The 128,871-nt window shown below is 41.6% G+C and overlaps 1 protein-coding gene and 1 non-coding gene across 7 annotated transcripts; both read right to left on the bottom strand.

The window, feature by feature from the left end:
- Positions 1-4,844: 4,844 nt before the first annotated feature.
- On the bottom strand, positions 4,845-105,076 carry GTF2I (general transcription factor IIi). 6 transcript variants are annotated; one of them, XM_028109812.1, is made up of 35 exons: positions 104,719-105,076; positions 80,152-80,255; positions 77,286-77,424; positions 74,900-75,034; positions 73,636-73,819; positions 73,447-73,475; positions 69,238-69,292; positions 68,725-68,768; positions 62,145-62,222; positions 54,056-54,112; positions 51,964-52,020; positions 49,988-50,050; positions 42,509-42,619; positions 40,735-40,800; positions 37,640-37,823; positions 34,184-34,242; positions 33,125-33,196; positions 27,448-27,631; positions 26,245-26,303; positions 23,313-23,384; positions 22,091-22,274; positions 21,384-21,442; positions 20,921-20,995; positions 15,617-15,718; positions 14,838-14,903; positions 14,314-14,497; positions 13,129-13,187; positions 12,638-12,718; positions 12,112-12,195; positions 11,588-11,771; positions 9,781-9,809; positions 8,066-8,107; positions 7,251-7,292; positions 6,688-6,763; positions 4,845-5,986 (listed from the first exon to the last, which is right to left on the bottom strand). In XM_028109812.1, exons 2-34 carry the CDS (start codon positions 80,248-80,250, stop codon positions 6,705-6,707), a joined length of 2,997 nt encoding a protein of 998 aa, XP_027965613.1. In that variant the 5' UTR covers positions 80,251-80,255; positions 104,719-105,076; the 3' UTR covers positions 4,845-5,986; positions 6,688-6,704. The 6 variants fall into 6 exon arrangements, with proteins under 6 accessions (XP_027965613.1, XP_027965612.1, XP_027965614.1 ...); XM_028109811.1 differs by having other exon boundaries at positions 54,056-54,115; XM_028109813.1 differs by lacking the exon at positions 54,056-54,112.
- Positions 105,077-108,706: 3,630 nt separating this feature from the next.
- On the bottom strand, positions 108,707-108,779 carry TRNAR-UCU (transfer RNA arginine (anticodon UCU)). Its single transcript has one exon. It is a non-coding gene; the product is annotated as a tRNA-Arg (tRNA).
- Positions 108,780-128,871: the final 20,092 nt, after the last annotated feature.

Genomic DNA, 128,871 nt, shown 5'->3' on the forward strand with positions numbered 1-128,871 from the left:
GACATCGGAGCCCGAGGTCCAGGGAGTGCCCTCCGGGATCTTGTGTCAAGAGAGGGAATCCAGGGGTTTCCAGGATGGGAACAAATTCAGCCATCATTATGAGGCTGTTAGGAGTTCCTTCCCAAGCGTAACTTAAAGCCCACCTGCTGCCCCTCCTTGGGTGAGAACAGCCTGGATCAGCAGCCTGAGGACGCCCGGGGCCAGCCGTCAGCCAAACCACTGGGAGGGGACACTGGCTGTGAGGGGTCAAGGCTCTTAACTGCAAGGAGGTGTCTGCACGCAGAAATGCGGGTTGCTGGAGATCAGCTTCCCAAGGGGCCGCAAGCCTTCCGTTTCTCAGGAAACTGGACCAGAAATGGGCTCTGGGTGGGTCGGGGACGAACCCTGAGGCCTCATCAGAAGAGAACCAGGTGCCTGCCTCAAGAGAGGGCTCGGGACACACCAGAGTCCCACCCCTGGGAATTTCTTCTCCCCTGGGCCGGGGGCCTCGGAAGTGGGGGGCTCCGACCCCGCCTTTGGTCTGCAGGAGGCGACGCCCCTGGGGAGGGCACATCCATGCCGCCTGCTGGACACACACACACACACACCTGCTTTGGACTCGGAGTCCTTCATTTCTGGTTGGGAGCCCCTTGGCAAGTTAACTCGGAGCCTTCGTGTTTTCACCTGTAAGATGGCAGGGACAATGGTACTTATTTCGCAGGCTGTTGCATCGCGTGAGATTCCAGTGCTTAGCGTGGCAGGTGGCCTTTCACCAGCTGCAGACTGTGCACAAGGCCGCCCCTGAGGTCAGTAGAGTGGAGGGGCACAGGTCCACTCCACCAGCCTGAGTCAGGGCGCTTTCTCGCTGTTGAACCTGGGCCTTGAATGAAGGAGGGGCCGCATGAATGACAGCAGGCACTCCAAGCTCCGGGGAAGAGCGTGAGGTTCAGTCGCCTGGGGCAGGCTCTTGATTGGTTGAGTTGTCACCTGAGGCTGGGACAGGGGCTTTCCTGACAAGATCAGGCAGAGGACAGAAACCAAGGCCACGGGCTGCAGCCCAGGGCTTTCCTCAAGGCACTGCAGCGTGTGGCAGAGCTCCTGACACCAAGCGGGTCTGGCAGATGCTGGGCTGATGCGTGGAATTTTGCAAGCCTGCCTCCTCCCTGGAGGGCTGTCTGGGGGCCCTCAGGGCATGGCCCGTGCCCGCCTCTCCAAACCCATGGCCTGCCTGACACTTCCTGGCTGGCTGGGCCCAGATGTGTCATGCAAAGGGAGCTATTTGAAGCTCCTCAACCAACCACAAAGGATAAATCCAGCAGCAAGCTGCCACCGCAGGGGATTTTGTGATCTTTGAACCTGAAGCGAACTCCAGTAATGACAGAAATCATGCCCCAGATGCAGTCACCAGGCCTGGGCTGCCACTGACAAATGTCTAGCCCCAGGACGGCCGGAGGGGTAGTGGTCTGCGACCTGTCAAGGGCTCCAGTACCTCTGCCCCTTCCAAGGGGATACAGAAAGGCACACAAGGCATGGATCGAGGGACGGTCACCTCAGGTGGTGTACGAAGGTGTGAAGCGGCTGCTCGTGCCATTTTGCAGCATCCTGTCTTGCATCAAGCTCCAGGCCCACTGGTCGCTTCTGAAGGCCAACAAGCCGACACTCACCATGGCTTTTATGACCACACCCTCTAGGCTCACTCTGACCCCGCATTTTTGGACACCCTCGTCTGCTCTATTTTATGAAGGATTTTTCCAAAAAGGTTCTAGACCGGTCACCATAAGGGAGAGGACAATTTTGGTCTGAACTCAACAGATCCTTTTAGGATGTAGCTAGATCTTCTTAGAGCCCATGACATCTAAGCTTCTGGGGTGCGGTCCTGCTTTCTCTGCCTCCGGTTGGATCTACCCAATAGTTTTTATGGAAATGAAGGGGGGAAATCCCCCCACCAGGTCCCCTCAGGCACTGCCTAGCCATTGTCCTTGATAAGAGCTGTTACTGCTTTCTGGAACTTGAGATTTTAGAGGAGCAGAGACCACGCATGAAGTTGATGCTGCAAAATGCTTCTCAACCACCTGATCTTGCTTCTGAGAAGGAAATCCGGCAGGAAACACCTTTACTAATGGGTATTGTTTCATAACTTGCTTTCAACTTTACAGACACTTCCTTAAAAATAAAACCACAAGGTATGCGTGTCTTGGGGGTGGGGTGGGGCAGAAGGGGGAGGTAAGGGACACACAAGACCACTGTTGATTGGAGTGATGAGGCTGGGGAAAACCATGAGCCAATCCAATCCCCTTGGCTTTGTTATTTAATGCTGTTCCTGGGGTGAGAAAGCCCCTCTGGAGTGGCCAAGCTAGGTCTACCCACCGTACTCGTCACCAGGCCATCGAACCCGTAGGGCTGTGTGATTTTTACAACCAGCTGCAAGCTTTCAAATCTTTGAGCTAAGGAGGCTGGCAGCCGTGGGGTGAAGTCCAGACAGCCAACCACCCATACTGGAGTCAAGGTTCAATTGCAGAGGCTGGTAGAGCAACTTCTGGGGGGTCTAAAGGAAAGGGCGGACAGCTCCATTTGTGCTCACCCTCCTGGACCCACAGGTCAGAGAAGCAAAAGGAGAGCGGCTATGCTAAAGAAAGCAGCCCACAGGTCCTCTCGACTCCTGGAATCCTGCTCCCTTCTTCGTCCCCACCATCGGGAAACCAAGGCATCCCTGGGAGAACACACCTTCCGAATACATACAGGTCCAGAAACTGGGGCTTCCGTTTAGGAGATAGCCTTCAATGTGCGACAATTATCCGCCCACTATCGGTTAAACCAACCAAAGCACTTGAATTTATTGAGACCGGGGCTTGTGTTAAGTAGAATCTGGTAAGGTCTGGGGTCAACCTTCCTGTCTTAACACTTTTTCCTTTCCAACACACCTTATTGGTCCTCAGTGGTGGTGGTGATGGTGGGGCAGAAACCAGGCCACAAGGATGCTCAGAATAACCGATCTACTTTGAGAGGGAGCCAGCCGCCGGCTGCGGAGAGCACCGTGGTGGCTACACCGAAGGCTTCAGACCCGTGCTGAGGTACTGTCCCTGTCTCGGGGAAGACTGGGGAGGGGGGTGTGATTACGATTCAGCCTTTACTTCCTCATCCATGAAGTCTCAAAGCAACGTCGGCCTGGGGTGAGAGCACACTAAACACACCTCACTTCATGGACCAGAGGGCTGGGACCAATGACTTCAGATGTGCTCCCCGCCAGAAAGGGCAAGCTGCCATGTGTCAGCAGATCATGATGAGGCAGGGCAGGCAAATGCCAAGGTCTCTCAGGACAGACCCCCTCTCCGCTCCAGCTCCAGCGCCAGCCCTTCAGGCCCGCCCTCCAACGCACTGCCTCCCAAAGGCTCCAGGAACTGAGCCTCACTTTCCCCGCCACTGAAGGCCGGCAGCTTGGAAGGCGGGAGGGGGCCAATGCTTGGCCAGACTCTGCGGATGGGATATGAATCCTACGGCCCTGGGATGTCTGGGCTTCTTTGCTTATACTGTTTCTGATGGAAATTTTCTCAAGGTTAACAGCTGTCCCGAAGCGGAGCTTGGATGTGGTTAACAAAGCCTGTGTTCCTCATCACTACCCTCCCTGGTAAAATTCTTTGACCAAAAGTCACGGAATAAGGAGGCCATTTCAGAAACACTAAGCATGAGGAGACCTATTTGCGCTGTTTCGTTTTTCCACTTGGTCCTCACTGACCTGACAAAGATCTCGATGGGCGAGTTTAGTCCCCTCACTCCCTGAAAGGATCACTCGATCTATCTGTGGTCCCATTTATGCGGTCACTGCCGGCTCAGGGACACCGGGAGCCAGGGCGGCAACCTGGGAAAGCAGAACCCTCACAGGGGCCTGGAGCCACAGGCGGGAAGGTTCTGGAGACGACAGTGAGTCACTAAGAACGACTTGTTTCACACGCAGGCTCCTCCAGGAGGAGACGAGACAGCAGCACCCCTTGCTGAAGAGTCAACATTTCTTGAAACTACGCTTGTTAAGAGGGGAAGCGGAACAGGCCAGGACCGCATTCCCTCAACCTTTCAAAAGTTGTGACGTGGCTGTAGTGCTGGTTCTGGGCTGTTTGTCCAGAGTACACAAACTATCTGCTCGGCAGATGTGAAAGAAAAAAGGGAAAAAGAAAAGCCATACACGAAAACAAAAACCGTGCGAATGTGTACAGCATTTTTACACTGGACGTAAATACTCATGGCAGATAGGACAACACATCTCCTTGCTGAGTCTGTAATCCCACCACTCGTTTGTTAAAGAAGCCTTATACATAAGCGCTTAACTCCTTTTAAAAGTGGCCCGTTGATGGAGAGGGTTTCGTAAGCGGCTGGGATGGGAAGTTGGGGGTAAAGGCGCTAGGCTGTGCACACTTGTTTAGAAGGCTTGAAAGGAACCACGAGACCTGCTGGAGTAGCTATGAGCTATTGATGTCGGCCGGCAGGCTAGCAAGCGGGGATCCCTGCTTTCCCCGGGCGCGCACGGGTCGGGGAGAGGGGAGAGGGGAGAGGGGAGAGGGGAGAGGCAGAGGCTATGCTGGGAGAACAGGAAAAAAAATGTGTAGTCCATGTGTGATTTTGCATGTGGGAGGAGCTGATGCACATGCTCTCTCCGGGGAGGGATCCTGCCTCCAAATCCCGCGGAAGCTGCATACGGCTGGCATGTCACAGCTGCTGGAGTTGGGGGCTCAAGCCCCAGCTCAGATTGATGCGCACTGGTCTCAGAAAGCCTGCGAACAGTGCCCGCCTAGCCTTCACTGTGCACTCCACCTACCACCGAACCACCCACCTTCCCCAGACATAACCATGAAAACACCTTCGAAAGAAATGAATTAGTGTGTGAAAGGCATGGATGGATTTTATTTATTACCCTATATCTACAATTTAATTTGAGGTAAAATATAAGCAACACATAAAAATGCCTATTTCTGCTACCATGTAATATAATTCTCCATCGTGAATATTGTGATAAAGCTAATGAAAACTCTATGCCATCACGTACTCTAGCTTCTCAGAGCTGGTATTTTACAACTCTCATTGTCTGTGAAATCCAACCCACGTAAGATCCTCCCACAAATGGCGCAGAATATCGGGGGGCACATCGTTAGCTTATTGGCCCCTCACTCCCCACACCGGAGCCTCAAAGTTACAAGTAGAGTTCTAAAATAACGAAGGCGCTGAAAAGCCCTACAGTCTGATCCGAGCTGGAAGTGTCCCAGAGAAACCCACACCACAACAGGTTAGATGATCGCGAGGCTTTAGCGTCTGTCCCTGGGCTGGCCCAAACGCTCATACCTGACCTGACACTTCCGGTGCATCACGCGTTTGATCCAGGTGCCAGAGCTCAGTGGAAGAGGGTCCTGTACTTCGTCTCTAGGCCACACGCCGATATGCTAACCTCACTGGCTTGTTAGGTGATCCAGACAGTGGTGTTTTAATTATGATAAAAAACATATGAACCATGATAGATAGCTTAGGAAAAGGTTTAGTCAAATATACAGATACTAACGGTTCACTCAGTCGTCAAAGAGAGCCGTGAACAAAAGGATCATTTAAATGATTTTTCAAATAGAAAAACTAAAAGGACTGAACTATATCACAGGTGTTTCTTCACTGCAGGAGCTGAGATGTTCCAGTAGGAGAGATCTTCGCTTGATTGGAAAATAAACACCATAGCTGAAGGCTCTGTTGATACGTAAAAAATCTGATGAGATTCATCCCTGTCATTTTCCCTGTCGTTTTTCCAGCATTGCTGTAAAATCCTTATAATACATTCCAAAGTAAACCAGCCATTCCAAATCTACAGTCACTCTGCTCTTTAATTCAATTCACAGAACTGCTGAAAAAGTAGACATTTCTATCTAAAAGTAGAAAAAAAGGTTTGTATAGAAGGTATTTCTGTTATACAAGTATATTACACGGCTTGGGGCAGTAACAGGTCCGAAAAGCTCTTCTCACCCACTGATACTTTAAGCTAAAATAGGAGAGAAAACAAACAAGCAAGAAACCAGGTTATTCCGGTTACAGGAATTTAACACTGGCAAACAGCAAAACTCAATCAACACTTAAGTCCACAAACTGACATAATATGGCAAATTCCCAGACAAAAAAAAAGGTCTTTGTATAAAAAAGTGCACCGTCAGGTACAGATCAGAGCAACTGCTGTGAAGCTAGACCCTATAACCATCGTCAACTATTCAACAGCTCGGGCTTAGCGAGGTTCGACGGCCCCAAAGCAGCAAGCAGCGGACTCCTGGGGTAGAGCTGCCTCTCCTGTTAACAACCTGGCCAAGTTCAAGGCTATAGGTTAATTAGGCAAGATGCACAATGGATTGTGCATCTTTCTGCAAATGCTGTTTTTGTCAGTGTAGTGATAGGGATTCAGTGTATTCCAATGGAGAGGGTGAGATTTGCCCTATAGATTAGGAACAAAACATTTTCCTTTTAGCGCAAAAGTGGTTTTACATCTTTGACTCACAAATATTGATCTAAAGAAAATCTCTCTGCTTGATCCTCTAACTCAAACCATCCAGTAGGGCTTACACTTGACCTCCTATGACCCGAAGGTGCAGGGCACCATTTATGGCTGAAGCAGGGAAAATACACTAGCTCCTGAACACACAGGCAAGTTCAGACGAACATGAGATGGCATCCCAGACACAGAAGCTGATTTACCCTAGGAGGGAAGAGGTCTACCACGTAGGGTCTGGTTCTTGCTTGATCTGAGAGTTTCCATCAGTCTCCTTTATTTCTAGCAAGAAAAACAAAAGGGAACTGGTAAATTGCACTATGAATGCAAATCTGTATAATTATAAACCCACTCCTACCAAACTATGTACTAAAATAATTTAATAGGAATCATAAGATACTAAAAGTAACATTTTCAGAGACAACGTTCCTCTAGCAATCAGTTCTAAATTGTGTTACTCAAGTTTCCAAAGTGACAAACACCTTATTGCTTATCTATTCAAAAGTCTAGGTTAGAAAGTAGTCATTGCACTTGTTCAGGATTCATTAAGAGTCATTTGGAGAAAATGGAGCAAAAGAAACACAAGTCATCGCTAACACGACGTTTCTGGACGTAACCGACAGATCCAGTTCACCCCGAGACAAAAGAAAAAAGAAAATACAACCGCAGGGTTCTAGGAGGCAGTGTGAAAACCACAATCAATCCTTCGTCCTGAGCACATTCTTAAGGAACTTCAGTGTTTGGCAGCTGGACTAATAACCCTTTTTACCTTCTGTCGCAGGAACCTCCAACTGGCTGGGCTCAGCTGATTCTGAAGAGAAACACATGAAGATTTACTCTAGTACTGTTCTAAAGTCACTCTCACTTACTTAAAGGGCCTAGAGGAAGCAAGGAGAAAGCCCTCCAGACAGTGTACACAAAGCACAAGTCCCAGATGCAACGGCAGCCATAGCGTCTTGGGATTAAACATGACGACTCAACCAGACTCCCCCAAATCTCCTTTTTGGGCATGTGTGAAGTTACCTTACGCAACCCAAGTCTTAAATAACAATCGTAATTAACAAAGCTCTAACGTGAAAGAAAGAAGTTCCTTTTTAGGTCTTTCCCTGCCTTCCTGTGGATACCTCTTTGATAAAATAAAAGCTTTTCGTTGCTTTCAAGCGGATCACAGTAGCAGGCCTCAATGCTGGTTTCTAAGGAATGTTTAAAGTCACAATTTCCCCCTGACAAAACTGGGCTGATAACAAGCATTAGATATGAATGGCATAAAGGGGTAAAGTTAGAAAGACACGCTTGTCACTAAAAAATTACACTCTACAACATCGGCCTCCTAGTTCCTGACCTCCTTTCTGCCTGACCAGGACTGTGGGGTCAAATGGCATGTGGCCCACAGTTCTCAGTCAGGATCCAGAGCTTGAGCTTATACAGGCCTCTGAACACAGGAGCCAAAAACACGAAGTCTGACTGTGTAAATGACTTTCCCTGACGTTATTAGCACATGTAAGAAAGTGAGGCCCCACAATTTTATGTTATCCATTGTATCACAAAAGTAGGAATATTTCTGTTTTACCCTGCTGAATTTACCTTGTATCACTGGGCCTTCTGACTCACTCTGATCAACCAACTCTGAAAATAAAAGCAGACTGATTTAAACAATAATTTAATGACATGCGGTTACAATGGAAAAGCATTTTTACATACATTCTGTATTTGGATGCTTCAACCTTGCCATAACAGGCACTATTTTCCTTATGACAAGAAGGGAACATGTATTAAGAGCTCTGGTATGTCCCGTCAGAATAACTAATTCATAGTAATTACTGGAAAGTTCTATTAAACACTATTGCACAAGGATGAGAACAAAACTGAACTTAATTTTAAACATAAGGGAAGGGGCTTAAAATACAATACTCTCTGAAACTAAAAATTACACAGAAGACAGACGCACTGGGAATAAAAAAAAAATCTGAAGGAAAAAACCATCATTGGATTTCTTTAAATGACCAAGTTCCCTGGTGTGATTTAAGTAGAGTGTCAGAAAGAGGATTAAAAATCTATGAAGCAAGGCCTATGTCCTCTTTCATCACTGACACTACTGGATACTAACGTATTTGGCCAAGAAAGAGAATATATTAAAAATAGAACCTATAAAAAAAGAACTCATGGTTTAGGGGTACAATCAAATGAATACATTTTATGATAAAGTGAAACCCAAAACTTGGGAGGCAGAAGAGAGAGAAAAAAAATCTATGACCCTGAAGAGTGAAGGCCCCAAACAGGGCCAACAGTGTGAAGCAGAACAGAAGGGCAGGGGGCACCTTACACTGAGTGCCTGATTTCCTGGGTGGGGGGCGGCTCTGCTGCTCCAGGGGCCCCGAAAACTCCGTAACATGACACTGGAGGGGCTTACGCTCTCCCAGCGAATAAACTACAGAACTGAGTACTCAGTGTAGATGGGTTTTAGAGCTGGAATAATAATACCAACTGGAAAAGAGACTGAAGCTCTAACGGTATTGGGGAAAGAGAATTCTCGCTTGTGAAAAACTTTAATATTTAAAGTTAATAGAACGTAAGACATGTACGTATAGTATTTGCTAGAAATGTGATTTTAAATGTTATGAACATCAGGGAATTGGAAAACCACATACATTTGTTCGTGCAACAATATTTGAGAGCCCAACCTGTGCCAAATACTGGCTTCAATATTAACAGAAGCAAGCGACATCACATTAAAACACCTACTTGTTTCAGCACCGCAATTACACACTAATAGTAAAGGAACTGCAGTAATATTATCAAATTCAGATTGTACTTATTGAGCACATAAAGTACGGCTCTAGGTTAGGGGTCAACAATCTTTTTCATGAAGAGCTAGTTAGTGCATATCTCAGGCTTTGCAGGTCACAATGGTCTCTTGCAGCTTCCCAACTCTGCCATCAACAAAGAGGCCAGGAAATGTTCTAATAAAACTTTACTTACAAACACAGGCAGGAACTCGATGATCCCTGTTTAGGATGTTTGACACCAAAGGAGTCATTTAAACTGCTTGAAGACTCTCAAAATGGGCACTAATATCACCATTTTATGAATAAATAAACTGAGATTTAAAAGGCTAAGCATCTAACCCCATCTTACATGTAGAAAAGTGCCTAGTGCCTTGACACTGAGGCTAAAACACCAACTTTGCCAGGTTACTGCAGTAGGTGAAGTAAAACACTACATTCTGCGAGCAAAGACACATGCACACAGTCTCTCACACCCCAGAAAAGAAAGGAAAAGACTTCATGAAATTTACTCACGGTTATTGATCACAAGTCCTGGAAATGGTCTAAAGAGAGAAACAAATTATGTTAACCGTTTATTTTTGTTCTACAAGAATTTACATGTAGTTTATTTAACTAATACTTAACTCACGTCACTTACGTGTTAAAATGAGCAATGTTATCCAACTACGTTTCAATCTTACTTTTTAATCTATGAATAGATAGACATATGAGTAACTACTACAGACCATCGTTAGAAAAGGCCACACTAAAGATGGTGAAAACAACAGAAGCCAAGAAAAAAAGAATACAGTAATTTCAGTGACATAGTCTAATGGAAGCAAGCTTTTACCCAGACCCCTGGGGAAGAGCATGGACCATGGACATGGGTTAAGTGGGACAAAAACGGGATTTTTAGGGAAAGGGTACTGGGAGATGAGTGGATGACAGAAAGCCTCGGGAGGTTACCACATGAGCTATTTCCAAGAGCCAGTCCTAAGTGATTTGTACTAGAAACAGTGGGAACTTAACAATGAACCGACTGGGAAGATTTAGTGATAGCGACGTTTTTGGGGAGCTGGAAAGGGTGAAGATGACATGGACTCTTGGGTGCCTGGGTGGCTCAGATGGTTAAGCGTCTGCCTTTGGCTTAGGTCACGATCCCAGAGTCCTGGGATCGAGTCCCACATCAGGCTCCCTGCTCCTTGGGAGCCTGCTTCTCCCTCTGCCTCTCTCTCTCTCATGAATAAATAAATAAAAAGTTTAAAAAAAAAAAGATGACATGGACTCTTGCTTAGGCAGATGGAAGACAGGATGTCTGCGGAACACCTACTGGACGAACACGTATTAATGCGATCTCACGATGCTGTTAGAGTGTAGGTACAATCATCATTCCTGCTCTGTGGATAAGGAGCCCATCCTCAAAGGTGACAACTACACTTTTATGGTACAGACAAGGAGACAGAATGACCTGACTTGGGATCAGATCCCTGTCGGACTTGAGCCTGGGATGACGTTTCTAAGACACATGCTGGCCAGCTGTTTTCTGTAGCGGGTCAGCCAGTAAATATTTTCGGCTTTGCAGACCATACTGTGTCTGTCCCCACTGCTCCGTTTCACCCCTGTAAGCTGAAAGCTGCCGTAGACGCTATGTACTGCCAACTGTATGTAACCGTGTGTTTTTTTTTTTTAAAGATTTTATTTATTTATTTGACAGAGAAAGAGATAGCGAGAGCAGGAACACAAGCAGGGCGAGTGGGAGAGGGAGAAGCAGGCTTCCCGCGGAGCAGGAAGCCCGATGCGGGGCTCGATCCCAGGACCCTGGGATCATGACCTGAGCCGAAAGCAGCCGCGTAACCGACTGAGCCACCCAGGCGCCCTGTAACCGTGTTTTAATAAGGCTTTATAAAAACAGGCAACAGGCTGGATCTGGTCCATGGGAAAAGGTTTGCTAACCCCTTGCCTTAAAAACAGGAGAATTAAGAGTCAGCTCAGAGGGTGCCTGGGTGGCTCAGATGGTTAAGCGTCTGCCTTTGGCTCGGGTCATGATCCCAGGGTTCTGGGATCGAGCCCCACATCGGGCTCCTGGCTCAGCAGGAAGCCTGCTTCTCCCTCTCCCTCTGCCTCTCTCCCTGCTCATGCTCTCTCTGTATCTCTGTGTCTCAAATGAATATTTAAGAGTCAGCTCAGGGAGAAGAGAATGTCACAGTAGAAGAACTCAAGTATTTTATGTGTTATACAGAAAATTTGATTCTATTATTACCTAGGACTACATTCTGGAAGATGACTTAGCCTCACGACGGACAGAGTCATTCTTACGAACAAGCGGGGAAGGCTCACTTACCTGATGACAGTGAATTTAATGAATTCAGCAGAATCTAAGATCCTCCTCATGGAGCTGATTTCCAGGTAACTGGGGGCTTTGAATGACACTCCGGGGGGCATGCCGTCAACCACCACACAGCCAGGGTTAATTGTGATTTTCCTGTAGGGAACTTTCACAGGGAAACCCATACCAATAGCTTCACCTAGGACAAGACAAACAGCATAAAAGCACAGGTCAACCTATCATCTCCGACGTGGTTAGAAAGCACATGAGCAACATTAAGTGGGAGAGGGAGAAGCAGGCTTCCCGCGGAGCAGGGAGCCGGATGCGGAGCTCGATCCCAGGACCCCGGGATCATGACCTGAGCCGAAGGCAGACGCTTAATGCCTGAGCCACCCAGGCGCCCAGAACACCTGCATTTCAACTTCATTTCCTTTTATACAGGAAGACAACAGCTCTCCGAGCATGATCTACCATTCAGCTCTCGCTGGAAGGAAATGTCCTAGCTTATTGCAGTGGCACTATGCAAACGCGAAACTCACCAAATTTCCGACTGAAGAGGTCGTTCACTTGCTCTCTGAGCTGTCTTGCTTTTTCAACTTTTGACAGCCTTTCGTTATCATCATCTAGAAAAGGCAAGAGGACGGTCATAGCTAAATAATGCAATTTTAATTCCAGGTCAATTTGTAGGTGCTCTGAGTGAACTCGCTTCATGTCTTGGAAGATTTAAGTATTTTACACTAATCGAGATTGAAATAACCAAGTGATTTGACTCTAACAACAAACTGAAAATGTTATGCCTCTGTTCCTGTTATAAGGAACTCTGCCGCCTCTTTTGTACAGATTTCCTCAACAAGACACTAGGTACTAGCTCACGCTGCGGGCTCTAGGTAACTGCCTAGAGCCTTCCGGAAAGGAACCGACGAGGTGATGTGTTTGGTGAGCGCTCTCTGCAGGGCGGGTGGGGGCACAGCATGGCACAGGATGAGTCCCGGGACCCCGAGTCAGTCGAGTGAAAATCTGAACACAGAAAACCCCACAAGCGAGAGAAAGGCAGAGAAACCATACCTGGAATCGTCACCTGAATGATGTTAAGATCTTCAACACCTGATGCAGTAGTATTAACGTTGGGCGATGAATTTATTTTTCCTTAAAATAGAAACTTCAGATTAGAACACACACAAAATGTAATTAAATCAGCTCTGTTGATGCGCTTAAAATTCAGACTACACAAGATAGTATTTACCCCAATTTTGTGTAAGGGTTGGTCCATTTGATGGTATACTTTGTCATTCTGGGGGAATTAAGCTTCCTGAAAGACTGCTCCCCACCCCCCCCCCCACCACACTCTTTTCTCTTTCTCACTATGCTTAGTACAGCATCAGACATACAAAGATTCTCATTTATTAAATAAACTCAAAATTGTAAATCAGTCAAACCACAATCTTTAATAAGCTTTCTTGGTTTTAACTCAGTAGCTGTTCTTTCAACGATTCTTTTAAAATTACTGCTGCAACGTAAGTTTCCCACAGCACACGTTCTGTAGCAAGGACACTCACTTGGAGGGCTCTTTGAGGAGGAGGTGCTCTCCTTAATTGCGGTCTCAAACATTTCAGGCCTGAAAAACAGGAAGGGAGAAAAAAACATTCTGTGCTAATAATCCCATAGTAAAACGTTAAAATTAAACAAAGATTTAAAAGAACCATTTACTTTCTGTACACATACATTCAATTCTTAGTAATGGAAGAATAGAAAGAACATGTCCCTCGTCTAAAACATATACAAAATCCCCAATTCTAATCATGATCACACCACCAACCCAGCTCCGTCTAGCTTAAATTAGTTTCTCTTTCCCATGGTTTCCACCATATCCTGGAAGGATCTAGTGCTAGACTTGAGAATGGAAACAGGGAACACACTGTACACGGGCAGCATGGAAACAGAGGACAAGCTTGTGGAAACTTAAGCGCGAGTCTTTCTCTAGGAAGACGCAGAAGCAGAGGCCTTAGCTACTGCCAGACCTATCCAAACCTCTCCAGCCCTCTCCAGCCCTGGCCAGAAGTACAAAAGGTGGCCATTGTGGTTGGCAGTGTCAGCTTTGAGCATTTGACAATACTGTTGTGTGACTCAGAAGCAAGCATTAATAAATGACACCTAAAATGCACTTCCATTAAATTCAAATAATTCTTGAACATCAACATATATTTTTAATTTCTGATTATTCCCATCCACTTCAATTGTGTTGGCCTAATTCATAGAACTCCAAAGCCAACAGAAATTTAAAATATTCTGGGGGCGCCTGGTGGGCTCAGTTGGAAGAGCATCCGACTCTTGATCTCGAGGTCATGAGTTCAAGTCCCACAGTGGGTGTAGAGATTACTAAAAAAAATAAATAAACTTAAAGAAAGAAAGAAAAAATACTCTGTAAGCTGGAGGAATCATAGGGCTTTACAAAACTGAACAACTGCTTAGACCCCAGCAGCATCGACCAATAACAGTAAGACAGTGGTATATCGAAAAAAATCAAGCTGTCATCCCTCTGACAAGCTACAGCCCTCCTTCCCTCTTATAACCAGTTACGAAACATTTAACAGATCTACAAAAGCACAGCTTAAAGAGCCTTCTTTTTTGCCTCCTAGACCTAATGAGGTCTTGATACAAAGGTGAACCCAAGCACCAATCTGCCCATGTCAGAGCACTGCCGCCGCCACCCGGCCAGCCTCCTTTCAGCTTACTGCCCTTACTTTTTAATGATGAACTTAATCTTGGCCTTGTTTCTGAGTATCTTCTCCAGCCTTGGAATGCCAAAGGTGGACGGCCGCCGGAATGGCACGCCCTCAGGGAGGCCCTCCACATAGAAGTCTTCTGGGAAAGATTCAAATAATGCAAATGGTACTTTCACAGCTTGCTTCAGGCCAAGGGCTTCGCCTGTAAAACACACCCAGACGTTTCTATTCTTTCTCATGTTCGTCACTTTTCAAAACTCAACCTTTGTAAAAAAAAAATCCTTTTTAAATTACGTTTTGCAGCTACTAAAATTATATTCTTTTTTTTGAAAAATCATATTACTTTTAATTTTAGAAAAATGTGTTCAATTCTGCAGTGCTCAGAAAAGTGGGAGAAATGATGGCATCCATGCTCGCAAAACGCATGCACTTCCCATGACAGTAATATTTCAATGCTGAACATTTTATTCTGCACACATTCTTAAGACTACTTGAAAAAGGCTACCATACATTTTAGCACTAATATTTCAAAATGAACTTACCGCATTTTTCATTGAAAAGATTCTCAACTTTCTGCTTTAAGTCCGTGATTTTGGCATTCCAGGCCTCTGCAAGTGAAAAACAAGACAGTTAGTAGCAATACTTAGCAAAATACATCTATGCCCAGCAACTTATTTTATTGTGCATCTTTAAGAAGTACAAAAAAGGGCGCCTGGGTGGCTCAGTTGGTTAAGCGACTGCCTTTGGCTCAGGTCATGATCCTGGAGTCCCTGGATTGAGTCCCACATCGGGCTCCCTGTTCATCAGGGAGTCTGCTTCTACCTCTGACCCTCCTCCCTCTCATTCTCTTTCTCTCAAATAAATAAATAAAATCTTAAAAAAGGAAAAAAGTACAAAAAAAAAAACCCACATATGTTTTTAGCAGAGTCGTGTCTTGGCAACTACTTTAATCCTACATTATTAAACGGTCTCACTCTATTACTAATAGATTGGCAACAAATGACATAGGCTAAAAATAAAAAACAAATGAAAACCAAGAAACCTCCCCAAAAAACAATGACAGCACCTTCTATGTGCCAGGTATGGTTCTACCCTTTAACTTAGTACTTACAATCCTCATAATAACCCAAGGCAGGAAGTAATATTATCCACACTTTACAAATCCAGAAACTGAGGCACAGAGGGGTTAAGTAGCTATTATAGTACCTTTAATAGCTCGTATATACCAACTTACCAAATAAGAATTCACCTAGAAAAATAAAGTGTATTGGTTCCTTTTATTAAAAATGATGAAATTAAGAAAAAAAGAATTCATATTTACCAAAGGAAAACTCTCTCCCTCGAGGCTTGAAGGGAACATTAGAACCATTAGTCTGGGTAGGGGTTCTAACCGTGGAGGTTTGAGGGTTGCTGTTATTAGGGCCTAAAGAAGAATTAAAAGGAAAAAATCATAATCAATACATGTACTTTATCATGTTTAAGCACTGCTTGTGATTTCCCTGAAAAACCACGGTAAGTTCAAACAGTACATAAGCACTGTGCAATGCAAATGGGCACCGAGGCCCCTGCTACTGCCTCCATCCATTTTTCTACTTCCGTCCCTACCTTCAGCCATTTTCATCCCAAACAGAATTAGCTTTCTGGAAGATCTGACGAATTTTCAACTCACTTAATGCTTCAACGCACCCTTTTGGGGCCATCTAATTTTGGGGTAGCTATGTTTCCTTATGTATTTTTCTTTCAACCCCTGAACATAATCCAACTTCAGGTACTATCTCCACTATGAAGCCTTCCTTTGGATTCTCTAGCTGACTCTGGACACATCCCTCCTTTGAATTCTTAGTAAAATTAGAAACAGTGTTATAGGAAACTGGTTCTTTTTCCATTGAATGAAAAGGACTATTAGTTTAAGTTATTCTTATAAAACCAGGACCTGACTCTTCTTTATGTAGAGATCACCTAATGCTTAAATAGTGAGTTTATTTTAATCTGAAGCCAGCCAGCAATCTTTAAAAACAAAATAGGCAAAATAATGGGAAAATAAAAAGAAATTAAGGTTCTTCAGATTTCTTTAGAAAATAACCAACATTCTAAAGATACATCTTCAAACTCCGAATTTCCCAATTTGCAGAGTATCTGTATAGACTCTGGGCTTTCAGGGTGCCTGGGTGGCTCAGTCAGTTAAGCGTCTGATCTTGATTTCGGCTCAGGTCACGATCTCAGGGTCCTAGGATAGAGCCCTGCATCTGGCTCGTGCTCAGCACAGGGTCTGCTTGTCCTCCTCCCTCTGTACCTCCCCCCACTCAAGCGCGTGCGTGCTCTTTCTCTAAAATACATAAAATCTTAAACAAATGAAATAAATAAAATGTCAAGACCCAACATTCTACTCTTTAATTATTTCAAAACTCCCGAATAAAAACAAGAGCTTTCTTAAGATGGCATAGTGATGAAAGCAAACTAGCAGCCTGGGCTAGCTGGTGGGTACAACCATGAAGAGGCAATCAGTCCATCCCATCACCAGAGCCCTGCAACAGGGCTACTAAGTCAGCTCACACCTCTGCTTAGGCTCCATACTCATGAAGCAAGCCTCTGATAACAGGGTGAGACAGGAAGGAACTTGAGAGCAGCAGACAGAATGGACTTGACTGAAATATCTAGTTCTTAGTCTACATTAATAAAGCAGCATTCGGGTTTATAGTTTAGTGAAATAGCACCACATACCCACTGGAAAAACTAAAATTTAAAAAACAATGACAAATGCCGAGGATGGGGAGGATGGGTGGCAACTGGAAGGCATCCACTCCTGGTAGGAGTGTAAAATGACAAAAACCACTTCAGAAGACTGTTCGGCAGTCTCGCAGAACGTGAACAGCTCCACGATTTTGCTTCTAAATACCTCCTCAAGAGGAGAACATATGCTGCACTTTGTACACAAATGTTCACAGTATCGTTTTTAGACAAGGCTGGAAACAAACCCAAATGTCCACTGACAAATGTATAAACAAAATGTGGTGAAGCCACACCATGGAGGAATACTCCACAATAAAAAGGGGATATGAAATATGCCACGAGTGTTAAATCAAAAAGCATTATTCTGAGAAAAAGAAGCCAGCCATAAAGAGTAGAGCCAGTAGGATTGCATTTATATGAAATTCCAGAACAGGCAAAAGCATTCCGTGGTGACAAAAAAAGCAGACCGGGGTGGCGGGGGGGCGGCGGTGGCACTGGGTGGCTCAGTTGTTAAGTGTCTGCCTTCAGCTCAGGTCATGATCCCAGGGTCCTGGGATACAGCCCTGTGTCAGGCTCCCTGCTTGGCAGAAAGCTTGCTTCTCCCTCTGCCACTCCCCGTGCCTGTGTTCCCTCTCTCGCTGTCTCTGCCTGTCAAATAAATAAATAAAACTTAAAAAAAAAAAAAAAAAGGCAGACCGGGGTTGCCCGTGGGCCCGGCTGCTGTGGCCTGTGGGGAACAGGGCAGGGTGATGGAGATGTTCCAAAAATTGACTAAAGTGGTGGCACCACCATTTTCCAAAACTCAAACCGTACAACTACAATGGGTACATTTTACTGTGTATAAATTATATACATCTCTTTTTTAAAGTAAAACAATTCCAAACAAGCACCATGTATAATTTAAAACAGAGTATTAGTATGGTGCAAGCAAAATACCTCCCCCCAACACTAAATTGCCAAAAAGTTCCTGGACATGGACACAGCTTTTACTACATTCATCACCTTAAAATACTAATGACTATTTTATGGTATTTTAATGAATATTACTTAAATTCAGAGTCCATTTATAGACTTGGTGGAGCAACAGAAAGTTATCGTGGGACAAGGACCTCTATGGCATGGGGAACGTAATATAAACCTATTCTCTGTTAATCTGAAGGAAGGTCAAAACCATTTTATCACCAAGCCATCACCGACCTTAGTCCTCTCCTTTTGAATTAGAAACTAAAAGTATAGTATGCGAAGTGAGGGTCTAATACTTGGATAGTATTTCTTTCAATTTAAAAACAATGGGCTTTTTTTTTTTAAGATTTTATTTGTTTGTCAGAGAGAGAGACACACACACAAGCAGGGGGAGTGGCAGGCAGAGGGAGAAGCAGGCTCCCCGCGGAGCAGGGAGCCCGATGTGGGGCTCGATCCCAGGACCCCGGGATCATGACCAGAGCCGAAGGCAGACGCTTAACCAAATGAACCACCCAGGTGTCCCTAAACAATGGGCTTCTAAGCTGGTATGTATAATAAATGGGCTTATTACCCAACCTAAAGAGCATCCCATTCCTATCTTGTCTCCCTTGCTGATTCTACTGCAAGGCAAGAAAAGTATCAGCATTTACACGAGATCATTCTAGTTAATACATTTATTTGTATTTAATAATCAAACCCTCAAAAAATAAAACGAATATTAAAAACTTATGTCCATACAAAAACTTTTTTTTAAAAGATTTTTTATTTATGGGGCGCCGGGGTGGCTCAGTCATTAAGCGTCTGCCTTCGGCTCGGGTCATAATCCCAGGGTCCTGGGATCGAGCCCCACATCGGGCTCCCTGCTCTGCGGGAAGCCTGCCTCTCCCTCTCCCACTCCCCCTGCTTGTGTTCCCTCTCTCTCTCTGAGCATGATGAGGGCATCTGCTTCTCCCTCTCTCTTTGCCCCTCCCGCTCCCCCTGCTCATGCTCGCATGCTCGCTCTCTCAAATAAATAAAATCTTTAAAAAATAAGAAACAGAAAATAAAAAGTGGTGGTGAGTATGTGGAGAAACTCGAACACTTGGAGCGCTGCTGTCGAACGTGGAACTGTGGTGGAGAAAGGCGTAGCAGTTACTTAAATGAAGGGGATTCCGTGTTGGCCGGGCAGTTTTGACAGGGAAAGAGGACAAAGTTCAGGAGATGGATGGTGGTGATGGTCGTGACAGTTGCGTAACAATGTGAATGCACATAATGCACAGAACTGTACATTTAAAAAATGTAGACCACCAGAAGGGTCGATCTTTGTTATGTATATTTAACCACAAATCTTAAAAAATGGACAGAGGGGAAGGACTGCAGTACTGGGACAAGCTCCAAGACAGATGAACGTGGAAAACATTCCACCAGGTGAAAGAAGCCAGTCACAAAGGATCACCCACTGTGTCCTTCCACTTACACATGAAATGTAGAAAATAGGCTTATCCAGAGACAAAAAAGTTTATGAATGGTGCCCAGAGGCTGCAGGGAAGGGGAGATGGGGAGCAACTGCTATATGTACTGGGGCTTTTTCCTGGGTGATGAAAAGGTTCTGGAGTTCGACTGGCCTGACAGTTGCACAACCTTATGAATATACTGAATTGTGTATTTTAAGCAGTGAATTAAAAAAATAAAATGGTGAATTCTATCTCAATTTAAAAAACAGCATATGAGTTAAGTACCATTCTTATTACCGTTTTACAGGTGTACTAACTGAAGCACAGATTTTAAGTTAATTGGCCTAAATGACGAAGGATGGAGCCTAGACTTAAAAATCCAAACATGTTAGCACCAGAGCCTGTGCATTATTTTGTTTTAAATTCTTCCCGCCCAACCAAGAGACCTAAGAATCAATCTGCTAGGGAATTCTAGAATGCTTCTTGCTTTTGCGGACAATGGGTCCAGGCAGGTCTGGTACTCCATCTCCTCTACGTCTTGCCTTCTATATGTACACGTGAACCTGGCGCTCAATCGGTCTTCTTGTATCCATGAAAGAAAGGACAAGAGGAAACCCAGAAGGCAGTCTCATAATTTTTGAGCTACTAAAGGATAACTTACCTTCAGAATTTCTTTTATGTAGAAAAACAGGCATCTCCCTCTTTGTAAAATCAGTTGTTTACAAGAGAGTACAATTCTAATTTCTACCTGGTAACCTTACTTCTATAGACCTAATCACATTAACATACTACATGAACCCTTCGTTTCTCTATTTTCTTAACATCTAGTTGATAACTAAGAGTTTACTTATACTTATTTTTTTAAGCAGGCCCCACACCCAACATGGGACTTGAACTCACGACCCTGAGATCAAGAGTAAGCCTGATCTCAGAGTTGTGGGATCGGGCTCCACATCGGATCCGCACTGGGTATGGTCTGCTTAAGATTCTCTCTCCCTCCCTCGCCAATGCCCAAAAGCCGGGGTGTGTCTGTGCGTGTGTGTGTGGGTGTGTGCGCGTGCGTGTGTGCCTGGGTGGTTCAGTTGGTCAAGCGTCCAAATCTTGATCTCAGCGTTCTGAGTTCAAGCCCCACACTGGGCATGGAGCCTGCTTGGGATTCTCTCTCTCCCTCTGTGCCCTCCACTCAAAAAAAAAAGGAGAAAAGGAGAGAAAAGAATCCCACATGTTTCTCTCTGCAACCTTACTTTATTGCAGGCAATAAAAGCATTTTAGGGATCTCCTTGCAAGATTACAATGTGCTCTAGGAACACCATGTAGACTACTGTGAAAATTTCAATCAGAACGATTCAGGTATTTAGCTTTATCACAGGTAGCTCTTCATGGGTAAGCCCGGTTTTGTAAAAATTCATTTGCATAAAAACAAATAGTAAACTGAAGAATTAATGGATATACTTAGTGAACTGGAGAATCATCAGAAACCTGCCCCAGAGTGGCCTTACCTTCCACAGTGACCTCAATTTCAGGAACTTTTGAATTACTCCCAGGGCTCCGTGGTCTTTTGGGCGACTGCAAGGCTATAAAGTAAGAACATGATCACTTTTGTATATTGGGGGGGGGCGGGGGGACCCAGAAGGGGATGCTTTATAAAAGCAGAGTATTAAAATTCATACAGTTTGGATCTTTTCAAAGAAACCTGAAGAAGTAAACTGGTAATGTAATCCTCTTCCTGAGACTCCACAAAACTGTGGACACAGGAATGAAGGAGGATGGCAAGCAGGAAATTTTTAATGGAATGTTTTTAAAGGGGAGGGGGGAGTCCATTACATAAAATACCTTAAAAAGCAAAGAAACAAACCGAAAGCCCCCAAAAGACGCTAGCGCATGATTCAGTATGATTTAGGTAATGTCAATAAAGAATGTTTTACTGCATGGAGGTATAACAGAGTATACATGATCTCTTACCTTTAGTGTTTATTTTACTTGCCATTCCAGGAGGCAGGTAGGAAATAACTAGTTCAGGTCTGGAGAGAAAACCAAGAAATATTAGAATAGCCAGCATACTACCGGTCTTCACAGCTAGTAAACATTATCATGACCAGTGTTTGTTTTTTTTTATGAAGGCCATCATTCTGTAATGTGACAATGCATTCTGTCATTACGGACAGAAACAACCCTCACTTTTCCCTCCCACCGTGATCTGCTACATGATTTTGTGAAGAGTAAATGACTTCTTCCATGAAATGAAAATTAACGGACACTAATTTCCGCAAGTATGGAAATCTTGCAGACGTCTAAGTATGACACACAGCATGGAAACTCAGCTGCCCACGAGCTGCCTCAGCAACACTGGAGCAGATACAAATCCACATCTTCATTCTCCATTCAAGTACTAAGGAATGCTAAGAGTCAACACAGTGTCTGTGACACCAAGTTGAACACCACCCCGGCGAGGCAGGTGTCCCCCTTCTCCTTGTACGGAAGAAGAAAACCTACACGGGTTCAAGGATAAGCCAAGGCAAGGGCCGGGCCAGGGATGCAGCTCAGAGCTGCATGTTCCAATCCAGACGACAAAAACTTAGCCGTCGCCCGCAGCTAGGAAAAACTTCAAATGGAAATAGAACTTTACTGTTCTGATTCCAAAAATGACTATATGGGCAAATTGAACTTACTTTTTAACAACAAACTTGATTTTATTACTCCCACGGACAATCCTTTCAAGTCGTGGGATTCCGAACCAGGTAGGGCTGCGGAAGGGAATTCCTTCTGGCAAGCCTTCTACATAAAGGAACTCGGGGTTTGATTCAAACACAGGGTATGGAACTTTTACTGCCTCTGTGAGTCCAAGAGCTTGAGCTGCAAGTTAAGAGAACATAACGTATGGAAGGTAAAATGTTACGGACATTCTTTTTAAAAAATTTTTTCATTTTATCAAGGTATAGCTAACATAAAACATTATATTAGTTTCAGGCATAATGATTTGGTATTTGTACAAACTGCAAAATGATCACCACAGTAAGTCGAGCTAACATCCGGGCATTCTCAAATGTGTTATGCAAAGACTCCCTACCATCTAGCAATCTCCACTTAGTTATTTTTTTTAAGGGGAGTCTCCACTCAATTATCGGAAGCATTTTGCGTAGTATATTGTGCAAAACTGAAGAATGGGCCTAAAAAATAAGTATTTTGAAAAAAGAACATTTTAACACTTCAACAAATGAAAAGGATAGTTCCATTATTAGTCAAAATGATCTCTGTGCTCTGGGAAGAAATGAACTATGGGCCACGGCAAACTGACAGAGACAAGTTTGCTATTGATAGATACAAAGTGCACACGGCGCACCTAAGCGGAACTCATCAAGTTAGAGAGAGCAGGGGCAGAGATGGGGGATTCCCGATCCGACACGAAACATTAACACCTTCTAACAACGATGGACGGGAAGGCCCCGGGGGTACTGCTATCACTCCCACTCCTTACTTCCTTCTCCATGACAGACACACCCAATCAACTGAAACACTCTTGCTGAATCAATCTCCTCAGAATCCTCCTCAAGACAGCGCTCCAGGAAACCGCTGTCAACAAATCTACGTTGAAACAAACGATGAAACCTATTTGCTGTATGTGCGGTGTTAGCCAGATTCCAAGTGCAGACAGTGGGACTGAGCCTTCCCCCAACTCCTCCCTTCCTCTCCCATTTGGACATACCAGAAAATCGAATCTGAGAGAAACAAAGTAACTTGCTCAGGTTAGGTAGCAAATTTAGTAGCAGAAATAAACGAAAACCCAGTTTCTGGGACCTTCCTTCCGTAGGTCCTGAACTGCTATAATTTATTCAGAACTCTGCCTTTCATTTAGGTTTCTAAACTAAGACAGAATCACTGGGTTTTACTTACCAAATTTCAAATTAAAAATCTCTTCCACTTGCTTCCGTAGCTTGGTAATTCTGACATTCCAGTCTTCTTTGACTAGAAAGCAAAAATAAATGTAATTAACAACGTTCCTTCTTGGTGCTGTCACAAAACTAGGTTGGATGTCGTTCTTCCTGGTTATGTTCTTTTTTAGAAGATTCAGATCTATCTGACATACAACACTGTATTAGTTTCAGGTGTACAGTCCAGTGATGCTCTGAATTTGATTTTGTTCAGAAACAAAACCTCTGGGTCTTAAGGAAAAGAAGGATTCCCTGCACCTGTCAAACATCAGAACTTCAGGAAGACAGAATTCAAATTTCAGTTTACACTGTAAATAAAGAACGTGTTCTTAAGAATGCTCTAAACGAGTGGTTTTCGAGGGCTCTTCCTTGGAGGAGCACCACAGGATCCTGTCAGGGCAGGGAGGATCAGCCGTGCAAGGGCCCGGGCAGCCCACGCCTTCACAGAACAGCTCTGACTGTATCTGCTTTCTGTACAGGCATTCCTTGTCTTATCAAACCAATGTGTGGCTTGAAATCCACAGAAAGCGAAATTTCACTATTCGCAGACACACATGGGTGAGATACATGCTAAAGGGATTATGGAGATGTGACTTGACACTCCTCTCATCTATATTCTGGCTTATTTCCTTCCCCTTATTCACAAGACAGCAACCATCCCCTTGTAAATGAAGGAAAAATAAGCCATTGCAGAAGACACGTAGGATGTCACTTACTAACAGACACTCAGGGCTTGTTTGGTGGAGCTGTGGATGGAGAGAAGCAATGGAGGGTGATGGGAGGGGCTGGACAAAGAGAGGAGAGGAGAGAGTAAGCAAGAGAGAGAACGAGCGAGAAAGAGGGTAGGGTAGAGCACAGGGATCACATTCAGGGTGGAAGTCGCCTGTGTCTGTGGACAGAGGCAGCAGGAAATGCTGGGAAAGTTCTGGAAATAATGCTAAAGGTCAGTGGCCTGGGAAAACCTCGTAATACACTGTTTATGTTTACTGTAGAAGTACTTTAAAACTCTTACTTTAAAAGAAAACCTACCGTCTCAAGGGTTTCATATGGTGTGGCTCAACCGTTCAGCCAGAGGAAGAAGTCTGGTACAAACCAAAAATTATTACTAAAAAACATCGAGACTCTTCTTCTCCAAGGTCAAGAGCTTCTGTTCACTTGTCCAGTTTCTGCCTCACCCTACACCTCCTCTGCTGGCAAAGATCTCTGCACTACTCCTCCCAGGAAGCAAGTAACCCTCCCTGTTCTGCCCCTTCAAAGCTCAATCACCTGGTTAACTCTGGGAATTTCTCACATGTGATACATGTGTATCTGTTACAAAATTGAGGGCAAAGTGCCCCCACAGTGTGTTTAAGCATACAACTTTTATCAAATCTCATGTCACGCCAAGAATTAAGTAGACCTTTCTAATGGCGTGACTAACTTTTGTCACGCAGTCTGACTTGAATTGGCCGAGCAAAAAACAGATGCCTGGTTTACAGGCAGACCAGATGAACGTTTTTGCTGGAATGAAGAATGACAACTTTAATTCTTGCCAAGGTCTCCTAGGAATGGTGGAAGGCTAAGTACTGTTAATGATTCAGAGCACTGAGACTTTTCTTCTGATGACAGGCTTTTCAAGTATCTATGCTAGAGAACATCAGATCAAGTACAGCTGACAATGGGATCCCTCAACCTACGGTGCTGGGCACAGCCTTACCATTCTCACATTTGCAGTCACTATCAGAATTATTAACCAGCAATCACATTAATCACAACCTGGAATTTGCTGTCTCTCTTGAGAAATGAAGACTTGAACAGAGACTTTCATCATAGTCACACTAATCCAGGTTAACCCAGTTCTACCTTCAGGAATATTTCTCTTTCCATTACTGCCCTCAGCAAAGTCTACATCATCCCCAATCTTCTGTTCATCACTAATACTCTGTTTCTTTGCCTAAATCAAAAGCATGCTGAGGAGGTTGCCGTGTGGGTTCTGATGCTCACTGATCACACCGTCTCCCCAGCAGGATTCCTGGCACAGGAGAATTCGGTTTCCCTTGTATGGTATTTCTCAACCATTTCGCATGCCACTATCAACACAAACGATTTTACAATCTCTCCAGCATCCTGGCTGACCTTCATCGGCTGCCCGCAGGTACCCTCAGTGCTGAAGGATCAGTATTTAGTACAGACATCTTGTATACCATTTTGCCACAGTATTTGTAAGAACAACGAACCGAGTGAATTCAGAAATGCCCCCTAGTCCTTGGCAACAGAAGTCTTTAACGCTGTAGAAGATACGCAAGCTGTGGTCACTTTTTCTGCCACTATGCACAGTAAACAAAAAGATGGCAAAGAAATAAAGGCAGACGTAGAGTTCAGATAAAGAAAATAAAACCATTCATTCACACACAACCGAGACTGCAGCCTCCAGGCTCTATTGGGCTCTGAGGTCAGTGCAGCTGTTGGAACTGCAGTGTTTGTCATTAAAAGAACAGGGGCCGTGTGAAGAAAGATTAAGGTCTGAATCTGCATAGTCTGCCACATCAGCCACATGTGGCAACTGAACACTTGAAATGTGTTTCATTGACATGAGATATACTCTAAGTGTAAAATATGCAACAGTTTTACCTCATCATGTGTTTATTTTGATCACAGGTTGAAACACAGATTTGGCTACCAGAATATTAAAAATGACACATTTCTACCCAACACCACTGATCTAAGTTCAAAGCCTGAGCTTTCCCAAAACTACCTGGGTGTGTACTGAGACATGAAGGAGTGCCTGTCTTGAGCGTCCACAAACGAGTTTTGGGGGAAAGGGAGAAAAGATGAGCTCCATCATTTTAAAAGATTGTCAAACTCCTTAAAAACACTCATCTGAGCTTCTAGAAAGGAATTCACAACTATCTTACCTGGTGTATTCGTTCTGGGCTGAGTGACTTCAGTAGTACTGTGGGTCAGAAGTTCCGGTCTGTAAAAACACGGGTGAGGTGAGTAACAGAGCATGCAGGAACGCCTGGGGCCTTCCCCACACAGCTGTGAACTGTCATTGAGGGCCACTCTGGTTCATTTTGACCTCATTTCCAGTGGGGGGGGGGGGGATCAGTTGGAGGACTCGATTATTTTGAAAAGAGCAATTTTCACAGATTCCAGTTAGGACCTATATGTCCTCAAAGGCTTCTTTGAAGCTCAAGTGTGCAAAACAGTTGTTTCACCCGCAACAGTTCACCTGTTTCTAAAACCTCATATGAGCTCCACCACGGTACAGTCAGAAATACCTAGCTGTGTCCTCCTAAAGATCCCTCTCTCCCGTATACAATGAGACCCAGTGACCACACAAACACACAAGCCCCAGTGAATCAGCAAGAGCTACACATTCTACCCCTACTGCACCCTTCTGTATTAAAGCCAGGCCTTCTGCACTTTCTCCCTGCCCCCAAATCACCACTATCCTTCAAACTCAAGCCAAAAGAATCCTTTTAAAATGTAAATCCAAATTATTATCATTTTTTTTAAAGTAAGCTCTACGCCCAACATGGGGCTTGAAATCACAAACCTGAACTCAAGAGTTGCACGCCATACTGACTGAGCCAGCCAGGCATCCCTCCAAGTTCTTTTTCAAAGGAACTGGCTTTAAAACCTTTTAATTACTCCATTGATAATACAGGACCAAAGGCCTTCCTCCACATGCCCACATCTGCCTGGCTTCCCATACCCACAGGGCATCACTCCTTCCACACAGAATGGTGCAGTTATGTGACCCCTTCGTCTACTTTTACTATTTCCTGTATTTGAAGCCCCTTTCCACTACTCTATGCACAGCTGACCCATCCACCTGCCATCCTCACCTTCTCCCTCAAAGCACCCAGTAGCACCTTATTGCATTTACCTCTATAATAAGCCTCCCAAGACAGGGTTCCTGTTGGACCCAGTTCTGTCTATCTGATACCTAACACTAAATAAACATTCACTCAATAAATGAACCTAACTGTAATACAATTCAATTTTAAATATGGAAAGTCCAATGGAGTGGGGAACAAAAGACCCACTTGAATGAAATTAATCTCTATTAAGGAAAGCATTACATTTGTTTCTGGAAGATTTTATAATCTTACCTTTTAATAACAAATTTAATTCGATTGCCCACTTGTATGATCTTCTCCAGCCTCGGGATGCCATACCATGAGGGACTTCTAAAAGGAATGTTTTCAGGTAGTCCTTCCACATAGAGATCATTAGGATGTGCCTCAAATTTCTGGTAAGGTACAGCCTTGGCCTCCGTGCTCCCCAAGGCTTCAGCTTTACAAAGGAAAAGCAATTCAGGAGATTAAGCTTCTGATGAAATCAGTTTAGTACAATCCAAAGCAAGGTAGTGGTCAACTTTTTGAAAAGCAAAGTAAACTCTGTAAACACACACACTAACTATGGAAACAGGTTCAGTACAGCAAAAGAAAGTATGAATGGCCCATGATTAAGAGGTAACTTCTGGTGGAGGCAAGTTTCTGGATTCGAAGACCATCTTAATAGCTTGAAAATCCTGTAAGAGATTTTTCAGTATCTTTGGGAAGAAATAAAAGGATAAGAGAACTACCATAGCGAATAAAGAATGTAACTTAGATACTACTTTTTCAATCATCTGGAGGCCGACTTCTGCTGCGTGCGCTCTGAGTGTGATAATCCTATAGCCGGGTCCCGCACACAAAGTTACTGCAGGCTCTATTTTTTACTTATATCACAACCATGAGATGAATGTTCTTCACCCCTTAAAACTACATGAGTGTGGCATTTTAAAAGGAAATAACTTCTGCAAAGAATGCATGGAATGGGAAATAAAAACAGCAAGCAGAGACTGGTTTAGATTAAAAGAAGCATAACAACCAATGCTAATGCATGAGTGTTGTTTAGACTGAGATTCAAAGCAAACCTTTAAAGGTACTTTTCAGATGAACGAGGAAACTCACAGACTGGCCAAGAGTGGGTACAGAGGAATGGTTAATTGTGTCAGGCGTGACGACATGGTGCTCGGTAAGAAAATGAAAGCACTATTCACAAAGGAGCAGTGAACACAACATAAATGATGCCGTGCCTGTGATGTGCTTTATAATAGGCCTACCGAGGGAAAAAAGAGGAAAAGATGAACAGTGTGGAAAAATCTTAATGATCACTGATTCTGAAAAATGGGTACATGGGAATGCACTGCACTGCTTTTCTAGTTCTGAATAGGTGGAGAATTAGAATTTCAAAGTGTAAACATGAAATGTCTAATTTCTGCTCTGAAACCACACTCGAACAGAGGTCTAATAATATGCAAGGCCTTCCATCTAACTTCTTCCTAATTTCATTAGCACCAAATCTGAAGGGCCCAAGTATAGGATCTCTCTCTGTGTCTCTCTCTTTTAAAAGGTTTTATTTATTTATTTGTCAGAGAGAGACACAGAGAGAGAGAGAGGGAACACAAGCGGGGGAGTGGCAGGCAGAGGGAGAAGCAGGCTTCCCGCGGAGCAGGGAGCCCGACGCGGGGCTCAATCCCAGGACCCTGGATCATGACCTGAGCCGAAGGCAGACACGTAACTGACTGAGCCACCCAGGTGTCCCAGGATCTCTTTGCTGTAAGTAAAGAATGTATATTTGAAAACCACACACAGGGGGCGCCTGAGTGGCTCAGTCGTTAAGCGTCTGCCTTCGGCTCAGGTCATGATCCCAGGGTCCTGGGACTGAGCCCTGTGTTGGGCTCCCTGCTCAGCAGGAAGCCTGCTTCTCCCTCTCCCACTTCCCCTGCTTGTGTTCCCTCTCTCCCTATGTCTCTCTCTGTCAAATAAATAAAATCCTAAATAAAAAAGAAAGAAAGAAAGAAAGAAAACCACACACTGTATAATAAAGATCGTTACAGTTAAAAGAAACACTCCCTCAAGAAATGTGGTAGAGCCTTTCACACCACACCTGGGAGATACAATATGATATGTAATAGAATAGTAACTACTCCCGGGAAATATAGCAAAAAAGAATACAGTCATAATTCTAATGAAATTCCTATGAAATAAAAAGGAATCAACTGCTGGAGTAGAGACAGGAAGAGCAGAAGTTATGGGAAAGGGGGAAGGCCAACTGCATTAGCTGGTCACCAGTGAGGCTTCCTCTGGAGAAAACAACAATCTGCCTGGCTCCCTATTCCCCTCATGTCCCCAGACCACGTAACACCTCTTGTGTACTATGTACCTTTCCCCCCGTGTCTGGGGGAGTCCCACTGCCTTCTGCTCTGCTATGTTCTCAGCACCTGGCGCCCAGGTGTCCACGGATGCCCAAGGCCTCAAACTGACTATTCTGCCAAAGCAGTGGAACCTTCTAGACTTACAATGTTTGACACTTATAGAAAACGTAAGCTTTCCTCTTTCCCTTTCAGGAACCTTAGAGAAAAAAGCAATCCTCTTTACATTACCTACAGTCCTGGACTAACCTAAGGCCATGAGCAAAAACAAAGAACCAGACTTTTATTGTTTATAATGTAGCAACACGTAAGCTCTTACCTATTTTCTTAGCTCTGACACCAAGCCAGAATATTTCCCATTGGCTCCTTTTTGTGTGAGTGAGTACATGGGCTTGTCAACAGCCTCTTCTTTCCGCAAGGCCAAAGTCAGCTTGCTTGGCAAGCATCAGTGGTGGTAACAGGTTTGGCCGACTGTTTTCCCAAGCTCAACTTCCAGAACTACACGTGAGGGCAAAGTTTAAACCTGTTCATGCAGATACTCCTGGACTCTAACGACACTATGGTGGCCTTCTTCACCTGATTCATGTTACTAAATGCCTTGGAAATAAAATGATCTTTAAAGTGGGGAAGATGCTTTAGTTTATTGCTCACTAGCTGATTTCCAAACAGACGTACTAAGAGGAGAGAATTTGTCACTAAGGTCCTGAATTCACATTGGGTAGTCAAGGACAGGGATTAGGAGAAAAAACTTAAAATTCAGACTTCTCCCCAATGCTTTCAATTCCCAGGTCAAGAGTAGAGATAAACAACATCTAGTCAGTGACCTAAGTTCGCAGCTGCCACCTAAGATATCCCTAAGAGCTGGTTTTATTAGGTCTTTAACACCCACTGCTGTACACCCCTCCTGGAAACCGCAGGGCAAGTAAGAATCATCACCCAGGAGACTTGGCTTTTTGTGGTAAAACTCAAATGGTTTCTCTCGCAGAACAGTGAGAACCGCTGCAGTCCTTGGGAGTCTCTTGTGCCAGCCAGCCACGCTGCCCTCCACCGCGGCCTTCCCCGTGCAGGGCAGCTGGGGCGCTCTGGGACGTCCTCTGGTCTTCTTCTTGGTGACATAATTTAACGAAGTCCAATGTACACTACCTGACTGAAAGGCTCAGTGATTTCTGGAGGCTTTAGCACACAGGTCCGTGACACTGGTCTCTTCAGGAAGTATTTGGTCAGTACCTACTCCAGCACTAAGCACGGTTCTAGCAGTAGACAAGACACGCGAGATCTTGGCTGTCATTACCTACAGTGTTGTAGTGGGAGGCAGAAGACCACCATTAGTGGTTCGAGGAACAAAAATGGGCATGAGACCGGATGTGCTTAATGGTGTGTGGTAGATGGGTACCCCAGTGAAACCAGGCCAATGCGGCCACATTTAAATTAAGATGTAAATGAAAAGGAGAGGCACAAAAACATCTGAGGTCCCAGCAGGGCAACACTCCCCAGGAGGGCATGACCTTCGAAACTTAAAGGACAAGTAGACGGTCATTACAGCCAGAACGAGGTGAGCCAGTGGGACACTCCAGGAGGTGATATCAGAAGAAAGGCCGGGTGGCTATGACCAGGGATTGTGGGGTTAATTCCAAGAACAAAGGGAGGCCATGGAACAGAAGACAGAAAAGGGACCTGCCTCCATTTTATGTTTTTAATGAGATTAAAACCTAGCTGCTTTGCAGCACCGGCTCTGTGCTGTGAGAGACGGGAGCAAGAAGGACAGGGATTTGGGCTGAGCTCCAAGTGCGGCCAGCAGGAGGCCTTATGAGAATCGAGAAATCCAGGGTGACTCCCGGTGCTTTGGCTGGGACAATGGAGGAGAGGGTGGTGCCCCCCAGATGAGGGGGGAAAGGAACATGGTGCAGAGGGGGACAAAGTGAAGTCTGCAGACGTACCAAACAGGTGGGGGAAAAAAATAAAGTTCTGATGTCAAATGGGAGTCTGCAGGGCTCGAAACTTAAATGTAAATGCCCTCAGGAAATAGAGATTCCGCTATATTCACAATGGGAGATGGGAGGGACTGGCTGCCGAGAGAGCACAGCAGGGGAGGAGACAAAGGACTCAGGACCAAGCTGTCAGGCAGCACTTCAAGCTGGACAGGCTGAACTAAAGGGACCATCAAGAACAAAAACGACAACCAGGGACACGGGAAGAAACCAAAAGTCACCCAGGTTCGTAAGTGTCCACATAAATGGTTTAAAACAATGAAAACAAGAGAAAGAAGAAACACAGCCCTGCTGAAGGCAGGACAAAGCAGGGGAGAGTGGCCCAGGGTAACAAAAGATGCTGCGGTGACAAACCAAACCCAAGTACGGTCAAGTGTTCAGGGATGGGAGCCGGCAAGGCCAGGGAGGAAGAGAACAGTGTGAGGCCCACCGCGTTTTTGGATAACCAGCCCTCAGGGACAGACTGTGACCCAGGCCTGCTCCTACAGAGAGGCACACCAAGTGCTGCGGAAGGGGCCAAAGACAAAGGACTCCTGGACTGCGAGGGGCCCGACGCTGTACCAGCGACACTGGGCCAGAGTTACTCAGGAAGAGAACTCGCGCTTCCACTGCAGAGCTCCCCGCCCCACCCCACCCCCGTATGGGTCTAAAACTCTTCAGGATTAACATATGTATATTCACCAATGAAAGAAAACTGGAGGTGACACACCGGTCAGAAGGGCTGAAATGAACAAGTCAGGAAACAAGAAATGTTGGCGAGGATGCGGAGAAAGGGGAACCCTCCTACACTGTAGGTGGGAATGCAAGCTGGTGCAACCACTCTGGAAAACAGTATGGAGGTTCCTCAAACAGTTGAAAATAGAGCTACCATACAATCCAGCAATTGCACTACTGGGTATTTACCACAAAGATACAAATGTAGGGATCTGAAGGGGTATGTGCACCCCAATGTTCATAGCAGCAATGTCCACAAGAGCCAAACTGTGGAAAGAGCCAAGACGTCCATCAACAGATGAATAGATAAAGATGTGGTGTACACACACACACACACACACACACACACACACACACACACACACACAATGGAATATTACTCAGCCATCAAAAAATTTGAAATCTTGCCATTTGAAACTGACGTGGATGGAACTAGAGGATATTGTGCTGAGTGAAATAAATCAATCTGAGAAAGACAACTGTATGATCTCACTCATGTGTGGAATTTAAGAAACAAAATAGGATCATAGGGGACAGGGGGGAAAAATTAAGTAAGACAAAATCAGAGAGGAAACAAACCATAAAAGACTCTTAATCATAGGAAACAAACAAGAGGGTTGCTGGAGTGGAGGGTGTGTGGAGTGGAAGGGATGGGGGGATGGGGTAACTGTGATGGGCATTAAGGAGGCACATGATGTATTGAGCACTGGGTGTTATATGCAACTATGAATCACTGAACTCTTCTTAATTATATGTTAATTAATTGATTCTTTTTTAAAAGGGGGAAAAATGAGGTGAATCATTTCAGTGTATTTACTTTCTTAAAGCAAAATTTGGGAAACTTATTCTGTAATATACTTTAGTCGTGGGGGAAATCACACTTACCAAATTTTTTGCAGAAAAGCTGATCTACCATTTTTCGCAATTTAGTGATTCTGGCATACCACTCTTCCTTCACTGTTAAGAATAATAAACATACAAATGTCCTCAAACTGGTGGCATTACTAAACTATGTCAATTAAGTAATGAATTTTTTTAAAGTTTATTTATTTAAGTAATCTCTACACCCAACATGGGGCTTGAACACACGACCCTGAGAGGTCAAGAGTCACACCCTCCACCGCCTGAGCCAGCCAGGCGCTCCTGTTCTAAGATTATTTCTAAGATTTCAGAATGTGTTTCTTAAAAACATTGCTGACACCAAATAAAAAGAACAAATGAAACAATGACAAAGTGGAAATTAATAACTGAGTAATTTCACAGGTACTCTCAAGTGTCATGATCATAGCTCGGAAAGAGCAGAGTTCAGTTCACTGAATAGTAGCCTGCAGGTGAGCTCCACGACAGTAAATTTAGGGATAGGATAATGCTGGCGAGCCTTCATCACACCGACTCAGAGTGATAGGATTTCCATTTTCTAATCCCACCCCGCAGCCCTCTAGAGCCAAACCAGGTGAAGTAAGAGAACAAGTCACAACTGTATTTCCCTGAAACACGTCTCACAAACAAGTGATGATACCCACGGCTCTGTGCTCTAAGAAGTAAGCCCTTTTATGTCCTGTGGATAATGATGAGGGATGATTCAGTTGACTAATGCAGATGTGGGTTAACACACTGATTCACCGTGCCAGATAACAGACTTTGTGTCTCAGAAGTAGAACGAGCTTGGTTCTCTCATTCCACCCAGCAGTGTGATGTCTGCACTTATTTATAATGGATTATTAGGAAGAACATGAGTTTATTCTTCTAGAGAGCAGAGAATATTATTTCAACATTGTGTATTTCTTGTATATATTCTGATTTGACACATTTTTTTAAAGTAACCTCTATGGCCACGAGGGACTCGAACTAACGACCCTGAGATCAAGAGTTCCATGCTCTACCAACTGAGCCAGCCAAGGACCCCACTATGACACACAGTTTGAAATAAGACTGGAGACGTACCTCCTGAAGCTGGTTTATCAAGCTGTAAGTCTTCACGTGTTGAATTCAGAAGTTCATGTCTGCAAGGTGAGAAAAAGTATTAAGTATTTACCAGGTAACAGCAAAAGTAGCAACTACTAGTACTTATTAGATACTCTGTTGTGAAGACTAGTTTTAAAAAGAAGAGACAATCTGAACTCTTAAGCACAATTAAATCCTCATTTCTGGAGATTTCCAGGGAATAATAAAACCAAATGGTAATTGCAAATTGTTTCATAAGGTGCATCTTGGAACATGTGTCCTTCACGGTAAGAGTTCACTTTGCAACCCAAAGATACCTCATAAAAGTGTAACACCAAAAGAAGAGAGCCACAAAACTTTTTAATGAGATCCTTTAATTTTACATTATACTCAAGACTACCTCACTTCACATCTATAAACTGGTTATAAAAATCCTAAATATATTTCAATACTAACACATCTGTAAGACAGATTACATGTTTATTTTGTAATACAAAACTGCCCAGAAAATATAATTTCTAGATAACAGAATTTTCACAATCTAACTTATACAGCTCATCATTCCTTTTTGATGTAATTACCTAAAGTCAGGGGTTGCTGATAGGGGTGGGGATTGGGTCAGAGACAAGAATGACCCATTTCAGAAATGTTGGAAACTAGCATAGGATTGAATCAATGGTTATATATAATATTCAAATAATATTAGTGAGTGAGAAATAAAACATTGGCTAAACTCTACAGAATTACCCTTCTAAAACAAAATACATAACAAAATACATACATCAAAACAAACCACCTTAACCATTAGAGAAAGGCTTTAGAAGTCCCCCCTCAAGGGGCGCCTTAGGTGGCTTAGTTAAGTGTCTGCCTTCAGTTCAGGTCATGATCCTAGGTCATGATCAGGAGGGAGCCTGCTTCTCCCTCTCCCTCGGCCGTTCTCCCCTGCTTTGTGCTCCCTCGCTCTCTCTCTCAAATAAATAAATAATGTAAAAAAAGTCCCTCTCGATGCAGAAGAGGGCTTGCTGTTAACTATAACTAAGTATATTGAAAGGACTTGAAACAGGATGTGCATGGCACAAAGTATCCCATGGTGTACTTGCATTAACATTTAAGCATCCAAACACAGTTTTATACATTTGAAGGTTAGCAAATACTAGCAAAACTATATATAATAAACTCAGTATAAATATAATTCTATATATTAAAATTCTACATAAATATAACAAATCTATAAAATTCTATACTTATTTTGCTATTTAAAAATGAATTAAAAACCTCTAATATTAAAAGCACAATTTAATAAAATGACAGTGCAAAAAAGTTTTCTTAAAACAAACTTATTAATGTATCATTAATATATCAAGCAGTGTATGCTTACTGATGGTTCTTGGCTAGTGTCAGGGTTTTAGAACAAGCCCATGGGTTGACAATTCAATTTCATGAGTCCACTAGATCGCAAAACTAAAAATTTACCTGCAACAAGTTCCTCTCTGTGGAGGACAGCTCACTTATTATCTTGAGGTACCTCTTAGGTCTTTTTCATGCTTAATTAAATCTTAAAAGCTGTCATCCCCTTACTGAATACCAATACAGATGCAAGCATGCTTGGTTGTAATCCTTGATCAAAGTAGTTAAATTCCCATTTTTTCAGCAGTACCAGAGTGTTCCCAAAGTAATGAAGTTGAATACTTCCGCAATGATAAATACTATTATTCCACTACGGGTTTTAAGGTTTATTTTATTTGAGAGTGAGCAAGGGGGTGCAGGGGCAGGGGGCAGAGGGAGGCAGAGAAAGAGAATCTTAAGCAGACTCTATGCAGAACCCGAGGGGTGGCTTGATCTCAGGACCCTGAGATCACGATCTGAGCCGAAACCAAGAGTCAGAAACTTAACCGACTCTGCCACCCAGGAGTCCCTATTCCACTACTTTTATTTACTGTACTGTTTTTAGTTCAAGAGATGTCAGAAAAAAAGTTTAAAAATCAGTTACAATATGAACACAGTTCAAAAAGACTCATTCCCAATAGAAGGACTTAAAATGAAAGCCATGTCTTCAGACTTAGCAGAAAATTGGAGAAAGACAATGACAGCTATACGTCCATCACATATGGGCAAATATTCATGTTCCAGAAGCCAAGTCCGGGCATGACCAAGAAAATCCTGTCCACAGTGACACATTAAGGAGAAAGGGGTAGAGTAGCAATGTATCAGTATAATATTTTAGAAAAGCAATACAGTACCAATCAATATCAATAAATAGTGTCTTGTTTTTAAGAGTTATTTATTTATCTAAAGCCATGTCTTTCAGCAGAAGCAAACCCATCGCCACTCCCCGCGGCCTGAGTACCGCTTGGTCTAAACCCATATGGTTCATCTCTCTTGTGCCTGTACCTGGTTGAGGAATAAGCACTTGACAGAATTCTAACCGGAGAAAAGTAAGGCCCCTTCCAAGAGAAACAAAGGTAGCTGCTGTCTCTCCTCTACACCCTGCCGGGCTGTGAAGCCTGGAATTACTGCATCCAGCACACTACTGGTCTAAGGAAACAGCACAAGAAGGAAGAATCTGGAGGAGAATAAAAGCTGAGCTCCATGTACCAGTTTTAATCATCCTACCTCTGACCTTCTTGTAAGGTAAGCATTTTACTGTATGAAGTTGACTGACAAGGATTTTCTTTTCCCTTACTGCTGCAGATCCTAACTGCTACCCCACCCTTTCCATGTTAGGAAGTCTCTATTTGGGGTGCCTGGGTGGCTCAGGCGGTTAACGGTCCAACTCTTGGTTTCAGCTCAGGTCATGATCTCAGGGTTGTGAGACTGAGCCCCATGTCCGGCTCCACGCTCAGTGCAGAGTCTGAGAGTCTCTCTCTCTCTCTCTCTCTCTCTCTCTCAATCTCTCTAAAATAAATAACTCTTCAAACAAGACACTGTTTGTTGATATTGAATGGTACTGTATTGCACTGACACATTGATACTCTACTCCTTTCTTTAGCAGACTTAGAAGAAAATTGGAGAAAGACAATGACAGGGCGCCTGGGTGGTTCAGTCGTTAAGCGTCTGCCTTCGGCTCAGGTCATGATCCCAGGGTCCTGGGATCGAGCCCCGCACTGGGCACCCTGCTCCGTGGGGAGCCTGCTTTTCCCTCTCCCACTCCCCCTGCTTGTGTTCCCTCTCTTGCTGTCTCTCTCTCTGTCAAATAAATAAACGAAATCATTAAAAAAAAAAAAAAAAAAAGACAATGGCAGTTATACGTCAATCACATATGGGCAAATATTCGTGTTCCAGAAGCCAAGTCTGGGCATGACCAAGAAAATCCTGTCCACAGCGACACATTAAAATGCGGTAAATAAAATTATAACCCAAATTTAATTAAAATACAGCCTTAGAGGTTAATGAACATTTGACAACAGTATAAAAAGATGCACTGAACGAGAACAAAGAGTCCAAAGAGCGTCTTACTTCTTAATCACAAAACGAATCCTTTCCTTTGCCAGTAATATCCTCTCAAGGCGAGGAATTCCGTAAGTAGATGGCCTTCTAAAAGGAATTCCTTCCGGAAGTCCTTCTACATAAAGATCTTCAACGTGTGACTGGAAAAGAGGGTATGGGATCGTCACAGGGCCTTTGGCTTTTATAGCTTGAGCTTTAAGGATAAAAAGAGAGAGGAAAAATCATTAATTGGCAGGGATTAACCACACAGTTTGTACGACAGAGTAACTGAATACGCACTGCTCTGTTAACTTTTATAACTTTATCTTTGCTTCTGTTTACTTTAACTGAAGCACAAGAAAAGTAACACAAAGGAACTAAAAGGAAAAGAACAACAATGATGCCAAAACTCTAACCAAATCTGCAATCAAATAATGTATTATTTTGGGGGAACGTAGATGCAGCTAGACATTCTACTGAAATCTAAAGAACATACGATCCAGAAAAACATACTGGTTCACATCAGTTAATACGTACAGTATTTACAGGAAGTAGTATTTTTCAACGATAAACATTAGTGTAAAAAGGATTTTTTAATAAAGTAACAGAAGCAGAAAATTTTTCTGAACTGTACAGATTCTGCTACAATTTACTTGCAAAGGTAAAATAATGCAGCAGCTGCAAAAGGTCAAAAGCATGGGGGAGTCTCGAGATTCAAATATAATGAGAAGACCTTAGTGATTTTATCAAACAAACTACAAAGGGTCAGAGTCTCTAAACAACAGGGTACCATCTTAACATCACTGGGTATTACATGTAATGTTTTCAGGTGGGATAACAGAACTGAGATTAAGACGTGGGGCTCGAACCCACGACCCCGAGAGCAAGAGTCGCCTGCTCTACTGACTGAGCCACCAGGTGCCTCTCAACTCCCCATTTTGAAATGTAGACTTCTTAGAGCTGAAATGACAGGATGTCTGGGACACTACAGTCTTAAAATATGCTTGCATCAAAGAGATGCGACAGGAGAGAGAGGGCAAGAAGGAAAATACTGTAATGTTAAAGGTCGTTGAATGTGGGTGATGGATACTTAGAGGGTCTCTGTATCATTTACTTTTGTTTGGAAATTTTCATAATAAAATGGTTTTAAAAGGCATCGGTTAAGCTCACAATAGAGGCACATTTATAGACACTATCAAAATTCCACCGTTAAACCTTCTGATGCTGAGTCAATCGACGACAAATGTTCTAGACTGCAGAGCAGACACCTATGGCTTTTCTTCCAAAAACTTCTACTTCACGAGCACAGCACTGCTACGGAAGCAGCTTTCTAGTGTGTGCGGCAAGGACAGCAGATGAGCTACTGACCTGGCCAGAAAGACCCTGCAAGCCCCACAAGGGAAGGACCCCCGTGGTTTCCCCTTACTCCCAACTCCTCCCATAGGAATCCCCCTTCATCAGAACAGCCGCCCTTTTTTACTAGTATTTTATGTATTTTACTAGTATTTTATGTTTAAGTCTGTTGGCTAAACATTAATACGTGTACTGAAGTTTCAAGTGGACCACAGTACACATTTAACAGTAGGGACATTTAACATACGTTGTTGACATACTGCATCTGAAAATCCTATTCACGTAACAAAGAAAACATCCTTCCCTAAGGCTATCACCATTGTTTCCACTTGTAAAATGTGAATATTGTTCTTATAATCTCACAATAGTAGGAAAACATTATTTTCTTTATTTTTTTTTTAAAGATTTTATTTATTTATTTGACAGAGAGATACACAGCGAGAGAGGGAACACAAGCAGGGGGAGTGGGAGAGGGAGAAGCAGGCTTCCTGCCGCGCAGGGAGCCCGATGCGGGGCTCGATCCCAGGACCCTGGGATCACGACCTGAGCCGAAGGCAGATGCTTAACGACTGAGCCACCCAGGCGCCCCAACATTATTTTCTTATATGCAAAATAATGAAATAAATCACCATCACAACAAAAGCAAAAACATAATTTTTGTTTCCCTTTATGAGAAGCACTGAGATTTTCTAACAGTAAATTATTTTTACTCGAATCTGTACTACAGTAAGTACACAGTAACGAAAGTACATACAAAAAGCACTTACTGTGTACTTACGCACCAGCTATTACAGACACTATGCTGTCTATCTTACCAAATCTTCCTAACACATCCTCAGAGAGGATGAAGAGAAAGGGCTGAGCATTCTGTCCCCAGGGCCTGTAACCTTACCGGCAGGGAACAGTGCTGAATATAGAACAAGTTCTGAGAGTTTCTGCTTTGAAGTGGACCAATTAAGATCACAGGGAAAACGCTATGGCTACTGGAAAGGGAGGACTACTAGCAGAGCCCTAAGGAGAAATTACTGAACTCGTTCCTGAATTTACTCTCATTCCGAATCTTCATGGACGGGTCAGCTGTCATCCATGAAAAATGGTACAGGAGCTATCATTTCAAGTTTAGTAAACTAAATAATGCCAGTGTAGTCTATCATTTAAGAACTTCACCCAGAGAAACTCAGTGATGTGGGAGAGCACTCCAAAAAGAGGATTTTCAAGTGAAAATTCAGTATAATCAGCCCATTTTCTAGACTGTTAGTCCACTGCAAAGTTAAGAATCCTCCAAATAAAAACACAGTTCAATGAAAGTTGCTATTTTTAGATGATACATATTTTAGGTAATATATACCAACCGGGGGTAACATGGTGCTTGTTTTTTTGATCACTACCTAAAGGCAGATGTAGGACAGAATAATAAAAGAAAAGGAGAAGACAATTTGAGACCTAACTTAACCAATTATATATCAATTGTCAAGAAAATAAGGACACAAGATGAATACTGGACTTAACACAGATGAAGAAAGACTATTATGAAGAAGTTCATCTTCAAATCGATCTCCAAGATCCTGGACTCTGCAACAAATATGTAAATAAACTCCCAAAGGAGCATGTTGAAGGGTTAAAAGAAATGCTAATTGGTAATCACAGAAAGAAAACTTTCCCAAAGCTTCATAGTAGTGAGAAGTGAACTTTCTTACACTGGATGAAAAGTAACCCAATTGTTAAAAGGCTTATCAACAAACGATTACAAGAATTTCTGAGTTTAGACTTACCGTATTTTCTTTCAAACAACTCTTCCACTTGTTTCCGTAGATCAGTAATTCGAGCATTCCATTTCTCTGAAAAATTGAGAGTTTTAAGTTACATCTAAACAATAAATCCCTGTCTGGGGGCACTATTATATTACAATAACCCAACAGCTAAAGACTTATTTTCTACATAATACATCCTAATTTTTTTTCTATTAAGTAATCTCTATGCCCTTGCACTCACGACCCCAACCAAGATCAAAAGTCACCATCCTAGTTTTAATAATCCAACTCCATGTATATAATTTTACTGCTTTCTTAAGAACTTTTCCTTTTGTGCTTCTTAGAATTGGTCCAATGAGAAATTATAAAAGATGTTTTTAAAGTTTATTTTTGAGGGGCACCTGGTGGCTCAGTCAAAAGAATGTCCAACTCTTGATGTTGGGGTTGTGAGTTCAAGCCCCACATGGGGTATAGAGATGATTTAAATAAAGTTTATTTTCAAAACACCGAGTACCTCTTTTTAGCCTGATAATTTCTAAAAAGGTCAGACCAGTCCAATTAAACAGTATAAAATGGAGGCAAAAAAGAGGAGGTGTCCAAGGTCATTCAGGAAACCTTCTAAAACACGCCTAAGTTGTGTAGAAATAAGTACAATATAGTTGCACCCTAAAATAGAGTGCTAAGGAATATAAATACATGTAAACTTACTACTATCTATAAAATCAATTTATATCCAACATTTAATGACTATGACAAATTAAAATACTAAAAAGCTATTTAAAAAATGTAGAAGTTCAGGGCAAAAAATGTAGAAGTTCAGGGCACCTGGGTGGCTCAGTTGGTTAAGCGACTGCCTTCGGCTCAGGTCATGATCCTGGAGTCCCGGGATCGAGTCCCACATCGGGCTCCCTGCTCAGCAGGGAGTCTGCTTCTCCCTCTGACCCTCGTCCCTCTCGTGCTCTCTATCTCTCATTCTCTCTCTCTCTCAAATAAATAAATAAAATCTTAAAAAAAAAGCGCTAGTACTTTTAAAAAAATGTAGAAGTTCAAAATATGGATCGCAAATATAATTCGCTCCACTGATATTTTCTTTAGTCCCTTCAAAAAGATACACCATCCCCTGGGGCTTGGTTAGATTAGCTGCTGGCAGTTACACAGAACACAAAAAATCAAAGAGGAAAACAGATCTTAAATAAGGAAGGTTTTATTTTTTTATAAAGATTTTATTTATTTATTAGAGAGAGAGAGAGCTACAGCGAGAGAGGGAACACAAGCAGGGGCAGTGGGGGAGGGAGAAACAGGCTTCCCAAGGAGCAGGAAGCACGATGCAGGGGCTCAATCCCAGGAACCTGGGATTATGACCTGAGGTGAAGGCAGACGCTTAACAACTGAGCCACCCAGGCGCTCCAAATAAGGAAGGTTTTAAAGCTAAGAAAAACGTCTTAATTACTGAGTCATCAAAACACTGATTCAAAGTCTATTAACTGTACTTAACACCAGAAGACACAATGTCTTGTGCTTTGGTCAACTCACACTAAGCTTCAACAGTGTCTGTAAGCTTGCTTCAAACTGCCTTGGTTTTCCTCTTGTTAGAATCTAAGGCACTAATGTATTTTAAAGCATCTCCCTCCCTTGCCCCCAACACACACACACACACACACACACACACACACACACACACACACACACACACACACACACACACACGAATGGCTCTAAGTTTTGGAGAAAGAGAAAATGTTTAAAAAGAAAGAAAGAAAGAAAGAAAGGGGCCTGTATCTGAGGTAGAACCTACCGAAGTTGAACTCCCTCACTTTCCGCTTCCCAGCATTGGCAGGCTCCGTGACCGGTGGCTGGGGGGGCTCGCTGCTCTTTGGTCTCTTGGTAGGTGGAGAATAATCATCATCTTGAAAAAGAAAATTGTCATCACTGGAGGAAAAGTCTGAGTGACTTCTGGCTGCCGTCTGCTCAATTTTCAACATTCAAAAGACGGGGACCTGTACATCCGTTTGCAGCTGCCCCATCAGTACTTCTCTAAGGTCATTTTAGGCCTACCCTTCCCAGTTACACCTGCAGTTTTCCTACTCTCGAGGGGAGGCGCTCAGGTGAATAGTCCTCATTTTCCTTTGCCTTACTTCATCTTCTTTAGTCTGTTTAATTTGAATTACATCCTCCTCAATTTCCCTGCTCCCCTAAATCCTCTCAGCTCGTAAGATTACAGTTTAAGTCTTTCAGGCAAAAGGTTGTAAGAGACAGATACCTACAATTATACAAATATACAAGAAAAGGGGGAGGAAATATAGTTTGAAGAGAAAAATATTTCAGCTTATACAAAATCCAAGCATGCATAAACAAGGGAGGGTAGGTAACTTATGTCAAACACTTTTAACAAACACAAAACTTACAGAATTAATGAAATTCACGTTATTTGTGAAACAGATAATGCTGACTGAGTCAACACAAAACCCAGTAGAAATGAACAAGCAGATACTGAAGTACAGAATGTAGACCACTTCAGATGTTCGTAGTGCGAGTTCGTGCTACAGTCTTCATGGATATGTCCTGCACCTCAACCCTGCTAGGAAACTTCAGCTAATGCTAGAATTAAGGACATCTGGATAAAATAAGAAAAGCTATCAATGTCATCTTTTTTCTAGAACCCTGAAAATGTCACATGGCACAATACTAAGCTTTCTGCTCAAACATTATCCATAAATTACTAAAATATCACTTTAAGAAATCTCTACTTGAAACTCAGTATGGGATAGAAAAGAAATAATCACTGTGTTAAAGACAATCACAAAAAGCTGCCATTCAAGTACTACAGATCACTCTTTTTATTTTCACTCTCCTCTCACAGCTCAAGGAATCCGCTCCATGAATGTTGTGTGACTTCACCTTGTCACATGCTCAACAGTGCAGCTGAGCTCAGACTCTTGAGTGTAACTCTTAGCACCAAACTAGCATGGTACTCTCCAAGAGATAACAAGAAATCCAAATTAAGCCAAATACACGACATTGCCTGGGACAACCATGCATAACTTCTATGCACTTTGCATGTTAATCAAGGGAAAATCTGACTGAAGCCTAAAACACCTGTCTGCCATTCCTCTCAGGGGGTCAGAGAACACGACCAGACACTGTTGCCTGGCTCAATGACTTCGGGTTCTTCCTCTAATGCCATTTGCTGATTATTGTAACCAGTAAGAGGAAAAAGTCACCAATGTCACCAATACCAGATTAAGTCATATCAGGACCCATTTATGAGCTGGGAGAGACAAAAATGCCACGTTTAGGGGATACTGGGAAATGTTATCATATGAGCAACTTACAACACTCTTTCACGTGTTGACTGCCATTGTAGAAACCCTTCCTCAAACCCAGAAAAAAAGAAATCTATTGTAGGAGATTTAAAAATTATGAACGACTTGTAAAAATTCGACCGTGTCATGTGGGCTTATTAAATTACTACAAGGATTAGTGATCAAATAGCTATAAAACTGGTCAAAACACTATAAAAGATTATCAAGTAATTGAATTCAACCTATAAAGATACATTTGGGAAAACACATGAGGTATCGTTAATACATTTACCCTTCCATTCTGAAAATGTACTGGGAAAAAACATCTTTTGCCACTTCCAGATTTTTAGAAGCCTACGATTATTTTTATGCTAGTTTGCATAAAGTAAAATGAAAGACACTCGTTTCACCTAGGAATAGCGTCAAACTGTTTTTGCTTTATTTTATAATCTCTACTCCCAACGTGGGGCTCAAACTCATGACCCTAGATCCAAAGTGGCGAGATCAGATCAAGAATGGCATGCTCTACCGGCTGAGCCAGCCAGGAGCCCCGTGTCAAAGCATTTTAAATGCTTAAAGTTAACCTTTCTTTATAAACATTAAGCAATGACATTAAAAACAAAAGTACTTTCCCTGTAGATCATTATTTAAACTGATTGTTAACTGAAGTACATAAAACAAAAACTAAAAGAGTATAAAATTAAGAAGCCAAGAGAGCTGGAGGGTGGTAATGAAGAATCCCAGCAATCTATTATATTAATCTCAACTATGAACTCTGAAACTGAGGCCCAGGGGAAAGGGCAAGGGAGCTTTTCTTCAAGTGTCAAGACTGCTTCAATCAGTCCAACTTTATTTTGCAACATAGAGAATTTAATAGGATAAACATATTTTATAAAAGTAACCTCATTAACTATAAACAAAAAAGAACAAAGACAAACCTAGGTGAGTATGTGCAAACAAGACAAGCGATTGATCAGATTGTAATATATTAAAAAGTGGTCTCCTATTTCTCTCCAGGGACAAATAAGTTTAATCTATAAATATGAACAAATACAAAGAGATGTATTAATTATCTGTGATAACAAAATCACACCACACATTCTAGTAGAAGACTAATCCACTTCATATATTTACTAATCGATCTTTGGGTGTTTTAAATCCTGTGAAACGTGGAATGAAATCACAAGAACAGCTATGAACTTCCACAGTCTTTTCCACTCTTTGCTGCAAAAAACTGTCATTTCTTTTGCGAAAGTACGAGAAAATGTTATTCTTGACATCAAAATCCTTGCCACAAAGGATCAAAATTACATCTCTGTAGCAAAACCATCACATAAAGCTCTAAGCGTTTGCCTCTTGTGACCCTCAGGTCTGGCAGCCCGAACACTGTCATTCTAATTATCATGGCATTTCCACATTAGAAGCAACCACTTTCGTGTTAGAGACACATATTTCAGGAAGCTTCAAATTCAAGCCCAAACTAAAAATGTTTACATCATCAATGCTAAAAGCTTTTAAGATAAATTTCAAAATATTTTAACATGCACAAGTTGTTATGCGGTAATAACTAAGAACTATGCTATCAGTACTAATACAAGCACCCACCACACTTTGAAAACAGGCAGCTACCGTCCCTAACTCAAAGAAAAGCCCGTTCTCTTTTTTGCAACGTATTTACAAATATACCTACAGGACAGCACAGACTTCAGAGCTAAAATTTATTACGGCAACCTGAATGCTGAGTGCCTTAACAGAATATGAAACAAATTTTCTGGTACTTTTATTTGCAACACAATCCAATAGTAATGTTTTCATCATACAATCTGACACCTATCTTTTAAAAGTCAAAATAAACTAGACACTACAATCCCTTTTGAAATTATGCAGAGCCATGAATTACCCTACACATTTCAAATTAACGGATGGCAGTTTTCATCCATGGATCCAGGTCCCAACTCCTCTAAAACTCTAATTTCTACATAAACAGTTGGAAGTTCATTACGTGACTCTTCAGCAGCTATAAAATTCAAAACACAAAAAATTCAAATACTAACCTACTCAATCATCCAGATTCTATGAACATGCCAGTAACATAAGCACAATGATTAAACAATGATGAACAGCAAAGCCTATTTATTGACTATTTTCAGAACTCACTCTGAATTCACCCACTTTTATCTCCACTGCGTTGGTCCTATTCTAAAACACCTAGCCTTGGGCCCTGGGTAGCCACACGCATGTTGCGCTGGTGTTCTTGCTCCACCCTGCCTGCTCTCGCTCTTTCACAAAGCAGGACAGAAACTGTTGCTCCTTGATCAAAACCCTCCAGTGGACTTGCTTATGTGGTTCATGCCTAAGGACTTACTACCTCGTACAGGTCCCAAGGCAGACAAGGTGCTTGGTATTTACGCAATGATTAAATGAATACTTCAAAGTGCAGTCCTCAAGTATAAGCAGCAGCCAAATACTGACGAAGGTCCTATGCATGAATGTCACAAAAAAGGATTCCAACAGAGGATGACAAGTAATCCAGCTACTGAAGCTCTAATACAGTGTTCTCCAACAACGGTCCACGTGCCAACTATGTGAGGAGTGCACCTCTGTGTTGAAGTATTTATGTGTTTCCATGTACAGGAGAAAGAAAATCTACTACTTCAAACACAGTTTTACTTAAGAAGATGAAGGATTAATTTCTAAATGAATCTCACTACAATCAAGTTAAAGAAAAATCTGGGGTGAAGAAACAAACAGGAGGTTAGGCCACAGCACAACGGACATGTGTGAAAGGCTCAGGTTTGGCAACCAATGTCCTAAAAAAAGTACATGACCAGAGAACCTCTTCTGAAGCACAAAAGATCCCTTTACTACCATGCCCATGACAGCTAAATCAAACAATTCTGAAATAAGACTGTCTCTGCATGTATCAAAGACCTGTCAGCTGTCTGATTTTACCCCCAAATGTGGGCAGTGTTTACTAAATTAAGTCAAGTGTGGTCCTCTTACTCCAAAGGCGAGTCCCCAAACCTAAGTCACACAAGGGGGGAAATGTGTACCACTAACTTCAGAGACAAATGGATCACCATGAACGGGTGAGCACAACTCTGAGCACACGCCACCAGCAATGGTAAAGATTATGATCCTAGATGATGTGTCTGCATCAGTGCCAAATTAGCCTCTTTGCATCTCCACATGATTTCAAATACAGAGATCAATGACAAAGTGTTGTGGAAAAATCTAACAAACTTACTTGATGACAAGTTCTTTTTTTTTCTTTTGTATACTATTTGGGAAATGCAGAAAGATATAATGGGAGAAAATAAAAGTCATCCCAAGCAAACAGGATTATCTTCATTTAGCTTCTTTTAAGCTTTCTAGATACAATTTTCCTTTTACACTTGCTCTGTTTATCAAAGGCAGGGATTTTTCAATCTCGAAACTTATCGTAAGGGTCTTTTTTTCAGGTCACTTACTTAAAACCAAACTGAACAAAAAACCACCCCCCTATTTCTTTTTTTTTTCCTTTAAATGTTTTATTGTTATGTTAATCCACCCCCCTATTTCAATGTGTGTTTTTTTCTATTTTTTTTAAAGATTTTATTTATTCATTTGAGAGAGAGAGAATGAGAGATAGAGAGCATGAGAGGGAAGAGGATCAGAGGGAGAAGCAGACTCCCTCCTGAGCAGGAAGCCTGATGTGGGACTCGATTCCAGGACTCCGGGATCATGACCTGAGCTGAAGGCAGTTGCTTAACCATCTGAGCCACCCAGGCGCCCCTTTTTTTCTATTATGAGGATATACCACGTTTTATTTTTCTCACTATCGATATTTAACTGGTTTCTACAATTTTACAATCATCTTTCCAGAAAAAATATACAACGTGCTTATCAAACAGATGTGTATGTAAGTTCTCATTAGATGTGCATGTAAGTTCTCATTTGACCTTCCCTGTTAATATCACACTTACAGTTTACCTTCCTTCAAAAAAACCTGGCATTTCACTGCTCTTCTGAACATAAAGACATTCTACAACCTGTTGATAAATTCAGCTGGGTAAAGCAAACTTCTGGCACTGTCTTAAGATTCAAAGAAATAGGATTTATCCCTCTCCTCCAAAGAGTCAAAATTGAAAAGACTGACACACTTTAGGTTTATGATCCATTTATTTCATGATTATCTTTAGAGGTCTTGTGCTATAAAAGTATTTATTTTCTAAGCAGTTTTAACAGCCTTTATCTGCTTTAAGCGTTCATAAATCCACTAGGTTACTAGTCCTATTTAAAAGTTTTATTCTGTTTTATTCTAAGGGGCGTCTGGGTGGCTCAGTGGGTTAAGCGTCCCTCTTGGTTCCAGCTCAGGTCATGATCTCAGGGTCATGAGATTGAGTCCCACATCGGGCTCGCGCTGAGTGGGGAGCCTGCTTAAGATTCTCTCTCTCGCTCTGCCCCTCCCAACCCCTGCTCTCTTTCTCTCATAAAAAAGTTTTATTCTAATTATTTTAATAATCATCTATTTTTCCTATCTCTACAGAAAGGACAAAGTTCTGAGTGTGCATAATAGTTACATGCTCTTAAGATGTCCTTCTCTGGTAACTGAGGTTTCTAACTAAAAAGCAATTAAATTTGAGTATTTAATGCTGACTATAAACAATTCAAAATTGCTTTTAGGTTAGTAAAATTATATTGATACAAGAAATATGTATGTGATATTGAGATATTAACACATGAAGTATGAAATAAATTTTCATGAGAATCATCAGCTATATATATATATATATATATATATATATTCAGAAGCAATGAAGACAAACATTTTGAATAGTATGAAACAGCCAAACATGATAAATAACAAATGACAAAGGAGACAGGTTATTAAAAGAGAGAGAGATCAAATTAAGAAAGGTTAGGCTGCAGGAAAAAACAAAACACAAAACAAAAACACACACAAAAAAATCCCCAAAACTTGGAAGTACCAAGATGGGTTAGGAAGGGGGAGGGGGGACAGACCTATGGAAATGTGATATATGTGTACTTTAAATGTCCATTATAATGTTGTATGCTAAAAACATCTACATAATTTTGCAAAACTATACATACATGTGTATTTATATATAAAATTACCTTTATGTGTATACACAATAAAAGGACATCTACCCCTGAGTTTAGGGAGTTTAGGAACTTTAGAACAGGGCGGGGGGGGTGGTAAATAAATCTCCACATAGTGCAATTTACTGTAGTGTTTCAATATTTTACCTTAGGAAAGAAGTACTGGGGTGGGGGGTACCTTTTAGAGGTCTAGTGTGAGACATTAATTGAAAAGGAAAAATATCAACATGCATTTAGTAGTTATTAAATATGAAAAGTGATACTGTTAATAATCCTATTAGCTGGATTTATACATAATTCTGGTTCATCTGCATTCATGCAGTACCTTGGAAGACAAAACTAGGTTTGAAACCACTTTAGCTAAAGATATTTCTTAAGAATCTATTCGTCGCTACTGCTTCAAAAGTTGTTTTTAAAGAGATTCTGCATTAGCCTTTCATAGTTTTCTAGGGGCAAACATGAAGAAAGACAAACTAACTCTCCACACTTTCCCTTCCACATCACTGAGGTGCTGGTTATCTCTCTTCTATCACGACTCAACCACAGGTTCTAAAATCTGTTCTCACGTGCATCATGTCTGGTCATAGTTTTCATTTATTTTTCGATTCCCGGTGACAGAAAAGGATAGCTCGGTCCACCCGCAGGCCACTGCTCGTGCTCACGGCTTGCTTTGTTGTCTAGAACTCCCAAAGCACTGGCTGCGCTGCTGGGAAGTGGGCTGCTTTGGTCACAAATATACATATATGCTTCAATTCTTCTCACAAGTTTCCGTTAAGAATGAATGAAATGCATACTTAGCAATGTGAATGTGACAAAGAGTTTTATGACCAGAAGTAAACTTTTGGAATCAAGGCTTTTAGGTAACTAACCTTCAATAGTCACCTCAACTTCGGGGTCCTCACTTGTTTCTGAAGGGACATGCTGAGTAGAATCTTGAAAAAAATAAAATTCTAAAATGACATTCATTATAAAGCACTTTCTGTATGTTCCAACATTTCACTGATTTGTTACTCCAAAAGCAGCCTAAGAGAAAATTTTTACTGGCATTTGAATTCAGCTCATAGTTGTTATGTTAAAATATCTGACCCTTTTCATTGCAGACAGGGTAAGAGAAAACAAAAAGAAAACTCTGGGACAAACTGTTTGATAATACCAAGTTACTTGCATTAAGCATTAATGGACTCAAGAACCTCAGATTTTAGAAGGAGAATATAATGCTGTACTATTGTTTTCCTGCTGTAACTAGAAAATGCCGGGACAGACACAAAGGCTTTCCCTTCTGTTTACTATTCCCCTCTCCTTTCCGAAATCCTAGGAGTGGTTTACATCGTTAAATAAAACCACAACCAATGTTTTGCTTTGGGGACCTTCATATCAAGACAATGACTGGGACAGATGCATACAGGACTCTATCCCCTAACTTGATACGGACTTAGATATTTTATTTTTGTGTTACTACACAAAACAAATGTACATCAGAATGTTAGTGCTGGAAAGCTCAGCTGGAGAGTATCCTCATCAACTCTCTTCATTTTGCAAAGGTTGAGAGATTAATTGATTTGCCAAAGATCATGTTCACTTGTTAGTAAAGAAATAAAGACCAGAACCCAGGTTCGACTCAACTCTGTTCATACAGCAGTGTGACAATAAAAATCTCAAACATCAAGTATTTCAAAGCCTAGTCATCAGACACCATTGTGGACTACGGAGCAACACAGACTGCCTGAAGACTGCCTGGGCCCGGTGTGGCCTGCACACAGGTAGCTCCCTGGTGCACGCAGACCGCCTATCTAAAATAGAGATGTTGTTACAGAGGAAACATCTATTACCTCCACACAGTAAAACATCAGGAAAAAAAAAAAAAGCATCCACACAATTTTCTATAAAAAGATCTCAAAAAGAAATGTAAAATAATTTTTGTTGAAAATAAGCATCTCGGTATTTTTTGCAAGAAATGTACTTCAGTTAGAAACCCTAATTCTAATTCTAAAATTGAATTTGGAAAGCTTAGCCAACATTCCAGGGACCTTAAGACTACCTTCTCCTCAAAAGAGGGTAGAAATAAAATTAATGACTTTAAAAGGTTAAATAAAAATTTATCGTATAGACTCCCTTTTTATCCCAGGAAAAAAAGAAGGCACAACATGACCAGTTTATGAGAGAAATCATAATTCTAAAACAAGATTCAGATACCTTATGCCAGTCATTTTCCTTGGGAGAAATCTACAAGAATTCTTCTGGAGCTACATAAACTGCTGAGAAATAGGAAGCCATTCGGCAAGATAACAGTTTCACTTAGGATTGCGAGTATTTAAAGAGCCATACCACAGTTAAGCATTTCCTCAATGCCACAATTGAAGGAGGATTGGCTGAGAAGCAGAAAAAGGAGGTCCACAGGGTAGTTGTGGGGATAAAAATAATCAGAGAGAAAATCCCTCCTTTATTAATCTTATGTGGAAATACTTTAAAAAATGGTACCATTAAATAATATGTTTAAGAATGAAATATGAACAGAAGCCAGTCATATTTTTAGGTCTAAAATACTGAAGCCATTCTTTCTGAAGGGATCCTTAATATGGCACAAGACGATCAAGATAAAAGGGCAGTATTTTGCATCATGAAGAGTTTTACTTACCACTTCCGCTTTCATCCCCACATGCTTTATTACCCAGTAGAGTAAAATATGTACATTACATCTTAGGACTAAAAAAATAAACCTGTTGGCTAAGAAGGCATACCAAAATAATCATCTTTTGGGTTCCAAATAAGGTGTTTTATGGGTAATAATTAATAGAGAACAAACACAATATGAATACTGCAAATTAAAAATCCCTTTATATCTAACCTTCTGCTGGTACTTCCATTTCTGTTCCTTCATTGCCTTCTGAAGAATGATGGCTTCCTAAAGAGAAAATAAACCACATATACTATACCAGTAAAAACTTACATTGAAAGAAGAGAAACTAGGCAACACTGCAAATAATTTAACACTTAACCATACAACATATACAAACTGATTAACTCTTTCGCAGTTAATTCCAACAATGTGATCTAATTCAGAAAAACATGTAACACTTCTATTTGAAAGCACAAAAAATTATTTTAAAATGTAAATAGATAAAGTAAACCTAAGTAGGTTTGGGGATTTAATATTATTTACTGTAACTATACAATATAATTACTGATAGATGTTGGAATTTGAGATACAGAACAATTATGGCTCAAGGTACCATGCTCATCTGTCAATGACGCACACACAAAAACACAAATCAGAGTAAATGCTATCTTTGCTCACAGACTATTAAAAGTCTACACAAACAAGTTCAGGTTTGGCTGTGAAATGTTTCCTGCTTTCCATTTTTACAATGGCGGAAGCTATGGAAACTCAATCCCCATTATTTAATCAAAGTTGTACTAAAAGGAAACTCGTAAGTTAAAATTTAAGATACTACCTTTAGTCTCAAAAGCATTTTAATTCAGGTAATATAATCTGCCTGCTTCTAAAAACTGGAACATAAAGCAATGTATCAGGTTAGGCAGTCACAAGGTAAACAGGCTCATCCTACTAGAGCAGAAGTTTTACTCATAAATAGGAAAGAAGTAATCTACAACATTAGAGAGCCACTTAGGATTAATTGCCCAAACTGCCCCAGAATATTCATCCTCTGTCCTTAAATGTCTGAGCTGCAAACATGGGAAAAGCTGCAAATCACTGCCTTTGTGTATCAATAAACTATATTACCTAGGAGTAAGAATAAATCACACAGGGGAAACAAAATCCAACCTATTTGGTCATCCACTGATAACTGAACTCAGAAGCTATACTAACGGTGTGACCCTCAGACATAGGTTGTAAGTATATTTTATCTTGATTTTTAAAGAGCATCAATCACAGTTTCAAAAACTGCCATTCAGTGTCTTAGTACCTTTTAACTTAAAATGCCTTAATAAGGTCAAATACTTTGGGTTTTTAGATGTCTAGCTTTATGATGCCGTAATTATCTTGGGATTCTCTTCCACTTACTCCATTATTATAAAAACTCACCTGAGCTCAAAATGCTAGGTAAATCTATAAATCTAGAGCCATGAATTATTCTTTAATTAACTTTTAAAAACTATGCTTTCTCAACACACAGACCCCCCCCCCTACACCTTTACATTAACATCTGAATTCATGGAGCACTGGCTTCTTTGACTGTAAAGTCAATGGAAACAAAGATGTGAGGTCAAAGGGATGGGAGTTAATGGAGCAGAGACCAGTATTTAGTGAGGAAAGGGTGGGTAAAGAATAACAAGGTAAGGAGGTTGTTCCACCCTAATATCACAAAGAGTGCAGGTCCTTTCTGTTCTTTTTTAAAATCTGAAATAAGCAATTATATTTACAGTCAAAGTAAAACTAAAAAAGCAAAAAACAAAAAAAAACAGATCCTACTCGACCACAGCCAGAATAGACAGAAGTAAAAGCCATCACAAATAGCCTACAATCATCAAGTTAGGGCACACTATACAAAAATTCCCAGAAAAGTATTCAATTAATAAACTTAGGGATTTATTTACAAGTGGTATTTCACAAATCTTTCTAAAAACTAAGTATCAACATGACCTTATCGAAATTTACATTACTAACTATACAATAAACACCGTATTTCTGGCTATTCTGATATAAGGTATAAATGTGTACTTTACCTTAAATATGAAAGTGTGTCATGTACCCATTTCGAGATTCATTACTAGATTCACAAAAGGGAAAATTGGTTTTGAAAAATTGTTGCTTGTGAAGTTCATTTATGTTTAAAAAAAAGGCCAATACATTTTCTTTTTCCTTTTCCATTTAGAAAAGTAACAATACAGATATTAATACTAAAACACAGTCTGTCCAATATAAAGAACATCACATCAGAACAGTATGTGGGAAAACGGAAGCAAAAAGGTTATACCTTGTAAAGACTTCGAAAGGGGGAGTTTGTCATCAACATCATCAGTTTCGGAAGGGCCTGCTTTGGAATACAAAGATAATACTTCAAAAGTAATCCCAAAAATATATTTTGGGTCACTTTAGTAAACAAATTTGGGTGAGAGATATGGAGTAATACAGCCTTTTCATGAACAAAAAAAGGCAAAATGAAAAAAATATGACAAAATGAGTGGCATCCATTTATGCTCTTATTGAATGGAAAAGGTGTACTCAGATAAATTCATAGACAGCCCAATGAGATTTTGAAAATGACCAAACATATATGGATTGAATGGGAATGACATGTCTAAAACATGGGTGGACATGGGTCTTTCTACCCAGTAGAAGGTTGGTTCCTAACAGCAAACTGCAACTTTCACTTCATACAGATTGTAATTGCAGACTTATTACACGAGGTGTATTTCTTCCTTCCCTTACAAATATTTAATTTTTTGTCATGCTGAAGAGAACTGCAGAATCAAATTCTTATAACTTCCTCAGAATCTCTAAAATCATGTAATTAAACTATCAGTAAGCTTGAATCTCCACTGAAACAAAACAAGACAAACTAACAGTTATTAACTCACAATTCCCCCTTTCCTGCAGATCCACAGGATTCCTTAATAACCTCACATTGTCCTTCCCAGTTATTAATATAGAAAATATTTTGAGTTAACCAAACCCTCACAGAACACTATGAAGATTTTGACAACACATTATATGTAGTATCAAGCTTGTTAGTGATGAGAGTAATCTAAAAGACAACAAAACGTTGTGCTTTTAATGTCTACTTAAAATAAACAACGTTCTTGTACTAAAATGAATACAAAACACTTCAGTATCTCTGAATACAGGATAGTATCATAAGACTTTTGAAAAGTGCCCCTAACTCATGAGAAATTTCACAAAGACTCAAACTACACGTTATAAGTAAAGAACATGTCATAGAAGAAAATTTCAGAGAAAATGCACAAACTGTATTTGAAATTTCAACTAAGAGCAGGATGCTGAATGAAAGAGGCTTGAATTCAAATGCCTGATTCACTGCTTCCTAGTCATGCGCTCCTGGGTAAACAATACACAGAAAACAATTAATTAAATGATAGCTAAGGGTGTTACTTGACCTCTAAGTTCGGCTTTAGCTGCTTTTTCTTAAGTCTGGCTTTGTAGTATCTTAAGTATTGTTCTGCTCTAGTTTTTTAAAACTAAGGTCCTCTTTAACACAAAGTACATTTTTGTAGGATTTCTATTTTAAATAACCTGTTTATGAAACACCTGGGTGGCTCAGTCGTTAAGCATCTGCCTTCAGCTCAGGTCCTGGTCCTGGGATCAAGCCCCTGCTCAACGGGAAGCCTGCTTCTCCCTCTCCCACTCCCCCTGCTTGTATTCCCTTTCTTGCTGTCTTTCTGTCAAATAAATAAATAAAATCTTTAATAAATAAATAACCTGTTTACTTCTGAATTTTAATTACACTAATTATATCTTTTTTTTACACTAATTATATTATGTTCAGAGAATTTAAGGTTATCTGTGAACAAGGATAATGTCAATTTTTGTAAAAGATAGTTTTTCCCCTTTACTCGTTTGTTTTACAATAAATGTAAAAGCACATTTATGTGTTTGGTGCTGAATTCTACATGTGCATCAATTAGCTTATGTTTCTAAACTGTAGAATGCAAATATTCTACTTATAATCTATAGGTATTCATCAGCATGATGTTTTAGTTACTGACAGTCATTTGTTAGACTCTCCCACATGACTGGGGCGCCTGGGTGGCTCAGCCGGTTAAGCATCTGCCTTCCTGCGGTCATGATCCCAGGGTCCTGGGATGGAGTCCCGTATCTGGCTCCCTGCTCAGCGGGGAGCCTGTTTCTCCCTCTGCCTGCCATTCTCCCTGCCTGTGCGTGCACTCTCTCTGTGTCAAATTAATAAATAAAACCTTAAAAAAAAAATCCCACATGACTGTAGGTCTATAAATTTATCACAATTGTGTCAATTCTTTATTTCTATTTTAATTTTGAGGCTATACTGTAAGGTGTGTGTGTGTGTACACACACACACGGTATATATTAATAATCACTATTTCACCTCAGTTACTTATTAGTATACATTATATAGTTTAACTATTTATACCTATTACTTTCTTTCTTTGGCCTCAAATTAATATTGTTAAACTTGATTTCTAGTGGTTAATATTTGCCCAGGATACCATTCCAGATCACTATCCTCTCAAACTACCTATGATGTTTAATTTTAGCTATGTATGTTTTAACACACATATTTGGATTTTATTCATTCTAAGCACACTCAAAATGCTAGTGGTGTCTACTCAGTCATGAAAATCAAACATTCCTAAGAGAAGATGTCTAAAGAATAAGATTCCATAAACCTGGGCAGATGTACATTATGTCTTTAGGTTTCACTTTAAAAGAAAGTATTTTAGAAATACAATATAGCAATGCAAATAATCTATAAGCACACCTAACAATATGTCTCACAAATTTTGTTTTTTAAAAGAAGCCTAGGGCTGCCTGGCTGGATCATTCTGGTGGAGTGTGTGACTCTTGATCCTGGGGTTTTGAGTTCAAGCCCCAGAATGGGTGTAGAGATTACTTTTAAAAAATTAATTAAATAAATAAATAAATAAAAATTTTTTAAAAACTGAAGCCTAAAACAACCAGTACATGCAAAAGGATTCCACTTACATGAAATACAAAACCAGACAAAACTAATGTAGGTTGCTACAGGTCACGAGAAGGGTGTTGCCTAGAAAGGAGTCCAAGGGAAGAAGCTTCTAAGGATACTGGCACCTAACAACAGCCCTTCAGAAAGCATGAAAGGAGAAACAGATCCAGAGCCACTTGAAGATTTCAATACTGTTTAACTGCTAGAACAGGCAGTCAAAAATAGCAGTAGGGATAGCAGACCTAAATGACTATCAACCAACCTTAACAAAGTTAAAATAACTGAAATTATACAAGATGTGTTTGCCAAGCATAATAGAAAAAAACTGAGAATCAGTAACAGAAAGATACCCGAGAAGTCCACACACGTATGTGAAAATTAAAACTACACACTTCTCCTGCTATGACACAGTAATCACACTACCAGGTATCTACCCCAAAAAATACAAAACCACTAATTCAAAGGGATATATGCACCCCTGTGTTTACCGCAGCATTATTTACAATAGCCAAATTACAGAAGCAGCCCAAATGTCTATCGATTGATGAATGGATAAAGAAAATGTGGAATATAGAGAGAATGGAATACTATTCAGCCATCAACAAGAATGAAGTCTTGCCACTTGCAATGGCATGGATGGGGCTAAAACATTATGCTAAGCAAAATAAGTCAGTCACAGAAAGATATATGCCCTATGATTTCACTCATATGTGGAATTTCAGAAACAAAACAAACGAGTAAAGGGGAAAAAATATCAGAAAGACAAAGGGAGAAACAGACACTTAACTACAGAAACACACAAATGGTTACCAGAGGGAGGTGGGCAGGGGAATGGGAGAGACAGGTTAAGAGGGATGAAGGACCGCACGTGTCAGCACTGAGCACGGGTACTGTAGGAGAGTGCTGAGTCACTGTGACACTGTGACACCATGACACTGGAGGAGAGTGCTGAGTCACTGTGACACTGTGACACTGGAGGAGAGTGCTGAGTCACTGTACCACTGTGACACTGTACCACTGTAGGAGAGTGCTGAGTCACTGTACCACTGTGACACTGTACCACTGTAGGAGAGTGCTGAGTCACTGTACCACTGTGACACTGTAGGAGAGTGCTGAGTCACTGTGACACTGTACCACTGTAGGAGAGTGCTGAGTCACTGTGACTGTGACACTGTAAAATACTGTACACCTGAAACTAATATAATGCTGTATGTTAACTACACTGGAATTCAAATAAAAACTTAATTAAAAAAAAACTACACACCTCTACAAAAACCACAGGACAAAGAAGAAATCACAAGGAAAATCAGAAAATGTTTTGAATTGAATGAAAATAAGTATAAATCAGTTTGTGGGCTACAGCTGAACTGATGCTTAAGAGGGAAATTTATGGCATTAAATGCTTATATTAGAAAAGATCACAATCAAGGATTTACTCTTCTATCTTAAGAAACATAAAATAAAAACAAATTAAAATGAAAACAAGAAAAAAAAGAAACTTAAGAGCAAAACTCACTGAAAATAAAAGCTGGATCTCTGAGAAAAAAGAAAAATTACGTAAAAGCTCTAGGGCTGGACCAATGGTTCTCCACTGCTAGTGACTGTGTCCCCACTCCACAGGGAGTGATTATATCATATAATTATGCCAGTTTAGATAGTCACAGCTAGGGAGATACCACTGGCATCCAGTGGGTCAAGGCCAGGAAAGCTACTAAACATTCTACAATTCATAGCATAAGAGAGATACCCACAACAGTGAACTGCTGGATCAAAATGTCAATATTGACAAGCTTGAGAAACCCTGAGCCAGACAACCAAGAAAAAAAGATAGACACAAATTAAGAAAACTGGAAATGAGAGGGGCATCACTATAGACCTTGCAAATATTAAAATAAAAAAAGGACACTTACGGCAAAGTAGACAGATTCCCTAAAAGACATACCTCAACAGCCCACAACTACTAAAAGAAATTTAAAAATTAAAAAACAGACCAAGTTTAAAAACTTTCCATTACGGAAACCAAAAGGTCTAGGTGGCTTCACTGGCAAAATTCACCGAACACTAAAGAACAGAATAGTACCAATTCTACAAAAACATTCTTCCAATACATCACTTCCCAATTCATTTTACTGAGGTCAGAATTACCAAAACCAAATACAAAGACATTTACAAGAAAAGTCTTGACTCATACCTCTTAAGAACAATCTATAATACATAGAAAGAATACATTATAACCAAATAGGGTTTGTTATCCCAGTAATGCCTGGCTGGTTTAACATCTGAAAAGTAGTATCAATCACCATTTTAACAGAGTAAACATGAAAAATCCATATAATTATCTCAAGAGATATAGAAAAGACCTTCTACAAATTCGACATCCAATCACTATAAGCACTAAACACAAGAGAACGTCCTCGAACTGATGAAAGGCATCTACAGAAACCCCACAGCTATTATACTGAAAGATGTGGATGTCTCCTCTCACTACTCCTGTTCAATACAAGACCAGAGGGTCCCAGATAGCACAATTAACCGAAAGGAAACAGAAAGAATGACATTGTCTCCTTAGAAAATCCCGAAGATTTTACCCACGAGTTGCTTGAACTAATAAGTGAATTTTAATTGAGTCACAAGGTACAAGGTCAGTACTTAAAAATCAACCTCAGTTCTATGGATTGGCCATAGTTGGAAGCTGAAATGTAAATGAACAGTACCATTTTCAGTAACAACAAAAAACATTAAATACTTAGATGTAAATCTTACAAAATGTGCACTACAGGATCTCTCTGCGGAAAACAAAGCTCTGATAAAAGAAACCTAGGAAAAGCTAAACAGGTAAGAGAGAGAAACCATGTTCGTGAACCAAAAGATCGGGCATGAAGGGAATTAGCCCAAATCAGCTGTTCAGATTCACCATAATCTCTATCAATATCCCCACAGTTTTTTGAACAAATGTCCAAGCTGATTTTTACAACTGATATGAATAAAGGGGCTACAACAGACAAGATAATTTTGAAAAATAAGAACAATTTTGTAGGACTCCCACACTGATTTCAAGACTTACTATAAGCTACAGTACTCAACACATGTGAAGTTGGCAAAAGGACACACAGATCGATGGAACAGAATAATCAGAGATATAAAGGTAATGCAATGGAAAAAACATCTTTTCAACAAATGCTACTGGAAAATTTGGATATCCATATGCCTAAGTTTGAACCAAATTATCTTCCACACCATACAAAAATTAGGCCTAAACTGATCAAAGACCTAAATGTAAAACTACACACTTTTTATAAAACATAGAAGATCATTGTCTAGCTCCTCCTACCTTCTTTCACTGTACTTAATGTACTATCATTTCAAGCCATCTTTCCCTCCACAAACATCTGATTTCCAACCCTCATTTCTCATGCATCACCTTAAATCACTCAACCTACAATGTGAAAAGGGGACAGAAAAGCTTTTATACTCATGGCTGAGAATTAACACAACTCTAAACAGACGATACCAAAGATGAAGGCAGACTTTTTATTTTAAAAAATAATCTGAGTAAAAACAAAAAAAGACTATTGTATTCCACAGTATTTATTAAATTTATGCTCATGTATTAGTAAGGTACAACACCTACTTTTATAAAGGCTAAATTTTTTCCAAAATTTTAACTGTTTAAGACTCCACAGAACTGTCTCAACCTCTTAGCCATGAATTACTAACATCACAAAAAATAAAATTTTCGGGGCACCTGGGTGGCTCAGTTGGTTAAGCGTCTGCCTTCGGCTCTGGTCATGATCCCGGGGTCCTGGGATCGAGCCCTGCCATCGGGCTCCCTGCTCAGCAGGGGGCCTGCTTCTCCCTCTCCCTCTGCCTGCCTGTCTGCCTACTTATGATCTTTCTCTCTGTCAAATAATCTTTAAAAAAATATTTTTTTAAAAAGTGTTCAAAACTGATGAATAAAAATAATGAAATTCTAAAAAATAATAAAATTAAAAATAAAAATGAAATTCACTATGAAACAGTTTAATATATATATACAGATATTCACAGGATTACAAACCAGAATAAATTTATTCATAAACTTTTACAATACTCCAGAATTGGTAAGGGCTCATCTTTTTAAATGAGCTACAACTATTAGGCAAATCACAAATCACAAGCAAAATGAGGTCTTGCAAGACACTCACTAAAATGGCTAAAAAGAAGACTGACAGGACAAGTGTTGGTAAGGATGTGGGACAACTAGGAACTGCCGGTGGAAATGTAAAATAGTACAAGCACTGTGTGGGTTTCTTACAAAATTAAATACCTACCATATGTCCCAGCTATTCCATTTCTAGGAATCTACTCAAGAGAAATGAAGGCATATTTCCATACAACAATTTGCACACAAAAATTCACAGCAACTTTGTTTTTAAGAGCCCCCCAAACTAGAAACAACCAAAATGTCCATCAATATACAAAGAGATAAACAAATTATGGTAGACAGCCAAGCAATGGAATAATCCTCAGCAATAAAATAGCATTAGCTATGGGTATATGTAACACTGTGGATGAATTTCAAAACAATTATGTGGAATGAAAGAAGTCACATCCCATCCCAAGAAAACAGTACATACTTTATAATGATTCCACCTACAGATTTTTCTAAAAAAATGGAAACTCATGTCAAATGACAGAAAACAGATCACTGGTTGGCTGGGGAGGGCAGTGAATTGCAACAGAACACAACGAAACTTGAAGGTTATGGAAATGTCATTATCCTGACTGCAGTGAAGATAGCTTTATAGGTATATACCAACAACAAAACTAATCAGCTTTAAATGTTTTCATCTATTTTATGCATCTGTAAAAATAAAACGGACTATAAAATATAGAAAACGTTCTTCTAAACTAAAATCCAATGATGGATAAGAGCAAACTGCATTATAAAACCACAACCTTTAATGCCTCCCTAATAAGCAAGCAAAAAGATGTGGAACGAAGTGATAAATAATAGCTAAAAATTTGTTAATGTCTTACCTTTTACAGATTTTTAAGATAATATTTACACAAGTATTTTTTTGTTGCACAAATAGAGCATTCGAGGTTCAGAAGATCTCTTGTGTCTCGCAAATTAACACTAGAAACTAGAATTGAATTCTGAATTGTGCCACAACTTTTGCTTGTCCTTTTAAGAATATTAATGGCTATTTTACATTTCCCCTGTAGACAGATTATTCCACTGCCACATTTTTGAAATCTATCTTATTCCAGTGATAAATTATAAGCACACAGGCCAATCAAGAAACAATCAATAAAGTAGTATTTAATGAACTCAAGCAATTGATAAATTTGAATTTTAACCGCCAATAACTTCTGGAAAGAAAAATGGAATGCACAGTATTACCTTGAATGTTATATTGATAGTAATCAGGATCTTCTGATTCTTCTTTTACTGTCACAGCTGCCATTTCCAGGGAAATACCTGTAAAAACAAATGAAAGTATCTAATTACACTAGGGCATGCAGGTAGATGGTGTAGGAAAATCTCTCCTGCCCTAATAATGCAGCACAATGCATACATAAAGACTTTGAAAGGACAAAAGTTTGCTAGGTAGCAAAGGGGCAAAATTCATCTAAAATCCAAACTAAACAAAGTTTTGTGTTTTTTTTTTAAAGATTTTATTTATTTATTTGAGAGAGAGAATGAGAGAGAGAGAGCACATGAGAGGAGGGAGGGTCAGAGGGAGAAGCAGACTCCCTGCTGAGCAGGGAGCCCGATGCGGGACTTGATCCCAGGACTCCAGGATCATGACCTGAGCCGAAGGCAGTCGCTTAACCAACTGAGCCACCCAGGCGCCCACTAAACAAAGTTTTAACTATTACTAATTTTCTGAAATTATTTGCTGCTTTTTTCTCTGACATTCTTATCTTTGGATCAGTCACACTCTCTTTTCACTCAACATTAAAAATGCTTTTACAAGGGGTTCCTGGCTTGCTCAGTCAGTAGAGCACACCACTCCTGATCTCACGATCATGAGTTCAAGCCCCATGCTGGATGTAGAGCTTACTAAAGAAATAAAAAAGACTTTTACAGACTTTTACAAACTACTGAAAATCACTTGTAGGGGTGCCTGGGTGGCTCAGTTTGGTTACGCATCTGTCTTAGGCTCAGGTCATGATCTCAGGGTCAAGACATGGAGCCCTGCGTCAGGCTCCATGCTGGGCACAGAACCTGCTTAAGACTGTCTCTCTCCCTCTCCCTCTGCCCTCTACCTCCTTCTGAAAGGAGGAAGGAAGGAAATCATTTGTAAACCTCAGTTGTAATGACTCAATATTCCGCAGTTAAGAATGACTTTAATAAGATATGTTGATTTTTTCCCCTCCTAATATATCCCTTTATTAACAAGCATTCTGCCTAATGCTCTGCCAACAATTAGGATAGGTAATTGGATGTGGACCTCTGTGGCTAGACATAAAAGCACACACTGCCCAACTACACATGTAGGAAGGCTAAGCACAACCACACAGTTCTGATGGACTAATCCTGTGCTGGTGCTATGTGACATGAGAAGCACACAGAGAATCCTGTCAACTGGAAACAGCTCAAAAAGAACTAGCTTGCCATGCTAAGGGACACTTATTCCTAAACCAACAAAGCCAATTACCAACGGGAAACAGGTATGCTCCCCACAACAGCGGCAGGGAACAATCTTGAACCCCTGAGATTCTGTGGGCTGTCTCTTTACTACATCAGTGTTCATCAGTAAAAGTTAAGAGAAAAATGAAAGCAAACAAAAAAGGCAAATCCATTGGGGATTTAGGCCCTTCAGGAATGAAGGTTCAGATGACCTCAACCAGATAAACAATCTTACCAGCTAAGGTCCTGACTGAAGGCAAAGGAAATACAATATAATGGGTAATGAATTAAAAAAGGTATGAATTCTTGTGACAAGCTGTAGAAATGTGAACACTGTACATATTTTCTTCCATGTTAGGAGTGTGTCTTTCTGCAAATACAATGTATTTGGATATATAAACTGTTTTCCATTCTACTTTGCATTATTATTTTACAAATTTTGTTCGGTTTCTGTTACCATGTAGCCTCTAGAAAAAAAGAATATTCAAACAGGTTTGAGAGTAAATTTGAGACACAAATAATATACCTCATGAATGGACACTAATAGGTCTCCCAGGGATAGGCACAATGACTGTCAGAACATTGGAAGTCCTCATTCTGGGGAGAGGGCATAAATGATTGACTCTGCAGCAAAGAGAGCTACATCCTACCAGCGGGAACAGTTGTTCTGCTGCTCTAGGAAAGTCCAAATACGTGGAGAAGGGTGTGGATGGAGCAGCGAGAGGTAGTAGCCAGTGCGGTCATGAAGCTCTTGTCCCAGTTCCAGACACACCCTCTGAGACCCTGCTGGAGCCTGGACTGCAAACCAGTTTGGCTCCTTGCAAAAACTCCCAAGGGAACACAGCAGGGTGGAGGCTACAAGGCTAGAGTAGAGATCATGAACCCGTGACTTCCTTTTGGCTTCTTGTCTGCATCTTGTTCCGATCAGGGGTAGGTCACTGCTTGTGCCCTCCATCAACCTGCTGAAAGTAGACCCTTCCCAGAGCAATAGCAAGACCCACTGGAAATTGTTTCCAACACTACCAGAACCAGTTTTAACACGTCCCCGTCCCCTCAGACATCAGTACCATCCAAATAGTCTCCCACCTCATAAGTCAAAATTAAAGTTCTAGGGGTGGCAGCCTATTCCCTGGGTTGTTACTTACGTGATACTTTAACATACTCTTTCTTGTTACAAAGCTAATGACTATAACCAGTTCATCATTACAGTAAATTTTCTCCATTCCAATAACTGGTATGGCTTTTTTCTCCTGACTGGACCATGACTGTTATACCCAAGAAATATATAAAAAATAAAGTAAAATGGAAATATCAAAAGAAACTGCAGCATAAATTGAGAATATGAAGATACAAAGCACAAGGGAGAAAAAAGAAACCTCTATGATAGCAACACCATTATATCCATACATACAGATGCCTAAAGAATTCAATAAAATAGGACTTTTCTCAATTCAGCATGTTTATTTTTAGATCCAAACTATTCAGGAAATGACTGTGAATTAAAAGAGAGAAAACGATGTCCAAAATGATGATTTAGGTGCAATCAACTAAAAGCTAAACAGAAAACTGAGATCTCCTATGGCATGAAAAAGAAAGGGAAAAACCTTCTTTTTGGAAAACAGTATAAAAGATTCAAATACTTCCACCCGATAAAGATTCAATGGTACCTTCTTGCACGTCTCCCAAAAAACTAAGACTTGGCCTATGGTGGCAGAATGAGAAGAGGACTGACAGGAGTGGCAGGGGACACCAAGCGAGGGCTTTAAGAGCCTGAGCTAGAGGAGGGGGCAAGCATGAGTGGTGGCAGCCCAACAGGGAAGGTCAGAGTGGCAGTGGGGTAAGGAGGGTAGCGATGAGCCACGGCTTAGACAACAGGACACGGGTCAAATGAAGTAAATATACTAAGAATATCTGATGGGCAGAATTCTAACAGGAGGAAATTATACAAGAAAAGGAGGGGAAATAACACTTGGGGTTCTCCATCTCTGACACCCCTGCTTGTGTTCCCTCTCTCACTGTATCTCTTTCTCTGTCAAATAAATAAATAAAATCTTTAAAAAAAAAAAATGAAGGATGGCAAAGTCAGCCAAAACGTGTCAGAGGACATGTGAGACACAGGGAATGGCTACTTGCAAGACAGATGACAAAGGGTTGTTGTATTGTACTTACAAAGAGCTAATCCAAAAAATTAATGATCAGAGAGTCAAGAAGCAAGAGAAAATGCTTAGTATAGTTAAAGAAATGGAGATAAAAATCCAACAAAGATGAAGTTGTTCCGGCAGACTGGCAAACACTCTGCTCATACTCAGTAAAAAGCAGACAGAAAGAGCAGCTTTAAAAATTCTTGATGACTGCTTAAACTGTTGCTTTATTACAGATGATGCTTTGGTAATTCTTACCATTTTATTTATTTTTTTTTAAATTTTATTTTTAAGTAATCTCTGTATCCCACATGGGGCTTGAACTCACAACCCCGAGATTAAGAGTCATGAGTTCCAACCGAGCCAGTCAGGCGCCCCTTTCTTATCATTTTAAGGTGCACGTGTTCTTTGACCCTTTGCCGCCTTATAAAAATGGCAGTTAACCTCCGGTTCCCATCAGTGGAGTTCCTGGTTGCCATTCAACCCAGTAAGGCGATGGCTCTGTATCTGCTGATACACAAGTGTCTACAAGACGAAGTGGAGAAATACTACCACGGGATATCATTGAATAATAAATTTTTTATTTTATTTTTTTTATTTTTTTTTTTTAAAGATTTTATTTATTTATTTGACAGAGATAGAGAGAGCACAAGCAGGCAGAGAGGCAGGCAGAGGGAGAGGGAGAAGCAGGCTCTCCACCAAGCAGGGAGCCCGATGCGGGACTCGATCCTGGGACTCCAGGATCATGACCTGAGCCGAAGGCAGACGCTTAACGACGAAGCCACCCAGGCTCCCCGCCATCCTTCATTTTTAATTCTTTCTTAGTCAAATGTAGTACTTAGAAATCTTTCAAAGGAACTCTTACATCTGGAATTTCTCACACTTCACAAAGTCAAGTCAGACTCTCTCGGCATGTTGTTTTCGGTTCTCTAGTTGATTCTCTGGTGTTCTACACACACAATCCAATCATCTGTACAAGTTAATGGTGCCTCCACTTCCTAATTACTTACACCTCATTCTTGTGTACTGGTTTGTACTAGAACACTGGCAAGAAACTGGTGAAAATGTGCCTCTTTCTACAAAGAGTACTTCCAGTGGTTCTCTATTCAACACAATGATGGGTTGGCATTTACAGCTCTGTATGATAGCCCAACCAATCAGGTTAAGGATTTCTGCAGACTTCTTATCATCTACTCAGATGATATATTATTTCTAATTATTTCAATAACATGAGAAAGTGAGTTTAGAGATTTTCTAGTAATATCCTTGTGTTCCTAGATGAACCTTAAGTCTGAAGTTCACTGCATAAAGTAATTTGTTTTAAAGATTTTTTTTACTTAAGTAATCTCTACACACAACATGGGACTCGAACTTACAGCCCGAGATCAAGAGTTGTCCCATGCTCTACCGACTGAGCAAGTCAGGCGCCCCAAGATAATGTTTTAACTAATGTGAGAGCAGAGTAAAAGCTCCATAATGACAGGTTCTGCAACAGCACAAACTTGGATATAACAAAATTACAATCGACTTCCGTCCCCTCTTAAGAGGTGAAATCAAAATCATCACTATTTTGCAGTGATATACTGCATTTGACACAATTAAAATTTCTGGACCCCAGCTATAGCCTCTGCTCAGGTTATACAGTTTATATATGCCTTCAATAAGAAAATGCAGTAAATGTCCATTTCTTGTTGCCAATCACCAAAGCTAATTATAACTTATATTCTTAGTAATAACACAATGATCTTTTAAAATTATGTATTATCTTTAAAAGATGACGTTGCCTTCATTCATAGAACCAGCGTAAGAAAAAAAATCCTGGGGCGCTTGGGTGGCTCAGTCGGTTAAGCGTCTGCCTTCAGCTCAGGTCATGATCCCAGAGTCCTGGGATCCAGCCCCACATCGGGCTCCCTGCTCAGTAGGGAGCCTGCTTCTCCCTCTCCCTCTCCCTCTGCTGGCGCTCCCCATGCTTGTGCTTTCTCTTTTTCTGCCAAATAAATAAAATCTTCTAAAAAAAAGAAAAAAAATCCTAACAATGGAATTGTAATCCAGTCAGGAAGAGTTGTATGTTTTATAAATTAGCAAAACGACTTGCGCCCTAGAAATGGAACATGGCAAAAAAGCAAACATTAAAGTAAAATGTCCAAGATCATGCTCAGTTCTCAAAGAACTTGAACAGTAAAAATCAATTTAACTAGATGGTCGAAGTGGGAAAGGAGCAGCAGCATTGGGAGATAGTAAAATCATTATATCCTCATTGTTCCGTATGTTAACAGGTAACAAAACCAAACCTTCAAATGACATGAGCTACACTGTGCTGCTGCTCGTCTAAGACTGGGCGTTCAAGGTCAAGGGAACAGAAATACACCTGGTCACCTGAGGTTTGACAGAGGTGCTGAGGCGATCCGATGGGGACTGGACAGCTTTTCAACAAAGGACGCCCAAAGGACGCCAGGGCAGCAGGGCATCCACACACAGAAGGATGAATCAGACCCTTCCCTGGCAACCCGCGCAACAATGAATTCAAACAGGCCTGAGGCTTAGACATAAGAGTTAAAACTGTATAATTGAAGAAAAACACAGCACAATGTAAAATTCCTCATGACCTCAGGTGAGGCAGAGAGTTTAGGTTTTCTCAGATGTAAAAACATCAAAGCCCCATGTGATAAAAGAAAAATCTGAAAAACTGAATTGCATCAAAATGAAAACACTTTTAGGCTTAAAGGGACACCATTAAGAAAATGAAAACACAAGCCACAGAGTAGAAAACAGTATTTGCAAAACATTATTTCTGATTAAAAAAAATTGTATCCAGAATATATAAAGAACTCTTAAAGTTAAAATATCACTAAGAAGAAAATGGAAAAAAAAAAAAGGAGAACCAAAGAAGGAAATCTTGCCATCCGTGACAACACGGACAGACCTACAGGGCATTATGCTCAGTAGGGAGCCTGCTTCTCCTTCTCCCACTCCCCCTGCTTGTGTTCCCTCTCTTGCTGTGTCTCTGTCAAATAAATAAAATCTTTAAAAAAAAATTAAAAAAATAATAATGTCACTGTTGGAATAAATTTGTTCTGTCTGCTTCTCATCAAAACATTACATTAAAAAAAAAAATCACAGTAAATAACGAGTCAAAATACAACCTTCTAAATTAAGGAAAAGGCTCCCTTACTTCATAGTGGGATTCTAGAAGCGCTAGTACATACCAGAATCTTCTGTGGGTTCAGTTTTCACTTTGACTGGGCCACAGCTGAAAGGAAAAGAAGGCGTGATGAAGCTGTGCGCTGACGCGGGCCGTCCACACACCAACGCATAAATCGTTCACCTGACCGAGGTCAGTGCAAACCTGACTCAACATTAAATTTACATGTTTATTTCTTGCATAAATGTAACTTGTCCACTCAGTTTAGTACTTTAATTCCAATCAGCCTTTTGGGGAAAAAAGTATAACAACGCAGGGGTAGCACAATAACTTGCAAATTCCACTTTACTTGACGGGCCCTCCTCTTCTGAATGTGCTTATCAACCTATCCTTTTAGCTTCCTCCAGGAACTACTCAGTCAAAAACTGCATTTTCAGAGGACCCCAAATGAATCAGCTGAATATTAACCTTCAAGACGTGTGCTATGGGCCTTTTTAATATTCTAATACCTCAAGATTCTAGAAACTAAAGTCGCTGGGGTGTGGAGGTTTACTCGCACTGATGAACTGTGCTTTACCTTCCACCTGGAGACAGCATGGACCTTTCAGCATCTGTTACCATCACGCGACCACCTATGTACAAAAGAAATAATAAGATTTAGGTTTTGCCAACACTTTCAATGGGACTAATATTTCCAACATTCTTAAACAGAGAGTGAGCGAGGGCAGGAGCGCCTGCAGCTCTGGGTCACACTGGGGCGAGTGCCGTGTGAATCCACACAACAGTGTCCTTCATTCCCCACCTGTAAGGAAGGGAGGTGGGGATGAGGATCGTCCAACAGCTTTCATCTCCTCACCCACCACACCCTCTCCCCTTAAGGAAAAAGCTCAAATTTTTATCGTTGAAACAAATATAGCAATGTATTATTACTCCAGCAATATGGGGAAAGCCTCCAGTGATACAGGAGTGCTGATAAAGATTTCTGTTAGGGGTGTATCTGGCTCGTAACTGGCAAACACTGACTGGCTAACAGGTATGGGATTTCTATTTGGGGGTGATGAATATGTTCTCAAATTAGATTGTGGTGACAGCTGTCCATCTTGGAAATACACTAAAACCCACTGAACTACATACTTCAACACCATGAATTTTATATTAAAAAAAAGAAACCAACATGAATTTTATGTCCGCAAAAAAAAAAGTAAAGAGAGACTGATGCCACCAAATACTGATAAAGATATAGAACAACTGGGACTCTCACTGTTGGTGGGAACACCAAATGGAGTAAATCACATTGAAAACCAGTTCAGCACATTCTTTAAAAAGTATATATGTAGATACCATGTGCCACTCCATTTTAGGTATTTACCCAAATGTATGTCCACGTGAAGACTTGCACTGAAACATTCAGAGCGGTTTTCTTTATAAAAGCCAAGAAATAGAAACCCAAATTTTCATGGACAGGTGAATGGGTAAATAACTGTAGTATACCTATACACTGGGTACTCATCAGCTCAACAACGGGGACAAATCTCAAAATTAAAAAGCAAAACCAAAAATTAGTTCCTACTATGATTCCATTACTATTTTAAAAATCTAAAAATGCAAATAAATCCACCGTGACATCATCAATTGCTACGTGGGATTAAGGGCAGGGAGAAACAAAAGGAAGGAATTACCAAGGGCTGAGAGCAAACTTGCGGGTGAAAGATATGTTCATTGTCTTGACTACACTGATGGTTTTCACAGTGTGTATGTGTATCAAAACTCAGCAAACTGTACATTTTAAATATGTATAGTTTATCTTATGTCAATAATAACTCAACAAGGGGCACCTGGGTGGCTCAGTCAGTTAAGCATCTGCCTTTGGCTCAGGTGGTGATTTCAGGGTCCTGGGATCAAGCCCCACATCTGGCACCCTGCTCAGCAGGGAGTCTGCTCACCCCTCTCCCTCTGCCCCTGTCCCCACTCATGTGGACTGTCTCTCTTTCAAATAAATGAAATCTTTAAAAATAATAACAAAGTTATTAAAAACTTTAAAAACTGGAAAACATCCCATTACAATCACAACTTCCCAATTACTTTGACAGTTGGTATGATAAAAAAAGAGTCATACAAACCCCCCTGCTTGCACCACTCCGTGTGAACACCTTATAGAAACATTCTTTGGTTAACAACCAGGCCCCAATGTTTCAAAAGAAGTTTCTAGAATGGAAAAGTTCAAAAAATACAAATGGCAGACTAAAACTAACCTAGAACACTTCAGGAAAAAATACTGCTTAACAAAATTCGGAATTTTAATTTAAACAAGATAATAAATCTTTACTTTCTCAATCTTAAAAAGGACATCTACCAAAAAACAACAGCTAACATAATGACAAGAGCCCACATGTCTTCCTCCTAATATTGAGAAGGAGAGGTCTGCTATCACCACTTCCATTCAATATTGTACTGGACATTCTGGCTAGAGTAACAAAATTAATAAATAAAAAGCATTAAGATTGCAAAGAGGTAAACTGTCCTGATTCACATACAACATGATCCACTATGTAGAAGTCCAAACACAGAGGGTCAACTAACTTTCAACAAAAATGCTGAAGCACTTCTGGGGAGAAAGGATGGTCTTTTCAACAAACTGTGCTGGAACAACTGGATAGCCACATGCAAAAAACGGAATTTACAAACTTACCATGTGCCATATGCAAAAATTAACTCAAAACTGACCACAGATCCAAATGTAACAACTCAGGCTATAAAACTTACAGAAGAAAACAGGACACATCCTCATGACCTTGTGTCAGGCAACAGACAATCTTGGATACAAGATCAAAAGCACAAATGATAAAAGACTAAATCAGGCTTTGTAAAAATTAAAACTTTTATTCCTCACAGGACACTGTCAAAAGACAACTTGTAAAACTGGAGAAAATATCTGTATCAAAAACATATAAAGAATTCTTACAACTCAATAATAAAACTACAAATAACCCAATAAAAACACATGGAAAGGACCTGAACAGACCTTACTCCAAAGGATATACATGGTCACTAAGCACATGAAGATACTCAACTTTATTAGTAATTAGGGATATGCAAATCCAAACCACTGTGACACACCACTTCACACCCATTAGGATGGTTAAAACCAAAAAGACAGTACCAAGTGCTGACGGGGACGTGGAAAAACTGGAATCCTCAGTGCCAGTAGGAACATAAAATGGTACAAGCACCTAGAGGGCAGCTTGGCAGTCTTCCTAAAGCTAAATGTAAAATTAGTCTATGACTCAGCAATTCTACTCCTAGGTATATATTACCGAAGAGGAATTAAAACATATGTCCAGACAAAAACTTACTCAAGTAGGTCTATGGTAGTATTTTTCGTAACAGCCCAGTAGAAACAATCTAAAGGCCTATCAACCTGTGAATGGATAAATGAGTGGTATATTCATAGGTAGGAATACTTACCATTTAGCAAGAAAAAAGAAATAACTATTGATACACCCAGATATGGATGAGCCTCAACTGAATTACGCTGAGTGAAAGAAGACAATCTAAAAAGATACACACTATATATCTAATTTATAGAACATTCATGGAAATTACGAGATGATGAAAATATTCTGAAATTAGATGGCAATGACTGTAAAACTTCGTAAACTCTGTCACTATAAATTTACTAAAGCCCACCGAATTATATACTTAAAACAGGTGAATTTTATGTCATGCCAATTATACCTCAATAAAGCATCTAAAATAGGGCGCCTGGGTGCTTCAGTTGGTTAAGGGACTGCCTTTGGCTCAGGTCATGATCCTGGAGTCCCAGGATTGAGTCCCACATCGGACTCCCTGCTCAGCGGGGAGTCTGCTTCTCCCTCCGACCCTTGCCCCTCTCATGCTCTCTCTCTCTCTCTCTCATTCTCTCTCTCAAATAAATAAATAAAATCTTTAAAAAAAATAAAAATAAAAAAATAAAGCATCTAAAATAGTAATCTTTTCATTGTGATGAGAAGAAAACGAAGGTTATTTAACAAACAATAAAATACGGATGTGTATATATTATTTTGTCCTTTCTTCCTTACGCTGGTTAAGAGAGTGCCAATGATAATGGTCATTTATTTTCAAAAGTCTCAAATAAACCTGCCTCTAAAGGGCACCAGTCTTCTAAAAATCACTTTTCCCTTCAAATGCAATGGCTCAAACTTCCCAAAAGGAAGTCCTGTTAAAATCCTCCTCATTCTTCAAGGGCCCACCTTAATGCCTCTTCAACTTGAAAGCCTTCCTGGGTTATAAATGAATCCTTCCTCCAACGAACTCCCACAGTATCTTCGCTAACCATTTGTACAGTGTGTAGGTTACGCTCTTGCTATGGTGACTTTGTGGGCTTTTTATCTCTTCCATTAAACTACCAGCACTCCAAAGCTTTACTGCTTGATGCATGGTCGTGCATCCCCTCCCCACCCAAGCTCGTGCCCAACAATTCTGCGCCTGTTCAGTGAACGCTAGGTAATTGAGTCATCCTCTTAATTCTGGGAAACGAGGGCAGATCCAGGGTATGATCAAACATGGTGCCAGGGTAAAACCTTGAGTACATCATAAAGAAAGTAGCAGAGCTAAAAACAAAAAACAAGTCTACTTTTTCAGCTCAGTGACTCTTCACTGGTTTATATGGAACACCCTACTCCAAGATGTCTTATATCATATTCTCAAAATAAAAGAGAAATCAGAAAAATGTGTTTAATTTGGCCCAACAGGTTTAGAACTATCTGGAAACAAAGTAATCACTTACCTAGGTGCTTCTTTGGCTCTAGGAAAGGTCTGCATTAAAACAAAACAAAAACTATACATGAATATACAAAACAAGCATAAATTTAAATAACTTCTACAGTAAACAAGAATTTTAAAAATAGATTAAAATAAGCTGAATATTCAACTTTATATACAAAATTGCTGATGGGCAAGGGATAAAGTACTTCACCTCTTTATGATAAATGAAATCCCTGCTTTGTTCTCTAAAATCCATTTCAGGGTGGCAAGATCGTAGTTCTCGGGGTGTTTAAAGGCAACTCCTTCTGGAAGCCCCTGCACAACCACAGCGGATTGATCTCGTAGCATCTTCTCATATGGAACAGGTACCACTGTTGATTTGCCTAAAGCTTTCCCTGGGGGTAAGGGACAGAGGTGAGGTAGAAAGAGGATAAACATCATTAAATGGTAAGATTAAAAAACAAAACCATCATTAGTTTATCATGGCTTAACAAATAGCATTCATGTTATTTTGCATGTTATTTTGCAATATCCGATTTTAAAACAAATTTGAAATATCAGAGGGCCCTATTCCCATGTTCGAAGTTCTAAGCCTGAAACAGATCCAAAAGGCCAAAATGAAAAGTATGTAAAATATTTATATAAAATCTATACAAAACAAAAGAAACAACAGCTGATTTCTTCCACTATTACCTTTCCTTACAATGGCCTCACCCTGGTATAATACAATCTTTACATATACAGTTCAGCCTTAGAACATGGAAACCTAACAGGTCCTACTGTTACCATAAAATATCAGGCGATTTTTGGCCAATATTCTCATTGAAAACTTTAATTAGATAAATACAACGGACATTCACAACTGTGTTCTACCACCCTGTCTGTGTATATCGGGCAGTGAGTCCACAGATGCTAGAAACCCTATTCCCCAGATATGAATTTTACCTACAACCTCACAGTGTAACCAGTATCTTCTCCCTTCCACTGTTTTCTTAAGAGCTTTGTTTACCATGTGTTTAGACTAACAAAAGGTGGTTTTCTCAGGAAATTGGTGAGATCAGCACACAGGGCAAAAATAAACAGTTCTCTTTGGGTGATTATCATGTGTTAATGTAGGTTCTCTGGGGAAGGGAGTGGGGGAGTTGATAGTGGGAGGGATCTATGCAGGTACTGGGCCAGGGAGTACATGGGAAATCTACCTCCCTCTTCCTTTTCCTATAAACCTAAAACAGCTCGTAAAAAGAAAAGAAAAAAAAACCCTACCCCACAGCTCTAATAGGTACATTTGTTTGTTTCTGGGTTTCTTCAAATAAGAAATGGAAAGTAAGGTCATTCCTGATGTTAACCCAGTTTGGAAATTGACTCAAACTGAAGTTTGTCAAAATGTGCAGTTTAACTGTGAAACCAGTTACACAATTTACCCTTTAGCAAACTCAATTATGTCTCTTTTAGAAAATTCAAGTGTATAACCTTACCATAGCAAAAGCAGAAATAGTCTTCAACTGTTTTTCTGAGCGTCTCAATCTCTACAGCATCTACACTCATCCGATTCGCCGGGGTTGTAGATTTCATCTTATGCATCTCTGCAGCCTTTTCTTCTTCTTCAACACCTGCAAAATAATTTACGATATAAAAGGCTCTTATCCATTATCTTAGTATTTGCCTTTCCGTAAGAATACTTTTTTCTAATATTCTAATATTTATGATTTGTTATAAAAAGACAAAAAGAGGGGAGCCTGGGTGGCTCAGTTGGTTAAGCGGCTGCTTTCAGCTCAGATCATGATCTCAGGGTCCCAGGACTGAGCTCAGTGTCAGGCTCCCTACTGGCGGGGAGCCTGCTTCTCCCTCTCCCTCTGCCCCTCCCCACATGGGCGTGCATACTCTCTCTCTCTCAAATAAATAAAATCTTTAAAAAAAAAAAAAAAAAGGAGAGGAGGGGGCATTTCAAAATAAAAACCTACAACAAATGGCTTGAATATAAACGGTCATCATCTCTGAAATGATTGCAGCTGTAACTAAAAATTCTGTAAAGTAAAAATTAGCTACTAGTAGTTTAAAAAACAAAAAGTTATCTTTAGAGTAATTTATCACCTACAAACTTAAATATGAGATTATCACCATCACAAAAAACATTCCAGGCTCAAAAAATCGAACACATAGCCACTAGACACCTGTGGCTACTGAGCACCTGAAATGTACCAGTCCAAATCACAATGTGTGGTAAATTTGCAATACATACTGGATTTTGAAAACTTAGTACAGAAGACTACGCAAAATATCCCATTAATCATTTTTTTGTTGATTACATGTTAAATGACAATGTTTTAAATATATCGGGTTAACTATAACCACTAAAATAAATTTCACTTGTTTCTCTTTCTTACTGTCATTAACTCAAACATTTTAAATTATGAGTGATTAATATCATCTCATTGCTCCTGGACAGTGCTTTTCCAAACCCTGGGAAAGAGAATTCTCCCCCAAGAAATTGTAGAATTGACTCATAAACCTATTGATTAGGTTTCAGAAGACCACTATTGATCCTTATCTACAAAACACTTTTATAAACAAATATTATGTACTTGAGAATTACATCCAAAGATTATTCTCTAGGGCATTAAATTATTGGTAACAAAAAGAAACTATGAATACTAAGAGGCAGGGACTACAATTTGCAACTGAGGACAATTCCCCTAATGCTTAGTTCTAACCACTGGAGAACCACATAAGCAAGTCAGTATAGGGAACGGGAATATAAACACAGCTGCCAGTGGGATTATAGTATTCATGGGACAGATGGCAGCTGATATACACATAATCAAAACAACATTATTACTATAAACTTAAATACACAAACATGATCAAAGCCTTAAAAATTCCCAAAACGATCAGAAATAATGAAAAAAATTTAAATAGATTACATATAAAGCTTGAAAGATTATAGTGGGGCGTGGAGGGGGGCCTGCAGTGTAGAGAAGATATGCTATTTTTTAAAAGGACTAAAAATACAATTGAGAATTGAACTAATGAATTAAGAAAACTATTTTATTTACCCACGATCTGCTCAATTTATCATGAATTGGATAGAACTTGATAGTGGAAATTTAAGTTTGGCACTTAAAAACAGACACACAGACACACACACACACACACACACACACACACACACACACACACACACACAATATGTCTGCAGACATCCCCACCATTTTGTTTTCTTTCCATGTTTAAGAAGAGGCTGTATCACAGACAATATGAGACCAGCAGGCAGTGTGAGGTTAAACACAGATATAAAACCAGTCTGACTGTGTAAGACCATAGGCAGTAATAGCCTCAGCAAACTTCTCTACTGTGTTTGTTCCCTATCGAGTTAAATTTTCACCAATTGGATGAACTCCCAACCGGAGGACCACAAAATGCACTGAGAACTCTGACAAGCTGATTCTATGGAGGGAATCGGAGAGACTGGTTTAACTTTGCAGCGTGCTTACACAAATTTCGTGCACAGAGAAAGACTCGCGTTTAACACGCCAAATACCTATCAAGAAAATAACTATCTAAATAAGAACCTTTAATCAATTTAAGATTTCTCTATCTCTTTTCTCAGGTGTGCCACTAATCCAAAGTAACGCCAACCAAGGAACACAGGATAAACATTTACCATTTTTCTTAAACTCTTCAGTATTTACCCTTATATATTACGTCAGGGACATTTTGAGCATTTTGAAATGTATCTCTAGACATTTTAGAAAGTCCTTTTAGTATAAATCTCATTCTGCTTTAGAAAATAAGACATTTGTTATCCATAAATATTTAGGCACAATATTTATGAAATACAAAAGATAGAAATACAACACTTACAGTATTTTACAAAATCTTTCTGAAAATCCTTTCTGGTGTTGACAAAAGCACGTCCTCTTTCAGTTCCAACGACAAACACATCTGTTTCATACACTGCGATGCAGGCCACTTCTGCCTTGGACTTGGCCAGTTCTTTGCACTAAAATACAAATAGCAAACCTTATATTACATACAGATGTCTTAAAGTACTATTTCTGCTGGATAAATTAAAAATTATCACTTCAACTGTCTTACTACACTTTCTGGAATCAGACAAAGTTCCTAGTTTCTGGCCTTAGATTAGCATATAAAAAGTCACCAATTTTTTTTAAAGATTTTATTTATTTATTTGACAAAGAGACAGCAAGAGAAAAAAAAAAGCGAGAGAAGGAACACAAGCAGGGGGGAGGAGCAGGAGAGGGAGAAGCCGGCTTCCCACTGAGCAGGGAGCCTGATATGGGGCTAGATCCCAGGATCCTAGGATCATGACCTGAGCAGAAGGCAGATGCTTAACGACTGAGCCACCCAGGTGCCCAAGAGTCACCATTTTTTAAAGGTACCTCTCTTTCTATATGGTTTTCAACCCCAATTTTAAACAGGAAAAAATAGAATTTATAAGAAAAAAGGCAGAAATCCCTTGTAATCTGTTATAGGTCAAATCCCCATGAAATAAGACTCAGATTTCCACCCAGGCTTACTAGAGAGTACTCTCAATATCAACACCCATGAGATGTGAGGGGCACAGGATTCGGCAGAGGGAGAGTTGATCGCTGGTGTAGCTGCCATCTGGGGAGCTCTGGAGCTGGGATCGCCCTCCCAAAGAAACGGGAGACCTGGGGCCAGGGAGCCTCGTACCCTCCCAGCAGCTGGAAGGATCAAGGCCACCAGTCCTAAAGGGAAGTCTGAAGCCACATCACAACATCCACTACATAACCCCACATCCAGAAGTATCTCTGTCTGAATACACCATGGGAATCATGTTGGGGTGAGCATTTTTTTTTAATAAGTATGGCTTCTACTAAGTATATTCCCTTGAAATTAAAAATTCTCAAAAATCTTAACACTTACAGAACATTCCATTTTATTTTCTTTAGTACTAACATTACTGGCAATGTCCTTAAAATAACACTGAAATAATCTGGGGACAAAATATTTGTGTGTAGAGCATCAGAGATATGAAGCAAGTCAAAAAAACTTTTGACTCTGAAAGTAAATACTTTTAAGGTTCTCAAAACCTACTGCAAACTGCTTTCTAAGAAGATTCTATCAGTTCACACTCCCATCTGACCCTCTAGAAGATCTAAATCAAAATATTCTCACAAATGATATTGTGTAGCTTTTCCAGAAAAATTTTAAAAGGGTATCTTAGTATAATCAATAATCCACTCAGGGCACCTGGCTGGCTCAGTCGGTAGAGCATAACAACTCTTGATCTTGGGGTTGTTGAGTCTGAGGCCCACTTAAGGTGTAGAGATTACTTAAAAAAAATAATAAAATCTTTAAAAATAATAATAATCCACTGACTGGTTGGTATTAAAATTAAAGAGTATTGTATCTTAGCTATTTCTCTGTAAATTAAAATACCGTTTGCTTATTTTTCTACTATGTTAGTAGTATGTTTCCCTATTGATGCATAAAAATACCTCACTTATTTTAGGCATTAGAAAAGCTGTTTATGGAGTTAAATATATAATTATATATTTTTTCTTCTTTTTTTTTTTAATTTGTTCTGCCTCTCCCTCTGTCCCTACCCCTGCTCGTGCTCTCTGTCTCAAATAAACGGGAAATCTTTTAAAAAACAAAAACAAAAGGAAAACCAGAGCAGGGACTCCTGGGTGGCTCAGCATCTGTCTTCGGCTCACGTCATGATCCTGGGGTCCTGGGATTGAGCCCAGGGTGGGGCTCCCTGTTCAGCAGGGAGTCTGCTTAAGAGTCTGTCTCTCTCCTTCTGCCCCTCCCCTTGCTTGTGCTCTCTCAAATAAATAAAATCTTAAAAAAAAAAAATAACAGTATATAGCCACTAACATTAAGGAAAGACTTTTTCAAAATTCTCAAATAGTACAAAGAAGGAAAAAAATGTCTTAATGGGGAAAGGTAATGAACCTGCAAACTGTCATACTGACACCTGTGAGGTTAAATACTATCTAATACTAGTCAACACTTAGGATGGGAAATACATAGTCCTCTCCTAGTTAGGATATATTTAATTTCAATGTGTCAGAAAATACTAAGTCTGATGCTTATAAACCTATGAGCTGAAATTCTAGGTTTCCCGCTATTGATCTATAAAAACATGATTAAGTAAATTGTTATTACTACCATCACAGTAATAAAAAAATACAGTAAAAGGATACTTAATAGTTTACTATAATTATGTATACAATACAGGTTTCTTAAAAATGAAGAGCTAACACACTAACATATTTAGTAAAAGGTAGTGGGGTAAGAACAACTACGAACGCATAGCACAATAAAGAATATAAATAGTAAGTATGCTCTTATGGCCCAGAATTCTGCCAATGTTCTTTATACAGATACAATTAAACACTAGCGCCACACCAGAATATACAAACTCATTCTGAGTAACTTCATTTATGAGTAACAACACATAAATTCAAAGCTACTGCTTGCACAACAAGAAATTGCCTAAGATATTGGTAGGTAAACAATTGAAATTAAATGTAAAAAAGTAAACATTTAGGTAAGTTAAGAATATTCTGAAACATGGTAATAAAATGATTTGAAAGGCTTAAATCTGTAACTACTATTCAAGCAAAAAAAATCTTATAAAACCAAAACCATGTATGTTTACAAAAAAATCAATCTTACCCACAAACTCAATCCTATCCAACTATAAACATTTTCTAGAACTATAAAGGCATCTCACCATGGACTCAAGAGCAGACATAAGGAACGTCACCACCATCCTGCTCTCTGAGGACTCCTCGTCTTCAACAGGCAGGGTAGACATTGCTACTTGGGCCATGATCCCTAGGAAAGAAATAAGAAAGTGAGTGGCAGAAATTCACAAGGTCCTTCTAAACAGATGTTCAGAGCTGTGAGACTCCTCCACAGACTGCCTAATTTACAGTTTTCTTGCCTAAGAGAAAAAAAACTCAGAAGCTGAGTATTCAATTTGTCAAAAACTCCCATCCTCTAAGATAGAAAATCTATCCCCTAAATTTCCAACTAATTTCCATAAAATTAGGTCAACATAATCCCCGAAATAAATTCAGATGTCACCCACAACCAGTTAAAATTTCTCCCAAGTGAGGGACGCTTGGGTGGTTCAGTCAGTTAAGCATCTGCCTTCAGTTCAGGTCATGATCCCGGGGTCCTGGGATCGAGCCCCGTGTGCTTCTCCCCCAGCTCATACTCTGTCTCTCAAATAAATTAAAAAAAAAAAAAAAAAAGTATCCCAAGTGAGAGTTAGAAGTGAAGCACTCCACCATCCAGTGATAGTTTATCACAGTTCAACTCAGGACATAGATACAAAGTTCCCTTCCTCCCAGGCACACGCGGAGTGGGTAAGGCAGACAGAGGCTGGGTGAAGAGAATTTCTTTGCTCTTTTTTTTTTTAAGATTTTATTTATTTATTTGACAGAGAGAGAGACAGCGAGAGAGGGAACACAAGCAGGGGGAGCGGGAGAGGGAGAAGCGGGCTTCCCGCAGAGCAGGGAGCCCGATGCGGGGCTCGATCCCAGGACCCTGAGATCATGACCTGAGCCGAAGGCAGATGCTTAACGACTGAGCCACCCAGGAGAATTTCTTTACTCTTACTAAGAAGGAAATCGGTTGCAGGACAATAATATCTAACAATGCTTTATAATACAGCATTATTATTCTCTTTAGAAAACATTTTCTGATACTTGGGTATCAGCAAGGAGCCTCAGCTGAATCTCCAACACTATAAAAATGCAACACATAAACACTATTGGCAAGGATGTGAAGAAATCACAAGCAGGAACCCTTGTGCACTGCTCTTAGGAATGTAAAACGGTGCATACAGGATGGAAAACAATTTGGTAGTTCCCAAAAAAGTTAAACAGAATTACCATGACACAGCAATTCCACTTCTGGGTGTATACCCAAAACCAAAAGCAGCACTCAGATACGTCTATACTCATGTTCACAAAAGCATTATTCACAATAGCCAAGAGGTAGAAACAACCCAGATGTCCACTGTCAGCTGAATGGATGCACAAAATGGGAGACATATATACAATGGTATATATAATTCAGCCTTAAAGAGGAAAGAAGTTCTGAAACATGCTACAACATAAATGAACCTCGAAAAGATTATTCTAAGTGAAATAAGCCAGACACAGAAAAGACAAATATTATGATTCCACTCACATGAGATACCTACATTAACAGTCTAATTCATAGAGACAGAAAGTAGAATGGTAATCTCCAGGGATGAGGAGTGAGTAGTGGGGATTTATTGTTAATGTGCACAGAACTTTATTTGCATGATGAAAAGTTCTGGAACTAAATGATGGTGATGGCTGCAGAACAATATGAATGTACTTAATGCCAGAGAGCTGTACATTTAAAAATGGTTAAAATGGTAAATTTTGTTATGTATATCTTATAAAAATTTAAAATTGAGGGGCGCCTGGGTGGCTCAGTCATTAAGCATCTGCCTTCGGCTCAGGTCATGATCCCAGTGTCCTGGGATCGAGCCCCACGTCAGGGTCCCTGCTCAGTGGGAAGCCTGCTTCTCTCTCCCTCTCCCACTCCCCCTGCTTGTGTTCCCTCTCTCACTGTGTCTCTCTGTCAAAAAAATAAATAAAATCTTAAAAAAGAAAAATTGAAAATTGAAAAAAAGCAAAAATATACTGCATAAAGACACTCTAAGAAGCCAAAATCAAAAGCATATTTTAAAAATACTAATACTGGGGTGCCTGAGTGGCTCAGTCTGTTAAGCATCTGACTCTTGATTTCAGCTCAGGTCATGATCTCTGGGTAGTGAGATCAAGCCCCGTGGAGGACTCCGTGTTGGGCTTGGAGCCTGCTTAAGATTCCCTCTCCTCTCCCTCTGCCCCTCCCCCCCACCTCTCAACCCAGTTCCTGAGCTCTTTCTCAAAAAAACAAAACAAACAACCACTAATACTAAAAAGAACTTTTTCTAGAGGCACCTGGCTGGTTCAATCGGCAGAGTGTGTGACTCTTGATCTTGGGGTAGTGAGTTCAAGCCCCATGTTGAGCATTGAGCTTACTTAAAAAAAAAAAAAAAAATGTGACCTAGCTCCACCATTTGTTACCATGTGAGTTAACTACTAGGTTAGATTTGGGCATCAAGAAGTAACAAAGTGTACATACTTAGGAAATAACACTTTACAATGAAAAACAGTAACAAAAACAACTGATACTTATCCCTGAATCTGTGAACAAACAGAAGCAATTTTGTTTTCCAAAACAAGATCTCTGTCCTGAATAGAGATAGAATCAGGAAAAGCGGTATTAAGCAACAGATTGCTTAAAACACTGAAATTGCTTTCCCTAACAGCCTAGGTCCCATTCTTTTCTCCTGGAAAAGAGTTTAAGTAAATTTATATTAAAATGTGGCTCAGTCAAAATGAACTACAAAGGCATATTATTTTGCCATAACCATAACATTCACTTAGAATATACTGTCATTATTTCTGAAAGTTCATAGGGTTTCTTACTAATCTTACTTTTCTTTCAATTCTCCAGAAAGAGAAAAAGGACACGTGAAAAGGGGGACATGTTCTCATTTTACAAATTTAATGTGTCAAAGGTTATAGCCACTCTTAGTGCCAGAACACAACACGGGGACAATTTTCTGCCTACTGCGATTTCTACTTCTCACCTTAAATTGCCGGAAATCCGCCATGAGGTCATTCACGCTCAATGAGTATTAAGAAATGGGAGACAGACATCACACTGACAGCCCTGGAGGGGTGCCACAGGCGATTAAAGGCCCTCTTTCATCACCAGAACTTCTCAGGAGACATGGGAGCACTTAACAATGGGAAGAACCTTGGAGGTGACCAGTCCAGTAGGGCTTGATGGGGAAGGATGCATTTTGTTTGGGGCTTTCTGCTCTCAAGAAAGTGTGCATTTGCATCACAACAGAAATTCTCTGCCCGTCCCAAGAGGCCATTTCCCTGGATAGTCTTGAGTCAAGACTCTTCAAGGAGCAGTCTTTCTGCACTCCTCACCCGGTAACTACTGCCCTTTTGTTCTCTTTCCCAGGAAGGAACTACCATCACACAGTGATGCTGACGACACACCAGGGCCACACACCAGGCCAGGCTGTGTACAGAGCATGAGGCATGGCAGGCACTGGCAGACCATGTTGTGGGTCCCAAACCACGAAGCAGCTCTGTGACCTCCAGTGAGGAGAGACACTAAATCAACCACTTGCTTCAAAGTCCCCTTTCACCTCTGACCTTTTATAAGCCCCCTCATCTTATTTTTTTTTAAAGATTTTATTTGTCAGAGAGAGAGAGAGAGAGCAAGCACGAGCAGGAGGAAGGGAAAGGGGAGAAGCAGGCTCCCCGACGAGCAGGGAGCACGATGCAGGCACTCAATCCCAGGACCCTGGGATCATGACCTGAGCCAAAGGCAGAGGCTTCACCAACTGAGCCACCCAGGGGTCCCTTGAGCCCCCCTCATTTTAAATAGGAGTTGGGACAGCCTAAAAAAAAAAAAGAAGAAGAAGATCTATTCATTATACCCATCGTGCTTTATTATCTATTTCATAGTCACAACAACCCTATAAGGGAGAAAGAATAAAGAGCACAAAAGCGAAATACAAGTATATTCATGGAGCCTAGAAAAAAAAGAACTTCACAGGAGATAGTGTTCCCATAAAACGCTTGAGCAGAACCCATGTAGTTTTTTTCTGGTTTATTTTAAACAGGGTTTGTGCATGTGTGACTAGAAATGAACAACAAAAAAATCACCACTGAAAGTAACTAAAATGGGACAGTTAGCTCTCTACTCAAGAAATGCTAATAGGCATATTTCTATCTCTAAACTTCATTAGGGATATTCTTTGGAACAAAAAGGAAAATGAACAGGGCGCCAGGGTGGCTCAGTTGGTTAAGCAACTGCCTTCGGCTCAGGTGATGATCCTGGAGTCCCGGAGTGAGTCCTGCAACAGGCTCCCTGCTCAGCGGCAGGGAGTCTGCTTCTCCCTCTGACCCTCCCCCCTCTCAGGTGCTCTCTCTCTCTCTCTCATTCTCTCTCTCTCTAATAAAATCTTCAAAAAAAAAAAAAGGAAAATGAACAAAAGGATCATGTACTCCGTAAAACAGTAAATACAAAAAAAAAAAAGGACTGGATCCCTCTGAATCTTCTATATACAGAAAAGGAGGAAAAATTGACCAGAGACAATTCATAGACTAAACCTGTGTTAGACAAGAAAATGACTTCTGGTTCTGGAGTTGTAACAAAGTGCCTGCTCCCCCATGTATACCTAAAGGAGGCCTTATGAAGAGCTTACAAGAGAAAACGTGACCTCTTTATAAAGCAGTCATCAAAGGAAGAAGACCAATAGTCAAGGAACAACCCGGTGGATTATCCCTTTAGAGATGTACTATGGTAGCTAATAGCCCCATGTAACTATTTTAATTAAAATTTAAAATTATAGTACGACTAGCCACCTTTCAAGTGCTCAATATCCACGTGTAGCTAGTGGCTGCTATATTGAAGATCATGGAACACCTTCATCATCACGAGAACTATAGTGCTGGGGCGCCCGGGTGGCTTAGTCGTTGGGCGTCCGCCTTCAGCTTAGGTCATGATCTCAGGGTCCTGGGACTGAGCCCTGCATCAGGCTCTCTGCTCAGCGGAGAGCCTGCTTCTCCCTCTCCCTCTGCTGCTCCCCCTGCTTGTACTCTCTCTTTGTCAAATAAATAAGTAAAATCTTTTTTTTTTTTAAGATTTTATTTATTTGACAGAGACACAGCCAGAGAGGGAACACAAGCAGGGGGAAAATTTTTTTTAAGATTTTTTTTAAGGGCGCCTGGGTGGCTCAGTTGGTTAAGCGACTGCCTTCGGCTCAGGTCATGATCCCGGAGTCCCGGGATCGAGTCCCACATCGGGCTCCCTGCTCGGCAGGGAGTCTGCTCCTCCCTCTGACCCTCTTCCCTCTCGTGCTATCTCTCATTCTCTCTCTCTCAAATAAATAAATAAAATCTTTAAAAAAAAAAAGATTTTTTTTAAGATTTTTTTAAGATTTTACTTATTTAGGGGCGCCTGGGTGGCTCAGTTGTTAATCGTCTGCCTTCAGCTCAGGTCATGATCCCAGGGTTCTGGGATCGAGCCCTGCGTCGGGCTCCCTGCTCTCCGGGAAGCCTGGTTTTTCCCTCTCCCACTCCCCCCTGCTTGTGTTCCCTCTCTTGCTGTGTCTCTGTCAAATAAATAAATTAAATCTTTAAAAAAAGAAAGAAAGAAAAATTATTTTAAATGTGAGACCTTTGATTAAGGCAGGTTCCTCCAGGTGTCTGGGAACACTACCTCCCCAGGATCACCATAATCCAAGTTCAAAGCTTCAGGTTGCTTGCGCCACCCAGATGTTAACCCAGACCACAAATAGGGATGCAGGCTAGCTTATTTGTCAATCACCCTCATCCAATTTGGGGTCTCATCTTACTGGAAAAAAAAAAGTCTCAGGGCGCCTGGGTGGCTCAGTCGTTAAGCATCTGCCTTCGGCTCAGGTCATGATCCCAGGGTCCTGGGATCGAGCCCCACACTGGGCTCCCTGCCCGCGGGGAAGCCTGCTTCTCCCTCTCCTACTTCCCCTGCTTGTGTTCCCTCTCTCGCTGTCATCTGAGTTCCCACTTTCTTTTTCCTATTGGCCTTTCTATATTTGCCCTTCCAAGTTCCCATCTCATCAACTTTTTGTTATTTATACCGGTTTTATTCTATAATTTTAGAACATTCTTATTAGTTCCACCCACTCTGGTAACCACATCTTATAATATTCTTTATTCTTAAGAACTTATGAATTTGCCAGAAGTATCTTAGACTGTAAGGTTACAAATTCCTACTTCCAACCACCCCAAGAAGGGAATTTTTACGTCTTAGTTATTCAGCGGAAAGGATGCACTGGCTCCACATAAAGCTAGATCCGGAAACATAAGACATGTCGTTAAGAGTTCTCTCTACTCCCATAGAGATTCTTCACTTCTCCTTGAGCAGATGGGTTTCTTCCCTAAGACAGAGAGGACGGCCACATGCATCTTTAAGTTTACCACACACCTATACCGTGACCCCAGAAGCAACAGATTCTCTTATCTTCCCACTACGATGTACACAAGAGTTCTGGGGGTTTGTGTCACGAGCCTGGTCTAATTACAGTGGCTAGTCAGAACAAAATTATCTGGGATTCACTGCGATTGGCAGTCTAGCTAGGACCACATGGAATAGGAAGATAGGCAGTTATTCAGAAGGCAAAGCAGGGGGACGCCAGGCCAGCTAAGTCCGTACGGCATGCAACTCTTGGTCTCAGGGCTGCGAGTTCAAGCCCCATGTTGGGCATGAAGCCTACTAAAAAGAAAGCAAAGCCAAGACCCCGGTATCAGGAGAAAAGGGATGAAAAAGCATAAACCTAACACAAAAAAAATAGCAGCAACCTTAGTCTGCTGTATCTTCTTTCCTATTTTTTCAATTTCCTCAATTTGTCCATTCTGAATGTTTTCTGACTTCATCTTGTGTTTCCCTGATTTCATTTTCAATTCTCCTCTAGGACTTTCAAAGATGACCTTCATTGGACTGTTACTGTTTCATACATCTCTCACCCTGGCCAGCTACTGTTTAATGGATGTGATGCCTTTTTGATCTGTCTGAAACCAGACTCCAGCCATTCTTTACAATCTTATGTTTCTTGTTGGAGATCCATTTCAAGGATTAGGTTTATCAGAGTCCTTACTGTTTTGATCTGTTCCACCTCAAAATAAGCCAATAATTCCATACAAATTTTCATTTGACCATACTTCTTTTAGTTTATTGATCCTTGCTGTCAATGCTGAATAGCAAAATAACAAAAAATATTTTATAGTGAGTCAGAGACTTCATGAAGATTTTCACACAAGCCATTATCATTCTAACAACAACAACAAAACACACAAAACAAAAAAACCCACTGAGGTCCTTAATATTTTTTATTATGGTGATCTCTAAAATATTACAAAATTAGGCACCTGGGTGGTTCAGTCAGTTAATCGTCTGCCTTCAGCTCAGGTCATGATCCCAGGGTCCTGGGATCAAGTTCCACATTGCGTTCCCTGCTCTGCAGGCCGTCTGCTTCTCCCACTGCCCCTCCCCCCACTCATTCTATCTCCCTCTCTCTCAAATAAGTAAATAAAATCTTTTTAAAAATAAATAAATAAAATAAAATATTACTAAATTTTCAGTACTTGTGCTTCAGATTTAAGCTTCAGATCAGACTGGTAAGTGGGGAAGGTACTATATTACATTGCTTTAATTACATTTTTACCCTATTTTTTTGTATTTATATTTTGTTAATTTCAACAAGCATCTTTCCATTTCACTCTTACAACATATAATCTTAGATCGGAGGGGGGGGATCAAGATATTTTAGTGCAACCTCCTTGCTCCATTATGTTATAAATGAGAAGCCCAACCCGGAAAGATTAGCTGTCTTGCTATAGTCATAAAGACAGTTAATTTTATAACAAGCGGCTAGAATCCGTATCTCCAAATTCCAAATTACCTCTTTCATGTACAATAATAATCAAAGAAAAGCAGGTTAAACAGAGGAACCCAAGGTAAATAATTACACAGTGATTAAAACTGTAATACTAGGCAATCTTTATGAGGCAGTAAATTAACTGCCACCCACTGTAAACATACTGAAGCAAAAGGATAGTATCCTTTTTTTCCATAAAGCACAGATTACAATGGACATTGAGGAATACAGTCGACATTGAGGAACACTTTATAGTCAACATCAGTCACATTCTATGAAGAAAATAAAGGATTTGGTTCAAAGAAAAAAATACGAATGAGGGCGCCTGGGTGGCTCAGATGGTTAAGCGTCTGCCTTCGGCTCAGATCATGATCCCAGGGTCCTGGGATCGAGTCCCGCAGCAGGCTCCCTGCTCAGCGGGGAGCCTGCTTCTCCCTCTGCCGCTCTCTCTCTCTCTCTCTCCATCTCTTATGAATAAATAAAAAAAATCTTTTTAAAAAAATGAATGAGTTACAGGCCAAGTGTTTACGTGAACACGTAATCTGTCACAGAACTCTGGTGACAGGCTCAATCAGGAGTCATATCTCCTCCTAAGAGCAAATAACAGCTCTCAGAGTTGAGTTTAAACAACAGTTTTACTTAGTAAAATTTTATTAAAATCCAAGACCCAGGACCCACTTATCAAACAGGAGGAACTGGATTTAAACTGATAGGGGTACCAGGCCTATTATTTTATTCTACTCTCAAAAACTTTGTTTTCACAATTTTGTACAAACTGCTAAGGTTATCTCCGTTATTTTTACTTATAGTAAGCAATTAAGATCTACCCTACAGTTACTTAAGTATGGTAAAATAAACTTCAAGACTGCAAAAATCATTAACTTTTCCTAACTCAATGTTTTATACAAGAGCCATAACCACTAAATCCCAGCCAGATACCTGGATCGATTAAAACTAAGAAAATATTCAACAGTACCTAAAATATCTTCCCACTAGGATACTGTCCATGGAAGACTACAGACAGTATTTAGGACAGATAACGGTATTCGATTCTATAATTATTCAACAGGTTTCAGAGGTAAAAACAAAGGAATATTTTTACCAGGACAACGTTTCATCCAAACTTGTTCAGTTATTGACCTCAACCCCCAAAAACGCAGTGGGAGGAATCTGGCTGGCTCACTAGGCAGAGCATGAAACTCTTAATCTTAGGGTCATGTGTTCGAGCCCCATGTTGCAGGTACAACCTACTTAAAAAAAATAAAATACATTTAAAAAATGCAGTGTGATTTTCCTGTATTATGGATGGTCTTTTTCTGGGCCAGTATTTAAAATCTCTTCCTCGGTTTTTTGGTGTCAGTTCCAGTTGTTCTCCATTCTATGAGATCTAGTCTCAGGTTATTATTTACATGTGAGGTAAAACTCAAATTTACCAACTCATTTTATTAAGAAATCCTAAAGTCAAGTTTTGACAAAATTAATGATGAAAGGCACCATCAGAGTCTAAAGATATAAACAGAAATATCTTCAGTGAAAAGTATAAAATAATTTCAAGTATCACTTAATTCTAAGGAAAATATAAAATGGCACCTCAGACTTTTAAATATAAATTGTAATTTATAAAAGAAATTTCCTCAGGGGCACCTGGGTGGCTCAGTCGTTAAGCGTCTGCCTTAGGCTCAGGTCATGATCCCAGGGTCCTGGGATCGAGCCCCGCATCGGGCTCCCTGCTCGGCGGAAAGCCTGCTTCTCCCTCTCCCACTCCGCCTGCTTGTGTTCCCTCTCTCGCTGTGTCTCTCTCTGTCAGATAAATAAAATCTTAAAAAAAAAAAAGGAATTTCCTCAAAATGGTGAATACAAACAGAAAAGTTAAAATTCATCATCTAAGATGTTACACACTTTGTCATAACAGTGCCGAAAAAAAATGGAAAGGATCTAATAGTTCAATCAGCTGATTTATCCTAAACAAGATTCAGTTGCATTAAAATTAATTTAGGTCATCACATAATACTATATTCCAACACTCTTCTAGGCTGCCTAAATCTTTCTACCTCTAAAATTGATGGTATTTAATACCTTCATGTTGTACCTATAATTACTAAGTAGTAAAAGCTAAATAATCTGTTTCTCAGGAGAGGAAACATTCATCCCTAAAATGTCAGTGTACACTTACTATAATGAGTTCGGATTGCAAACACAGAATTTGTGTCTTAAATTTCTTTCAACATGTTACCATTTGTTCTAATTATGTCTACTTAGTAGCTTCTACAGAAGACATTCGCTGACCCTATTAATTTGTCTTCTGAAGGATACCAAAGAAATTAACTTGTGTTTATTACCAAAGCGGGGCATTTGCCTGACACATTTTACAAAGCAGAACTTTAACATAAGAACACCTTATAACTTGGAAAAACAAGGTAAACTGCTCAAGATTACAGAATTATTAAGTACAATCTAATCGAGATCTGACTGTTCTTAATTCTCCATGTTCTTTCAAACCACACCATCTACTGTAAAATTTATTTTTTAAAAGATTTATTTATTTATTTTCAAAGATTTTATTTATTTGACAGAGAGATACACAGCGAGAGAGAGGGAACACAAGCAGGGGGAGAGGAAGAGGGAGAAGCAGGCTTCCAACCAAGCAGGGAGCCCAACACAGGGCTCCATCCCAGGACGCTGGGATCATGACCTGAGCCGAAGGCAGACGCTTAATGACTGAGCCACCCAGGCGCCCCTGTAAAATTTAATCTGATTTTTAATGTTTCCCAAATTCCACTATTCACAATATTTAAATTCCAGAAAAACATTTAGTTTTCAGAGACTTAGACAAAAACTATGATGGGATTTTTAGGTCCATGCGCTAAACTTCATGCTAAAAAATAAAAATCCCCAGCCTCAAGAGAAGAAAAAATCCTTAATTCTAAAAAAGAGTTTCATTATCCACAAAGTATTGCCATACAAAATACTTATTAACAAAGTAAAGCGTGGCACACACCAAGTGATCAAAGTTAACACTAGTCAGGGACAAACAGACCTCACGTCCCACCCAACAGAATGTACTGAGAACACTGATATTCCTGCCTAAATACATCAGACAAATCCAAGTTGAGGGACATTCTGTAAAATGACTACATCTTCAAAAAGGTCAAGGGCACCGAATTCAAAGGCTAAGGAACTGTTCTAAAGTGAGGTGTATGTATGTAAAGTGAGGGAGAAGACAACTGGGTGAAAATGTGATCCTGGATTATATAGACCCTTTTGCTATAAAGTGACATCTGGCGGGGCATGGGTGGCTCAGTTGGTTAAGAGGCTGCCTTCAGTTCAGGTCATGATCCTAGGGTCCTGGGATCGAGCCCCACGTCGGGCTCCCTGCTCAGTGGGGAGTCTGCTTCTCCCTCTCCTCTCTCTCCCTTTGGAATCCCTTCTCATGCTCTCTCTCTCAAATAAATAAAATCTTAAAAAAAAAAAAAGTGACACCTGGCAAAACCTGAATGGGGTTTTTAGGTGAAGGGTATATGGGAAATTTTTGTTTGCTGTTCTTGTAACTATTTTGTCAGTTTAAGAGCTTCCCAAATAATTTTTAAAGCACTAAGTACATATGTGCTAATAAGCTAATCAAAATTTTTCTACTTTTGCCTTATCTCATGGGTGTTTAAGTCCGGCTGCTTTTGCTGTCAAAGGTAGGCAGAATGTTAGAATCAGGAGAAAGGCAAAGGACGTTAAATAGTAAATTACTGATTACAATTTGTCTCCATTAGCTAAATAAAATCGGGAACGGGCTATTTTTCTTTCTTTTTGCATTTGAAGGAGGGAATGACTAGAAACTCATGAAGGTAAAAAAGCCCAGAAGTAAAGGCACACACACTACACTTAACTTAAAAGGTTATCAAACTTCTCTACAGACTGCACACAACTGGTAAACTGGAGGCTTTTAATTTGGACAGTATTTGCTATTGACTGTGTGTGTCTGTACACTAGACTGGAGGGGGGAATCCTGTCACCCCAGCACCAACACAGTGCCTGGCATTCCCAACACATGTGCTGAATTCAACAATGAATCCTAAGCTCCTGGCTGATGTTTTCCCCTCAATACTAAACTTAGTCACAACGAAGGCTATCAAATAGTACATCACTGGCTAAAATGCCTAAGTTAGAAAGTGTAATCAATAATTTGATCCCAGGGGCGCCTGGGTGGCTCAGTCATTAAGCATCTGCCTTCAGCTCGGGTCATGATCCCAGGGTCCTGGGATCGAGACCCGCATCCGGCTCCCTGCTCGGCAGGAAGCCTGCTTCTCCCTCTCCCTCTCCCCCTACTTGTGTTCCCTCTCTCGCTGTCTCTCTCCCTGTCAAATAAATAAAATCTTTAAAAAATAAAAATAAAAATAAATAATTTGATCCCAGGTAAGTTCACATGATTTTCAACCCTGTAGCTATCCTGTTTGGTAACAGTTAAGTAAAATTACTAGTTTATCATTAATATCATTACCTATACTTTAAACATTAATATCAGAACTGGAAATTAGTATAATGTGGTAATTAAGAGCATGGGCTCTGAATCCGACTGCTTAGGTTGATGGCACCTGCCGACCTTGGAACACAGGATGGCTGTGAAGATTAATAAGTGCCCTAATGCAAGCAGTGCTTAGAACAGTAAATGCTTTTATAAAAAGCACCCAAAAAATGTTACTAATTACTGGTATTCTTGCCCAGCTCTTAAGGCATCCCAAGATTTGACACATCCTCCAACAGAGAGCTTGTTTTTTTTTTTAAGATTTTATTTGTTTACTGGAAGCAATCTCATTCTTAATCTCCTAAAGCACTTCTCTTTTGATTGCTGGGATTCAGTGACCCCCTTACACTTGGCTTTCTATGATGTGTGCATTTGCCTCACCTCTTTGACGATATTTTAATCACTTCTGTATCTCCCTAGCTTCTCAATAAATATTTTAATGAATAATAAAAAAAAAGATTTGTTTAAGTAATCTCTACACCCAACGTGAGGCTTCATTTACAACCCCAAGATCTAAGAGTCGCACACTCCATGGACTAAGCCGGCCAGGCACCCTGAGCTTGCTAATTTTAAATTAACAATATGCAATCACGGGTCTGGTTTAATATTAGTCCTCCTAATGGATCAAATCTGTCCCTGTGGCGTCCTCCTTCTACAAAAAAGCCCTTTCAATGCATAGTGCTCCTTCACGTGCTCATCTCTAAACTAAGCATCCCTAGTCTGTCCTGTGCTTTCCTTGTAATATCCTTTACCTTTATTACACCATCCTCAAAGAATTCCAATTTCTCCAGGCAAGGTCCCAGAAGTGAACTCAACATCTCGGATAAGATCAGTTCACCAGGGCGCCTGGGTGGCTCAGTTGGTTAAGCGACTGCCTTCGGCTCAGGTCATGATCCTGGAGTCCCGGGATCAAGTCCCACATCCGGCTCCCGGCTCAGCAGGGAGTCAGCTTCTCCCTCTGACCCTCTTCCCTCTCGTGCTCTCTCTCTCTCATTCTCTTTCTCAAATAAATAAATAAATAAATAAATAAATAAATAAGATCAGTTCACCAGACACTACACTTGGACCTATAACTCCCAGAATTCCCGTATTCCTCGCCTATTATCACAGAGGAATATTTTAATTCATGTTGCTAAGAGTTTAACTCCACAGGCTTAATAGGTATTTTCCAAAGGGAAGAAAATCAGGTTAGTGCTTCATTCAGAGGTTCCCTTTCACAAACATTTCAAAACAGAATATAAAGCATCACAATTTATATTAATATAGTAACATATATTTAACATACATACTTCAGCAAACAAGAGAAACAGAGCCAAAGAGCACATTTTAGTTTAACTTTCATTAATTTTAGAAATTCTATGTAATGGCAAATGCTTAGAAATAAAACTAGAAATCCCTAAGATGAACCTTTGCTCAAGATGGATTTTTTAGTCAAGGCTTTTAAGTTTCGATAGTTGGCTTTGCTTACATTTAAGATGCTTAATTCTTCATTTCTATCTACTGCAATAAAGCTGGTAATCATGCCAGTAAACCCCAAGCGATCTCTCAAGAAACGAAATACATTTGAAAGGTTAAGATTTGAAATGATCTCTAACAGGGCGCCTGGGTGGCTCAGTTGGTTGGGCGACTGCCTTCGGCTCAGGTCATGATCCTGGAGTCCCGGGATCGAGTCCTGGCATCGGGCTCCCCGCTCAGCAGGGAGTCTGCTTCTCCCTCTGACCCTCCCCCCTCTCATGTGCGTTCTCTCAAATAAATAAATAAAATCTTAAAAAAAAAGGAAAGAAAGAAAAAAGAAATGATCTGTAACAGTTTTATTTATCCTTAAAACTTAACACCTTTCTCCACCATATTTTGAAAAACATACTGAGATACCTAACAAAAATAGCTAAATTTTATGTGAAAGGAAGAATTACAAAATAATAAAATGAAGCCAGGGAAAGAGGATCTGCCCAACTGATGGGTCACAACTTCAGTCCTGAGCCTCACAAGTAGCCAAAGCAATGTCCTTGAAAAACAAACCAATCAATCGATCAATCAATAACCCGTATCAGCTATTCAGGAAGATCGGCAACTTTTCTTGGCACTACAGTTCAAGAGAAAATGTTTGCAAGTGTATAACTTATCCTTTTAAATTGGTAGTCCAGATCTTGCTCTACCAATACACCAAGAATGTATCCCTTTGACCTTATTACATATTTTAAAATTATTTAGGACTGGGAAAGCTGGATCACGTGTTCTTTGTCAGAGAGAGACAAAGCGAGAGAGGGAACACAAACAGTGGGAGTAGGAGAGGGAGAAGCAGGCTTCCTGTGGAGCAGGGAGTCCGATATGGGGCTCGATCCCAGGCCCCTGGGATCATGACCTGAGCTGAAGGCAGACACTTTATGACTGTGCCACCCAGGCACCCCTGGATCACTTGTTCTTTTTCTAACTTTGTACGAATAGGAACAGGAAATGAAAATCAAGTAACTACGATCTACAAAGTCCCATCTTTATTTTTTCTTAATGCACTGTTCACAGATGGCAGGCAACAGAGCAAAGCTATTATGAACGCCAATTTTGGAATGAGACCAAAGTTCTGAATTCAAGTTCTATCTCCAGTACTAGACATGACTGACCTTGGGATTCTTGAACCCCAAACTTCCTACTCTGGAAAATGACAATAATATGTGCACTTACCTCACAAAGTTATCAGAATGTAAGTTAAGTACCTGCTGGAGTTTCACACAAGCATTCACGAAATTAACCATTTAAAAATTTAAATTTCATTAAAATAGTTACTTTTAAAACACATATGTAATGTATCTATTTATTTACATATAAACTCTCCAAATCCAAGTCTGATAAAATGAAAATTTCCCAACTAGTTGCTTTAATTACCACTAAATAAAATAACCTACCGTCTGATGGGGCAGGAAAACTAATGAGAAAAGTGTCAAAATAAATCACTGCTTTTTTCCCCATTTATTTTCCCCAACTTTATTGAGGTAATAATTGACATCTAACATTGTGTACGTTTAAGGTATACAATAATCACTGCTTTGAAATGTTTTTAAAGCTTGCATGTGGGGGTGCCTGGATGGCTCAGTCAACTAAGGATCTGACCTTGGCTCAGGTCAAGTTCTCAGGGTCCTCAGATCAAGCCCTGCGTCAGGCTCCCTGCTCGGCGGGGAGTTTGCTTGTCTCCCTCTCCCTCTGAGCACGAGCTTGCACATGCGCACTCCCCCTCTTTCTCAAATAAATAAATCTTAAAAAAAAAAGTATGCATGTATTTACATCAAATGTGGTCCTCAAAAATTGTTTTAAATTTAACTTTTAAAAAAGTCACCTTACTCCAAATATCTAAAACAAAGAAACTAGAATGAATACACACACTCAACTTAACAGTCTTTATCATGAAGCTCTCAACAATATAATCTGCCCAGACCAGTATCTTCCAAGAAACAGATTGTGTCCTGAGGCTTCGCAGAAGAGCTAACACACCCAGGCGGCCCTCAATATGTTGGGTAAGTGAGTAAGTACTGCTCCAAAAACAGTAAGGGATCCCTTCTCCAAAGCCTAAAACATAGAAGGTTAAGAGTGAATAGCTCAGCCACTCATTTTGCTAGTATAAGGAAACTGTTCTGGGGCACCTGGGTGGCTCAGTCAGTTGAGCGCCTGCCTTTGGCTCAAGTCGTAATCTCAGGGTCCTGGGATAGAGTCAGGCTCTCTGCTCAGATGGGAGTTTGCTTCTCCCTCCCTCTGCCTCTCCCCCGTCTCGCGCTTACACTCTTTCTCTCAAATAAATAAATCTTTTTTTTTTTTAAAGATTTTATTTCTTTATTCATGAGAGACAGAGAGAGAGAGGGAGGCAAAGAAAGAAGCCGGCTCCCCACAGATCAGGGAGACCGATGCAGGGCTCGATCCCAGGCCCCTGGGAACATAACCCGAGCCGAAGACAGACGCTTAACCAACTGAGCCACCCAGGCGCCCTCAAATAAATCAATCTTAAAAAAAAAAAAAAAAAAGGCTGGGTTCTTAAATACCATTGTTAAAAAAAAAAAATGTTTTTCCTACAGATAAAGGCTATAAATAAAGGGAAAAATTATGAAATAAATAGACTCAAAAAGTGAATATCTAGTTAAGTGACTACCCCACTGTTTTACAACACACCCTAGAAAAACTATTCTAAAAGCTTTACAGAAGCAATTGACATGATAAAAATCATTTTTTAAAGTGGGCTCCACACTCAGCAGAGCCTGAACTCACTAGCCTGAGGTCCAAGACTTGAGCCGAGATCAAGAAATGGACACCCGACCAATTGAGCCACCCAGGTCCCAGAAAATAATTTTTAACTTACTGTAAAAAATACTAAGCTAAGGACTATGCATGCAAATGGAATCCAAACTCACACTGCTATCCTCAAAAGGATGAGACCCATACAATCAGCAATCCTCACAGACTCTAACCAGGGCTCACTTTAACCAAATACCTAAATTGGATCGAACTCTTCACTCCTCTCTGCTTCTACAATTATACTATAACATAATCAACACAGTAGTTTCAAAAAATTATTTCTTTGGCCACTCTATAAAAAAACAAAAATCCAAAAACCACTATTTTTTTTTTTAAGACTTTACTTATTTGACAGAGAGAGAGAGAGCAAGAGCAGGAACACAAGCAGGGCGAGTGGGAGAAGGAGAAGCAGGCTCCCCGCTGAGCAGGGACCCCCCCCGACGTGGGGCTCGATCCCAGGACCCTGGGAATTATGACCTGAGCCGAAGGCAGAAGCTTAACAACTGAGCCACCCAGGCGCCCCGTCCTTCCTTTTTAAATTCTTAATAGTGGTTTTTGGGGGGCGCCTGGGTGGCTCAGTTGTTAAGCATCTGCCTTCAGCTCAGGTCATAATTCCCAGGGTCCTGGGATCGAGCCCCACGTCAGGCTCCCTGCTCAGCGGGGAGCCCGCTTCTCCAGCTCCCTCTACCCCTCTGCCCCGCTTGTGCTCTCTCTTGCTCACACTCTATCAAATAAATAAATAAAATCTTAAAAAATAAAATAAATAAAAAGGAAGGATATTCTGACACATCCTGTAACATGGATGAACCTTGAAGACACTATGCTAAGTGAAGCAAACCAGTCAGGGAAGGACAAATACTGTACTTAGGAGGTCCCTGAAATCATCAAAATTACAGGCAGAAAGTAGAACAGTTGAGTGCAAGGGGCTGGGGTAAGGGGAAACCTGGACTGTTGTTTAATGGGCAGTTTCAGGTTAGGAAGATAAAATCCCAGGGGTGCCTGGGTGGCTCAGTCGGTTGAGCGACCGACTTTTGGTTTTGACTCAAGTCATGATCTCAGGGTTGTGGGATGGAGTCCTGCATCGGGCTCCACGCTCAGCGGGGAGTCTGCTTGTCCCTCTCCCTCTACTCTTCCCCCTGCTCTCTCTCTCTCTCAAATAAATAAAAGCTTAAAAAAAAAAAAAAGTCCTGTGAGATGTGATGGTTCCAACAACATATGTGACTGTACCTAACGCCCCTGAACTATGCACTTAAAAATGGTTAAAATGGGCGCCTGGCTTCCTCAGTCGGTAGAGCATTCGACTCTTGATCTCAGGGTCGGTCATGAGTTCGAGCCCCATGTTGGGCATGGAGCCCACTAAAAAAAAAAAAGTTTTAAAAAATGGTTAAAATGATTACTGATATGATTTCTTTGTAGTATATTATAAATTTTATGTAGCTATCATAATAATTAACAATACACTAAAAAAAAAACTATGAATGAAAAATGGTCAAGTTCTGTGGTATGTATATTTTACAACTTTTTTTTAATCACTATGCGGAACCACTTGAAAGAAAGAGGTGTTCATGGTGGAAATGGCAGAAACAAATTTATTCTTTACAAAGGGGACAAATGCATTTTACGTGGGTTTTCTACACTATTGGGAGATTTGTTCAGATCTATCCAAATTCTTCTGCTCCAAAAAAAAAGCACTGAAAAGAAAAACAATGATCCAGCAATTCCACTCCTGAGCATATACACAAAAGATTTGAAAACAGGCTTCAAAACACACTGGTGAACCAATGTCCACACTGCATGTCCATACAGCCAAAGGGCAGAAGCAATCTAAATGTCCATCAACAGATAAAAGAACAAATAAGCAGCTGTACACTATATAATGGAACATTATTCAGCCATGAAGAGAAATGAAGTTCTGACACAGGCTACAACATAGATGAACCCTGAAACCAATATGCTAAGTGAAATAAACCACACACAAAATGACAAACACTGTTAATGCCACTTTAAAAGAGGTATCTAAAACAGGCAAGGGGCCCCTGGCTGGCTCAGTCAGTAGAGCATGCGACTCCTAACTCAGGGTTGTGAGTTCAAGCCCCATGTTAGGCGTAGAGCCTACTTAAAAATAAAATAAATAAATAAATAAACAAGTAAGTATAAAGAATAAAATAGGCAAATTCAGAGAGATAGAAAGTATATTAGAGGTTACAAGAGACTGGGGGAGAGGAGAAATGGTGAGTTATTGCTTAATGGGTACAGAGTTTCTATTTGGGGTGAAAAAAAGATCTTACAGATAGTGGTGATGATTGTACATTTTGAACGTAATCAATGCCACTGAATAAAAAATGCTATGTACAAAAAAGGCTTAAATATGCTTAAAAAGTGGCAGAAAGAGAAAGAACAGGAGGAAGAAGTGAAGCTAACGGATTTCCTGGTAACTGTTCAGCCAATTTTCAAACTCATTCCAGAACTAGGGTCAATTTCTATTTCCTCACTTATAAAGTGGGCATAATATATGCTGTCACCCTTCTTTGTCAAATTATCGATGAAATAATGTAACTGAAGTGTTTGGTGCCTGGCGACAAATAAGATAGCTAAAATTTTCTTACCTCCTTTAATTGCCCTGCAAAAGCCAAGAAGTTACAACTACCTTTCAACTCCTTTACTACTTTCTATCTCAAATACGTCAACATCACCAGTAGGGAAAGAGGTTACTACCTCTAAAACTTGTGAGGGCTGAAGACAGAAAACAGGCGCCGTGAATTTATGTGTTGAGCAAGCAGTTCCAGAAGGCTATTTTTCAATTATAAAATTCACTGTGCACAAGGTAGACATGTTTCATCTCCATTACACAAATTTATAGATTCTCAGCTTGTTTGAAGCAGATACCCTAAATAAAACCAAACTCTTCACTATTCTGTTTGTAGAATTATAGATATAATTCTATGATATAATCTCATACCTGTACTTTAAGGGGGAAAAAAAGAACCATTATTTCCTTTGCCCTCCTACAAAAACAAAACAATTTAACAGTCACAAGGAAAAAATCCCAAGAAGTCCTTGCCTTTCCAGAACTTATATTCTTCAGTTTGGGGATATTAACCTTGTAGTCAGTATTACTGGGACAATTTTTATTTCCTTAGAAAATTCAATTTCTCAAAAGTATTCAACGCAGTATTTTTATGGCTAATATTTACTGAACGCTTATTGTTCACCAGTCCCAAGCACTTTCAATCTTCACAACAACCTGTAAGAGAAACAAGGTTCTCTCATCATCATTCATACTTTTTTAAAATAGGGAAAATGAGGCACAATGAGGTGAAGTGAATTGCTCAAGGTAACAACCAGAAGCAGCATGAGCCAGGATTTGAATCCAGGCAATCTGATTTCGGAACCTATGTCTATCAGAGCCGCACTAAGTCATATTCTTCTCTCACAATTATAAACTCATTTTGCCTCTCAAATTATGTTTTAAATAAACAAATTATTTGAAAATCCTCTATAGTTTTGGGGGTTTTTAAAGATTTTATTTATGAGAGAGAGAGAGCAGAAGCTGGGGGAGGAGCGGAGAGGGAGAGAGAATCCTCAGGCCGACTCCATGCTGAGCCCCACGCAGGGCTCGATCTCACAACCCTGAGATCACGACCTGAGCAGAAACCAAGAGTCTGACCCTCAATGAACTGAGCCACCCAGGCGCCCCAAAAGTACTCTATGGTCTTCAATCAAGGAACAGTGAGTGAATTCTCCCATCAACTCTGAAAATCCCTGGCTATTTCGAACTTTCTCTTATGTTCCCACTAAACCAAAGTGGAAAAAGCAGAGGAATAAGTAAGTGCCAGAAAGAAAACACAAACAAGCCAGGGGAGAAACACAAGGACTGTAGAAGCAAAGAGAATGAAAGAAAACAAAAACAGGAAAAAACTGCACTGGTGAGAGTTCCAGCAAAGCACAGGCAAGAGAGAGAATGGTAAGGGACAAAAAAGAATGGAAATTGAGTATCAAGATACCACCTTCAGCACTTGGGATGATTTTATCCACATCATTTTTCCACTGTACTTACATCCTTTAAATACTAATTCTCAATTTTATTCCCCCAGCAAGTCACCTCAGGCTACACTCTGACCAACTGAATATTCTGCGTGTTGCTCTGTTGCCATTTAAACCGCCTTGATTACAAGGAATCTCAACTTCACAATTATAACCAAATGATTTTTTTTTAAGATTTTATTTATTTATTTGACAGACACAGCGAGAGAGAGAGAGAGAGAGAGAGAGAGAGAGAGAGAGAGAGAACACAAGCAGGGGGAGTGAGAGGGAGAAGCAGGCCTCCCGCTGAGCAAGGAGCCTGATGCGGGGCTCGATCCCAGGACCCTGGGATCATGATCATGACCTGAGCCGAAGGCAGACACTTAAGGACTGAGCCACCCAGGCGCCCCATACCAAATGATTGACTGCATTTGCAACTTTCTTTCAGTTAGTAACAATGAATAAGCTTCACCCAATGAATGTATACAACTTTTGAAGAAAAATGCTACCAATGATCATTAGTAGACTGCTACTGATAAAATTCTTGGCAATTACCTTTCAGGTAAATTGCCTCTAAGGTATTTCTAAAACAGTATTTCTAGCAGAAATACTGTTCTCAGAGTATTACTTCTCAACTATTCAGAAAAATTTTCCCTTACACATACATAAAAATCACTTGATCAGCATCTGTTTAAGCCAGTGGTCAAAACAATTTCATGTGAATTATACCACACCACAGTTATGAAGAGAACCGCAATATTTAAAAACGCATGCTTTCACTGAAGAAACCATGTTAGAACTGAATCAGGTGGAATGCAATGCATAAACTAGCCAGCAGTAATAACTGGAAAGGTTGTTTAGTAATCTCTCAGTGTCTTATTTACGGCTCCTTTAATAACAACCTGGAGAAGGGCCCTTGTCTTTTATGTTTTGTTTTGGAACACACGATCCATCTATGGATCATCAAAAATGACAGAACATTCCTCCTACCTAATTTGAGTTACTTTCTCCAGAAAGAAATCCATTATAATAAACTAAAAAATCTTTCTCAAGACTTGTGCCCCAAGAAAAAGAACCTCAGAAACTACATTTTAAGCACAGTCTTTGTAGTCATTTTTTTTTAAAGATTTTATTTATTTATTTGACAGAGAGAGACACAGTGAGAGAGGGAACACAAGCAGGGGGAGTGGGAGAGGGAGAAGCAGGCTTCCCGTCGAGCAGGGAGCCCGGGGCCCGGGCTCGATCCCAGGATACTGGGATCATGACCTGAGCTGAAGGCAGACACTTAACAACTGAGCTACCCAGGCGCCCCCTTTGTAGTCATTTGTAAAAGTAAACCAAATTGGGCGCCTGGCTGCTCAGTCAGTGCAGCATGCGACTCCTGATCTCAGGATCCTGAGTTCAAGCCCCATGTAGGGCCTAGAGCCTACTTAAAAAATAAATGAAAAGAAAAAAAAAAGGAAAGAGAAAAAAGTAAACCAAATCGCTGGACATGCCTGGGGCTTGGGAGGGGGTGGGGGGAGATTCGGGGCTACAGGGGATCAGCACCTCCCCCATCTCAGCGTCAAGCTCAGGCCCCATCAGGCCTTTCAGGGTTTCCAGACTAGATTTGGTGGTGGGACGGGATGCTACAGCCATCTCTGAGAGGAGATAATAAATGCCAGTGTGGTAAATAAATTAAAAAATGAGAGTGGAAAAAAAAGCCAAGATTATTTAGGCTTCTAATTTTACCCTGTACTTAAATCCATGGCTCCTTTTAAAACCTGAGACTTAGGGGCGCCTGGGTGGCTCAGTCGGTTAAGCATCTCCCTTCAGCTCAGGTCATGATCCCAGAGTCCTGGGATTGAGCCCCATCTCGGGCTCCCTGCTCAGCAGAGAGCCTGCTTCTCCCTCTCCCTGCCTCTCTGCCTACTTTGTGCTATCTCTCTGTCAAATAAATAAATAAAATCTTTAAAAATAAATAAATAAATAAATAAACCTGAGACTTATTAAACATAATTTCATTAAAGAAAATCTAGAATAAATTTCCCACACTCAAAACTTATTCTGCACCGTAGTGAATGGCTCTCAAAGTGCCTTCCTTGCAGCAGCAGGGCTAACTAGTTAGAAATGCAATGATCGGGACCCACCCCAGACCTGCAGAATCAGAAAGTCTGGGGTGGGGCCTGGCAATTGTGTTTTAACAAGCCCTCCAGGGGTTGCTGATGCTCCGGAGTTGGAAAGCCACTGGCTTAGGGGTTAAGAGTTATATTGCCTAGGCTCACATCTTGGAGTCAAGATTGACTTGCTGAGTAATCAAGAGTAAATTACTCAGCTTCTCTAGACTTGTTCCTCATCTACACAAGGGAATTAGGGGGTTGTTTTGAAGATTAAATAAGAAAATACACGTTAAGTGCTTAAGAGGGATGCCGGGCACTTAGGAAACATCATCCAAACGTTAGTTGTTGTTACTACTATATCCAAGGCCCTTTGACGGTTTGTACACTGGGGAGACAAAAGGCGGAAAAGGCTTAATCCCTACCCCTCCTACCCACTGACTAGGCAGACACGAGTACACAGGGAAGTACCAAACACACTCATGGGGGAAATAAAGATACCCTCCTAGAAGGGCCACACAAGTTGACTGGGACACCGTACGAAGAAACAACAAATTCTAACCGAACAATGCAAGAGACGGCTTTCAGTGACTGGATCTGAACAAGAAAAGAGTTACAAAGCCTGAAGAGAAGAAAAAGTCCTTCCGGCCGAAAGTTGTGAGCCAAGATCCAAAGAAGGAGGAAAAGGGAAAGCGCCCGGCAGTAGAACTCTGGGGCTGAAGAATTGACAAAATATACAGACGTAGCAGTAAGTAAAATGTCATTCCCAGTCGTAGGCCTTAGCCTCGGGAAAAAGCTCGGCCTCCTCAGAGCACTCCGATGCACCCTCATTTGCAAATTAACTTCCCCTTCTGATCCCTGAACGCCCAAAGACTACTTTTCTGCACTCGGGCCCATCAAGCCATTGTCTGCAGCGAAGTTGAATGCAAAGAAGTGAGAAGTCTGCACGGAGTCCCGCATCAGCAGGAGCGAGCACTGCTCGAACGGAACGAGACATCTGAACATTCTCAGCCAATTGCCGCAAAACCACATTAAAAAAAAAAAAAGCTTGCTTTCTTAAAGGGCAAAACTTGGAATAAAGTGGACGGGGGAGAGGGAGGAGGGTAAGGAGGACAGTTTTTTATCTTCTTCCCTCCCTGAAACCCCGTCTGGGTACTGGCGGAATCCAGACGGCTTCTTTTCATGGCCTGAAGGCTGAGGTTTTCCTTCCGGTCATTGTGTTTATTTCCCCCCAAGAACAGGCCCCGCGGGGCCGGCACGCCGGCCCGGCCCGGGACAAAGCCCACTCCGGGCTCCACCTGGGCGCGGGCAGGGGCGGGGAGGAGCAGGGGCGGGGAGGGGCGGCGCTCCCGGGCCCGCCTGCCCGCCGGCCGCAGTAACCAGGCAGCGCGGCAGCACCGCCCCGGCTGCCCGCCGGCCAATCCGGCGCGTCTGCTGCCCGGGCGCACGAGCCCCGGAGACACCAGGCCGAGCGCGACCCCACGGCTCGAGCCTGGCACCGCGCGCGCACCCGCACCGCCCGAGCCGGCCAATCAGCGGCCGGGCATGCGCAGCCCGCAGGCTCGCTCGCGCGCGGGCCTCACGCGTGAGGCCCCCCCACGCAGCGCCGGCGCGCGCGCCCCTCCCCCACGCGCACCCAGGCGCGCGCGTGCAACTGTCGTCCCCCGCGACCGCGTCCGCTCCTGCCCCACCCCCAACGCCGGCGGCCCGGGGGGGTGGGGACCGGGTACTCCTACACGGCCGCCGACGGCCCCCAGACCCCAGTCTGTGCAGGCCCCGGAGGGAGCGCGTCTCAAATAAAGGCCCTGCTCGTGATGGCAACCGGGGCGGGGGACGGGGGATGAGGCGACAGGGACTCACCCGAGTGCAGCCGCCTCCAGGCAGCGCCGGGGCTGGGCGAGCCGAAGGGAAGCGAGTGTGGGCCGCGCGCGAGCTGCGGCCGCGGCGGAGCAGCTTCGGGCTGAGGCGAGCGGGCGAGCGGGCAGGAGGTGAGAGGGCGAGGGGCCCGGGCGTCTCGGCCGAGCTCCTGTCACCGCCGCATGGCCGCCCCGGCAGGGCCTCGCTCAGCGCCTAGATCCGATCACAGGGGACCGAGGGAGAGGCCGGGATAACCGTGGCAGGCGGGCGGCCTCAGCTAGAGAGCGCGTGCGGGGAAGCGGGGGGGCGATCGGTGGCCCCTTTTCTCTGCTCTCCGAGCTTCTCTCTCACCCTCCTCCTCCTCCTCTTTTTTTTTTTTTTTGTTCCTCGAAGGCGCGCTGCGCGTGCGCACCCGCAGCGCCGCCCAGCGGGAGTTGTAGTTTCTGATTCGTCCCCACCAACGCGACGGCGGGGGCGGTGGACTACGACTCCCAGGAAGCCTCGCGCGGGCGAGCCCCGAATCCGAGGACGCGGCGAGCGCAGCGCCCGGCCCTCTCCGGCAAGGACTGTCAATGGAGGCGCGGGTGGTGGGAGCAAGAACATGGCTGCACCTGGGGCCTGCGCGGCCGCTCGGGTGGGGGAGGGGAGCTGGGGCGCGGGGCGCCTATCTAGGCCGGGGGTAGCCCTCGCTTGCTCCGTGCGGCGAAGCAGCCAACCTCAGCCCCCGTCCAGGGCTCGCACTCACTCTTGTACCCGAGGTTCCCTGCCGATTGCGAGGCCGGAACACGGCAAAGGCCGGGGAGCCCCAGGCCGGCCTGCCCCTCTTCGTGTTCCGCCAAGGGACTTCCTCTGCCCTGCACCACCCTCCGGGACACAAAGAGCTCCTCTGTTAGTTTTGAAAGCTTGCCTCCAAAGCGGCCGAAAGAGACTGTTGCCCCAACTTTGGACGGGCGACGGGAGGGGACGCTCCTGTTTTTATTTACTCACACCCACCCCCCAGGCTTTCCTCATTCTCCCTCACTCAACGTTTTGAAGCAAAGTTGAGGGAAAGCCGCGGAGTGAGAGCAGAAAACCTGCCTTGTAGCCAGTGCGTTTTGTTCTGTCAACCGCGGAGAAATTTGACCGAAACCTCCCCCCCACCCCCCGATTATTCTTTCGTTTTTCAACTTGAAGTCTCGAATTTCGGTAATGATGAGACACTGGTCTTCACCTAAGTGAAACTCGAAAGTTTTTCAAAACTCGAGCCCGGAGGACGTAGGTGGTTCTGTAAAGCACAAGATTGAATGATTTCGCGATTCTTCTCCCCAGCGGAGATGGGGGCCGCGCCGGCCATCCTCCCTCCCGCCCCCTCCTCCTCGGTAGGTGGCGACCACGGCGCTTTTTCCAGCCTTTGTCGCTGGAAAGAAAACTTTCCGAGCAGCCAGTCTTTTGATGTAGGTCCAAGACCTTCTCTTTGAATCTTAGTTCACAGATTGGCGTTCCCCATCTTTCTTGCATAGACCGCACCCATAAAGCCGCCTCTAGAATGTCCATGTTGGGATTCTTTAAATTACATGGAGACTTTAAAGATCCCTGCGGAGTCAGTCTGATTGCAGAAGACCTCCACATTTTTACGATTTCCCCTACCATCTTTTACAGGCATTTTGTCCCCGCCTAATTCGATTGTGACTCTCCTTTGTCGAGTCTCTCCAAAGCGTTCATTTCATTTTCACGAGAACAGTTTTCTTTTTGCACTCGTATTTCATTAACATATTGGAATATTTAATTAAAGTCCGTATTCCCAGTAGCACATTACAACTGACATATATTTAAGGAACAAAAGTAACTTTTGGGAAGTCTACAATTGAGCTGATAGGAGCAGCCAGCCTTCCAGGGGCAAACATTCAGCTGCTGTGGGCATCGGTGAGTATGTTTTATGGAAGGACTGGCATCCTGGATGGTTTCTTGAGGACACTGGAAGGTTAAGGACAGCGAAGGAAGGATTCACTGGGTGCGCTGGTGTCATGGAGTCGCATTTGGAGACTGTTAGAGGGTTGGAAAGGCAGAAGTTCATTTAGTCAAGATGACACTTGTCATCATTAAAAAGTTGTTTGCTCGGGGCGCCTGGGTGGCTCAGATGGTTAAGTGTCTGCCTTCTGCTCAGGTCATGATCCCGGTGTCCTGGGATCGAGCCCCACATCGCGCTCCCCGCTCAGCGGAGAGTCTGCTTCTCCCTCTCCTATTCCTCCTGCTTGTGTTCCCTCTCTCTCTCTCTGTCAAATAAACAAATAAAATCTTAAAAAAAAAAAAAAAAAGCTTGTTTGCTCACTTCTATGAATTTAACACTCCGGTGTGGAATTTTGCTGCTGCTTAATGAAAAAATCCCAACTTCTTTGGGGTTGAAGCAGTTCCTAAAACTATTAAATCCTAAAGCAGTTCCTCAAGCTTTTCTGGCTTCGAATTGCCTGTAGATAGAAAGCTGGCCCTTTTGAGACAATGAAGGGTGTATGGAATGGTGTGTGGTTCGAATTCCTTTTTTCTGCATACTGCTGTTAGGGGCTGTAACCCTCAAATTTATGTCTTATAGTCACAAATACGCTTTTACGGTCTTCCCTAAAGCCTGGCTCACCACCTTGGCAGTTACTGGTACACTTACTGCTTTTTGTTAACCAATTTGTCCCTCACTCACTGATAGGTGCTATGTTAATTGTGACCATAGGGATGAGCCACTTTGAATACCATCTCAGCAGGGCAGAGTTGTTTTTCTAGCATAGCATCAAATTGCTGTTTTTTGGGTTGAGCAACAAAGGATTTGTGTTTAGGGGTGGAATCCTTTGTTAAATTGCACACTGCTTGCTGTGGTCAGAATCTCATTCAGCATAACAAGATGTGTATGCTAAGACTGATCTGTAGCTCTTGGATCATGCTCACTTAAGACCAAAGTGCACAGAGGCCAACAGGTGGTAGAATCTTGCATGTTATTTATTTTGAACTATTTCAAATATTTCCCTTTTTGTTTATTTATTTTATTTATTGTTTTTTAAAGATTTTATTTATTTATTCATGAGAGACAGACAGAGAGAGAGGGAGAGAGAGGCAGAGGGAGAAGCAGGCTCCCAAGGAGCAGGGAGCCCGATGCGGGACTCAATCCCAGGACCCTGGGATCATGACCTGAGCCGAAGGCAGACGCTTAACCATCTGAGCCACCCAGGCGCCCTATTTATTTTAGAGAGAGAGAGCCCAAGCAGGAGGGGTGGAAGGAGAGGAAGAGAGAATTTCAAGCAGACTCCACGCTGAGCACAGAGCCCAATGTGGGGCTCGATCCCAGTACCCTGAAATCATGACCTGAGCCAAAACCAAGAGTCAGATGCTTAACCGACTGTCCCATCCAGGCACCCCCAAATATTTCTGTTTCTAATGTTTAACCTAGTGTATGCAGTCCTGCCGATGAGTGTCCGTATAGTATGATACCATTCTACTGTATACCTGGGAGACGAAAGCCAAATGTAATGGGCCTTGGCCAGTCAAGAGATGGATCTAAACCAACTGGTATGAATGCATCTTCATATAGACTGAGTTCACAGCCTTGTAGATTGCTTTTAAATACCAAGTGATGTGGTAATATTTGAATGTCTTCAACAGTCTTGAAAACTAATCACGTTCTCCTGGGGATTTTAATACTTGGTATCAGGAGTCTGCCTTCTCCATTATCATGGGACCATTTATCATGGACCTACCCTGGTTAGGAAACCCTGAGCACCCATGCTGACAGAACCATGCTTACATCACTTGGTCAAGGTTACTGTTGTTGAGAGATCATTTAGTGGTCTTTTTAAAGATGCTCTTTTGAATCCAACCTGAATAATTTAATCTTTCTGTGACTCTGTCATGTAGTTTAAATTGCCCAAAACCATAATTCTAAGCAAAAGTTGAGATGCTCTTGACATACCCATTTTTCACAACACATCCGGTCATCCTTTTTTTTTTAAGATTTTTTTAAATGTAATCTCTACACCCAACGTGGGGCTTGAACTTACAACCCTGAGATCAGAAGTCCCATGCTCTACCAACTGAGCCAGCCAGGTGCCCCAGTCTTTCTTTTTTTAATATTTTATTTTATTTTATTTTATTTTATTTCATTTTATTTTATTTTATTGGAGTATAGTTGACACACAATTTACATTAGTTTCAGGAACACATCCAGGCTTTTGATGGAAACTAAACAGAGGACTCTTTTTCCCATAATGGCATGGATGCTAGCCCAATATCTTCTGGGTCCAATTTCTTGGTTTTCCTTTACAGTAGACATAAGTACTGTATATTGAGAGAATGGGCCATAAAATATATATCACTTGTAAGGGTTGGATCTCTCACATCAGCGTTCTCAATTAGGATTTGTATAACTCAGTCCAGATCACGGGGGTTGGGCCATAGTGACATTGTTAGCTTTTGGATGGGTATCTGCACTCTAGCAGATAAATCCTTTGTTATTACAAGGATGCTTTTTTAACTGATTATAAAACACTGTTTTGGGACAGTTTTCCATTTGGATAATTTGAATATTTAGATAAGTGACCTTTTCCAGAACTCTTCCAAAGTGGAAAAAAAAAACACCTAAATCCCAGTTATAATTTATTCATAATAATTAATAATGTAGATGTGATATAAACAGACCTTCCAACTCTTGCTGTGCCTTTTATGCAAGCATCTGCCCTATAGAATACACCTCATATTCGTGAAAAACTCATTGAAATAAACAGGGTTTTTCGGAAGAGGCTGATTAACAGGATTTAGAAGAATATGGTTTTCTGTTTAGCATTATGTTCAGATGGCTGTAATCGTGTAACTTAATTTTTAAAAAGTAAAATCCCTATAATATTTTCTTTGCCTCCCTCAGGGATTTGGGGGACTCAGTTGACATATAAACGAAAATACTTTAGAAACTCTAAGTTAAGTGTTCTATAAATATTACATGGTATAATTTAGCCTTCCAAACGTTATTTTTAAATGTGAACAATATGTGCATGTTTCTTTTCTGACTGAAGAAATCTATTGCTCATTTTTAAAATGCTTTATATTCTAATATCTGAGAAACTACATTTACCAAGACTGACTCTTACCACCGGATTAAAGTGGACCTGTTATCATATCCAACTGATCAGATGATGGAAGTAAAAATATAACGAGTAATATAAGCAGCACATCCTTTCAGAATATATATCTCTGTCAAAAATATTGTAGAGGACTCAGAACCCTGAGTGTAAAATTGTGTCAAGGAAAGCTATTTCCAAATAAAATGCATAACCTACAGCCTGACTTTCATAACACCAAGAGAAAGAAAGTCTCGTTCCTATGCTGAAAATAAATCTCCCCATTCCTTCCTTTTCCTCTTTATGTTTCCGGTGTCAATTTAACGCCAGTGGTCCAGATTCTTGAGTCTTCATCTTTGCATTTTACAAGCCTTTCCTCTTTTTCTGGTGACTCATAACCACCCTTTTTTAACCTTTCAAGACCTTGTGTTTATTATGATAATTAAGGTAGATGCACTTGGGGAAATTTTCAACCAAGAATAAAGGGAATTTTTGAACAAGGGATTAGAGAGGAAAAAAAGAACCCAGTGATAAGGAAACTGTTCAAATGTGAAATTAGCCACCGTGGCTTGGGTGTATCAAGTACTTTTTGTCTTCCCAATTGTGGGAAGGTGTTAAATCCTCCTCTTCCTTCCCCCTGCACCGGGGGAGCAGGCTGGCCAGGCTCTGGGTTGTACCTGGGGACTTAAACGGACTTCATTTATTCCAGCAAACTGTGCGTTCCCATCCCAAATGAACTCAGATTGGCCCTGAGATAATGGGGGAAGTGAGGGACACATAAGCAATTGTAAAGAATCTGAGTATCTATTAAATTCTGGAAAGCTTGTGAGGCTGTCTCTGCCATCTAGCTAAGATTGTTCCTTTCTTTGATGCCACACACTGTGCTCCCCTCTTAATTATCTCATTCCATGCTGACACAACCCCCACTGTGGTAGGTGCTTAGAACCGCCCCGTTTACTGAAAAGGCTCAGGAAGTTTAAGTTACTTAGCCAAGGATACACAGATGGCAAAATCTAGACTCTAATCTAAATCGGCCTGTATCCAAGCCTGAATTCTCAACTACTGCCGTCTATTTGTAGGCTCCAGCCACCTCGTCCAGGCAGATAGGATAAGTGACTCAAATACAAGGTATACTCAGGTTGATGCCATGAGATAGTACCAGAAGGTTAGAGATGGAGACAGGAAATTTTGCATGGAGGAGGTAGCATTTGCAATGAATATTAAAGGTGGATGGGATTTTTAAAAAATAAAATGAGTATGGTTTAAAAAAAAAAAAGGAGGGAACTCTTAGCCTTCTAATACCTCTTAACAGCGAAAACCATCACATCAAAGGATCTGTACACCTAAAATGTTGATACACATGGCCAAGTTGCCCTTCAGAAAAATTGCACCACTGGACATTCAGGGTATGAAAATGTCCATTTTCTCCACACCTGCCCAATTCCAATGGAAAGTAGCATTCATATTTTTATTTGCCATTTGCATGTATGTTTCTGCAAAGGCTATTCATGTTTGCATTTTCTCCATTAAGTCCTTTGCTTCCTCCCCTCCCCCTCCCCCCTTATTCTTTTGTGCAAGTGCTTTATAAAATGAAAGAAATTTACGTTTCTCTCCTTAGGTGTATTACAATATTTTCTCAGTTTGTCTTTTGACCGTGACATTTTTTGGGTGTTGTTCAGCTGAAGTTTTATGGTTGATATAGGCGAATTTATCCATTTTTTTCCCCTTACACGTTCAGTGTTAAAAATCAGTAGTGAGAACAGCCTTCCCCACACAAACATATATACAGACATAGATATATAGGTATGGATGTACAGATATGGGCATGTATATGTACATATACACGTATACGCGTTCTCTCCAAGCAAGATTCCTGCATTTCCATCTCTATCCATCTCCCTTGTTCGCTGGAGCTGTCCGGGCTCTCCGTTTCACGGTGCTTTTTAAGGCTCTCCCTCCGGGTCCGGGTCTGGGTCCCAGTCCCCGTTCTGCCCGCCAGCCCACCTGCTAGGTGGGCCGCGGGGCATCCCTCCCGTCGCAGGACCCGCAGCCTCGTCACTTCCCTGCAGCCCCGGGCCACGGTTGTCCAGGCGGGCGGAAGTCCTACCCCGCCGGCACCTGCACCCTGCCCCTCCCGCAGACTCCCACGGCCGGCTGATGGGCCTCCTCGGGAGCCCGGGAGCAGGCCGGTTCTGGGCGTTCCTGGAAATGCCAGAAGCATGTGGCCGCAGCAGAGCTGGTAAGGCACCTGCTTGGGGGTCAGGAGGTGGGAGGAAGGGCGGGGGATCCTCCCGAATCCTGATGCATACTCGGAGGCAGCTGCCAACGATTTCCATTTCCATACCGTTTGCAGGCAGGACAGAAACAGCTTGGAACAAAAGCCCCTTTGGGGCCGGCGGACATTTCTGTCCATCTTTAGAAACTGTGCCTAGGTGCACAGTGTTCTGGTTTTATAGCTAAGTCGGCCCGCGCTTGCTTAGCACGCACGCGTTAGCGTCCCCAGTCCTCCTCCCGGTCCCGCTCGCCAGACAGCATCATTGACCTAGATAGTTGAAAAGGTTTCCCTTTACCACGCTCTGTCGATCTAACTAGTCCAAAAGAAAGCCTCGGTTTGGTATGCATTCTGGTTTGGTTGTAAATAAAAGATACATAACAAAATTTACTGTTCGAACCATTTCTAAGGGGATGGTTCCGTGGTTTTAAGCACCTCCACAATGTTATGTAACCATCACAATGATCTAATTCCAGAACTTTGGCATTACCCAAACAAAAACTCTACCATTAAGCTATAATTCCCCATTTTCTTCTCCCTACAGCGCCTCGTAACTTCTATTGTACTTTCTGCCTTTTTTGGTTATCCCATAAAAAGAGGATTGGACAATATTTGTCCTTTTGTAACTGGCCACTTTCCTCTAGCAAGTTTTCAATGCTACACGTTGTAGCGTATGCAACAGAAATTTCTTTTTATGGCTACTATTCCATTGTATGTATATATCATATTTTGCTTACCCATTCATCTGATGGGTCATTTCCTCCTTTTGGCTGTTGTGAATAATGCTGCTATGAACGTTCATGCGCAAGTATCTATTTGAGTTTGTTTCCATTTTTTTTTTTTACGATTTTTAGTAATCTCTGCACCCCATGTGGGGCTCAAATTCATAACCCAGAGATCGAAAGTCGCATGATGCACACCATCAGCCAGCCAGGCGCTCCTGTTTTCATGTTTTTGGGATATAGTCCTGGAAGTGGAATTGCTGGATTACACGGTAATTTCATGTTGAACTTTTAGAGGAGTCACCAAATTTTTTTTTTAAATTTACTTATTTGAGGAGAGAGAGGGATAAGCAGACTCCTGCTGAGCAGGGAGCCTGATGCTGGGCTCGATCCCAGGACCCTGAGATCATGACCTGAACCAAAGTTAGATGCTCAGCTGACTAAGCCACCCGGGCGCCCCACCACTCAACTTTTCCATGGGGGCAGCACCATTTTACATTCCCACTAGCACTGCACAAGCACCAGCTTCTCCACGCCCTCACTAACACTTGGTATTTTCCATTCTGCTAGTGTGTGCATGCTTGCATGCATGTGTCTAATAATAGCCAGCCTCCTGGCTATGAAGTGGTATCTCGGGGTAGTTTTGATTTGCATTTCCCTCATGACTAATGAAGTTGTGAGCATTAGTATATCTTTGGAGAAATCAAGTCCTTGGTCCATTTTTTTAATATCTTAATTCCAGTTAGTTAACATACAGCATAATATTAGTTTCAGGTGTACAATAGAGTGATTCGACATTTCCATACAACACCCGGTGTTCATCATGACAACGGGGTACCTTACTCCCCATCATCTATTTCACCCATCCCCCCCATCCACTTCCCCTCTGGTAACCATCAGTGTGTTCTCTGTAGTTAAGAGTCTGTTTCTTGGTTTATCTCTCTCTCTCTCTCTCTCTTTCCCTTTGCTTGTTTGTTTTGTGTCTTGTTCCATTTTTTAACTGGATTGTTTGTCTTTTTGTCCTTGATTTGTAGTAGTTCTTTATATAATCTGAACATTAATCTCTTATCAGATATACGATTTGCAAGTATTTTCTCTCATTCTGGGCATTGTCTTTGCACTCTCTTAGTAGTAAAATGATATGCACTTTGACACAAAATTTTAATCCTGAAAAGTCTCATTTAGCTATTTTTTCTTTTTTCTTTTTTTTTAAGATTTTATTTATTTACTCATAAGAGACACAGAGAGAGAGAGGCAGAGGGACAAGCATGCTCCCCGCTGAGCAGGGAGCCCGATGCAGTTCTCGATCCCAGGACCCTGGGATCATGACCCGAGCCGAAGGCAGACACCCAACCATCTGAGCTACCCAGGCGCCCTACCTATTTTTTCTTTGTCAGTGCTTTGGTATCAAATTTAAGAAACCATTCCACGGGGGACCTGGCTGGCTCAGTTGATGGAGCGAGTGACTCTTGATCTTGGGGTCATGAGTTTGAGCCCCATGTTGGGTGTAAAGATTACTTAAATAAGTATTTTTTTAAAATTGCCAAATCCCAGGTCATGAAGATATTCCCCTATGTTTCCTTCTAAGAGTGTCACAATTTTCACTCTTGCATTTAGCTCTGGTCCATTATGAGTTCCTTTTTGTGTCTGGTGAAAAGTCAAGATCTAACTTCATTCCCACAAATGTGGATATCCAGTTGAAAAGACTGTCCTTTCCCCATTGAAGGGACCTGGTGCCCTTTTCAAAAACCAATTGACCATTTATGTGAGCGTTTATGCCTGGGCTTTCTCTTCTGTTGGTCTATATTCCTGTCCTTCTGCTAGTACCACACTGCTTTCATTATTGTAGCTTGGTACTAAGTTTTGAAACTGGAAACTATGCATTCTACTACTCTATTGTTCCTTTTCTTTTTTTCTTTTTTTTTTTTTAAGATTTTATTCATTTGAGAGAGCGAGAATGAGAAAGAGAGAGAACACATGAGAAGGGGGGAGGGTCAGAGGAAGAAGCAGACTCCCTGCTGAGCAGGGAGTCCTATGCAGGACTCGATCCCGGGACTCCAGGATCATGACCTGAGCCGAAGGCAGTCATTTAACCAGCTGAGCCACCCAGGCGCCCCTCTATTGTTCCTTTTCAAGATTTTTTTTTGGCTATCTGGGGTCCCTTTACATCCCATGTGAACTTTAGCATGGATTTTTCTGTTTCTGAAAAAAAAAATGCCATTTGGATTTTGATAGGGAATTCTATTGAACCTGTAGTCACTAGATTTTAAACACCTGTAAGAGATAGGGAGTAAGCCCCTCTTCTGCATTTGTCTCCCCGCCCCCCCTTCCAGTCTACAGCCATCAGAGTGCCTTGCACAGAGGAATAGAAGTTTTTCACTTTGGGTAGTATTGTCATTGTGACAATATTGACTCTTGTAATCATGATCGTGAGATATCCTTCCACTCGTTTAGGTCTTGAATTTCTTTCAGCAGTGTTCTGAAGCGTTCAGTATATAAAACTTTGGTCTCCTTAGTTAAGTTTACTTATTCCTAAGTATTATATTCTTTTTCATGCTCTTGCAAATGGAATTGTTTTCTTAATTTCCTTTTTTTAAAAAGATTTTATTTATTCATTTGAGAGAGAGAGAGAGAGAGAGAGAGAGAGAGCACAAGTGGGGGGAGGGGCAGAGGGAGAGGGGCCAGCAGACTCCCACTGAGCAGGGAACCCAACACAGGGCTTGATCCCAGGATCCTGAGATCATGACCTGAGCCCAAGTCAGATGCTCAACTGACTGAGCCACTCAGGCACCCTTGTTTTCTTCATTTCCTTTTCAACTTGTTCATTGGTTAGTGTATAGAAATACAAGTAATTTGGAACAACTGGGTGGCTCAGTCCATTAAGCGTCTGCCTTGGCTCAGGTCATGCTCCCAGAATCCTGGGATCTAGTCCCACTTCGGGCTCCCTGCTCAGCAGGAAACCTGCTTCTCCCTCTGCCTGCCACTAACCCTGCTTGTGCTCTCTCTCTCTCTCTCTCTGACAAATAAATAAATAAAATCTTAAAAAAAATACAACTGATTTGTACCTGTGGACTTTGTATCTTGAAACATTGCAGAATTCATTTATCAGCTGTAATAGTTTATTTGTGGATTCTTTAGGACATCCTACATATAACATCATACTGTGAACTGAAATTTCTGAGCTTAGTAATTTGAGTTTTTCCTTTTCTCTCATTCAATCTAGCTAAATATTTTTCTGTTTTCTTGTTATTAAAAAAACCTTTGGTTCTGTTAATTTTCTCTTGTTTTTCTATTCTCTGTTTACCTCTTCTTTAATATTTTCTTCTTTCTGCTAGCTTTGGGTTTAGTTTGCTCTTCTTTTTCTAGTTCTTTAAGATTTACAGTTAGGTTATACATAAGAGGTTTTTCTTCTTTTTTAAATATAGACATTTACAGCTATAAGTGTTCCTTTTAGTACTGTTTTCACTGCATCCCCCAAGTTGTAGCATGTTGTGTTTTGTTTTCATTCATCTCAAGGTATTTTCTTTTTTCTTTCTTTCTTTCTTTCTTTTTTTTTTTTTTAAGTAATCTCTAAGCCCAACACGGGGCATGAGTTCTGGATCTCAAGATCAAGAGTCACATGCTCTATCTACTGAGCCAGCCAGGTGTCCCTGCTTTGGCACTTCTTATAGGGCAGATCTACTACTAATGAACTCCCTCAGCTTTTGTTTATCTGGAAATGTCTTCGTTTCTTTATTACTCATGAAGTATAGTTTTACTGGATATATAATTCTTGATTGATAGGTTTTTTTTTTGTTTTTGTTTTTGTTTTTTTTTAAGACTTTAGATATGTCATCCCACGGCCTTCTGGCCAACATGGTTTCTGATGAAATACCAGCTGTGAATTTAACGAAGGTTTCTTTGTACATGACAAGTTGTTTTTCTCTTGCTGCTTTTTCTTTGGATTTGACAATTTCACTATAATTTGTCTTGGTATGGATCTCTTTGAGTTTTTCCTGTTTGGAGTTTGTTGAGTTTCTTAGATGTGTATATTTGTGTCTTTCATCAGACATGAGACTCTGTCAGCCATTACTTCTTCAAATATTTTTCCATCCCTTTCTTTTCTCCTTCTAGAACTCTTAGGTGTTTGTTGTTACTCTTGGTGCTGTTCTACAAGTCCCTCGGGTTTTGCTATTTTTTTTTCATTCTTTTTTCTTTTTGTTTCTCAGACTGGATTGTTTCAATTGCCTTATCTTCAAAGTTGCTGATCCTTTCTTCCTGCTGAAATTGATTGTTAAACTCCTCTAGTGAATTTTTCATTTCAGTTATTAAATTCTTTCACTCCAAAATTTTTTATTGGTTCCTTTTGATCATTTCTATCTCTTTATTGATATTCTCATTTTGTTCATACATTGTTTTCTTGATTTCCTTTAGTTCTTTGTTCATGGTTTTCTTTTTTCTTTTTTTTTCTTTAGGCTACTTTACATTTATTATTATTATTATTTAGTTATTTATTGTTTTTTAGTAATTGCTACAGCCACTGTGAGGCTTGAACTCACAACCCCAAGATCAAGAGTTGCAGGCTGTACCAACTGAGCCAGGCAGGTACCCCTCTTTGTCCAAGGTTTTCTTTGGCTCATTGTGTATATTTAAAATATTTTATTTAATATCTTTGACTAGTAATTCCATTGCCTTAACTTCTTCAGGGATAATTTCTGTCAAATTCTTTTTCCCCCCCATGAATAGCTGTACTTTTCTGTTCCTTTACATGTTCTGCAATCTTTTGTTGAGAAGTGGACATTCATTTGTTATTATGGGGTAGCTCTAGAAAATCTGATTCTCTCAGGGCGCCTGGGTGGCTCAGTCATTAAGCATCTTCCTTAGGGTCAAGTCATGATCCCAGAGTCCTGGGATCGAGCCCCACATTGGGCACTCTGCTCAGTGGGAAGCCTGCTTCTCCCTCTCCCACTCCCCCTGCTTGTGTTCCCTCTCGCTGTCTCTCTCTCTGTGTCAAATAAATAATAAATAAAATCTTTAAAAAAATATCTGATTCTCTCACTTCTTAGAGACTGTTGATTTTTTCTTGTTGAGGACTAGAACCATCCATTTTGTGTCTTTTACAAACTTTTTATAAGGTGTGTATATCTTATTTCATGTGGTCACTTAAATTTCTTTTCCATTATCTCTGCAGTCAGCCAGTAACCTAGAAAGATGTCGACTTCCCCTCTCAAACACCATCCCCCCCCAAAAAGACTGTTCCCTTAAATCTTTCAAAAGATTCTGCCAGAGAAGCTGCTGTAGCCTAAGGGCAGGGTGTGTGTGTGTGTGTGTGTGTGTGTGTGTGTGTGTGTGTATGCAAAACCAAGATAATGTCTACAGTAGTCCCCTCAGGTAACCACCAGACTAACCGAAGTGCACAACCCCAAATTTTTGAGGGACAAGATCCCCACTGCCCACCCGGGCACCAGTCCACCCTCTCCAGAAACACAGGCGGCTGTGCCCACAGTCATGGTGGGGGCTGAGGAACGGGCGAGAGTAGCTGCTTTGTGCATGCTGGTTACGAAACAGCAGCCTGTCCCTCATCAAGCACTCTTCTGGTTGTTACAAGGGTTTGATCAGACTCCAGAGTTCTGAAATAGTTGATTACAGTCCTTCTTTTCAGCTCAGTGTTTGCTTCAGTGGAGGGACTGAGCCCCAGAGCTTCCTACTTAACCATTTTGTGTGACCCTGGAATGGATTTTTTTTTTTTTTTACTGGTCATAGGAATTTATTTTTTATGTTTTTGCCAACTTTATGGAAATATAATTGACATAACATTGCATAAGTTTAAGGCATACAACCTGATGACTTTTATGAAATCATCAGGTTATCATAATAAGGTGAAATGGTTATCATAGTAAAATCAGTTAACACATCCATCACCTCGCATAGTTACCTTGTGTGTGTGTGTGTGTGTGTGTGTGTGTGTGTGTGTGTGTGCCTGCGTGTCCGTGCGTGATGAGAACAAAATGGATTTGTAAAATTAACTTAAATACACCCATTTTAAGAGTACAGGTCTTTGGGGCGCCTGGGTGGCTCAGTCATTAAGCATCTGCCTTAGGCTCAGGTCATGATCCCAGGGTCCTGGGATCGAGTGCCACATCAGGGTCCCTGTTCGGCGGGAAGCCTGCTTCTCCCTCTCCCACTCCCCCTGCTTGTGTTCCCTCTCTTGCTGTGTCTCTCTCTGTCAAATAAATAATACAATCTTTAAAAAAAAAATAAGAGTACAGTTCTTTTAGTTTTGACAAATACATGATGACCATTGTCATCAAAGTATAGACCACTTAGGGGCGCCTGGGTGGCTTAGTCGTTAAGCGGCTGCCTTCGGCTCAGGTCATGATCTCAGGGTCCTGGGATCGAGCCCTGCATTGGGCTTCCTGCTCGGCGGGAAGCCTGCTTCTCCCTCTCCCGCTCCCCTGCTTGCGTTGCCTCTCTCGCTGTGTCTCTCTCTGTCAAATAAATAAATAAAATCTTAAAAAAAAAAAAGTATAGACCATTTGTAGCACCCCACAATCTCACTTGTACTTCTTCCCATTCAATTCTCTCTCCTTACTCCCAGCCCATGAATCCTTTCTACACCCTAGGTTAAAATCATCAATCTTGGGGTGCCTGGGTGGCACAGTCGGTTAAGCATCCAGCTCTTGGTTTTGGCTCGGGCAGTGATCTCATGGAAGTGGGATCAGGCTCCACATTGGGCTCTCTGCTCAAGCTCAAAGTCAGCTTGAGATTCTCTCTCTCTCTCTCCCTCTGCCCCTCCCCCCTGCCCTTGCTTGCTCTCTCTCTGAAACAAATAAATAAATAAAATCTTTTTAAAAATCAGGATTCTGGGGTGCCTGGGTGGCTCAGTTGGTTAAGCGACTGCCTTCGGCTCAGGTCATGATCCTGGAGTCCCGGGATCGAGTCCCATATCGGGCTCCCTGCTCAGCAGGGAGTCTGCTTCTCCCTCTGACCCTCTTCCCTCTTGTGCTCTGTCTCTCATTCTCTCTCTCTCAAATAAATAAATAAAATCTTAAAAAAAAAAAGTCTTTAAAAATCAGGATTCTGAAACAATGATATAGAAATTGCTCACAGCATATCCTAAGCAATTACAAGCAGGCTATAAATATGGTATGTCACTTTAATTAGGATACACAAATAGAGGGGCGCCTGGGTGGCTCAGTCAATAGAGAAGGGGACTCTCGATTCCGAGGTCGTTGAGTTCAAGCCCCACCTTGTGTGTAGGGCTTACCTAAGGAAAAAAAAAGGTATATACAAAGAAAATGAGTTTGGAAGAAATACCAAAGTCTGTGGAAGTATTTTGTTTGAGTGGTTTTTTTTTTTTAAAGCTTTTACTTACTTATTTATTTATTTTTTTAAAGAGAGCATGAGTGGCGGAAGGGGCAGAGGGAGAGGGAGAGGGAGAGAATCTCAAGCAGACTCTGGGCTGAGAGTGGAGCCAACATGGGGCTCAATCTCATGATTCCTGAGATCATAACCTGAGCTGAAACCAAGTGGAGCCTCAACAGACTGAGCCACCGAGGCACCCCTATTTGAATGTTTTTATTTTTTAATTTTTAAAATTTTTCTTTTTTAAAATTATTTATTTTTTTAAAGGAAGTTGAGGATTTTTTATTATTTATTTATTTATTTATTTGAGAGAGAGAGCACATGAGAGGGGGAACGGTCAGAGGGAGAAGCGGGCTCTGCGGGACTCGATCCTGAGACTCCAGGATCATGACCTGAGCCGAAAGCAGTCGCTTAACCAATTGAGCCACCCAGGCGCCCTAGGATTATTTATTTATTAATTTGAGAGAGAGAGAGAGAGAGAGCACAAGCAGGGGGAGCAGCAGAAGGAGAGGGAGAAACAGATTCCCCACTGAGCAAGGAGCCCGACGTGCGATCTGAGGTCCTGAGATCATGACCCAAGCCCAAGGCAGACACTTAATTGACTGAGCCACCCAGGCACCCCTGAATGTTTTTAAATAGTCTCTTATATTTTTAATCTTCTAACTTTTCTATAATGAGAATATTTCATTTTATTTTATTTTACAATTGGGAAAAAATGATAAAGACCTCAGTGAACTCTACATTGAGATTTAACTTCTTCCTTCTCTGTTATTTTACAGCTCTGTATAAATCTGTTAGGATACCTTTTTTTTTTTTTAAAGATTTTATTTATTTATTTGACAGAGAGAGACAGCGAGAGCAGGAACACAAGCAGGGGGCATGGGAGAGGGAGAAGCAGGCTTCCTGTGGAGCAGGGAGCCCGATGTGGGACTCCATCCCAGGACCCTGGGATCATGACCTGAGCCGAAGGCAGACGCTTAACGACTGAGCCACCCAGGCGCCCGATACCTATCATGTTCTATCTTGTATTTTTTTTAAACAAAGTTCTTTTTTTTTTAAGATTTTATTTATTTATTTGAGAGAGAGAGAGAATGAGAGATAGAAAGCACAAGAGGGAAGAGGGTCAAAGGGAGAAGCCAACTCCCTGCTGAGCAGGGAGCCCGATGTGAGACTCGATCCCGGGACTCCAGGATCATGACCTGAGCCGAAGGCAGTCGCTTAAGAGAGAGACACAGCAAGAGAGGGAGCACAAGCAGGGGGAGTGGGAGAGGGAGAAGCAGGTCTCCCGCTGAGCAGGGAGCCCGATGCGGGGCTCGATCCCAGGACCCTGGGATCATGACCTGAGCCAAAGGCTTAACGACTGAGCCATTCAGCTGCCCCATGTTCTATCTTGTATTGTAAATATCTGTGTCCTTCTCGTTGTGTTTATTTGATTCTAATTTCTTGAGATCAGAGATCTCATCGCCTTCATTTCTTGATCCCCGGTCCTGGCCCAGGGCAAGTACCTGTCACATGACAAATGCCTGATTAAATATGAATCAGCCAATTGTTCCCAATTAGAAACATAGGTCCCTTGTCACCAGATTTTCTGATTCAGAGAAGTCAGAAATTTGGATTTTGGTAGAACTCTCCTGATTTCTAATCACAAAATATTCAGAGTTCAAAGTGAAAGGAAAAAGAAACATGAGAGGAAGGAGTTTACAAATGGGCATTACTGATATTGGAATAGTGCTAGTCCTTTAGCTTGCAGAATGAATGGGCTGGTTTTCTGGGATCTGGGATTTTCTGGGATCTGAAAATGACCCTGGGCCTCATTTACCAAAGAGGCATTCTTGTGTGTGTTCACCTAGTCACATTTAACAGCTAAACATCATTTACTGAGCAAACAAAACAAGCAACCAGAAGGTGCTAACTTAGAAATGAACTATGGGAACATTTTTGTTTCCACATACCATGGAGGTGTTCATCTTTAAAAGGTATTTGTTTTTTAAATGAATTTGTAAGAACAAATTGAAACAATCACACTGGGCAAAATCCTAAGAAGTCAATCAATTAAAATATATCTGGGTAATAGCACTCAGCCATAAAAAAGAATGAGATCGGGCACCTGGGTGGCTCAGTTGGTTAAGCAACTGCCTTCGGCTCAGGTCATGATCCTGGAGTCCTGGGATCGAGTCCCACATCAGGCTCCCCGCTCAGCGTGGAGTCGGCTTCTCCCTCTGACCTTCCCCCCTCTCAAGATCTCTCTCTCCCATTCTCTCTTTCAGATAAATAAATAAAATCTTAAAAAAAAAAAAAGAATGAGATCCTGCCATTTTTGACAACATGGATGAACCCAGAGGGCATTATGCTAAGTGAAATAAGTCAGAGAAAGGCAAACACCCTATGATTTGATTTACATGTGTAATCGAGAAAAGAAAACATGAACAAAGAAAAAAAGCAGAAACAAGCCCTTAAATAGGGAGAACAAACTGGGGTTGACTAAGGGCAGAGGGCGTGGGGGGGATGGAGGGGTGTGAGGTCCGGGCTTCGAGGGATGGAATGAATAAGTCCCAGGGATGAAAGGTACAGCGTAGGGAATATGGTTGACAGTGTTGTAATCGGGACCTGAACTTGCTGTGAGCCCAGACAGGGTGTAGAGCTGTGGAATCACGGTGCTCTACACCTGAAACTAAACTAATGTAACAGCTCCATGAAAAAGTAAGAGTAACATAAAATAGATACAGGTAGGGGCCCCTGGGTGGCTCAGTCGGTTAAGCGTCTGCCTTCGGCTCAGGTCATGATCCCGGGGTCCGGGGATCGAGCCCCGCATCGGGCTCCCTGCTCCGCGGGAAGCCTGCTTCTCCCTCTCCCACTCCCCCTGCTTGTGTTCCCTCTCTCACTGTGTCTCTCTCTGTCAAATAAATAAATGAAATCTTAAAAAAAAATAGATACAGGTAATCTTATAGATTACTGTAGAAGAACAAACAGATCTGAAGTGTCGACTAGCTGAAACGAAACACCTTACATCAGTTTTGGGAGTACAACTCAGCGACTCTACAGCTGTGTGACATACTGTGCTCCCCACAAGCGTGGCCCATCTGTCCCCATACAACACGATTACAATAACCTTGGTGATATTCCCTGTGCTGTGCCTTTCATCCCCAAGACTTAGTTATTTTATAACTGGAAGCTTGTACCTCCCACTCCCTTTCACCCAGTTTGCCCATCACCCCCATCTCCCTCCCAAACCAAATTTTATCTCATTGTCACTGTTTGCTGGCTTACAGAAGCTAAAGGGCAAATGGATGAAAAGCCCCTCCTTTATTCTAGAAAAGGTGCTGAAATTTGGCTTTGTCACATTAACCTTTTTACTGATATATGCCAGGCAAGCAGACAAGAGTACAGACCGGTGAATAGCTTTATAAACTTTAACAGTGAGCACACCTGTGGGGTCAGAACTCAGGCCAGGAGGGGCGCCTGGGTGGCTCAGTCAGTTAAGCATCTGCCTTCTGCTCTGGTCATAATCCCGGGGTCCTGGGATTGAGTCCCACGTTAGGCTTCCTTCTCAGTGGGGACCCTGCTTCTCCCTCTCCTTCTGCTGCTCCCCCTGCTTGTGCTCCCTCTCTGTTAAATAAATAAATAAATAAAATCTTCTAAAAATTAAAAAAAAAAGAACTCAGACCAAGAAATAGGACAGTGACAAAGTGCCAGAAGCCCCCCAGCTCCCACCATAATACCCACTGCCCTGATTTCCTTGACCACAGATCCACTGTGCCTCTTTCTGAAATTTTTTTTTTTAAGATATTGTTTTTAAATAATCTCTGCACCCAACATGGGGCTTGAACTCACAACCCTGAGATCGAGAGTCGCATGCTCTGGTCGGGTGCTCCACCTCTTTCTGAAATTTATGTAAATGGATTTATGATGGCTATATACTCTTTTGTGTCCTTTTTCTTCACTCAATATTATGTTTATGAGATTCACCCATGTTGTTATAAGTAGCAATAAGTTGGTTTCATCATACTTTGATGATAGGTTTAAATCTTATAAAAGCATAAAGTAGAACATAGGTACCAGTTTCCCAATTGCGTTGTTCTGGGTGGTATCATGAAGTAAGATAATGTAACACAATTCTGTCTGTTCTACCAATAAATTGGAAAGGAAGAGAAAACCGGTCACACTTGGCTGCAAATCAAAGGTTATGCTTTGTTTTCAAGTCAAGTGAAATTATCTGTGAGCAATTTCCTAACATATTGCAGACAGACATAGGAAATTAAAGATTTTTTAAAAATCCGACTAGGAAAGTTGACTCTCTCAAAATCAAGTTTCAAAGAAAAGGAGATGGACAGAACCCCAACAAATACTGGAACATTTACTGCATTCCAGGCCTGTTCTAGGCACCCCCAGAGCCATTACATTTATGCAAGGTTCACATTCTAGGCAAAATGCATAAACGTCCATTAACAAAATCAAAATTTTTATAATAAAATACAAAACCTAGCTGTCGCTATAAATAAGCCCAACAGAAAACTATGAATCCGGGGCGCCTGGGTCGCTCAGTTGGTAATAAGCATCTGCCTTCGGTTCAGGTCATGATCCCAGGGTCCTGGGATCGAGCCCCGCACCGTGCTCCCCGCTCCGTGGGAAGCCTGTTTCTCCCTCCCCCACTCCCCCTGCTTGTGTTCCCTCCCTTGCTGTGTCTCTATCTGTCAAATAAATAAATCTTTAAAATTTATTAAAATCTTTAAACAACAACAACTATGAATCCACTGGCTAAATTAATCCCCAAGGTCCATAGCTGGGCTATGCTGAAGTTCGGTGGGTTAGGTCCCTCCACGGAGCGGGGAGGAAGAGGGAGCCCCTGCCTGCACTTAAGGGTTCATGCCGTTGCAGACTGCAAAGGGGAGGAAAGGCCACCCAAATTCCTTCATTCATTCACTCATGTTTCCACTCGGTGTATGCTTCCCACTCTCTGTGAGCTTCTCTCCTCTCTGAGCTCATGGAAGGCAGGGACTGAGCTCCACTCACTGTCCTACCCTCTGCGCCGGATGCCGAGTGATGCTGCCTCCTGCCTTTGAGATCTTCGGCATCATCGCCTGAGCTCTTGGATCCACATTTCCTCATCTGCAAGTTGGGGGAGAATAACATCTATGTTTTTAGGAGGGTTGTGAGAATGTATTTAGCAGACTTATTTAGGCCTACTGTATTGCACAACCGGCATTCAGGAAAGGTGCTAGGTGCTTTGGGGGGTGCAGAGGGAAATAGGGCACCATCCCTGACCTCAAGGAGGTTACAGACTGTGGTGGGACAGAAGAGTAACAGGTTATAACACAGTGTGGCTAGTCCAGCCGTAGGGAGAGCCCAGAGACTCCGGGGAGACACCGGAGTCAAGCTCTCAAGGATGCATGGAACCTCCCCGCAAAAAGGTGGGGGGTATTGAAAGCAAGGAGAGGAGCAGGTCAAAGACAGGGAAGTGTCAAGGTGCACGGCTCACAGAGGGAATGGCCGGGGCTCAGGGCCAGGTGCAGAACAAGCTGGAGAGAGACTCTGCTCTGATCACAATGAGCCTTCTGTGCCACCTAGTCTGTGCTGGACATGTCGGTCAGGATGCCTGTCATTCCAGCTTCCGCCTTCCCTTTCCAGGCAACATGGTACCACCCACTCGGGCAAGCTGGGCTAAGCTGCCTTTAAAAAAAAAAAGACAAAAACAAAAAACCCTTTATTCAAGTATTTTATTTACACAGAAGAAAACGATTCCTTTTTCTGTGTTTCCTTCAACGTGTTTTTGACTGATGTGTTTACCCGTGGAATCCCCACCGCAATCAAGATACAGAACATTTCCGTCACTGACAAAGTACCGTTGCGCCCCCTTGCTTGGGTTAATCCTCTCCCTCCACTCACCCCCCAGGCCCCGGTGATCTTTGATCTGTTTGCTGTCACTAGTTTGCCTGTTCCAGAATTTCCTGTAAAGGGACTCATCCAGCCCATACTCTATATGTCAGGCTTACTTCCCTCACTCAACCTAATGCTTTGGGGGTGGGATTCATGCAATTGTATAAATTAGTAAGGCATTCCTTTTTATTGCTGAGTGGTATTCCTTTGAATGGATGTGCCATGATTTCTCCATCCGCGATTGGAGACAATTGGGATTGTCTCCCCGGTGGGGTATTATGGATTAAGTGGCTATGGTTGGGATACGAGTCTGTGTGGACATGTTTTCACTTCTCTTGGCTAAATGGCTCGAAGTGGAATTGTTGATTCTTAGGGTGGATGCATGTTTAACTTTTAGGAAACCGCCAAACTGTGAGAGAAGAGGAGGAAAGAGAGAGGGAAAGGGGGGGAGAGAGAGGCCCTCAAAGGACAGTCGGCCAGCTTCCCTTGGCTGGTGGGGGATTATGGGGGGGCACGGGAGGTGTCACTCAGCCCCACACCCATATTTCTGTGCCAACCCAAACCCCCATGGCCACCCTGGCATCCTGAGGAAGTCCCTTCTTCCCCTGACACTTGGAATATTACATCGGACCAGAGGAGCCCCCAAGAAAATGCCAGGGTGGGTGCAGCAAGTCCCCAGAAGGCTGAGGCCCCTGCAGGTTGGCCGGGGGTGGGGGGAAGGGGAGGCAGCCTAGGGCTGCTGGGAATGAGGCCTCAGGGAAGGTAGGCAGGGCCGGACATGGGCGAGGGGCTGTGTGGACAAGCAGTGCCTGATAGGAGATCCGGTGACCCCACAAGCCCCACATCTGCCATGCCCCACCCCCTGCCCCATGAGCCCACCTGCCAGGCCCCAGAAGTGGCCCATTGTCACACCTGGGCACTGGACACCAGTCCCTTGTAAGCCTTTATGGTTTAAAAAGGAAGGATAGAGGGGCGCCTGGGTGGCTCAGTGAGGCATCTGACGCTTGGTTTTGGCTCAGGTCATGGTCTCAGGGTCGTCAGATCGAGCCCCTTGTCAGGCTCTGCGCTCAGTGTGTGTCTGCTTGAGATTCTCTCTCCCTCTTCCTCTGCTCCTCCCCCCTTAAAATAAATACATAAAATACATCTTTAAAACAAGGAAGGGTAGAACTCTCCAGACAAATGGCACAGCAACAAAGGGAGGGGGGAAGAAGAACAGTCCCAAGGCCTCAGTGAATGCCCTCCCCACCTGCATTCCTGACGCCCCATCTCAGCAACATGGGTGAAGCCACAGATCAGGCCGCCCGTGTCCCCTGGCAGTGCAGGTCACCCCAGCTGCTGGCCTGTGCTGGGCCCCACTCTGGCCCTGCCCCTAGCGGGGCTGCCAGCAACACCTTCCACCGCAGAACAGTTTCCAGAACATTTTGTCAAGTGAGAACACTGTGGTTTTCTGCATGGAGACAGTAAGAAGTTGTTGCTGGCGGGCTTCCTGTCAAAGTCCTCAGGACACCTGCTTCCCAGGTCCTCCTGGACCCAGCCTACCGTGACCCTGGGCCAGGTTGGCATGGGAGGTGCAGATAACAATGGGGAAGCCCAAGAACGAATTCTCAAAGCCAAACCTGCAGAACCAGACAAGTCTTTTGTGAAATTCCCAGGCCAGAGCCCCGATCCCCCAAGGCCCCTCTGCACACACCTGGCCTGGGTTTGATCTCTGAGGGGGCCCCTTTGCAGCTGGTTTCATGTCGGGTTTCAGTTCCAGGCTGCGTCCTGAGAAGCCTCCCTGCAGGCCCGTTCTTGTATAACTTGAAAGACCTTGACCCTTGCCAGTTGCCAAAAGCACACTTTTCCTTTCTGCTCCTACAGGTGAAACACGGTGGCGGGCCGGGGGGGGGGGGGGGCGCAATTTCGCTAAACAGGCCTCCGGTGGCACCCACGAATGCACTTCGTCCCACGCAGCTCAACTCTATATGGTGCATGTATCTGCCAGTCCGTGTGTACGTGTGAGTGTGTGTGAGTGTGTTTTACACACTTCATCGTAAAGTTCAAACTTTCAGATCTTCTGCTCCCTGGTGGTGCCTCTGATGGGATGAAGGTGTGGTTGAAAACATTCTGCTTCCAGGGGCGCCTGGCTGGCTCTGTTGTTGGAGGTGCAGGCGACTCTTGATCTTGGGGGGTCGGGAGTTTGAGCCCCACGTTGCGTGTAAAAAATTAAAGAAATAAACTTTAAAAATTTTGTTTGCTTCCACAAAAAGACAAATGCTGTATGATTCCACTTATATGCAATACTTAGAGCAGTCACGTTTCTGGAGACAGAAAATAGAATGGCAGTTGGCAGGAGCTGAGGGAGGTGAAATGGGGAGTTGTTTAATAAATATAGAGCTTCACAGGCTCCTAGGTGGCTCCGACGGTTAAGCGTCTGCCTTCGGCTCAGTTCATGATCCCAGGGTCCTGGGATCGAGCCCCACGTCAGGCTTCCTGCTTAGGGGGGAGTCTGCTTCTCTCTCTACCCTCTGCAGCTGCCCCTGCTTGTGCCCTCTCTCTCTGTCAAATAAATAAACAAAATCTTTAAAAAAAAAAAATAGGTACAGAGCTTCAATTTTGCCAGATGAAATGAGTTCTGGGGATCAACTGCACAACAACGTGATGTACTCACCGCTAATGAACTGTATACTGAAAAATGGTTAAGATGGTATGTTTTATGTTATGCACACTTTACCACAATTCAAAAACAATCTGCCCGGTCTGCAGAGGATGGTGAATATTTTGTGGCTTTGTAAGACCTGACACTGGATGGCTTTGTGTGTAGGGATTGTTGTCAAATGCAGTCAGCAGTTAGAATGGGCTATAGAGGGACGCCTGGGTGGCTCAGTCAGTTAAG

This window comes from Eumetopias jubatus, unplaced genomic scaffold, assembly GCF_037043125.1.
Source record: "Eumetopias jubatus isolate StellerSeaLion01/CBP00866 unplaced genomic scaffold, mEumJub1_p1.0 scaffold_12, whole genome shotgun sequence".
NCBI classification, from domain to species: domain Eukaryota; kingdom Metazoa; phylum Chordata; class Mammalia; order Carnivora; family Otariidae; genus Eumetopias; species Eumetopias jubatus.

Bases quoted from the DNA above. Each gene is read 5' to 3' on its own strand.
- GTF2I (XM_028109811.1), bottom strand. From the start codon at position 80,250: ATGGCCCAAGTAGCAATGTCTACCCTGCCTGTTGAAGACGAGGAGTCC. The intron at 40,801-42,508 runs GTAGGTTCTACC...TCAATTTTTCAG, and splicing joins AGTGAGGGAGTTCAACTTCG to AGAAATGGAATGCTCGAATT. The intron at 23,385-26,244 runs GTAAGATAGTTG...TTTGCTTTCTAG, and splicing joins GCCCAGAACGAATACACCAG to TCAAAGAAGACTGGAATGTC.